This window comes from Malaclemys terrapin, chromosome 6 (genome assembly GCF_027887155.1).
Source record: "Malaclemys terrapin pileata isolate rMalTer1 chromosome 6, rMalTer1.hap1, whole genome shotgun sequence".
Classification (NCBI taxonomy): Eukaryota; Metazoa; Chordata; order Testudines; family Emydidae; genus Malaclemys; species Malaclemys terrapin.
Window position 1 is genome coordinate 46,638,886 of NC_071510.1, and position 144,179 is coordinate 46,783,064.

General features: G+C 39.2%; 2 protein-coding genes across 3 annotated transcripts; both read left to right on the top strand.

The window, feature by feature from the left end:
- Positions 1–13,306: 13,306 nt before the first annotated feature.
- On the top strand, positions 13,307–77,195 carry LOC128839594 (DNA excision repair protein ERCC-6-like 2). Of its 2 annotated transcripts, XM_054032700.1 has the most exons (16): positions 13,307–13,424; positions 13,797–13,875; positions 14,724–14,838; positions 18,207–18,631; positions 25,517–25,636; positions 28,964–29,157; positions 34,018–34,179; positions 35,660–35,867; positions 37,426–37,566; positions 40,754–40,867; positions 43,023–43,142; positions 62,258–62,329; positions 63,943–64,088; positions 71,481–71,576; positions 73,011–73,110; positions 76,756–77,195. In XM_054032700.1, exons 3-16 carry the CDS (start codon positions 14,820–14,822, stop codon positions 76,912–76,914), a joined length of 2,076 nt encoding a protein of 691 aa, XP_053888675.1. In that variant the 5' UTR covers positions 13,307–13,424; positions 13,797–13,875; positions 14,724–14,819; the 3' UTR covers positions 76,915–77,195. The 2 variants fall into 2 exon arrangements, with proteins under 2 accessions (XP_053888675.1, XP_053888676.1); XM_054032701.1 differs by lacking the exon at positions 73,011–73,110 and having other exon boundaries at positions 76,756–76,858.
- LOC128839593 (DNA excision repair protein ERCC-6-like 2) lies at positions 73,122–115,973 on the top strand. The gene is made up of 6 exons (XM_054032699.1): positions 73,122–76,908; positions 78,528–78,608; positions 81,078–82,305; positions 83,883–84,037; positions 104,402–104,586; positions 113,783–115,973. Exons 2-6 carry the CDS (start codon positions 78,555–78,557, stop codon positions 114,744–114,746), a joined length of 2,586 nt encoding a protein of 861 aa, XP_053888674.1. The 5' UTR covers positions 73,122–76,908; positions 78,528–78,554; the 3' UTR covers positions 114,747–115,973.
- The last annotated feature ends 28,206 nt before the right edge of the window (positions 115,974–144,179 follow it).

Consider the following 144,179-nt stretch of genomic DNA (forward strand, 5'->3'; position numbering starts at 1 on the left):
AAGTAATAAATAATAGTAATAGTTTACTATAAATAGCATTAGATTCTGCCCATCAGTGGAGTTTCATCAGTGTAAAAGAGGGCAGAACTAAGCCCATCAACTCTATTTCAAGAGTACAGCATCTTTTATAATGGCTATTACTGGAAACAGTCTGGCTACGCTGCATAATTTTGAACTAGTTGTAGCAGTGTCTGTTCCAGGATATTAGAAAGACAAGGTGGGTGAGGTGATATCTGTTATTGGACCTACTTCTGTTGGTGAGAGAGACAAGCTTTCAAGCCCCAGTGGTCTGGGAAAGAGTACTCCCAGAGTCACAGCAAAATGCAAGATGGAACAGATTGTTTAGCACAAGTAGTTAGCGCATATTGTGATGCTCTGAGTATCTTTCTCAGATCTGAAGAAGAGCTCTGTGTGGCTCAAAAGCTTGTCTTTCTCACCAACAGAAGTTGGTCCAATAAAAGTTATTACCTCACCCACCTTGTCTTTCTAGTTTAAAATCAGTCTTGCCTCCATTCATTTCCTTTTTAACACACTCTGCATATATTTTGGACTTTTCTCCTTTTGATACCAATTAACTATGGATGATTCTTGGAATTTTATAGGGCTTTACATTCTGTAAAATGATTGCAGTGACTTACGAGAGCTGCAGGCAGGAATACTGCAGCTGGAAACAATGTCATCTAACTTAAATCATTTTCTTTCCATTGATGACTTTTGTTTAGTTCCTTAAAATTAAAACCATCCCCTCGCAAGGTTAATGCTGCTCTTATTAGCACTGAAGTTCACGGATTGCATCCATCAGTAAAAAGACATTATCACAGCAAATATATTCAAGATCATAATCCTGGAATGCTTGGTGGGTTAACAGACTTGAGACATTGATTAAATTATTGTCTGAAGTGCAGTATTTTGTGAAATGACTGTGGTGGACTTGGATGAACTTTTAGAGGAATATAGATCACTTAGCAAACTCTACATGTGTTATTTCTACACAGAAATTCACAAAACTAGTTTATGACATAATGAAATGCTGTATGCAGTGTAATGGTATTCCCAGCGCAACAGCAAAATGCAAGGTGGAAGAGATTGTTTATTGTGAGTACTTAGCACATATTGTAATGGAGAAAAGTTGTAAGCTGTGATTTTTTGCTGGAAGCTCCAAAACTACTGCACTAGAGCACTGAAATTGAATTGCCAGTTTTGAGAGAATGGATATGGGAGAGATGGGATTATTGCTAGAAAATAAGTTATAGACCTCCACCAAAACTTATAAACATTGAGGATATATACAATATTCTACCATTCTTTATTATGTATCTTTGTTCTATCTGTGTAAATATATACAATGTATATTCATACATAATTACCTACATACACTGGAAATTACATATTTGGTAGTTCTTTTCATACATTTGAAAGAGGACTATAGCATTTAAATGAAATGAAATGTGTATACTTGATCATATTTTCTTGGTATATAATGTGCAGAAATAAATACAGTAAATTGCAATAATTTCAAATTGAAAAATATGCACTCATATTCAGATTTGAATTTTGGAATTATTAACTCTTGGTTTTGTTTTATGCTCATCTCTTTTATGCATGCCCCCTAACTACTTATAGACAAATTCAGACTAGAAATAAGGTGCACATTTTTTTACATTGAGGGCAATGAACCATTGGAATAAACTACCTATGGATGTAAGGAATTCTCTATCTCTGAAGTATTTAAATCAAGACTAGATATCTTCTAAATTTTATTCAATAGCTCAAGAAGAAGGTATGGATTGAATGCAGAGTAAATTCTCTGGCCTGTGTTATGCTGATCAGATTAGGTGATCATAATGGCCCTTCTGGTCTTAAAATCTATGAACCTATGTAATTGTAGAAAATATAATTAATAAATGTTTTAAATTGATATTTTACATGTGTGTACATGCACATCTGATTTAGAGTAAGTGGGTAGGGTGCATTGTGGTTGGTTATATGCTGGAAGTGCAAAGTAGTTTGTGGCCTTGAGGAATCTGAGAGTGTATTTGGCTTGGACAGTATACTTGGGAATTGAGGCATATGAATGAAAATGGTATTACCTGATGATTTCCTTAACTTTTAGTGATTGTGTGATGGTATTTGCATCTGAACAGCCTTAATGTCAACTAGCAAAGGGTGTTTGTTGTTTGAGTGACAGTATATAGATGACACCTTTTTTTGAATGAAAACTAAAATAGCTGTATTTCCCATAATCCTATTCTTTTTTCATGTATTGATGAAGAGAATGTGTATGGAATATCAACTTTAATCTAATAAAAGGAACCCACAACCTATTCTTTATTAAAACTAATAGAATGTCACTCTGATATGTTTTTGAACTAAATTTCCCTTTACTGTAATTGGTTTAATAATTCCTTTGATTATTTGGAAGATCAGCCTCTATCATGTCTTATTATATCTCTTATTTTCCTTTTTTTTTTCATTTTGATCCTATACTGAGGACTTTAAAAGCAAAGCAATTGGCAAGTTTAGTATTACATTGCACCTACCTGCATTTGGTGTCACATTTCATAAATTGGCATTAGGCTTAGAAGTTCAAGTTTTAATCAAAAGTTGTATTTTCAAATGCATTTTACGTTTTTCTGGAAAATATCCCTATGTGTAGTGTTTGTGTTACTGCTTTGTTATATTAATTACCCTGATTCATCAGAAATAATCTCTGACCTGGTCCCAGAAGTCTGTGGTTTCTGATTCCATGGAAGTCTTATCATTCTAGTAATAAAGGTCAGCCTGCTAAAAATAAAACAAAATAAACCCTACAAGAACAAAATTATCCCCTTTCCTCCATAAATACATAATCATCCAGGGTGTTTTGCAGGTCCCTGTTGATGAATTATTTGACTAGCCACTGTTTGACTAGTTCTAGTGTTTACACCCTTAATATATTTTAGACAGTCAGCATGTCTCTCCTGAGCAGACACTTAACCAAGCTACATGTATTTTGTTACATGCATTGTGTGCATAGTGGCTAAAAAGAAATACAGTGGAGATATAAGTCGTATAAAACATTTTTATTCGGAATGTTTGAGTCAGACTTTGCATTTAAACAATCAAGAAACTTTTAACTAAAATCAGAGGAGGCTATATATTAGTGTGTGTGTCTGGGAGAGGGAGAGAGAAAAGCATTCACATCCTGATTTATTTTAAAATGACACAAGCACATTATGGCTGGCACAGCCAACAAGGTAAACTTTCGAAAAGAAGTAAAAATGCAATGAAAAATATACATCTTGAGGTTGATGATTCTCTTTTTGGTGGCATATGTGTTCACTACAGCAAAAGCCAAATAGCAACAGACCTGCACAGAAACAATGCAGCCTTTGGTGGGGTTATCCAATTAGAGTGATGTCTCTCTGGCTGGAATTCTCGTTTACAATCTATTTGGATGGCTAGCCATAATAAATAAATAAATAAAATCTGGTACAACTACCAAATTAGTTGTCTGTTCACGACTGTGTGATTTTTGAGTGAGGAAGGTATGCAGGAGAATCAAAACATGTCTCCTCCTTCCATATCAGACCATGTTTGCATCTCATCTGATCTTGGGGTGGCTTTTGAACAGTGTTTTCTACCAGCTAATATAGGCAACTTGACATCAATTAAAAGGGAAGAATTAATATAAACCACAAATTCTTCAGATAGTACTTCTTTTTCTTCTTTTTGCATCAACTTTATTTTTTATTTCCTTTCATGTGTGTTAGTGTCAGTAAAATCCAAATAATTGGATAGCTGAGAATAGAGGGAGCAAAACCTTTTTGTCTTTGGTTGCCTGGAATCCTTTTTTGTCCTTATAAAAACAAACTCAGCTGTAATCTCCATAAACCATTTTTAAGACTACTATTCCTGATGGAAAGCTCTGTGCCATTTCTGCAGCATTTTGTTTTTGTAAGGTAAAGTGAGTAACACATAATAAAAGATTCTATGAAGAATAATTATGTTGATTCAGTTTAACGAGGCCCAGAGTATGACTGTGACTGGTCAACCAGTCTTCTGAGTATTCGTTTGCCTTTTTGAAACATATTGTATCATTCTACACAAGTATCTGTTACAAAATGTAATTGAAGCAACAAGCCTCATTACCCAGTCCCCACTCTGAGCAACCATGAAAGCAGAGTGTTGCTGACATGATCCATTTATGAACAATATTTATTTAAGGATGAAACTTCAGATTTTCCTCAAATCCTTTAACCAGACACATTGGGGAAATGAATCTACTTCATAACACTTGTGGAATCAGTCTCTCAAGATTAGTCAGGCTAGGCAACACATCATCTGGAAGACTAACTTTAAAGGACAGTTTAGCAACCGGTAATTATAATAACGCCATCCTGGCTTCTGAATGGTTAGGAATATTTGGACTCCAGGAGTGGATTAGTCCCTCATTGAGAGAGCATGATTTGACACAATATGATGGATAACTGTATCTGATTTATTAATATTAATTTAAACTTCTGAAATGTTATATTTTCTATATGGAAATCTTGTCCAAACAGCTCCCATGGGGTGCCTAGCTAGTGTGTCCAGACTTGTATTTTCAGGGCTGTGGACTGTGGAATTGTACAGAATAAAATTTTATAGGTGGATTGTTGGGGCTATTTACTATGCATGTGAGGTTGGAAGTGTATATTTGATAAAGATATTACTTATTGTGCATATCTTTTTTGTGCTGGGCCAAAGGGTGAATCAGACCCAATTTGGCTTTAGAAGATGATTTAACTGGTGTAGCCAGACCTCTGAATTTTTTAAGAATAGATAATATAGTAGTGTATTTATACCAGGACTGAGTTTCTACGACAGGCTTCCTGGGAGTTGAGACATACACTTTCATAAGTGGGGAATGTATGACAATATGCCCATGTGACAAACTATATACTTGAGTTACAAAAGGACTTTCTGATATATGAGGTGTTCATTTTGTTTAATTCAGATCCCACAACTAAATTCTGAGCCCAGGTTAGTGACACTTTTCATGGCGCCAACCCATGCCTAATTTTCACTGTAGTTCCGAGTGACTGGAGTGGGACTTCTGGATGGTCAGCACTTCTGAAAAAGAGTCATTTGCTTTTATTTCAAACTGAAATAGAGGTTGTCACAATCCTGGCTAGCTCCCCTTTGTAGATACTTACCAGTCAGCTGTATTTGGACCTACACACTGGATGTGTGTGATTTTTAAGCTCCTCTGGCTCTGGGCAGGCTCCAGTCACAGGCTCTGGCCTCTCAGGCTCTCTTCCCCTGGCAGACTCTGATTCCACTTTGAGGGAATGGGGCTTATAGTCTAGATGCCCTGGGCCCCCAGGACCAGTACTGACACTCCAACCACTCAAGCACAGCCTTCCCAGAACTCCACCCTCACTGATGATCCAGTTCATAGTGTAACCCTGCCAAGACACTTGACAGCTGAAGCAAGGAAGACACAGACTTTGCAGAGGAATTTATTTTATTTATAGACAAAGCACAGGAGATACTTAGATATAAGCAAAATAAGAACACTTGTACATAATTTCCTCACCACTGGAGAGTGTTCTTTGGTTTTGGTCTGTGCCTTCAGGGATCTGAGATCCCTTCTCCTGGACTTCTGGCTGAGGCCATGTCCACACTATGAGCACTACAGCAACACAGCTACAGCACCGCAGCTATCCTGCTGTAGTGTCATAGCAGAGATGCTTCCTACAGCAATGGAAGGGTTTTTTGTTTTTTTTTATCAATGTAGGTAATTCACCTCCTGAAGCAGTGGTAGCTAGGTCGATGGCTAGGTTGATGAAATAATTCTTTTGTTTCTAAATCAGGAGTTAGGTTGGTTTAATTACAACTATTGGGGGGCTGAGGGATATGTGAATTTTTTTTTGGTTCCCTGAATCTCCCAGAGTCCATTTTTTAAAAAGCCAATTCTAACACCTTGTTTCTTTGTTCCTTCTTTTCTGCTGGGCATTTTCAACTGCTTCAACCCCTGCTCCTACAGACACTCTGGGTAGAACTGGTTTTCCCCTATCCTGCAGCCATCCCATTGTTCCAAGGTGCCTCTAGACCCAGCCTTATGGCAATGATCTTCTCTCCTGTTGATCTCCTCTCTCTGACTCAGAAGAGTTAACATGAAGTGCCATCATGTTACACGTGAAATGATTTCTGTTGGTAGAATGCATCTGTAAAAGAGCACTTATCCTACCCTTCTCCTCCCTTTGGCTGTCACACTTGTACTGTTGTCTTAAGAAACCTAAACCAAAATAAAATTAAATATGAATAGAGTTCATATTTAGGTACAGAATTTGGATAAATATTTGAGTACTGAAGAACTATTAACTGAAAACTGGAAGTCCTTTTACAACATTTTCCACACAGCAAATATTGTATGAGATACGTTAGGCAGCATAGCAAATAATTTCTAGCTTGAGCTGGAAAGAGCAGAAACTTTTAAAGAGAGAAAACTTTTAAAGGTACAAACAAATGGAAATCCACCCATTGGATTTTCAGAAAATGTTCATTATGGGCCTGATCCTAAGAGAGGTTTGCACAGCAAATTCCTATTCTCAGTGGACCAGAGTCTCTATTGTGCTCCAGCCCTTTTGCATCATTCAGGTGGTACAGGGGGCAGGTCATGGTTGTAAATGGCCAACAGAGAATTTCTCTGGCAGAGAGGAACTCCTGCATGAAATAAATCTGGCAGAGCCAGTTCCTGTGCCATCCACCATAGTGCAAGGGGGTACTGGAAAAGAGAGGTGGCCTGGATGTAAAGGAGAATTGATCCCAATGAGAGTTCTGTATTTGGGCCCTAATTCTGCTCCTCTTTAAGACAATGACAGTTTTTTCATTGACTTAAATGGAAGCAGGCTCAGGCCTTTGGAGTACTTACAGGATTGGGTCCCCTATTCACTTATTAACAAAGTTAGTGTGTTTAAGCAATAGCTTTAGCATAGTGCCCTTTCTCTTATTTGATTCTATAGCGAAGTCACCATGCTGAATTTGTGACATCCCAGTAATATGGTGTGATCTATGCAGAAAATGAATTCACCACAGTGTCAAGTAGAAGAGCAGCTGTGTTGTGATAGAGAGAGTTCTTATTAAAACACAAATATCTCTATAAAAATCAAACATGGAAAAATCCTGGTTAAGTAAGCTTTTTGATATAAATGCATCTTGTCTTCAAGTATGATCCAATGTGAAAGCATTTTTGGAAGAAGTACTGCCTGTACTGTAGCTTATTTTCTAAGATACTATGTGGGTGACAAATATTAATTTAACCAAAGCTAGGTTTGAGACACTGCAGTGTTTTATTCTGTCAACTTTGTATCTGAAATGCTGTCTTGTTTTCAGCACAGGTTTTATAAGGATTTGGTTTTTGTCATGTTCCTTTTGAATGAACGTATTTAAGTGTATGATTGATTGTATATTTTAAAACAACATAAGTTATTTGTACCGTACTACATTTAATTTTTAAACTAACAATCTCCACCAACATTTTGACAAGTGTGATTTTAGTTATTATTTATATTACATTAACATACTACTAAAGTACTGTAATATATTTAGTCAAAGTAACAAAGTCCTAGGAACATGAGTCTTTGCTGAGAAATGAGGCAAGTGATTCAGGTGTCTGTTTGGATGTTTTCGTTTTGTTTTTTAAAGCAAGCAAGTGTTCCAGTTATTGAGTTGAGAATTAGTGATATGCTACTGTGTACACTGAAGCTTTCCTAATTAGGGATTAACATAAGCTTATTGGAAATATGGGGTGTATTACACTAGATTTGCTTCACAAAGCTGGATTTTTTTCCATGTAATATTGGATGAGACTTACAGTAATGCCACCTTTCCTCTTCATAATACTATAATGATTCTATGAGGCTGTGATAGGTTTGGTCACAGAGACCTCCTTGGGACTGTCATCTGATGTGCTGAGACTACCTTCCCTGCCAGCTTAGGACTTCAGAACCCTGCCTTGTTAAGCCAGATACGCTAATCTGCTGCAACACAGACCCAGGGTCTGACCCACCCCCACAAAGCTGCAGACTTAACTGAAAATGGTTTAGGAAGTACTCCTGTCTCTAGCACCCAGACACCCAGCTCCCAGTGGGATCCAAACCCCAAATAAATTTGTTTTACTCTGTATAAAGCTTATACAGGGTAAACTCATAAATTGTCTACCCTCTATAACACTGATAGAGAGATATGCCCATCTGTTCGCTCCCCCAGGCATTACTTACTCTGGGTTAATTAATAAGCAAAAGTGCTTTTATTAAATATAAAAAAGTAGGATTTAAGTGGTTCCAAGTAATAACAGACAGAACAAAGTAAGTTACCAAGCAAAATAAAACAAAACATGCAAGTCTAAGCCTAATACATTAAGAAACTGATTACAGATGAAATCTAACCCCCAGAGATGTTCCAAGAAGCTTCTTTCACAGACTGGACACCTTCCTAGTCTGGGTCCAGCAATCACTCACACCCCCATAGTTACAGACTTTTGTTCCAGTTTCTTTCAGGCATCTCTTTGGAGTGGAGAGGCCATCTCTTGAGCCAGCTGAAGACAAAATGGAGAGGCTTCCAGGGCCTTTTATATTCTCTCTGTTGTGGGCAGAAACCCCTTTGTTCTTCTGTGCAAAGTCACAGCAACAAGATGGAGTTTGTAGCCACATACAGATAGCAAATTACAACCTTTCTATAGACACCTTACTTGACCTCCTTTGTACAAGATTTGGTGCAACTATAGGACCTTGGTTGCAACAATGATCTACACGGTCACAGTTCATGTCAATAACGTCACAGAGGCCACTCTTGTTAGCACAGTACAGTAGACCTGCATTCCAAATTCCATGAAGTAATTATTTTAATTGCTTGTTTAGTTCCATAATGTTTTCTAAAAAATATGCTTTTAAATCCCCTTTTCACTATTGATTCTTCTACAAATGGCAGCTCCATTGGGAGGAAGTGCAATTACTATACATCCAGCTACCATACCAGCTATCTTTTGCTCCATTCCCAAACGACCTTCTGTATTTCAGGCTGGAGTACAGATTGGTGTAGAAGAAGAAAAAAAAAGAATAATTGGGTAAACTGGAAGCTTAACAAAGAATACGGGCCAAAAAAACTGGCAAGCAACACTGCCCAATAAATTAAAAAGGAAGACATGTTTTCTGAGTCAACTCTAATATTTAAGTGGATACTTATCACTAGGATCCTTAAAAAATATGCGGGGGAGAAGGGAGAAGTCTGGTCTTGTTGCCAAATACAGAACCAAGGTTAATTTATTTTGGGCACATAGACATTATTTCAAGGGAATAATATTGTATATACCAGTGGTTGGCAACCTTTCAGAAGTGGTGTGCCAAGTCTTCATTTATTCACTCTAATTTAAGATTTCGCGTGCCAGTAATACATTTCAACGTTTTTAGAAGGTCTCTTTCTATAAGTCTCTATAATATATAACTAAACTATTGTTGTATGTAAAGTAAATAAGGTTTTTAAAAAGCTTAAGAAGCTTCATTTAAAATTAAATTAAAATGCAGAGCCCCTGGACCGGTGGCCAGGACCCCGGTAGTGTGAGTGCCACTGAAAATCAGCTCGTGTGCTCCCTTTGGCACGTGTGCAATAGGTTGCCTACCCCTGGTATATACTTAGGCTAGGTCTACACTATGGGGGAGGGGGAGGTCGACCTAAGATACGCAACTTCAGCTACGTGAATAGTGTAGCTGAAGTTGCGTATTTTAGGTCGACTTACCCAGCTGTGAGGACGGCGGCGAGTCGACTGCTGCCGCGCCGCCGTCGATTCCGCTTCCGCCTCTTGCCGCGGTGGATTTCCGGAGTCGAAGGCAGAGCCATCGGGGATCGATTTTATCACGTCTTCACTAGACGCAATAAGTCGATCCCCAATAGATCGATTGCTACCCGCCGATGCGGTGGGTAGTGAAGATGTGCCCTTAGATTGTTTCAGTTATTCATGTGCAGGAGAAAAGAGACATCAAGTAGGTTGACAGTGTTATTTCTCAAACTGATTCGAAGTTACAGAAATGTATGACACATAGAGATGTCAATGAAAGAGTTGCAGTCCATAGAAAGCAGTGTATAACAACATTCTATATTTTTCAGAAACTGAAGCCAGCAGGATCGCATTAGTCAATAACCAGGTCAGGATATGGCAGGAGGAAATGTAAACGGTCTAATATATGTAGTTTAGTAATTTAAGCAGGTAAAGGACATTCTATCTATTGTATTATCTTGTAATTATAAAGTTTTCTTGAAAGAAACTACTGATTATTTTAGTTAATGAACTCAATGTTGTTTTGTGGATGGAACAAAGGTGGTATTTTGTTTAATTCTCTATTCCTTGGATATGGGTTTGAAATTTGTTTTTTGAGGGTTTGGAGATTTTTGGGTGGGGAGAACTCCACACTATGTCACTTTCATTTCTCACTGTAAAAATTGGAGGAAGAGGTATTGATTTTTTCCCCCAGAGTTATCTTTTAGGATTTTATTGAAGATTTTTAGGACCAAATTCAGAGGTATGTGTAAAATGGTATAAATCAGCCCTCATTAGACTCAGACTCTCTTACAGCCCAAGTCACGGATCAGGACCCCATTGTATCAAGTGCTGAATAAATGCAGAACAAAAGACTTTCCTTGCTCCCAAACACCTTACAGTCCATTACTAGGTGCTAACTGCTGGGAAAAGTAACAATCATTTGCTATATGTTTAAGATGATTCTGGAAGTCATGAGATGAGACATGATTGTTTATCTCTTGCTAATTTGGAATTTGCTGTATTAACAAACAGCTCTTCTAACCTCCAGTTCTAGAGAACAATACTCGTATACAGCGTTACACACCTTACATGTAACTTGTCATGGAATCTAATTCTGTGTTCATTCAAAGATGGCATCCTTCTTGACTGACGTTTTGCTTATTTGGTGGGTTTAGGAGGGCCACAATTCATAAAAGTGACCTCAAAGTGCTGGTGATTTAGGGCTAAATTTGGGTTTCATAGACAATGAAAATTTTGTCATTGACTTGACCAACTTGGCCCTGAGGAAACTATTGCACAACTTAATGTGTTTAAAATAGACCTGTCAAATGATTTAAAAAATCACAATTAATCACAAGATTTAAAACTTACTATTAATCACAATTTAAATTACACTAATAGAATACCAATTTAAATTTATTACAAATATTTTGGATGTTTTTCTGCATTTTCAAATATCTTGATTTCAATTATAACACAGAATACAAAGTGTACAGTGCTCACTTTATATTATTTTTATTACAAATATTTGCACTGTAAAGATAAACAGAAGAAAGAGTATTTTTCAATTCACCTCATACAAGTACTGTAGTGCACTCTCTTTATCGTGAAAGTACAATTTACAAATGTAGAATTTTGTTTTTTAATATAACTGCTCTCAAAACCAAAATAGTGTAAAACTGTAGTGCCTATAAGTCAAAGCATGAAGGAGCATACAAATGTTTAGCGTATCTGGCACATAAATACCTTACAATGTCAGCTACAAAAGTGCCATGGGAACTCTTGTTCTCACTTTCATGTGACATTGTAAATAGGAAGTGGGCATCATTATCTCCTGTAAATGTAAAACTTGTTTGTCTTAGAGATTGACTGAAGCAGAAGTAGACCTGAGTGACTTGTATGAGGTGAATTTAAAAATATTATTTTTTTGTTTATCTTTACAGTGCAAATATTTGCAATCAAAAATGAGTACTGTACACTTTGTATTCTGTGTTGTAACTGAAATCAAGATATTTGAAAATGCAGAAAAACATATTAACAGTGTGATTAAAACTGTGTTTTAATGGTGACTTTTAAAATGTAATTTGTTTTGCATTAATCGCATGCATTAAATGCGACTGACAGCCCTAGTTTAAAATAATTTGACGGGGCTTGATATCCTTGTAGCAATAGTTATATGAATGTTGTTAATGCTGGAGCCTAGCTAAATTCCAATTTGAGTAGTCCTACTCTGCTTGGGTACATTGCTCCTGTATTCCGGATTCTGTCTTCACTGCCTGTCTTAAATCGTGTAGTAGTACTATGTCACACGGGCAGTGCTACTATATTACACTACCAGTGTGGCAGTGACTCTCCAGCTAGCAATGTATTTTTATTCTGTACTTTCAGTGTTACTTTAACTGTGAGAGCTATGAGCAAAAGGGAATACCGGAGTTTATACATTCTTATAACACAGGGGTCGGCAACCTTTCAGAAGTGGTGTGCCGAGTCTTCATTTATTCACTCTGATTTAAGGTTTCACGTGCTAGTAATACATTTTAACGTTTTTAGAAGGTCTCTTTCTGTAAGTCTATAATATATAACTAAACTATTGTTGTATGTAAAGTAAATAAGGTTTTTAAAATGTTTAAGAAGCTTCATTTAAAATTAAAGTAAAATGCAGAACCCCCCGGACCAGTGGCCAGGACCCGGGCAGTGTGAATGCCACTGAAAATCAGCTCGCATGCTGCCTTCGGCACACGTGCCATAGGTTGCCTACCCGCTATAGCACTATCATTTTGGCCTCTACCCTCAAATTTACACAGGCCCCCTCCAGCAAAGTGGTGTCTGGGACAGTGCATGTGGCTACTCCCTGACAGAGTCCAGCTGGCTGCTCAGGGCAGGAACAATGTGCTTTAGGGTGAGGCCATGCAAGTTAGTAACGTGTCAGTAACAGTCCCTGGCTGGAGGGGGTTCACTGGGCCGGCTGCATCGCTGCAGCGGGAGAGGGACGGACTGGAGGGAGCCCAGCCCTACGTCAGAAGACCAACGCTCCACAGCCCTTCCAGAGAGAGCATAGTGCATAGCGCGAGAATTGAAAACATCACGTTATTTGCTCCTGAAGCCAATAGCCCTTCTACTGCCGTTGCGGTGCCTTTAAGAGAAAATCCCGTAGAGCCTCCTCTACATCTCGCGATATTTGGCTGTAGAGCCTGCCCCCGGAGGCGCAGGCTGGAGTGGAGCAGTCGCAGCGCCCGGTGCAGCTCAGGCAAGGAGCAGGGAGGCGGGTGTCTGCCCCCCCCGAGCTGGGAGAGGGGAGCTGACCGGGGTCCAGCCCCCCCGACTAGCGCAGCCTCCCTCCCCGTCCTGTTCTCATGCAGCCCCCGCCGGGGAGCCCCTGCCCTTCCGCCATCCTCGGGGATCTCGCTGCGGGGACAAGGGGTGCGGGGATTGCAACTGACCAGCGCCAGCCACACCCCCGCACGGCGTGGGGGTTGCAAACGCTGCCCCTTGAACTATTCCTTCCTTATCAACGCATTCCAACCAATCTCCAGTTCCAGGGGTGAAACACACTCATGGCAGGGAATATGTTATCTTCTCCGCCCCCTCTTTTGCAAGAAAGTGAGAGAGCTTTGGGGCTTAGGCAGAACGTCTACATTTAGCTGTAAATGAAATCATGATGTATTTTGGAGGATTGGGGAGAGGACTGAGGAGGTGTTATGCTGTCAATGAACATTTTGTTACTTCCTAAACATGTCTGTTTTCGTGATAAAGGGACATGGGGAGGAGTGGGAAGAAGCGTGGAACTGGGTTCTTAATTAGGGGAAATACTGACATAATTTAATAGAATACATTTATATATAATGTAATAAAAAATCCCAGTCCTGCATCGTTTGTGCACCTGGAGTGCACAAGGAGTGCAAGACTTGACCCCTAATGTGTGTATATGTTAAGGGAGATAGTCCCAGGTCTGTTATATTGATTTCCCTTCAAATTTTAAATACAATTTTGACACAGGCTGTTTTATTTTCACCAGATTTTAATACTATCAACATTTTTTATTTTGAAACTGATCACGCTACCTCAGTTCAATTTTAATGGAGGGCAAAGACAAGGTAAGTATTGGTTAATATGAAGAGATTACTTGTTCGGCTTTTTATTTATTTGGTTTTCTTCAATGTCTCTATTTGCCCTGTTTGTTCTCTGTAGTCTTTTTATTTTATCTTATGTTAAAATCTAGTTAAAACTTGGTATATGGTTTGTAAGAACAATTAGAGTTGAATTGGAAAGTTTTTATGTTTAATTCTCAGTTTGATTTGCCTATTTGTCTGATAGTCTATCCAGAAGAGGTGTGTGTACTCTGTCTGGTATTTATTAAAAAGTTGGAGCTCAAGTATATATTAAAAGATGATTGAAACGTTATATTGTGTAAGAAAAAAATCTGTGAAGTACAAGAGTAGAAGTTTTTAGTAAATGATGTGCCCTGGTATTTGGTATTATATAGGAAAAGGTGATAAGAGATGATTGTGTATGAACATTGTTGATCATTGGTAAGATGATTTAACTTATTGATAAAAAGAACAGGAGTACTTGTGAAGCTTATGCTCTAATAAATTTGTTAGTCTCTAAGGTGCCACAAGTACTCCTGTTCTTCTTTTTGCGAATACAGACTAACACGGCTGCTACTCTGAAACCTAACTTATTGATGTTAAACTCTCTAAAAATCTAGCCAGTTGCTCAGTATGTTCTAGCAGGGTAAGAATGCTTGCCTGGTCAGTGGATGTCATAAGTCCACTTCAGCCCATGCGTTTTGTTCACCAGGGGCAGCTTATTAGGATCCAAAGCATAGGCCATTGAACATGTAGGGAGTAAGAACATCACAACAGGCTCTCTGAGTCCCATCTTGATTGGTGTTAACCTTCAAAGTTGAGTGATTGGCTCCTTTTCCTTCTATCTCTGTTAGCATATGAAATGGGCTCACTGACTTCTCTTGTTATTGTGGATGTCTGGATGTTCTAATTCATGGATGTCGCAAGTACATATGTGGTTATAAATTGAAATGTGCGACGATATCAGAGGTAAGTTACTTATTGCCTTTCAAGGGTAGTTTGGATTAATAAATATCTGTACAATGCTTTGAAGATGTCTTGGCTGTCTATGAGCTAAGATCAAGTGTAATACTGTGTTAAGTAACAGGTACTGTAAGGGGCTGCATCAATGCTCTACTGGTATAGTAAAGTGGTACAACTCCCCAAGTATGGATGCAGCTAAATGGGTATAAAAGTGCTTATAATGGTATAGCTTATTCTCATACAGGAAAGGGATATAAGCACTTTGATATTGGTATAACTGTGCCCACTGGGGAAAGTACCAATATAACTTTTTTTTTGGTTTAAAAAAAATAATCATCACACTACTCCTGACAGAAATAGTTATACTGGTACATAAATTGTGTGTGGACCAGATTTGAGTGAATCTGCAATGATTGTTGCATTTTTTACAACACTGCCACCTTGGATTTTGTCAAGATGATGGCCTCATTGCCATTACTCTTGGCTTCCTATCCCCTTTCTTTATAATGTTTGTTTGCTTGTTTCATGTTAGATTTGAAGTTCTTTGTGGGAAGGACTGTATCTTCCAGAACATTGCTTTTCACAGCAAAGCGTTGATCCGGACTAGGAATTGGATTGCTACCACAATATATATAATTAATATTACTATTAATAAACAGTAATCCCTATTCTGTAGGCAGAATTTCTTCATTCACTCTAGACTACTGACAATCTTCTGGCTTTCCATTCTTTTCCTGTAACTGGAAAGAGTTGATTTGCTGGCTTAAAAGTAAGGGCTGTGTCATCTCAAATCACATTAACTGCAAATTTTTAGATTTATTTTTGTTACATGGTACACCTAAGATTACTGTAACTGAAAGATTACAGGATTTCACACACCCCTTTTTTAGTTTGTGGCTTTTTAACAGCATGTTGTATATAGTGAGTTTCACTTCTTTGTTGGTTAGATTCACTTCTAATTTTGCACACTAGCATGAAGATTCATACATTTTTTGTGGGGGAGTTTACCTGCGTGCTCTTCTTTAGGTACTCCAAGCACATGTATGCAACAGTAATGATGAGACAAAGATTCTAATCTTTCAGAAATTAGATATATTCTTCTGTGTTAACATTTTTCATGTAATTAAATAAACTTGTAATCTATTTCTAATTAATACATTTAAAAGAATTGTCCTGAAAATATATAGATCTCATAGGAGCCAGGGAGTGTGGCTAGGAGAGTATTACCTCTCCCATGGATTCTTGCGTTGAACCCTAAGAGGGGACCAGTGGACAGGTTTCTCCTCTCCCTCAGGACCCCTTCATGGAGCCATTTAAGAGAGCGCAGAAGCAAATGGATGGGTGTTTTCATTTCTCTGGAACCTTTGCATTGGAATCACGATGAGGACAGCTGCCTAGGAAGATGCCTTCCTACTCCTCATTGCTGTACCTCACTGCCAGTCTCTACTTTTTGGGTGTTCCTTCCCCACAAATAGTTCAGGTGCCTGTCTCTGCTGCTGCTCATAGCAGTAGTAGAGTGAAATTTAATATTGTTGTCTACATCTGCATAGTAGCAATGAAACTAATCAGTCTTAATTTCACTGCTACTGTTTTGGAGAACTGTGAGCACCAGAGGCACAATATTGTGCAGCAATATTAGCTAAGTTGTGCAAGACTCAGTAGTTTGCTTATGCTCTTGACCATGATAGTATTTCTCATGGCTTCTGCTGCAGTTTTGTAATACTGTGCAGATTTGTGCTTTAAAAAAGGTTATGTATGGCTGCTGGGCACTATTATGCCTAGGGACTTGTGACGTGTGGAATCCCATCACATTAGGCACATATAAGCTTACATGCATTTTGGATTCAGAGCAGCAGCAAGGAGGTGGAGATGGGAGAAGAGCCTTTTTGTTTGGAGGATGATCAAAATTTGTACCACGTTTCAACACATTTTGTACAAAATGGATTTCCTTTGGCATCACAGACATTTAGGAAAATCTTTTTTTACAACAAAACATGTTTTTGCTTTGAACCAAGAAATTCAGTGTTGATAAGTGCAAAGTAATGCGCATTGGAAAAAATAATCCCAGCTGTACATACAGAACGATGGGGTCTAAATTAGCTGTTACCACTCAAGAAAGAGATCTTGGAATCATAGAAATGTAGAACTGGAAGGGACCTCAAGAGGTCATCAAGTCCAGTCTCCTGAACTCAAGGCAGGACTACCTAATAGCCCATTCCTTACAAGTGTTTGTCTGACCTGTTCTTAATAACCTGCAATGACGGAGATTCCACACCCTCCCCAGGAAATTTGTTACAGGGCATACCCTGACAGGAAACTTTTCCTGATGTGTATATATAGGATATTACATGGGTGTGTGGGGGTCTCAACTGAATTTTGGCTTTTTTGGGACTTGGGAATTTTTCACAGGGCAAGTGGCCGAGGCTGCACTGAACAGCTGGTGGGGTCAGGAGGGTGCTTTCTTTGGCAAGGGTGTCAGTACTCATATGGTGCAGCCTTCTGCTCGACTGATCTGGTCCTTCAGCATGGCACCATTCTGCTTCCTCTGTGCTCTGGGGGAGTGAGACGGGCAGGGAGCTGGCTCCAAGCAACTGAGACTGCCTGACCACTGCAGTGACAGGCCCGCAGGGAGCGGAACGCCGCACCCTGGTGAGTACTGGCTCCTGCCAAACAGAGCCCTCTCCTTCAATGTGAGAGTGGATGGGGCCACATTGAAGGGCTTGGATCAGGAGGGGACAGTGTCCGCCATCAGTAGCAGGGGGGACTCTGTGCCAGAGGTCTTGGCTGTTGGGGGCAGGCTTCCTGCCCTCCTTGCTCCCCTGCCATGCAGCTGTAGCAGCTGGCCCCAGGGCACAGAGCTCCATCCACTTCCCCTGCCAAACAGAGTCTGCGCAAGGGAAGCAGAGGGGGCCATGCTGAAGGACCGGTGGGATCAGGAGGCCAGTATTCACGGATTGCAGCCTTTTGCTCCTTTGCTGATCACCTCTTCAGCACCCCCGTTGGCTGCCTCTGTGTCAGGGGCACAGAAAGAGAGGGTAGGGAGCAAGGTCCTGGCAGCCAAAACCTCCTGACCACTGTAGAGTGTGGAAGGTTTCCTCAAGTGCTACATGGTGAGTTCCATCCCCATGAGTACTGGCCATCCCTCCCCAGCACTCACTGCCCTTTGTTTTTGTTTTTTCCAGATTTTCTCGCATTTGTAAAATTTTAAGAGAAAACCAGATAAATTCCCAGGAAACATAAATAAGGCCCTTCATTTTTGGATTTTATTTATATATGTATTTTCTCAGAACAGTGTTAACAAAAGCATAACAAGCGTAGCACTTTTTTCACATAGTTTGCAACATCATCTTTTTTGTGTGTGTTTTTGTTTTTAGACAGGTGGCATGCTGGAGAGAAGTGTCTTGCCCCATCTCCTGAAAGTGGGAAACTGTGTGAAGCCACAATAAAGTCAGTTGAAACAGACAAGAATGGGAAATCATTTGCAATTGTATCATTTTTGGGGTCTGAAGAAAAGAACATCATAATAACAAAACTCTGTAAAGCCAGAGCTGGTAAAGATCCCCGGAATAGCTTAATATTTGATTATGAAGATTTGGAAAAGCCTTTTTTCCCTGACCAAAGGCTTCCGTCTCCTGCAGTTGCTTTTGAGTTATCTGTAGATGGGGACTGTATCCCTTATACAATTAATAGGTATCTGCGTGATTATCAAAGAGATGGGGTTCAGTTTCTCTATGGACACTATGCTCGTAAAAGAGGATGTATTCTTGGAGATGACATGGGACTTGGAAAAACAATACAGGTATTTTGTCACCTTAAACTATTGGTTCAGATATGACTATGCTTTATGAAATAGATTACATATAAGGGTTAATGATTTTTAAAAGGCACCTATTTAAGAAGTTATAATTGTATATCTAGCTAGAGTCCCAATGTTTGTCTTTATATTTTAGGTATTTTGAGAATTACTCTCTGTGCATCATAACAATGGTTATAAACGGGGCTTTACACTTTTAACATGCACAGAGTGGCTAAAGTTGTTTTTCATTCATTGTCTAGACAGTAACAGTTTTGTGCTGCTCTTGAAAAGTACTTCAAGTATACTCCAAACTTTGGAGACCCTAGCCAGATTAATTTTGTAAGATCCAAGATGTTTCATTCCATTGTTGTCTCCCAGTCAGAAATGTATGTGATTTAGGCTACTATTCTTATAAGTAAAGATGACCGCTAATGTTAATGCAAAAGATACACAGTATAGTAGCATTTTTTTTCTTATCTGTTTTGGATCGTCAGGGTTCAATGATTCAGTCGAAATTAGGACATTTTTAATCTGGAAGGAGGTTCTTACTCCTCCACTTCTTTTATTTATTTAGTTAGTGGGTTGAATCCTAAAGTATCTAATATATAATGCCCTCTTCTCTCCCCCTGCCGACTCCTCCATTGTCTAATTCCTGCCGGAGCCCCACTGATCCATCTACTCCAGTGTAAAATTCTCCCCATCCCCACTTCTGGGAATATTAACTGAGAATTTTCCTTAGTGTGAGACAATGCTAAAATGAGTAACATCATAAACCTTTTCTCTTTAAAAAGGGAGAATAAACTAAGTGTACATTTGGCAAAGTCTCTTTCTTGGGGGAGTATTTATAGGTGTACCACACAATGTGTGTCTTCCTCTTGGTGCTATAACATTCTCAGTTTGAATAAAACGGAACTGCTTCTGTTTGCATAATGCTGCACCTGATCATGCCTAGGTTTCTTGTTAACATGTGGTTGAGAGCAAAGGAAACTAATCAGATGCACTCAAATACAGTAGATGTAGAAGTATTTTTGTATTCTAAACTGCAAGTATCTCATACAATCTAATAAAAAACATGTATCCAAAGATATTTGGCGGTCAATTTCAATACCACTAATATTTAAATAACCATTTTGGGTTTCTGCAGTGTATCATATTTCAGTTGACTTGTGTCAACGTTATGTTGGTAACATTCTTTGACATTCTGCTCATTCTACAAATCCCTCTCAGAGGAGAAGGAATACAAGTAATAACACATGTTCAGTATATTTATTGTTTGCTTTTAAAATATAAACTAAAAAGTTCTTAAACTTTTTTCTTAATCTTGATCAACCTGTTTAGCTAATGCTCTATAATACCATCTAAACTATGAAAAACAAATTCTAAAAGTGCAATGTCATTGATAATTATAATGAAAAGTACTTTCATCAAGCTGAATTTAAAATTTTACCTCTGCATATAAATTGTGAGACTGTCCCTTCAGATATACAAGGCATAGACTATTTTAGAGAGCAGGATTCCTAGAAGTTTGAATATCAAGCAGTTTGCCCGCAAGAATGGTGCACATAGATGATGCTGGGTGATAGTGAGTGGCGTGCTTCCTCTGCCGTATAACTGTATGGAATAATTATTATGAAGGGATAGATGGGAGACAAGCAAGCTCAGCATGTTGCAACAACTGATTTTATGTAGTTGTTTGGAATTGCAGTGTGATAAACTTTCTAATTGCTACCCCAACTTTGAAGAAGAATGCATCATTAAAAGAGTATCTTGTATATTCTCTCCCTCCTCCCCCTGCCTCCGCCCCCCCCCCCCCCCAAAAGTCAGTCTTTATACTCTGCACTTCGAGCTGCAGGAAGGGGCAGTAAGGTGCATATGAAAGTACAAAAGAGGCAGGAGTCTCATTTATTTGTGTAGAAAACATTGCTGTGTTGAAACAAGTATTATGTATATTCAGTTACTTTAATTAACCACTTAACACATGTCAGAAAACCTAATTTACAGTGCTGTAAAAATCTCCTCCTCCTCCTCATGCTTGTTTACATGCTGAGCTTCCCATCCCTGGCTCAAATTACAGTATGATTCTGGAAGATGTCTGGGATGCCTTTAGGATATACTAATGCATACAGTGAGTGAGATTTCCCCTCCCCCCCCCCCTACTTCTGAAGACTTTTTTTTTTTTAATTATAATGAGGAAATGTTCAAAAACACTAGTGCAAATGTTATAACCAAGTCTGATTTCCCCTTGCCCCTTCACATTGGCCAGTGGGAAATGTTATTGCACTGTTTCCCAGACCCTGGTGTATAGTGTATATTGCTAACTGACAGTGTGTAAGGAAACAGCCTGTAAATGTTTCCTTGTCAGCATGGGGAAGATGCCTTTCCCAGAATGATAATTTGGTTTGTCATTTTGGGGATGAAATACCATTCTATCCTATGACCAATTCAGAGATTAGGTTGCAGATTTTATTCTTTTGGGATTTCTTTGAGGCTTCATTTAAAGTTTGTTCCATAATGAATAACTTGGTTTTTGTAAATGATTTGTTAAACTTCTATTCAATACAGTTTTTATTTTAGCAACCCCCCACCGTGCTGCTATAGCTTAGAAACTCCTGACATTTTTAAAACGTCCCTTTTCAAACAGTGTGTGTAATTCAGTTTAAAATCTCATTTTCAGTTGTAACATTGCATCTAAATTCTCAAGATGACAATTCATTTCTCAACTAAATTTCATTTAAATCAGTTGGGCTCAGGTTTATTTTCAAAGTCAGAGTTTGGATATGGAGTATTTTATTAACCCTAGGAAAATACTGTTGGTTTTTAATACCACAAGAACATGAAGGAGGCACTGTATGAGGTTAAATTAGTATATTAAAACTCCAGTCCTGCAAACTATTCTGAATAGGTGAACCTCTGCTCTTATGTGGATCTTCACAGAAATCAATGGGGCTCTGGGCAGACCCCTGTTGAAGTCAATGGGACACCATGGGTATAGAGGTCTGCCCATGTGCAGCAGTTTGCAGGATTTGGTTTTAGGAGTGTAATGTTTAAACCTGATGAAATCCTGAATTTCTGAACTACTGTTTAAACTCCTCCTTCCCCCTCCCCAAACATATTATCCTACATGGAGGCTGGTGTGTCTGATGTAAATTAAAGAAATTCATATTTCAGGCAGCCACTTCCTTAATCTATATGGCATGTAGAATTACCTTCTGTTACACCATAGTCACAATGGGGTGGACTATGGGCAAAGTGCAGCCTTAATTTTAAATTTCCTTACATTTGTCTATTTAATGTTAAAATAACATTGTTTTAACTAGGGCTGTCAAGGGATTAAAAAAATCAATCGTGATTAATCGTGCTGTTAAACAATAATAGAATATTATTTAAATATTTTTGAATGTTTTCAAATATATTGATTTCAGTTACAACACAGAATACAAGTGTACAGTGCTCATTTTTATATTTTTACTACAAATATTTGCACTGTAAAAACAAAAGAAATAGTATTTTTCAGTTCACCTCATACAAGTACTGTAGTGTAATCTCTTTATCATGAAAGTTGAACTTACAAATGTAGAATTATGTACCAAAAAAAAACTGCACTCAAAAATAAAACAATAAGTCTACAAGTCTGTCTACATTTGCAGGTGATAATGCTGCCTGCTTCTTGTTTACAGTGTCACCTGAAAGTGAGAACAGGCGTTCTCATGGCACTGTTGTAGCCATGAGAAAATGGACTTGTAGGCTCTAAAGTTACATTGTTTTTGTTTTTAAGTGCAGTTATGTAACAAAAAAAAAATCTACATTTGTAAATTGCACTTTCACGATAGAGATTGCACTATAGTACTTGTATGAGGTGAATTGAAAAATACTATTTCTCATCATTTTTACAGTGCAAATATTTGTAAACAAAATATAACGTGAGCACTGTACACTTTGTATTCTGTATTGTAATTGAAATCCATATATTTGTAAATGTAGAAAAACATTGAACATATTTAATAAATTTCAATTGGTATTCTATTTAGCAGTGTGATTAAAACTGCAATTAATAGCGATTAATTTTTTTTATTTAATCGCATGATTTAACTGTGATTAATCGACATCCCTAGTTTTAACTTATCTTAGTGGTGTCCCCAGATATGAAGAAATAATTTTATTTACCGATTTTCTTTATGGAAGCAGGGGTGGTGCTGATGGATCATGGTGAGTAGTAGCAAGATCTCTATTCCTTTTCCAACACACCTTGAAAAGAGGCTAAAAAGAAAGTTAAAGGCCTGAAGAGTGAATAAAGTTTTGAAGTCTTTTTATTTTTTCCTAATTATTTCCTTAAACTTGTGACCACCTAAGTAGTTGTGCTGTAAAATAGTTATTAGAGAACATTCTGAGAAATGGCTGTGTCTGTTGTAGCAGGATGGATTTACAAAATAATTTATGTATGTTTATTTTACAGAGTTCAAACTATATTGTTTCTGGAGGTTCTGTCTCCCCTATCTATCTGTTATGAGGTGTCTCAGAGAAAAGTGAAATGTTTTTGGCTTCAATTCCCCCTCCTTATGCTGCCTGTTCTCCAGTTTGCTTCCTGCTTCAGTTGAAGGAGCAACAGATTTCTCTGGCAGATTGTCCTTTTTCAGACCTTTGCCACAGTTACCAAAATGTGAAAGTTTGATGGGGATAATTCTTCAAATAAATGAAGAGTCTGGAAACCACTAGAAGTTATTTCTTTCTGCGGAATTTCAGTTTATGCTTGAAAGGGTTAAAAAAAAATTTGCCACGACCACCACCACCACCAAAAACCTATTATTAAAATTCACTGATATGCGTACAAACTTCCAGAACTACCTTGCCTCCTCAGTTTATATGAAGAATTGTGCCTAAAATTGTATTGCCTCCTCTGGCCCCTATGGTAGCTTTCCATTCTCCTGCCCCACATGGTGGCTTCTCCCTCTTATGCCCCACCCACCTCTATCCTTTGCATGTTTTTTTCCTGGCAGCTCAGCATTCCTTGCTGTCTCTCCCTCCACCATTCCCTGTTGGCTACCTCCTTCTCTGTGGTGCTGACAGCTTTAGCTCTGTCCTGCTATGAACAGCTGTGAGGCAGCTGCAGAGGAAAGGGACGGGAGCTGGCTGCTGCTGTGAGCAGTAGAGGAACTGCCGAACTTCTAAAAGATGAGCACTGCAGTGGCAGAACAGCTGCTTCTTGCTGCTGCACAGTTCCTGGGACATCATACCTGGGTGATTTTTAAAAATGTGACTTGGGGCCAAACTGTGTCTGCCAATAGCTGTGCTTTTTGCCTTCTGTTTCTTCTGGATGACAACTGAAGTGTAGCCCAAAATAGCTCAGCCTGTGGGCCTCTAACCTACTATAGAATGTTGCAGTGTATATACCCATATTACCCCAAGCCACGCACATTCCAAGCTGACAGATAAGCTGAAGTCAGCAGAGAGTGTGTTGCAATTGGGGCTTAACAAGGTGACCTTGCTGTAGTTCAGTCCCTGAATCCAATGGAGAAAGCTAATCCTGGTGCTAGCCACGGAGAATTGGAGGAGCAAGGACTGTATCCTGGGAAGCAGTGACTCTGAAAAAGACTTTGGGGCCATTTTGGATAATCAGTTGAATGTGAGCTGCCAGTGCAATGTTGGCCCAAAGGACTAATCTTGGATATATGAACAAGGAAATATCAAGTAGGAGTAGGGAGGTTATATTACCGCTGTATTTGGCACTAGTGCAACTGCTACTGGAATACTATGTCCAATTCAGATGTTCACAATTCAAGAAGGATGATGATGCTAAATTGGAGAGGGCTCAGAGAAGAGCCACAAGAATGATCAAAGTGGTTCTGAATATGTGGTCTGTGGACCTCTCGGGGTCAGTGGTCTATGTCTAAGAGGACCACGAAAGGTGGTTGTTAGCATAAACAGTGGTCCATGGCCCCCTGGGGGACCGCAGACTACCTCTAAGATTTCCAAAGAGGTCCACACTTCCATTCAAAAAATGTTCAGGATCTGCGAATGAAAAAAGGTTGAAAACTGCTAGATTAAAAGATTTGAAAACATGCCTTTATAGTGATTGAGCTCCTTGCGTCAGTCTATTCAGTTTAACAAAGAGAAGGTTAAGGGGTGACTTGATTGTAGTCTATAAGTACCTACATGGGGCCCCAAAATTTGATATTGGGCTCTTCAATCTAGCAGAGAAAGATATAACAAGATCCAGTGGCTGTAAGTTGAAACTAGATAAAGGTAGGCTGGAAATAAGGTGCACATTTTTAACATTGTTCCAATGGTTAATTACCCTCAATCTATCAAGTTGTGATGGATTCTTTGTCACTGGCAATTTTTAAATCAAGATTGAATGTTTTTCTAAAAGACATGCTCTAGTTTAATTCAGGAAAGTCCTATGGCCTGTGTATACAGGAGGTCAGACTAGCAGGTAATAGTGGTCTCTTCTGGCCTTATCTATGAAATATATAAGAAATACATATTAATAGGATTGGGCAACCATCACTTTAAAACCCTTCCCCAGAGGAAACTTTGGACTGAAGTTTCAGGTGGACTAACCACATCTGTGTTGCTTCTGTTTTCCCATTCAAGGACCCTATTTCCTCCCTTCTTTGGAAAGTTCCTAGGCATGCCCCTTCCATCATTTCTCCCTATCCTCCTGCACTACATCTTCTGTGTTTTTCAGGGCTCTGTTTTTTTTTCTTCACTCATTAGCAAACATTCTAGCCCTGTAGGAGAGTTGAGCTCATATCTCAAGGATGAAGTCAGCAAAAGCTGAGGATGCTTAGCACTTCCAGGATCGTGCCCTGAATGTCTGCTGTCTGAAGGACATATTCATGTTTTGTTGCATTTTCTGCATATTCACTGTAAATTGCATTCTTTCTCTAGGTCATTTCATTTCTGGCTGCAGTACTATGCAAAAAGGGAACACGTGAAGATATTGAAAACAATATGCCAGAGTTTTTATTGAGGACCATGAAAAAAGAACCAACATATATCCCCAAAAAGGTACAGATTTTAATTGATAGAGATTTTTTTTTTGATAACATAAAAGCTGATGCTGTGTGTGTGGTTTTTTTTTTTTTTTTTAATAAAAACTTACGTGCACTGCAAAAAATGTTTGCGTATACCAGGTTTTGGGGTGTTTGCATGTGTAAATACAAATGTTCATGGATTTTAGATAATGCAAGTCAACCTCCCAGTTTTTTAAAAACCGAGACAATGCAGTATGTAGGTCTAGCATTTATTTAACCAGGGCCGGCTTTAGGCCAATTCCCCCGAATCAAGCCCCGTGCCTAAGAGGGCCCCGCGCCCTAAAAAAGAGCACCTAATATAGTCATCTTTTTAATTTTTTTACTCACCTGGTGGCGGTCTGGGTCTTCGGTGGCACATTGGCGGTGGGTCCTTCACTCGCTCCGGGTCTTCAGCGGTATTTCGGCGGCAGGTCCTTCAGTGCCACGGAAGACCCGGATCGAATGAAGGACCCGCCCCCGAAGACCCGGACCGCCGCCCTGTATTTAACTATACCAAAATGTGAAAATTCAATAGGAAAATTCAGCAGGATGAAGCCAATGGTCTAAGTAGATAGTGAAGCCATTGTCCGTGAAAGGAAAATTAAATATTATTTGATTATGCTTTAATACATAGTATATCGCATATCGAAACTGTTAAAAAACATTTGCAAAGTCAAGCACTCGAAAGTTAGGAAATGCTAGTGTAACCTTAACTCTTCCATGTGTGTCCTTTCTGTGCACTGAATTAGGCAAGTGTCCTATGGAAAACTGCATGTGATCATGTAATTAAGACCTATGAGCAATGGAAGCAAAAAAAGGAAAATGGTTCATATCAGGAGAACCGAGTGTAATTTCACGAGACAAAGAAAAAGTATTTCTCCAGCCTAAGGGCTTTTCCTCTGATGAATTTCAAAATCCTGCTACAAACGATTGAGGTTTTAGTGTGTCTCAAAAAAGATGGGAAGGATCTTTTATAACAAAGTGCTAGGCAACCTAAACGTAGGGATAGCTATTGGCTCCCTTTATAATGACTGTTACAAGTTGATAGGTGTTTTGATGGCTCAAAATGACATTATTGTATCTGTGAAGTGTCCATAAGCTATAAAATGTTGAATGGTAGACAGATGATGATTTTAGAAGTGAGGCTATATGATTTCCTGTATAATCTGTTATAATGTTAGCAAATGGATAAATTATCTAAAAGTTTATTTTAAATGTAAGACACACCTTCGTATGCCTACGTTGAAAGACCCAGGTGATTTTCATTTGATTGAGGTGATTGAGTTGCAGGAACCATCTTAAATCTTTAAACCTTTTATTTAAATTCTTAACACTTACATATTTTTAATGGTTGGTTGGTGGATCCATCTTCTTTTCAGGATTAAATCAGCTGCAACTTAATATCGTTGATTTAATGGGCCCCATGTTTTAAGACTGCACCAGCAAGTTTGCCACTGTTTTAAAGTAATGGCGCTTATAATGGTAATTTATATATTATTCTGTAGCAGGTGTCTTTTGATATTTTATTTGTATCAATGTGTATGGAACCAACATAATGAGTAGAATTTGGATAATATTTTCAGTTTCACAGCTCATAAGTTGAGGGAGTAGAGAACTTCTAAGACACATAACTAACATTATAAGTTACACCTGTCCATGATTATAGCTGAAGAGATGTTCAGCTAAGTAAAATTACTTTTGAATTGCCTCTTTTAGTCTTACTTTAATTCTTATTTGATGATTGTTGCCACAATGAATTTGTATATTGCTTAAAAATCGGTGTTTTGGAAACCTATTGTATGCAGTAGTTTAGACAAGGTGGATTTCAAGAAACTTTACTTTGTGGTTCAATGCCCTGAAAAGAAAAAGAGAAAAAAAATGATGACAAAAGTGTCAATGGTATACAATACACAAGTAACCCTTATTTCTCTTTTGGGTGGTAAAAACAAGTAATAAGTATTGTTGCTTGAAATAGGATTCTGAGATAAATACTTTTATTCGTAAAGTTCTGATTAGTTCCTTTACCCAAAGTAATGTGCTAAATGGAAGCTTTTCAATATCTTGCCCATGAGTTGGTCCCACAATCCTTTGAATGAGCATTTGTAATGGGATTAGGATTATAAAAGATTATGGTTTTATTAATAATACTTAATATTTATATAGTGCTTTTTATCTGTGTATTTTAAACGAGTTCTCAAATGTGGTTAATTTAGTATTATTCCCATTGTACAGATGAGAGAAAACTGAGGCACAGAAGTTAAGTGACTTTCCAAGGTGTGTCAACCAGGAATAGAACCTAGTGTCCTGTTTCCCAGTCCTGTGTCCTATTCAAGGGCATGTACCAATTAGCAGTCATATGTTTCTTTTTATGAAAGCCATGTAAACATACTAACACAAACGCTTACTAAATACAAAACAGTAGAGGTAAATTTGAAATACTTTATTAAACAAAAATTCACAATTGAATCCAGAGAATATCTACTGTTTTGGAATATATGCATAGAACTAAAATACATGTTGTAAAAAGGTTGAAATCAGCTAACTGTATCTACCACGAACAATTTTAGTGTTTTGCATTTTTCTGGCAAGGGCTAATACCTAAAATACATTTTATAAAACAAATAAAATGTGAATCAATATTGGCCTTTTGAGGCTCGTTGTAGCAAATATGTTAATGGACTAATTATATAATTCAGTTGCCGGTGTCTTTTGGAAGACAAAAAATCTGTATTCTATTCTTTGCTCTGCCATTAACTAGCTTTCTGACATCGAACAAGTTACTGAATCACTCTGTGCCTCTGTTTTCCCATCTGTAAAATATTTTGTGATCCGTGGATACAAATTCTGTAGAAGTAGAAAGTGATTGTTTGTGTTTTCTCCATCAGTCTACAGTCATAATTTTTCTACATTTCTTGCATTTCATCAGTTTTACTCTCACTGTCCGTATGAAGTAGATTTTTTTTTTTTTTTTTTTAAGCTTTACAGTATAACTTGAGTAACTACCATTATTGCTTTGAAGGAGTACTCCTTCTGGACACCATTTTACTGAATGTTTCCTCTGATAACACACTGTAAATAAACTCAGATTGTTTTACTTTTATGAGTTTGTCCTCTAATCTTCTTTCCAGATTCTTCTCTTCTCTATTCAGTTCATATAACTCTAAGCAAATAATAGATATCATTCATGGAAAATTATTAAATAAAATTCAGACTTTTAAATACTAAAACAATGCTCATTATTTTGACTTTTGCATGACAACACTTGATACAATGTTTTTGACATGGGTTCTGCAGCAGTATAATGACAGCTGTTTGTTTTTAGACTTTCCTGATAGTGGCCCCTCTTTCTGTGCTTTATAACTGGAAGGATGAGTTGGACACTTGGGGCTATTTCAGGGTCGCTATTTTACATGGCAGTAGAAAGGACAATGAACTGAGTCGTATCAAGCAGGGAAAGTATGAGGTTGCTCTAACAACATATGAGACGCTTCGCCTATGTTTGGATGAACTTAACAGGTAATGTAACATTTTCTAACTTTCATTTGTGCAAACACTGTTTTAGTAACAGTCTATTGTGTTTTGGTTTTAATTTTTTTTGACAACTATTTAAATCCTGTGAATCTAACTCAGGGGTCGGCAACCTTTCAGAAGTGGTGTGCCGAGTCTTCATTTATTCACTCTTAATTTAAGGTTTCGCGTGCCAGTAATACATTTTAACGTTTTTAGAAGGTCTCTTTCTATAAGTCTATAATATATAACTAAACTGTTGTTGTATGTAAAGTAAATAAGGTTTTTAAAATGTTTAAGAAGCTTCATTTAAAATTAAATTAAAATGCAGAGCCCCCCAGACCGGTGGCCAGGACCCGGGTAGTGCGAGTGCCACTGAAAATCCGCTCGCGTGCCACTTTTGGCACACGTGCCATAGATTGCCTACGCCTGATCTAACTCCTTACTGGGAGGTGGAATGAAGAGATACAGTATATCTATATCCAGTGAACTTGCCAAACAGAATCTCTCCCTTTCTAAAGGGTAACCCCCAAGAAGGTAGTTATTGAAATGATAGCTGTATTAAAAGTTGAAATGTCAGGCAAACTAGTCTCTGTTTCTCCCATTCTACCCCCCACAACGACCACTAAAATATATGGGATGGCAGAGGCTTGATACCCTGAGAATCCCTGCCCTAGTCACATTTTTTCATGTATATAATAAGATTCCAGGATTGTCACTTTGAAGCATAAGATTTGTATAGAATCAATGTGAAGTGATGGAAACAGCTTCAGTCATGGTTGTGAACTCTTTTTGTTCAGAATATCACAAGGTTGAATCATCAGCATGATTTGCAGTCTGTTGCAGTCCAGTTTTTAAGTTTTCAGCCATTGAATTACACCCATGTGGTGTACAGCCAAAGTCAGGCAAAGAGTCTACACCATTGCCATATCAGAGTTAATATCTACACCTAATTAGCTTGCAACAATTTTATTGGTTGAATGAGGGAGACTAGCCAGATGGTTAATTACTGGGTCCAACTGCTGCAGTTCTTCAAAACCACCAACATAACCCTTCCCATAGAGTAACCCCAAACACACGCAGCCCCCACCGCAGCACATATCCCTCTCTTGCCACCTGCACAAAGCTCCCATCACCACACAACCCACATGCAAATCAACAAAAATCTCCCAGTACTACACACACATTTCCGCCAATCTCACTCATATTCCCTGTGAGAACCAGGTGGAATGTTGGGAGTCCAAAGGTTCTGTGGTGGTTGGAATGTGACAGTTGATCAGAGGAGGTGGGAGTGACAGCTGTGTGGGGTAACAAAAAGGTGGTGGTGCCTCCTGACAGGGAGCAGCTCTGGGCACAAACTTTGGGGAAAATGTATTTTTTTAAGTTCTCAGCCATTTTGACTTTACAAATTGCACAACGTAAAATATCCAAACATAATACCCTCACACAAATTAACTCAACTAGCCATCATTCACCACCCATACAGCTCAACACAGTCTCCCAGTGCATACCCCCTAGACACAACTCAGCATGAATCTCCCAGAACACACAATAACCCCAAACACAGATAGCTCCTCACCGCAGCATTTGCCATTTGCACAAATCAACACACGATTTCCCAGCACAGTGCACATACTTTCCCACCCTCATACTTGCCATAAACTTGAATGGCAAAGCTGTGGGTCATCGCTAATAGTACAATATGCATCTAGGTTACATATCCCTGTTGCATGACAGAGGTCAGTATCCACTGTTAGTGGACCATGCTTTAATTGTCCCATAGACAACCCACCCTCACATCTGTGATCCCACAGACAGCCTCACTGCCCATTCATGATCATATAATATTTTTGTGGCAACTACAGCAGTTGACTACGTGGAAAAGTAATGATAGAAAATTATTTAATATTTATTTATTTAGCTGTCTTTCAATGCAGTTTAGCATAGAACTCTCCATAGCACCCTCACCCTCCAACAAGTCCTCACAGTAGATGAACTTCTGGTGTACAGTGCAAATAGTTGACACAGTGCAGTGCTTTTTGCCAGGTTGTGTTGGTCCCTCAATTCAGGAAACTTTAAGTAAGAGATATATTGTAATATTTATGTTTCTTAATACCCCAAATGACTTTATAGAATTTGAGGTCTTCCTGCATTCCAATTTGTCTCTGCTGTAGTTCATGACCTTGAGTACAATCAATCGAGCAAGTCAGCATTGACTGTTTAAATACTAAAGAACTCACAGTACAAACTTGCTGACAGCTTGACATGGTCTTGTAGTTTAAACAGCTGGGTTCACCTTCAGGACTTGATAACAATTTAGATTGAATCATAGCTGAAGAGAACCCTTTAGCTATCTCTGTTAACCTAGTCTTGTTTAAAAATATTGTGGTTTGGAGTAGAGATGTGAGAATCTGTGTGAGAGAGAGAAGTAATCCTTATACTCAAATCTCTTCATGCATGAGCATAAGGAATAATTAGTTGAAATTACTTGGTTACTTTCAAATATGCTTATTCCTGTTCCTACTTTGCATCTAGCCATGGTTTTATCTCTTTTATGCTCTCTTGAGAGGATCTGACTTTTCTTACAGTAGATTTTTGAAATGTAGGAGGCTGACATGGGCTACTTGATTCAGAGTATTTCAATAGTACTGAATGAAGGTTCAGTCTTAAAAATAAGTTAATCTAAAATAGGGCTTTTTTAAAACGGGGGAAAAAAACGTGATACTTTAAAATATGCCTGCCCCTACTTGCAGCTGCTTGATTGTATTAAAGGAGCATCAAACTTGAAGTGAATGTATTTTGAAATTGCTCAAAATATCATTATTTCAGAACTAATCTTCTACCTGGATTATACATTTGAATTTAAATAAATCTCTCTGGGGGCTGGATGACTCAGGATTAGTAATGTGATATGAATCATTTCACCTTTAGATCATGGGGTTTTATTGTGGTCCAGACTGATAGTGACCAAAAGTTGTTACCAGGCAATGGCTGCTGATGTTCAAATTCCTTTTGGAAAAGTTGTCCATAATTCCCTTGCTGCTAGATATGCAGCTTTCCCTTCCACATCCCTCCAACCCCTTAACCAGTCCCCCCAATATCATTGGCAGTAGAGATACCAAAGAAAATGAACAATCATGTCATCCCTACAGTTGATCCCTTCAAGTCATATTTCAGACTCACTAATAAAGATGTTTTCCCTACTGCTGCTACCCATGCTGTACCTGTTATGTGGGGGAAATGGAAGATTTCAGTAAACAGGATTCTCAATCTGCTACCTTTTTATAATTATTAAATTCACTTTTTAAAAAATCTTTAAAAAGTGGAGTTAATGGTATTAAAAGCTGCTGGGTTAATAGCCCTGGAGACAGTCAGTCTTTCTCTTTCACAGAACTGGTATAGCGTGACTGGCAATAGTTCATATTTTTGGCCACAAAGTCTTGTCAATATGCTAAATTAATTTTTTAAAAGATAAGTCTAATCATAGGAACGGCAGTAGCCTATGAAAGCAATGCTATAGTTAGGGCCTTACCAAGTTCACGGTCCATTTTGGTCAATTTCATGGACATAGGATTTTAAAAATAATAAATTTCATGATTTCAGCTATTTAAATCTGAAACTTCATGGTGTTATAATTGTAGGGGTCCTGACCCAAAAAGGAATTTTGTGTGTGTGTGTGTGTGTGTGTGTGTGTGTGTGTGTAAAAGGGGGGGAGAGTTGCAAGGCTATTGTAGGGGGGATTGCGGTACTATTACCTTTACTTCTGCGCTACCGCTGGCAGCGCTGCTGCCTTCAGGGCTGGGCAGCTGGAAAGCAGCGGCTGCCGGCCGGGAGCCCAGCTCTGAAGGCAGAGCTGCCGCCAGCAGCAGCACAGAAGTAAGGGTTCAATCGTATGGTATTGCCACCCTTACTTCTGCACTGCTGCAGCTGGGCGCCTGGCCAACAGCTTACACTCTCTGATCGCTCAGCTCTGAAGACAGCACAGAAATAAGGGCGGCAATACCGCAACCCCCTCTAAAATAACCTTGACACCCCCCCACCCCCCCCGCAACACCCTTTTGGGTCAGGACTCCCGGTTTAAGAAACGCTGGCCTCCCCTGTGAAATCTGTATAGTATAGGGTAAAAACAAACAAAAGACCAGATTTCGCAGGGGGAGACCAGATTTCAGAGTCCAACACGTGATTTTTCATGGCCCTGAGTTTGGTTCAGCCCTAGCTATAGTGGGTGGCTCAGCTAGCTGTCGGGTTGGAACCAGCCTAATTTCTAGTTGTAGCAAAGTAAAAATAAACTACATGTGAATAACAGATGGATGAACGTAATCAAATTCTCCTCGTGCAAGCTTAAAAAACTTGATGAGTACAATTTTCTGATGCTTATTTTTCATTGCACAGTTGAGTTAATGCTCAAGAAAGGGAGCCAGATGCCTCTTAAACTACAGTTTAAGGGACACTGCCATCTTGAAAACTGAGGAATTTTTTTTTTTTTAAAGAGAATTTTAAAAATCTCTACACCTAAGTCCCATTGTATGTGATGGTAAAACCAAATGTTTCTGTCTCCTGAAACATTATTTCTCTTGCATTTATCTGTGTGAAGGATCTGAACAAATGGACTATAGTGAACTGAGTACACCCAACAGGATGTAAAATGCATAAAGTTAGCTGAAAAAATGGGTGATACTTTTTTCAGTTACAATAATATTAAGTGTTACTTGTTACATTTGGACTTGTCTTTGAATTTTTTTAAAGTTGATGGCATTTCTTTTAAGTCACTTGTTTTTAGTCAACAATTCTGAGGAAGCACAGCTAATTCTAAGTACATGTTTGTGAGGTAATGCAAGTGACCCGCTACATGAAACTGTTGATCCACAGCCTAGAATGGTCAGCTGTCATTGTAGATGAAGCACACAGAATCAAGAATCCAAAGGCTCAAATAACCCAGACTATGAAGGCTTTAAAATGCAATGTTCGTATAGGTCTTACTGGAACCATTCTTCAGAACAACATGAAAGAACTATGGTGCGTCGTGGACTGGTAAGTAAGAAGTTAATTTTTTAATTGAGACTTATCCAGAGAAGTGACAGGGTGGTGATGTATGAGGCTCAGCAATGTCCAGAAACAGGGCCATAGTGGGAATCCCATCACACTTCTGCCTTGTGTCTGCTGCCTTGTGTCACATGAAGTACATGTGGTTTCCCACCAGGGCACTGCCCCCAAACTGTTGGAATAACCCATCTTTTACATTAGTCTTGGATAGCTTGTATCTGGTTCTCCTTGTCCCCTCACTCTTTTGGGTACTGGTAAGCAGGGGAGGAGTTCTTTTCTCTTACTGTTACCCCTCCTAACTTCTTTCCAGTGGTCCTTTCTTTCTTTCCCTGGCCTGTGGTGCTCCCACTCCACCCCACACATAACAGGATAAGAATAATTATTTAGCTCCTAGTCTTGGGCACTCTGCTCCCTGCTTTGTCTAAAGTGCACAACTCACATTCATGTAGCTAGGAGTGTTGTGTGTCCTCATGATGATTAATTATACACCTCTACCCTGATATACCACAAATTTGGATATAACGCGGTAAAGCAGTGCTCCGGGGGGAGAGGGGGTGAGGGGCAGGGCTGCACACTCCGGCGGATCAAACAAATTCGATATAACACGGTTTCACCTATAACACGGTAAGATTTTTTGGCTCCTGAGGACAGCGTTCTATCGGGGTAGAGGTGTATATTCATATTTCAGTAGTGCCCACAATGTGCTAGGTGTTGTGCAATATATAGGAAGGGACAGTCCCTGCCCCAAAGAGGGGAAAAAAGAACCCAGCTGAGGGAATGGAAAGTGCAAAGTAATCTTTTATTAGTTACAATTTTAAAAATCTTAAATATGGAGCAATTGTGGGCTGAATTGAAATGTCAGGAAGGGGATGAGTTAGTAGCAAAGCTTAATGTAAAATCCAAGCAACTAAAACATTGAGATGGTGTTAGACTGGATTACCCAATAGGGAGTATTGCTCAGGAAAGGCCTAATGAGTTTAATAATTACTGTTGTTTTCTTTTAGATTCAGATTCATTAAACTATTTGATATCTGTATAACCGGATGGAATTAAAGCAGAAAGAATCAAAGTCAACGTTTTCAAACCTGGGTGCCTAAATTTCAGGCACCTAAATCCTTAAATAAGCTCCTAAATAATAGTGACCTGATTCGTAACACCTGTCAGCATCCATTGGACCTGCAGATACTGAGCTCCTTTGAAGATTGAGTCATTATTACTGAAAAGCCTGTATAGGGATTTAGGTGCCTAAATTTAGGCTGACAGTGAGTATATGGAAAGTCTGACTGTCTGGAAGTAGAATGATACGTTTCTATTATATACAGGAATCTTATTTATTCATTTCACTGTTGCTGATTGATTTAAGATCTGTCACTGTTAGTCAGGAATATTTCATATGCTTTTAGTCAATGGAAGAGGATATTCTGCATTGGTGTTCAGCAAATGACTGCTGCTATTGTATTTCTTTTAGGGCTATACCCGGACTTTTAGGTAGCAGAACACATTTCAAGAAGGAATTTTCTGATCCAGTGGAGCATGGCCAGAGGCACACCGCAACTAAAAGAGAGCTAGCAACAGGTCGAAAGGCCATGCAGAAGCTAGCAAGAAAAATGTCTGGCTGGTTCCTGAGACGTACTAAGGCTTTTATTAGTGATCAGTTGCCAAAGAAGGAAGACAGAGTAAGAGTGACTATTTTTACAAAATACTAATAAATATATCATATTTTGGTTGCTATCATATATATCAGTGTTGTTTTGTATAGTGTATCTAGTAGTTCATGGTTCTGTGGTCAGATTTTTCAAGAGTTCAGAGGTCCAGGGTGGTGAGGAAAAATGCACATGCAATAGCACACTTAATTTGTTCACACAATTACTGTGATTGCATGCTCAGATTGAGTTATCTGAGTATGGAAATGACCAGCAGGGCATTTGACTGACCATTAACACGTCCAGATGCTTAATTTATATGCACAGTTGTAATTATGTGTCTAATATCTGCTACACATTTCTGTGTGCAGCCTTGATCTCATGAAAGCCTATGCAGGATGTGAAGTCTGATAATATATAAATTAAGACTTGTTAAAAGACAATTACTCTCAATCCTCCCCTTTTTTGGTATTCATTTTAATAGAATACTTGAAAATGGTTTTTATTTTTTTTTTTTAAGTTAATTGTGTCTAATTGTGGCTGTTTCTTTAGTGCTGGCATAAACATAATTTAAGAATTCATACTTTTTTTTTTTAATCATCATGACTAGGATGTTTTGATGAATATGAGAATTTATCTAGCCGGCAAGCACAAATACATTTAATAAATTAAACACATTCGCTTGCAGCTGTTTTTCTAGATTTTGTTTTGTCCTTCATACAGAGCCTGTAATAATGTCATCCAAACTGTGTCTTCTAAAGGAAAGATTAACACAAATGTCAGTCAGATGCTTTTCTAAATCTAGCAGGTTTTATTTCTTTTCATTCTCTTGTTAATGTGAGTATATGTTCAAGTTACTGTTGTATTATTATAGCACAGCATGGTGCTGTTGCTATGTGGGTGGCCTAGGTTCAGAAGTGATCTTGGGATTTTGTGTCTCCTGCTGGTTAAGACCAAAGATGTCATGGAGATGCCACCCATGGTCTTTGGGAGGAGGGATAAGAGTTTTGGACACACCACTGTACAGATCCCCCCCCCCCCCTCTCTCTCTCATTCCTGTGACTCTCGGTATCAATGGCTTCCTTAGATTTGACTGTTTTATCTTCCCTGACTGTAGAAGTGTTCTACAATAGTTAGTGCCGAAGGGGAGCGAAAGGAAAAGGCAAATAAACCATTCTGACTAAGTGGGCAAGAACCTTTACGGCTAGGCCTTTTAAACCCTTCACTCATCTCCCCCCCCCCCCAAAAAAAAAAAAAAAAAGAAAAAAATCCTAAAGCAAATGTAGTGGAAGTAAAACTACAGAATGATTGATTTTAATACTGCTAATAGAATTGGTTTAAAAAAAAAAAGTCTTAAAATTACCACAGTTACCTGTTGACCATATTTTCACACATTTTTTCAGCACATCAGCCTCCAGTTCTTTATTGGGAGCAGAAAAATGCCCTGTTACTACCTATACATCTACCAGTTTATTTTCCATTTTCCGTAATTTTAGTATTTTAACATTTTTGTTTTATATTTTTATTCTCGTCTTTGTTGTTTTTTCCTGTATGCTGCATACAATTGTATTTTGGGGTTCTATCTTGGCAGATGGTATACTGTTCCCTAACAGAGTTCCAGAAACAAGTATATCAGGCTGTGTTGGCAACAGAAGATGTGAGCTTAGTACTGCGAGCATGGGAGCCCTGTAGTTGTAGCAGTGGCCGAAAAAGGAAGAATTGTTGTTACAAAGTAAGTATTTTCACAGTCTAGATTTCAGGAGGTGCAGTAACTTGCATCGCTCCACCTGCTGGTTTGGACAATGTGAAGGAGCATGCTTCAGAGAATGACTTTCCCTATCTATTTTGCAGGTCTTGTTCCTAATAGATCACCAAAAGAGGGGTTGCAGAGTGGAGCATCCCCCAAAACCACTATTCCCCTAGATGCACAGGCTCTCTCTCACCTTTGCTCACACAACTTTTGTAGCAGTTGAGGGCAGAATAGAAATTCTTTGATCCCTTTTTATATTTGTTTAATAATCCAAGGTGAGGGATGAAAGATAAGTACGTTACTTGGTCATTGCCATTAAATAGCCAATATTTGCTGATAGTTATGACACGTTGGTGGCTGAGATTCTCACATTCTCTGTCTCTAATTAGGATAAGAGATAGCGGTAGTCACTATTCACAAATGATTATTTCTGCAAAGAAGGGGCTGTCTTAATCTGTATGTAACAATTCACAAGGGAAAGTGGAACAAAAGATATATGTATATAAATACACTGGCAACAAAATCTATTAAACAATAAAAATTTGTTTTGAAAAATAGGGAAATCAATTTAAAGAACAAACCAAGGAAAATATACTGTACATACAGGAAAACTATTAAAATACTGAACTTCAGGAAAAAATGCCATTAAACTCCAGTTATAAATATAAATATAGTGTCAGTTAATTGGAGGTCATGGGGAAGAAACTTTTTAAAGTTAGTTATAGTTTAACTTAACTGCATAATTTCAAATTAACTCAGACTTAACTGTACCCACTGACCCCTTGTGATCTTCCACTCAGTACATCCATTGCACTTTGCATGCAAGGAGAAGATATTCAGAAGGAGGCTTTGATAAGAATTTGTTCTGTCAATTTAAACTCAAGAACTGCACCCTGGATGGTTACTTCAGCAAACCCATAACCTTGCCCCTTAAAATATCGTGGGAGTGCTGATGCTGCTTATTCTATGGTTACATCTGAAATAAAATCATATAACTTCAGGCAGCTTGTTAACTTAAAAATCTAGACAAAATAAACCAAACTGATTGAGACACAGGTCATCTGTAAACTATTGATGGAAGTGCTGTGATGGAAGTTGCCTCAAGCTCCACTGGTCTTGCTGTTCCCTGAAGTAGCAATTACTGAAGACTTCTTGTAGTCTCTTGTCTGCTTTGAATTTATTCTTTTTTATGATTCTCAAAATAATAAACTGCACTCTTTTTGGCTGATTGGTATTCTTCCCAGTCTTTACTTCTCCAATTTAAGCAATGCATTTTTTTCTAAATTCCCATGTATTCTATCTTTACATTAAATACTCTGTTGTTTTGTCAGCTTCCCTGTTACTTTTAACTTATTGAAGTCTCTCATGTTTTCTTCCATGTACCCCCTCACCCTTTATTGTCTAGGCATATCTATGTCTCCAGGTCACTCAGTTTGCTCTGCTCTTGACACCCATATTTTAAGAGCTATTACAGTCTGGGTTGAGAGCATTATGGACAGCTTCTCTCAACCAACTGGTTCAAATTTTAAGAATGGAAAAATTTAGGTTGGATATCAAGAATAACTTCCTTACTTGAGCTGTATTAGGTTGTGGAATAGCCTTCTTAGAGCTGTGGTAAAACATTAGAAAAGATACAGTAGGGAACAACCTGCATGGGACAGGGAGATGGACTGAATGACCTATAGTTCTCTTCCAGCTCTAATAGCAGGAGATTCAAATTATAAGCATACATTTGTAATTACTCTGCAGAAGTTGTCCTGTAATGGAAAATCATTATTCAAATACACACTTTACAATAATAGTAAAATGAGCATATAATACTGGCCAATGACACACTTTTATATAGTGTATTTATTCCTCATGTACATTATAAATGTTTTTCAGCTTTGCTTCAGTGTGATAACCCTATCTATTTTATCTCTTGTTGAAATGCTTTTTACAGTAAGGCAGCTTTTGGATTGTTTATTTTATTAATACATTTTACATTATGAGGGTATGCTGCTGGTTTTTCATCAATTTTAACATTAGCTCTTTCCATGCTTCTATGTCTCATGATGTTTTGTAGAGAAAAGTGACACTCCATTTCATTCAGTTCGCTAATGACACCTAAAATTACTGGAAGCCCTTGACCACATCCTGGATGCTTAAGTGTACAATAGATTGCTATAGAGTAACTTCCTGAAGTTACCCATGAAATCTAGCAATTTGAGAGGGAGAAGGGGGAAACATGATTGGGCACTAGTTAAAATGTTATGGTATGCATTTAAGAATAATATTGGAAATGGAGTGTAAGTGCTAAAGCTATCATTTTTATTATTTGTCGGCTAATAACTTCAATGATATGCACTGACTGTTATTTTTGGCATGTTTACATGTTTAAAGTCGGTCAGCCATAACCAGGAAAACACAATTATCTGATGTCATAGCTGATGCAGCAGAAAACCTTGCATAAATATTTCAAGTCATTTTAATTATATTATGTTTATTATTATGTTGGTAAAATATTGTTGAGTTTGTTTTCAGAAAGAAAACTATTAGCTGTTGTTGGGTAAGATGCCATTAAAACAGCTGTGGTTTAAATTTGAATTTAAATAGATTGTAACATTTCTATTTTTCTTATGATGTGTTACATGGCCTCTTGGTCACCCTAGCTTTCTATAAATTACATGTTCTGTAATATGTAAGAACAAATATAAACAACATTGTTGTCTTGAAGCAGAGGCGGTGCTAGCAGGAATATTTTTGGAACCCCACCACACAACACATACCAATAATTAATAGGGGGCCCCTTTGAGCTGCTCAGGGCCCTAAACAATTGCTTAGCTTGCCTATGCCTGGCGTCAGCTCTAAAGAAATCTTTTCCGTTAATACTTTTTGTTACAAAATGCAGGAAAATTGTAGGTATTTTCTGTCATGCTGCATTTTTAATAAAATCAGTAAGGTTTCCATATTAATCTGTGTAGAAGAGGTTTTAAAAAATACTTAGAAATCGCAAATACACTCTCTGCTGAAAATGGTAGTTCTCATCTTAGAGTTCTAGAACCCTGATTCTGCCAGCTGCCAATAAATATGGTTAGAATATCTATAACTTTTGGATATTTACATTTTTCTAGGTTGTTTGTACTTTTAGGAAGCATTCTTGCTTTTTTTGTTTTCTTTGTTTCTACAGACAAATGCCCATGGTGAAACAATTAGGGCACTGTATTTCAGTTACCTGACAATCCTTCGGAAGGTTGCTAATCATGCTGCTCTACTACAGACCGAGAACACCAGCAAACTTCAGGTTGGTTTGGATCTGCCTGAACAGCAAAGTCTTGAAACAAAGGGAGAAACCTTTTAGTGAAAAAGTCTTATTGTAGCAGCTAGCTATAATTGTGACTGGCCACTTCTTTTCAACTTTATTTACCCTCATCTCTTTGTCTAGCTAGCTGGAATTGAAGTATTTTGGTTAGTGGTTGGTGTCTGATCCTGTTCCCATAAAATTGAATGGCAAAACTCCCATTGACTTTTATAGTGCAGGATCAACCCTTATTCGATAGTTTTCAACAGTAGCAGTATTTTTTATTTAGTCATGAGTAATTTTTAAAAATTGAATTCTGGTGATGTTTTGGGAACAGTAATTATTGAGATAAGCCAGACATTTTAGTGTTCAAATAATGTCAGAGACAACTACTTGTAACTTTTTTGTTTATCAAAAGAATTTCTCCTGGGTGGGCTTCTTTGTAAAAAATAGAAAATATTTTAGGGCATTTGCTTTCCAAAAGAACTATGTTCTTTTGAGAGAGCTGAATTGCTTTGAACAGCACAAGAAGAAATACTCTTATCAAAGTAGGGGCAAGGAGAAGACCGTGTCAGCTTGAATTGTTAGAATGTTAAGGGGGAATTTGTGAATCTAAACTGATTTTGGCACACCAATATTTTCTTGGAATTCACTTCTTCCCTCAAGTGAAGACAGAGGCAGCATAGAAACTTTTTTTTTTTTTTAAGTGTTGCAATATACCTTTAAGATCACAAATGAGTAAAATAGAAAGGGGATGTCATCACCCTCATTTAGAGGCCTCATGGGGATAAAAGTGCAGAATTCCTGGCTTAATTTGGCAATTTGCTTCCTCAAAAAGGCGGTCCCTCTTTGAAAAGTGTTACACCTCGCAGTCCAGGACTTTATACTTATACTTATCACCATAGTAAGTGCCTAAATGTCATTTAAATATCGCTTCTGTTGGACGTGCTTTGGAAGAATAGTGGGTTTTTTTGTTACGACAAAAAATTAAAAGTTCAAATGGTTTATGGAAATTACAGTATGCTGCAGTGCTTGAAATAGTTACTGGTATGATATAGTAGGCTAGCATTGCAGTATTATTTAATGGTGAATTCATTCCCCATGATTATTTACTGTATGTGTGCCAGTTGATACCTGTCTGATTATATCTGTACACAAAAGACTGATTTAAAATATTGACAATTACAGCTAGTAAGCAAACTGGAAAATCTAAGATAGCAGGAAACTTGGGCTCTAGTTCCATCAGTCAGTATTTTTGAGCCTGGCCCTGCAAGGTACCTAGCACCCTCACTCCCATTGAACTCAGTATCTCAGGATCAGTCTTAATACTTTATTGTCATCTCCTCCCATTCTAGCCCATTGCTGCTTTTTTTTTTTTTTTTTTTTTTTTTTTTTTTCTTCTGACCTCCCAGTCTGTTTGCCCTCTCCTTTCTGATATTGTTCCTAAAGAATCACTCTTCTTTGGAGCCAGCAAGAAGTGAGGTTATAGTATAAATACTGATTTAAAAACCTTTCTTAATCTTCCCTCTGTATTTTCAGTGTCTTTTTGTGTGTCCTTTAGATTGTAAATTCTTTGGGACAGGATATTTGTGTTTTGACCAGCTCCAGCTTTGTTTGTACTAAACAAATAATAGTTTAAAAAAAAAAAAAAAAGGGTGGGGGGAGGGGAAAGGTTTGCGAGGCAGTCTGCTGCCATATCTTCCATTGTGGCACTTGAGATCAGAAAATTAATGATCCTCCTCATAATCTTGAGAGGTTGGGAACTTCTCCATTAGGGAATGAAAATTTTGCAATGCTCTCTTTAATGTATGCCAAAGTCCACCATTGGTATTTTTCCAAGTAAGGCAATGCACTTGTATTTTCTTTAATATAGGAGAGAGGACTATCTTGTGTTTTGGGCAGACTCTAGTTACTAGAATTCTCATATTTAACCATGTAGCCTCTTATCCTTTAAGCTAAAACCTCAATTTTTTTTATTCTTGTCAGATGCTTTTGTACTGAGCACTTTTATAAATTTACTACTAATTCCAGTGTCATCAAGAATGTGCTCTTTTAGCCTATTTCACTCTTTCACAGATTAATGCTGGACCAAACTATCTCTAATATTGAACTTCATTTTTCTTGTTTGTGATGATCACATTTTCTGCCTTTTTTATAGGAAGAACATATCAAAAGGGTATGCAGCCAGGTATTTTCCAAGTTTCCAGATTTTGTCCAGCTGAGCAAAGATGCAGCCTTTGAAACAATTTCTGATCCAAAGTACAGTGGGAAAATGAAGGTAAACACATTTGGAAAAAACAGTGTTACATAATTTTGGAGATTATAATATAGATGTGTTAGAAAATCTGCATCTACCGTTTATCTAACCACTTTGACTAATTCTTGTATCTTTTCTGGATCATGAAAGTTAGAGATATAAAAGACCTAGATCACCCATACCATTCCCTGGCAATGAAGGATTATTCCTGATTAAAACATTTTCTAGTGCTTTGTCCATTCTAGTTCTTTGCAATGGTGCATCCAATACTTCTCTTGGAAGACTCTGTAGTCAGGAAGCTTCCCTCCATCCCAATAGCAGTCTAAATTTTTACTTTTCATTCCATTACTCATAACTATAGTCGCTAGTTATATCTTCATAAATAATGTCACCACTTCCTAGTGTTCAGTCTTTAAATATAATGGATTTATATCCATTTATGTCTCCTGCCTATTGCCTTCTCTTACCCTAGCTATACATATTTAGCTCTTAAGACCCTTCCTCATCAGTCAATTTTTCTAGCCTCCTGATTGCCTGAGTTACTCTTTTGGAATCTTTCTGAAAATGTATTGCCCAGAACTGAACTGATGTCTTATCAAACTAGAGTCGCATAGAGAAGGACCACTACCACCCTCTCCTTGATGCACTTGCTTGTGCAATCCAGAAATGCATTGGCCTTTTTGCACTATATATACTGCAAAGTCATATTGAATTTGTTTTAACTATCATCCTTAATTCTCTTCAGCATTACTGCTTCCCAGGGTTCTTCTTTTGTTTGTGCATCATTGTTTTCAGATTTTTTTTTTCCAGATTGCTTACATTTTTCTAAGTTGAATTTCATTTTGTTTTCTATGTTTCTAATTTCTCTGGGCTTGTTGGGGTTCCCATCACCTTTCATTTTAATATCAACTCTGGAGTTCATTAGCATGCTAATTAATACCTCTTTCAGATGATTAAATCCATTCTAACACTGATCCTGAGGGTACCCCTCTAGGTATATCTTCCTGATCTGATAATTTTAATTTATTACCTTTTGTTTTTCTTCAGGTAGTGTCACTATGATTGCTCCATTTCATGTGTATGTGTGCGCCCTGTGCATTTGGAGATTTTAGGTAGCAGTGCCTGTTCGACCTGCGCATATGCTCTGCTCAGCCTTGTGCTCTTTACCATGGGTATATACAGCTGTGTGGGTGAACTGCCCTCAGTTCCTTCTCAATCATTTTGCTGGAGATGGAGCCTCAGCAGTGTCAGAGTTGAGCTTTCCTTCACTGTAGTTTCTCTCCACCCATAATTTCACTTAGCTTAGTTAGTTGTAGTAGTGGTAGTTAATAATAGCTAAAAGTAGTAAGGACCGTTGTCCTTTCAGGTTTTTTCTCATTAGATTTCTGGAAGGGTATGCCCATCTCTCATGGTTTTAAATGTTGCCTTTTGTGCCAGAAGTCTATCCTAGTGAGCTACGGGACCATTCCTAGTGCATCCATTTGCATGCTTTGGGGAGTCTCACTTTTGGGGAAAGTGAAATTTTTGTCTGGCATTAAAATCGAGAACCAGAAAGAACTGGGAGATTAAATTGCACCTCCTCATGATGAAGAGCTCCATCCATTTGGCTTCTCACCCAAGCCACGGAGACGTCCCCCGCCCTGCCTTATACCTGTCTCTGAGCAAATAGAGCTCCTAAACCATTACCACACAACTCTCCCATAGAGCTTCTAAGAGGAAAACTCAAATATTCTCAAAAAGTCATTAGGGAGCAGAGCTCTGGTTCCCCAGGTAGGGAATATACCTCAAAGAAACCCTGGTCGCAAATTGAGGCTGCTACTTCGGTATCTCCCCTCTACCCCCGCCTCCCCCCCTGTTCCTGACTTAGTACCCACAAAGCTGTAGGTCCTCAGGTACTGTAAGCAGCACTAACCCCAAAGAATGTAAGGGTTCCAGCTCCAGAAGTTCATTAACATTTTCAGGGGATCGAGGCAACAAGGAGAAGAAGACTACCTCTTCTAAGTCAGTACCAATAGAATCACCCAGGCTCTCAGTACCTACCATTGCAACACTGCCGAAGATCTGAGTGTCATCTAGTGGACACACCTTGGAGCACATAAAGCCTGCAGTACTGTCCACTTCCTCTGCCACAGTCACGGCTGCCACCTCGGTCAGTACCACTGGAGTTAAATTTTCATGAGACGTCACAGTGAGAGATGCCTGACACCTCTTTGATAGAGACCTCTACTTCTCCAGATATTCACCTAGTACTGATGGCATCACCATCTTTTTCTATTGATGCTCCACTTCTACAAAGTCATGTTGAAGATGATAGCGATGGGGATTTCTCATTGACTTCTCCAATGTTGCTTCAGGGCTCCACTCCTCACTATCAGACAAGTATTTTTCTGGAGAATTCTAGGAAGATGAAATCAATTTGAGAAAGACACCCTCAAGGTCCATCCTGATGATCTGAGCACTCATGGGTGCCCCCACCTATTCCATATGGACCCCCTCAATGGTTGTACTGGATCCATCAGCAGCATACCGCCAACAATTCTCTTGGACCCTAAGCATCACTCATTGCTCATAGAAGTAGAAAATTCCTCCCCACCCCTGCATTCCTCTCCCTCTAGAAGGCCTGAACCACAAGAAGGGACTTTCGAGGAGCAGGAGGTGAGAACAGACAGAGATCACCCTGCTAACCAATATCTCTTCTTCAACCACAGATGAAGCAGTCATGCCTCCTCCACCATCCCTGGCTGACGACTTCAGACGGTTCCAGGACCTCATTAAAAGCATAGCAGACCCATTACAAATACCACTTGAAGAGATTAAGGCGTCACAACAAAAACTGCTAGATATTCTGCGTACAACTTAATCTACCCAAATTATACTACCTATTAATGAGGCTCTGTTGGATCCTGCAAAAAGTAATCTGGTATAACCCAGCGACAATTCTACCCACAAAATTCTACCCATAAAAGGGCTGATAAGAAATTTTATGTCCAATCTAAAGATTCGGAATTTCTATTTCCTCATCTCTCTCCCAACTCCTCCCTGGTTGTTGAGCTATAAATGAACGTGGAAGACAGCACTGTGTTAAATCCAATGACATACGGCAAAGATCAGAAGTGTCTTGTTTTATTTTGTTGCAGATCTTATTCATCTGTGACTCTGCAGTTTAGGATCACCTATTGAATATATTATTGAAATATAATCACAGCTACTACTCAGTTCATTTGTTGAACATTTACCACCAGGGCAGAGGGACCAGTTTTAGGCAATCCGTTACAAAGGGTCAGCTTCTTGCCAGAATATCTCTGAGGGCCTCTCTGGATGCCTATGAAACAGCTGCTTACTCTGTTTCTACAGTGGTTGTCATGAGAAGGGCCTCCTGGCTTCAGCTCTCAAGTTTTCCAAGAGAGGCCCAAAATACAGTTGAGGACCTTCCCTTCAACAGCTTAAAATTGTTTGTGAAGAATACCGTCAAGTCTCTACATATTTTAAAAGATTCCAGGGCCACTCTGCTTTCTCTAGGAATTTACACAACTGCTCATAAAAGAATAGTTAGTAAGTCTCAGACAATACAGAAATCTTGTCCTGTCTCCAGCTTCTAGAGCCCTTATGAACTCCAATGAATGAGGCAGATGTTCCAGAAAAAGTCTGTCTGCTGTACAGGCATCGATCTCTCAACCTTCATCATCGAAACACTAATTTTGATGGAGTAGTCAATGTTTTGAGTTGTCTCCCGTACTCCTGACCAGATGCAATGGTTCATCTGCCTTCACTGCTTTGGGAACTGTCTTCCTCACTTCAGACAGGCTATGGACAAGTGTGTTTTGGAGATCATATCAGCAGGATACTCCATCCACTTTACTTCCCTCCCTCCCTCCCTTCAGTTCCCTCTGTCCCTCTTCAGGCATTTTCCCTCTCACAAGCATCTTCTAGAACAGAAAATAGACTCCTTCCTGAACGTAGGTACTATTGAACCAGTTCCTGTACAACACACAGGAAGGGGTTTTATTCCAGGTACTTACTGGTTTTAGAAAAGAACAGTGGGTAGAGACCCATTCTAGATCGAAGGCTCCTAAACAGGCTTATGAAGATACAGCAATTCAAAATGCTAACACTTGCAGCAATAATACCATCATTGGACCTAGTGGATTGGTTCTCAGTTCTTGACCTACAAGATGCATATTTCCATGTAGCAGTTCACCCTTCCCACAGAAATTTCCTATGTTTCACTCTGTGTCAAAACTACTTTCAATACGGACTGCTTCTGTTTGGTCTGTCTTCTGCTCACAGAGTGGTTTTGATGGTTCTGTCAGTGATAGCGGCTTACCTTCTCAGAAAAGATATCCTCATGTTCCCATATCTTGACAATTGGTAGTAAAAGGGATGCTCCTACAGTGAGACCTCGTTCTAACCTTCTGAGTGGCCATTGTTATTTCAAAGTCCCCCTTGACCCTGGTGCAAAGATTGGAGTTTATAGAAGCTTATCTTAATGCGGTAGTGGCCGAACCCTACCTTCCTACTCACAGGTTTACAACCCTATCGAATTTAGTCACTACAGTCCAAATCAATCCCCAGACATCAGTCAAAAACTGTCTCCAATTATTGAGACATATGGCAGGTATTACTTTTGTGATAAGCCACATGAGATTGCACATGCACTGCCTTTATGGGTGGCTTGGAACTGTTTGTTTATTCACCAAGCAAACACAGCTTGAACAAACTATTCTCAGTTCCTTCTGTCATGAAGAAGTCCATCAAGTGGTGAAAAGACCCTCACAATATTTGCACAGAAGTCCCCTTTACTCAACTGTCTCTAATGGTCATAATAACATATGCATCCCTATTGGGATGGGGAGCACGTCTCAACACTCACGCAACTTACGACAGGTGGTCATCTCGGAAGACTACTCTACACATCAAGTTCCTGGAACTCAGGGCAGTCAGGAATGCCTGTCTCCAATTTATGCCATTGATCGGGGCAAATATATGAAGATTGTGACTGACAATATATCATGCATGTTTTATATCAACAGTCAAAGGGGCGTGAGATCACCCTTCCTCTGCGCTGAAGCAGTGAGACTCTGGAATTGGTGCATACAAAATCTCAGCAGCTTACCTTCCAGGCATTTAGAACATCACCGCAGATGCCCTCCACAGACACCTCTCTCAAAATCACAAATGGGAGGTAGATCCCATTGTACGCCATTACATATTTAAATGTTGGGGCATCTCATGGATAGATCTGTTCATCATGGCCAGAAACAGGAAGTGTTTCCAGTTCTGCTCGGAGAGGGGGACTGGGTTACCATTTCTTGGGAAATGCCTTTTTCCTTCATTGGATGTTGGATTTGTATGTGTTTTTCCTCCAACTCCTCTAATATCCAAGGTGTTGATCAAGATAAGGAAGGACAAGGCCAGAGTTATTGTGGTGGTTCTGACCAAGGCAGATATGGTTTCCTTACCTCATCCAATGGCTGCTTGTCAACCAATCATCCTCCAGACCATCCCTCATCTTCTCTCTGAGGTTGCTGGTCAAGTTTTTCACCCCAAGCTCAAAGCATGGCTGATGGATGGTTAACAGGTTAGAAACAGCCTGTTCTGAGGACGTAAGAAGAGTATTTGTTATGTAGTAGAAAGCAGTGGACCCATAATGCTTACTGACAGAAGAGGATGAGATTCAGCCAGTGGTGTGACCTTTCACCTGTGTCATTTTCAGGCAGATAGACTAGTTTGCATCCTGGAACAAGAAGATAGGTTTGTCTTTGAGTTCCATTAGGATACATTTGGCAGCCATTATGGCCTTCCATTTCCCAGTGGAGGGCTTTTCGGTGTTTGCATATCTAATGATGATGTGTCTCAAGGGGTTGGGGAATCTCTTTATACAAGTCAAACATCCTGCTCTGTTTTAGGACCTCAGCTTGGTGCTTAGCTGCCTTATGAGACATCCCTTTGAGCCAACAGTGACCTCTTCTCTACTTGACATATCTATGAAAACGGTTTAAGTGGTAGCTATTACTTATGTTTGAAAACCTGTGGAGATAGGGACTCTGATGGCACACCCCCACTTCACAGGGACAAGGTCACATTGTGACCACATCCTAAATTCTTACTGAAGGTGTTGTCTGACTTCCACATTAACCAGTCTATTCTTCTTGTAGTTTTCCCCCCTAAACCACACCTGAATAATAAGGATATGGTAATACATACACTCAGGTGGGCATTAGCCGTTTACTTCGACAGGACTAAGCCATTTAGAAAATCTTCCCGGTTGTTTGTGTCTACTGTGGACAGATCTAAGGGATATCCAGTTTCCAAACAAAGGTTCTCTAGATGGATTTCAGGCTGCATTACTTTTTTGTTATCAGTCTAATGGTCTCAAACCTCCTTCTAGAGTACTAAACCATTCAATGAGATCTCTTTCTGCTTCAGTAGCCTTTCTTAAGAATGTTTCCATTGCTGAGATCTTTGAAGCTTCAACTTGGGTCCTCCATGCACACCTTTTCTGAATGTTATGCAGTAATTCATGACTCAGCTTCTGATGCTGTGTTTGGCTCTCCTGTACTGTCTTCAATCTTGTATCCAACTCAGAAGCCCCCCCACTCCTTAAAGTGTGCAGCTCAGTCCTAAGTGAAGTGGAGCACCCATAGGAATAGTACTCAAAGGAGAGGTTATTCTGCCTGTGCAGTAACTGTAGTTCTTCGAGATGTGTGTCCTTATGGATGCTCCAGTACCCAATCACCTTCCCCTTTGCTTCGTAGTTCTCTGCTATGGAGCTCTGTGATAGAGAAGAAACTGAGGATGGTTTGCCCGCGCAGTTCTGTATAGCCAGAGCAGAGCATGAGGTGGAGTAGAGTGCATGTGCAGCTGAATGGCCACTATTAACTAAAATCTCCGATCAAAGGCACATGGGGTGCATGTGTACCTCAAGTGGAGCATCCATAGCGACACACATCCCGAAAAACTAGTTACTTCACAGGATGAGTAATCTCTCCTTTTACAGTCTTTTAGCTAATTTTCAATTCACATTGGTTGTGCCTACAGATGTACTGTTCTACTATGCTACTGCATGTCCTGAACAACATTCATTCTAAAACTTCAGGTTTAAATGTTCCGATGAAATGGAAAGTAGCTTGAAAGAGATCATTACTATATTTTGAATACTGTACATAGGATTTATGTAGATTTGTTTGAGGTGCTGGGCAAAAACTAATTCACTCCTTGGCATAAATATTAAGGAGGTCTTGTCTTGTGGTGGTGTTAATGGAAGAATAGATCCTTGCGGATTCGGTAGCATTCAGAATCCTGGGAGTCATGAGCTGAGGTTCTAATAAATACTGGGCTTTTCTGTTATATGTGGAAGTTGATGTGTAGTGGGTGTAGCTGCTTTTCTCAAGTATGGCTGTGAACCAATGTGATCTACTATAAATGTTTGCTTTTTAGAGTGTCAAAATGAGACAAGGTAATTTTTGCTCTTGCTGAGCTGTCTAAATCTTTTTTGCTCTTTTTAAAGGAGGCTTTTCTCCTCCTGTAATTTTTCTAGAATGTTAGTTTGGCATGGCAAGAGAGAAGTGCCTAGTCTCAATGCTTTTAAGATAGGATAGTACTGTATATTAGAGGGAATGAGGGAAGTAGGTCACACTCTAGGGCTCCTGGAGGCTAGCCATATTAATGATAAAACAATGCAATGACAATAGTCTGGAATGCTAATTCTGGAAGATAACTAATAGGGAACTAAACATGCTGCAAGTAGATGCGTATAATGTTCCCCTCACAGTTCTGCACACCTGATTTGTAACATTTCTTAATCCTGAACCTCTTTTTAGCAGAGACTCCTAATTGTGCTGTTAGCTGGGGACGGGGGTGATGCCATGGAATTTATTTTCACTTATGAACAAATTCAGGATTTGAAGCTAGGTTTACAGAAGGAAGAGGCTAAAGCATAACCCCATTGTGTTTTCAAGCTCCCTAATTCCCGTTTTTAATATGATGGTCTGAGCATCTCAAATGATTGCTAACCTTTTCCCTGAAATAGCTTTATATTGTGGATTAATATTTTGTCACTATACATTTTGGGCAATACTTGAAAAGAAAGTAGTAATATAATAGCCAGTTTAATATCGGTGGTTAGATTATGCAGTGGATTTGTGTGTTAGCTTTCGAGTGTGGAATTTAATTCATACTCACTTAGGAGGCAAATAAAAAATTATTCTGTTCTCATTCTAATCTCTGATATTTCAATCTGACCACATTGCAACATTGTCAAATCTGCCATTTATCACACCAGGTGGAATTGAGTTGTGTTGTGATAAGTGTGTGTGAGTAAGCTTACGTAAGCTATCTTTCTAGGTGGTCCATTCCTGTAAATCCCTTACTTTCATGAGTAACAAATCCACTTGCACACGTAGTAGAAGGGAAAGATTATTTATTGAAAATACTGTTTTTTATGGAATGATCCTTAGTTTACTTGACTTTCTCATTCCAGTTTTCCTCCACTAATGCATCATAACAATAGAAAAACTATTTCAGTGAGACTCTTATTGCTTATTTGCCTGTGAATTATGTCTTGGTTGGACCATAAGGCATATTAATATTTAGAAACTGAGTTTAAAAAGTGAAGATCAAATAATGAACTTTTAGCGCATCCTATGTTAGTCTTCAGTTTGAAGTCCATACAGTATGAGAAATTTAAGTTTATATTAATGTAGCCTGCAATATTGTGTACACTTGATTTCATTAATGTGAGTAAAAATGTAAAGAAAGGAAAATTAATTTTTAAAAATATATTGGACTCGTGACATGCTCTGCCCCTTTTTCATTTCAGCAGGAAAACTACTTTGAAAAAAAAGTACCAAGAACACTGCATAACACAAAAGAATGAGATCAGGACAAGATGTCTAATTAAAGATTTATAGGTGGGAAAGAACTTGAAAGCCTTTTATTTTGGTTACTAAGAAACTTCAAGCCTTTGATGAAAATTAGATTTGCTTTCTAATCCCCTTCAAACTAAGGAGCAGGGCAGTGCCATTAAAACTATGATTCTTACGGATATTAAAAGTTCTCATATTATGCTTTTACATTAAAGATCTTAAATTACTAATATTGTAATGAATATGAAATAAAATACATTTGATAAAATGTATGTTGCATGAGAAACTTGTGAAAATGAGGACCACAACACTAATTTGAAAGAGAAGTAGCTAGTTTGAAAAGCCATTAAGTTTCTTTTTGAGTAAACAAAACTATTAATAGAGGATCTAATATTCATATAATTAGAATCTCAAAAAACAACACTGGTATACAGGAGTTTTGACCTTACCATTTATTGCAGAGATGAGATAGTGATGTTGGGTTTGAGTTGGTGATGGCCAGCCGGTGTTGCCAATATCATCAAAGGAAAACAAATAACCAGAATATTTATTGTGAAAATTTAAAAGAAATTTAAGATCAGAAATCTTTCTATTCAGAAAGTAGGTAACTACAGAAATCAGGCTTCCAAAACAAACAGATATTCTTGTAAACTCACTTTAATGTGAAGAACCTCATTAAAAGAGAAGAGTGGAATATATTAAAAAAAAAATAGGTATATCTCCATATATATTGAATTGGAAGGGACCCCAAAAGGTCATCGAGTCTAGCCCCTGCCTTCACTAGCAGGACCAAGTACTGATTTTGCCCCAGATCCCTAAGTGGCCCCCTCAAGGATTGAACTCTGGGTTTAGCAGGTCAATGCTCAAACCACTGAGCTATCCCTCCCCCCATTAGTTATTAGTTATGACTAATAACAAGAATGATACCACTTCTCTGTCTGGCACCTGGTGAAACTTCCATTTATGTTGAAAAAAATGACACTTCTCTGAGAGATGTGGTTCAAATATTCCTTCTTTAAAAGCTGACTGAAGAAATCCTAATTTTAAGATTACTTTCACAGATAGAAAGTCATGAATTCATTACTTTAAGATATAATCAGCTTGAAAAGCTCCTTTGGATCCTTACATTTAAAGATTTTTTTTTTTTTTTTTTTTTTTTTTTATGGTTACCCATGGAAAATAATTCCTGTGCAAAGTGGAAAATCTGCCCTTCACTTTGACTGGTTCTCTATGTCAGAAAGTTTGAGTGATTTTTTACTTTTTTAACTTACATTTTTGGCTTCAATTTTTCTTAGTAAAATAAAGCATAATTAATGTGCCCTTTTGTTAAAGTGTTTCATAAGGCAAGCTGGGGAGTTGGCTCTATAGGGTACAAGTACGTTTTGGCAGTAGTCTATTGAAACCTGGTAGTTTTCTTCCCCTCTGCCCATTAGAGGGAAAATATGAAAAACCGTGATCTTGTATTAGTTTTTGCGTTGCTTGACTGCTTCATAGAATTTTTCCTTTGTTTTGTTTTACTGCTACCGTATTAGGCAGATTTGCTAAAACATGCTTTGAAGAGATCCCAGTAGATTACTTTCAGAGTAGCAGCCGGTTAGTCTCTAAGGTGCCACAAGTACTCCTGTTCTTCTTTTTTCAGTAGATTACTGTTATGCAGTCCTCCATCATGCCTGGTTGTTTCTGATGCTAATGATCTGACATCACTGCAGAGACCTGCTTAATGACCGTTTTCATTTTAACCCACTTAAACGCATGGTTGCAATATCTAATCTCAAAAAAGTATATCTAAGTGCCAGTGGAATGAAACACCTGATTAAATGGAAAATAACTACTTCCTTTCTTAAAGAGACCTCTGGTTTTGTATCACTTCAGGAAATGCATCTCAGTGTACAACAACATTTCCAAAAGTGTGTAACGCCATCCCTATCCCCATGGAAGAGGGAGATGGGACTATATATAAAAGATTAAAAATGAAGATGAGTGGGCCTTTAACATCTGTTGGTTTATTTTGTTTTATTTACAAGAAGTGAGGGTTCAGCTTTCAAACTTGGAAATTCTGCTCTAGATGATGACAAAATTTAATTGACCTGGATTATAGAAATTCACTTTATTATCCTTGCAAGTTTAATATTTTAAATGTTGCTATTTCAGTTCTAAAAATCAAAATACTTTCAAATGCATCAATACTGTATCTGACTTCATTGCTATAGTGGGTCAAATTGACATAACTGAAAAATAATGAACTTAAGTTCATTAAGTTAAAAATGTTTGACAGTAATTTTTTAATGTCACTATGCCTTTTTTAATGTCTGGTGTACTACTGTATATACTCATTCATAAGCCGAATATTTTTGGTAAAAAAGTGATGCATCAAAGAGTGGGGGTCGGCTTATAAACGGGCCTACATCAAAATTTGATGATTTTAAACTCTCTAGAATCGTTGAATTGAATATCTAATACATTGTCCTTTTGTTCACCTGGAGCATCTGCAAGCATGGAGCCCCTCAGCTCCCTGTGGCCACGATTTGCCATTCCCAGCCAATGGGAGCTCTCACAGCTTCCATTGGCTGGGAACGGCGAACTGTGGCCACAGGGAGCTGAGGGGCGCCATGCCTGCAGACGCTCCAGGTGAACAAAGCGTCCTGACCCGCCAGTGGCTTACTTTGGCTCCCAGCCCACTAGGGTATGCCAACACCTGAAATAGGGGTCGGTTTATGAAAGAGTCATACAATTTTTGCGATTTTTACCTAATCATCTTGGGGGGTCGGCTTATAAAAGAACGGACTAATGAACGAGTATATGTTTAAAATAGTGGAGACTTCAATGGATGTTAATATTTTTGAGAACAGATTAGCTAACCTGTTTTCTATTCTGAATAGGTTCAAGAAATTTTCTGAATGTGTGATCTTGGGTGATAGCTTTTGTCTGTGAACTGAATAATCACAATAAATGAAACCTATACTTGCTGTTCTTCTAGATCTCAAATGTACAGTATTTTCAAATAAATTGTTTTGACAAGGCTGCTTCAAATAATATTGTGAACATTCTTCTTGATCAGATTATTCTCTCTGATTATGTCCCTGTATGTGTTGCATTCTCAAAAGAACTATAAATCTAGTATACTGATGGGCTTTTATTATGGTAGAAAAGTTATCCAGATGATCTCTGGTCTCGTGGGAAGCCTCAAAAATGCAGAGAGAGATGTCACCATAAATTAAGACTCGGAAGATATTTTATAAACACTTTTTGTTAAATCAATAATGAAACAAAAAATAACATAAGTGGGGAAATAAATATGACCAAATGTTATAAAACTTGCAGAAATGTAGCTATTAAAGATTTTCTTGTAGTAAATAACAAGCAGTGGAAGGTATTTGTTTGCATATGTGGTTTGTTTAATAGCTCCCCTCCCCCTTTTAATAGCATTCTGTTTTCAATTCAGACTGTTTTGTCAATAAATGTAATACAAAAGCATTTGTTTAGATGTGGTGTAGTTGAACATGCGAAAAATAATGCCTGACAATATGCATTGTTGTGAGAATCCAGTACACCTCGGTTGCAAAGTGAGAATTGTGTAATGAAAAGACAAATAACTCATCACTTTTGAAGTACAGTGCTTGTAGATTGCATGCTCTTGAGCATTATTTTACACAAAAATATCATTGACTTTTTGGAGGGGGAGCAGGAGTGGTGAAACAGAATGGTTACATAGTTCTCTGAGGGTATGTCTACACTACGGGATTAATCCGAATTTAGATAATTCGGATTTGAGAAACAGGTTGTATAAAGTCGAAATGAGTGCGGCCACACTAGCACAGTAATTCGGTGGTGTGCATCCAAGTACCGGGGCTAGCGTCGATTTCTGCACCGTTGCACTGTGGGTAGCAATTCCATAGCTATCCCATAGTTCCCGCAGTCTCCCGCGCCCATTGGGATTGTGGGTTAAGATCCCAGTGCCTGATGGGACAAAAAACATCGTCGCAGGTGGTTCTGGGTACAGCCTCACTTCCTCCCTCCCTCCCTCCCTCCCTGCATGAAAGCAACGGACGGCAGACAACCATTTTCGCGCCTTTTTTCCTGGGTGGGTGAACACTGCAGACTCCATACCACGGCAAGCATGGAGCCCGCTGAGGTCAAGACAGCACTCATGAATATTGCAAACACCTCGCGCGTTCTCGTGGAGTTTATGCTCAGCCAGGACCAGAAAAACGAGGAGAGGAGGCAGCGGCGGCGGCAGTGCAGCGACAAGCATGATGAGGACATGGACACGGACACAGAATTCAGTGAAACCACAGGCCCCGGTGCTTTGGAGATCATGTTGTTAATGGGGCAGATTCTATCCATGGAACGCCGATTCTGGGCAAGGGAAACAAGCACAGACTGGTGGGACCGCATAGTGTTACAGGTCTGGGACGATTCCCAGTGGCTGCGGAACTTTCGCATGCGTAAGGGCACTTTCATGGAACTTTGTGACTTGCTGTCCCCTGCCCTGAAACGCCAGAATACCAAGATGAGAGCAGCCCTCACAGTTGAGAAGCGCGTGGCGATAGCCCTGTGGAAGCTTGCAACGCCAGACAGCTACCGGTCAGTCGGGAATCAATTTGGAGTGGGCAAATCTACTGTGGGGGCTGCTGTGATGCAAGTAGCCAAAGCAATCACTCAGGTGCTGCTACGAAAGTTAGTGACTCTGGGAAATGTGCAGGCTATAGTGGATGGTTTTGCTGCAATGGGATTCCCTAACTGTGGTGGGGCACTAGACGGAACCCATATCCCTATCTTGGCACCGGAGCACCAAGCCACCGAGTACATAAACCGCAAGGGGTACTTTTCAATGGTGCTGCAAGCACTTGTGGATCACAAGGGACATTTCACCAACATCAACGCGGGCTTGGCGGGAAGGGTTCATGACGCTCGCGTCTTCAGGAACACTACTCTGTTTAAAGGGCTGCAGCAAGGGACTTACTTCCCGGACCAGAAAATAACCGTTGGGGATGTTGAAATGCCCATAGTTATTCTTGGGGACCCAGCCTACCCCTTAATGCCATGGCTTATGAAGCCATACACAGGCAGCCTGGACAGGAGTCAGGAGCTGTTTAACTACAGGCTAAGCAAGTGCAGAATGGTGGTAGAATGTGCATTTGGCCGTTTAAAAGGTCGCTGGCGTTCATTATTGACTCGCTCTGACCTCAGCCAAAGAAATCTCCCCATTGTTATTTCTGCTTGCTGTGTGCTCCACAATCTCTGTGTAAGTAAGGGGGAGACCTTTATGGCGGGGTGGGAGGCTGAGGCAAATCGCCTGGCTGCTGATTACGCGCAGCCAGACACCAGGGCGATTAGAAGATCACACCATGAAGCGCTGTGCATCAGAGAAGCTTTGAAAACCAGTTTCATGGCTGGCCAGGCTACCGTGTGAAATATCTGTTTGTTTCTCCTTCATGAAAACCCTCCCCCTTTACTGACTGATTTTCTGTAAGGAACCCACCCTGCCCCTTCCCCCAGCTTTCTTTCAAACCAAATAAAGTCACTATCATTTAAAAATCATTTATTCTTTATTAATAGATTAGAAAAAGAGGGAGGGAACCCGGGTGGTATTTGGGAGGAGGATTGCTGGGAAGGAAAAAGCCACAAAGAAAAGGTTAAAAAAATGACAGCCTTTTGCTTGGGCTGTCTACTGGGGTGGAATGGGAAGGTGTACGGAGCCTCCCCCCCCGCGTTCTTACACGTCTGGGTGAGGAGGATACGGAACATGGGGAGGGGGGAGGGTGGAACAGGGGCTGAAGCGGCAGTCTGTTTTCCAGCAGCCGTTCCTGAACCTCCACCAGACGCCGGAGCAGCCCCAGCGTTGCATCCTTCATCCTCTGGTCTTCCTGCCGCCATCTCTCATCTCGATCGTCCCTCCTCTCCTCACGTTGGTCCCTCCTCTCCTCACGTTCACTGACTTCTTTCCTATACTTTGAAACTGTTTCCTTCCACTTATTCAGATGAGCTCTGTCACTCCTGCTGGATTGCATAATTTCAGAAAACATGTCCTCCCGCGTCTTCTTCTTACGACGCCTTATCTGTGATAACCTTCGGGATGGAGGAGGGAGGCTTGAGGAATTTGCAGCTGCTGTAGGGAGGGGAAAAAAGAGAGGATTGTTTTAAAAGCTACATTTTGCAGAACAATGCTTATACTCTTTCACGGTGACCAACACTGTTCACATTACATAGCACATGTGATTTCTGTGCAAGGTCGCATTTTGCCTCTTAATGCTGAGTGCCTGTGGCTTTGCTGCTAGAGATCACAGGTCTGGGCAACAGAATTCGGCTTGCATGCGGCCATGGTAAGCTTCTGCGCCGTGCTTTCCCACATACCAAGCATAGCTTGTAGAGTGCTGCAGAAGCCTGGCCAATCTCAGCCAGTTGGGGGTGGGGGGCAGTGTGGTGGGGCTTGTCTGGGCCCCTTCAGGCAAGTAGAGTGCTGCGGTTTTTCTGTTAACATTCAGCAGCACCAGAAAACAAACTAACCCCCCCCCCCCCCCCCCTCGCCATGAATTCTCTGGGATGATCACGGTACCCCTCCCCCCACCGCGTGGCTGGTAACAGGGAAGATCCCTGCTAGCCAAACGCGAAAAACTCAGGGCCAATTTCCCATCTGCGCTTGGCTAACTGCAGGGAAGGATTTATTTTCCGCCACAGGCAAACAGCCCAGTAGGAACGGCCACCTCTGTCCCCTTAATTAAGTTCCCGTATTTCAACCAGGTTACCAGGAGTGATATCACTCTCCTGAGGATTACACAACAAGATAAAGAACGGATGTTGCTTGAATGCCAGCAAACACCGGGACCATACGCTGCCAGGCTTTGTCAGGCAATGATACCAGATTACTTGCTGCAAGCATGGCGTGGTCAAGTGTCCTACCATGGAGGAGGGAATAAGGATGCACTGCCCAGAAACCTTCTGGCAAGGCTTTCGGAGTACCTCCAGGAGAGCTTCATGGAGATGTCCCTGGAGGATTTCCGCTCCATCCCCATACACGTTAACAGACTTTTCCAGTAGCTACAGACTTTTCCAGTAGCTGAACTGACCGCGAATGCAAAGTCAGGCAAAGTAATCATTAAAAACCGTTTGCTTTTAAAACAAGTTTTATATTTTAAAAGGTAAACTCACCTGAGGTCCCTTCCATGGGGTCAGAGTCTTGGGTACTGGCTTGGGAGGCTTGGGAGGGTACTTCAGTCAGGGTGATAAAAAGATACTGGCTGTTGGGGAGAATGGAGTGCTGTGTGCTCTCTGCAAGCTCATCCTCCTCCTCCTCTACCCCATCGGCAGAATCCTCAGGCGTCGAGACTATCCCCGACCCAGAATCCACGAACAAAGGTGGGGTAGTGGTGGCAGCCCCCCCTAGAATTGCATGCAGCTCGGCGTAGTAGCGGCATGTCCGCGGCTCTGACCCGGAGCGACCGTTTGCCTCCTTTGTTTTTTGATAGGCTTGTCTGAGCTCCTTGACCTTCACGCGGCACTGCTCAGAGTCCCTATTGTGGCCTCTTTCCATCATGCCCTTGGAAATTTTTTCAAAAGTTTTTGCATTTCGTCTTTTAGAACGAAGTTCTGCAAGCACTGAATCCTCTCCCCATACAGCGATCAGATCCAGTACCTCCCTCACGGTCCATGCTGGTGCTCTTTTTCGATTATCAGCCTGCATGGTTACCTGTGCTGATGAGGTATCTGTGGTCACCTGTGCTCTCCACGCTGGGCAAACAGGAAATGAAGTTCAAATGTTCGCGGGGCTTTTCCTGTCTACCTGGCCAGTGCATCCGAGTTCGGATTGCTGTCCAGAGCGGTCACAATGATGCACTGTGGGATAGCTCCCGGAGGCCAATACCATCGAATTGCGGCCACACTAACCCTAATTCGAATTGCTAAAATCGATTTTGGCGCTACTCCGCTCGTTGGGGTGGAGTACAGAAATCGATTTAAAGGGCCCTTTACATCGAATTAAATGGCGTCGTTGTGTGGACGGTTACAGGGTTAATTCAAATTAAAGCTGATAAATCCGAATTAAAGTTGTAGTGTAGACCAGGCCTGAGTCATGCAGTAGTTGCCCCATAATCACATGGGCCAAAACCTTCACTTGTGTGATTACTTCTTCAGTTTTCCTCAAGTTTTGGGTAACAGTAGTCTACCAATATTCACTGTATATATGACTTTTAAATAAAAAATTATATTAAATACCTGGCTGTTAGAAATAAAATGTAGTTTTAGAACTTCTTTTATAATACTTGCATAAAAATCCATTGGTTGCACCTTTTTGAAAGCTTCTTTTTAGTAAGTATATATCTCCTGGGAATATACACGTCTGATTAAGACATTGATTTTACTGCCTTCATAAATAATGAAGAAAATAAGTAGGAAAATGCAAGTATCTCTGTGGGAGTACCATGTAAATATAAACAAAAAACCAGGCCTAGTTTAGGGTGAGGGATGAATTATAAAAGCCTTAGTCCTGCCATGAATGTGGGGGACTGGACTAAGACTTCTTGAGGTCCCTTCCAGTCGTATGATCTTGTGATTCTATCTTTAAAACATCAAAAGCAGGACTGATAGCTGTACACTATATAATTTGTAGTGGAAATCTAAGCGGTAAATATCAATATGGTGTAAAGTGATTTCACTGCAGGACTTCTGATAATCCTGATGGGAGTTAAATCCATGCACACCATTTAAAAAATCCATATTTTAATTGTAACATTACGTTTTTGCTTCAGTATGCTCACCCAGTTTGTGTTTTTCAAAATACCTACCTTTTAGAATAGCATTCCAGTGTGGGAACATATACTTTGTTTCTCTTCAGCACAAAACCATTTACTTCTATTGGTTTGTCAGAGGCACTGCTATTATATTCCAGAATACCTAAAATCTGAGCAGACATGACATTGATTCACTTTATTTAAACAAACTGAGTGTATTTGTTTGCACTATCTCCTATAGGGAATTAATTATATGACCATATTTATTACTCTAATCATAATATTACAGGAGACAAACTCCTTTTACAGCTTAAATGTGCTGCTAATTTTTCTGTCCTCTTTCTTAATTCAGTTACATGAAATGCAAACAGAGAACGTTTAACACTGTATATTTTACGTTTTTCCAGTAAAATAAAGCCCTTTTTATCCATTGTACAACTTACAAATTATAGTTACGCATGGAAAACATGCAACTTTATCTGATTTGTGCATCTTATTTACCCAGTAATTGAATGACACTACAATACAGAAAATGTTATGACTGTGATATTAGTATTTTGTGTTCAAGATTTTATCCAGAACTGTAAAATTAATACAGGCATTCCTCTATTATTTGAGTGGTTACACTTTTAGTGAAATTTGTGTAGATGTAACAGTTTAAGTAGTTATCACCGAATAAATACAATAATTTAAATATTTATTGCCCAGTGAGAGAAGGCTCCAGACATGGTGCAGAAAATTCCTTTTCCCCTTTGTGTATTGCTTCTGCGTGGTACTCTCGAACTGCCAATGCCAGATGTGGACATGCTTCTTTTGAAAATAACTGTATCACTATTATACGCAAGGCTCTGGATTATTTGCTTCCCTACCAGAAGAACATTGTGTGTGGGCGGATTATTGGCATTTCAAGGTCTGTGCAGAGTCTGGGAAGCTGAGGCCTACAGTAAACAAAGCAACAGAAAAGAGGGGGAGCAGGGAGGGGCATACATCTGACTGATTATTTTAAGAAGGCAAGTTCCAAGAAGTTTTGAACTCCGAGGTAGTGCGGCAAACTAAATAAGGTTAGCTCTGTTCAGAGTGGATGTGTGGATTCATTAATTAAAAACAAAAATCCCAAACCCAGGGCAGTACAGTAGATAGGTAGTATTTGTTACAGCTTTGTAGACTAACTTCCATTAAAGGACAACTTAAAAGATACAAATAGCTCATTTAGAACTTAACTTCTGTTAGTGTGATACTTTAAAACTGCCCTTTCAGAATGCATTTAGAGAAGGAGTTTAAGTGTGTGTGTTTATTTAGAATCTCCTTTATTATTATAGTGACATTTATGATACTAGGAAACTGTATTAGGCTTGCAAAGCCTCCCATTAGTGCCCGTTTTCCTTAGAAAATAATATGAAATACAGACCAAAAGTACTGCTTACTCTTTTTAAAGTTAGAAAATGTAAGTGTGTGTGTGTGTGTGTGTGTGTGTGTGTGTGTGTGTGTGTATAAAGGTGTACTTGGGATGAAGTCAGTTAATTGCTGCTCTGTGGTTCGTTTCCAGGTCCTTCAACAGCTTTTAAATCACTTCAGAAAAAACAAAGATAAAGTTCTTCTCTTCTCCTTTTCCACCAAGGTGAGCTCTATATCCCTTAGATCTGACTGACTTCAGCAATAAGTCCTGAGGCATTAAGCACAGGGGGCAGCAGCAGCTGTCAACCACATTTTCTTTCTCACATGCACTATGGAAAATAGTGTTGCTATGGACAATGTGCAGTACTAAAGAAAACATCTTGAAACCTTAAGTTCTCTCAAGGACAATGGCAAGGACAAATGTAGTAATTGCCTTTCTTCTTTGGACTTGTCTTCACTGGAGTGTTAGCTGGAGTTGTCTCCAGTCATTAATAGGGCCCTACCAAATTCACGGTCAGAGGATTTTTAAAATAGTAAATTTCATGATTTCAGCTATTTAAATCTGAAATTTCACACTGTTGTAATTGTAGGGGTCCTGACCCAAAAAGGTATGTGTGGCGGGGGGGCAGTTGCACAGTTATTATAGGGGGGGTTGCAGTACTGCTACCTTTACTTATGCGCTGCTGCTAGCGGCGGCACTGCCTTCAGAGCTAGGCAGCTGGAGAGTGGCAGCTGCTAGCCGGGAGCCCAACTCTGAAGGAAGAGCTGGGCCCAGAGTCAGCAGCTCCCACTCTCTGGCAGCCCAGCTCTGAAGGCAGCAGTGCAGAAGTAAAGGGTGACATGGTATGGTTTTGCCACCCTTACTTCTGCGCTGCAGCTGGAGGGGCGCTGCCTTCAGAGCTGGACACCCGGTCACCAGCTGCTGCTCTGCGGCCGCCCGCTGCTGTTCTCCGGCCACCCAGCTCTGAAGGCAGCGCAGAAGTAAGGGTGGCAATACCACGCCCCCTCCCCCCCGCAAAATAACCTTGTGATCCCCCTGTAACTCCCTTTTGGGTCAGGACCCCCAATTTGAGAAACGCTGGTCTCCCCCATGAAATCTATATAGCGTAGGGCAAAAGCACACAAAAGACCAGATTTCATGGTTCATGATGCATTTTTCATGGCTGTGAATTTGGTAGGGCCCTACTCATTAGCCTAGCTTGAGTGCAGAACAACATGTGAGCTACACAGAATATTTGTATTAGCAGCACAGAGTAGTGGAGTCCCCACTGCGTTGGCATCAAGCATCAGCACCACTGAAGCATCAACCCGCAGCCTCCAATGGGCCAGCTTGCTTGAAAGTAACACGCAACTTAATTTGAGCTAAACACTTTGTGTGGGAGTGGGAGATGTGTTAGCAGCAACACTCAAGTTATACATCAAGCTAACAATTCAGTGAAGCCAAAGCCCTAAATATGGTATTCTTGTTAGTGACGAATGTTCTTTCTGAAATGATGCAAACTCAGGATTATCTAACTAAATACTTGGCATGCCAGCATAGAAGATTACTGTCAATGACAGTTCAAGATCTCTGCTTTAATTTTATATCTTTTGTTGCTTTCAATAAAAAAAAAACCTGTAAAAGATTAAGGTTTTAAGTGCCACAGTAGAAAACCAATTGTGTCGTAGAGAATAAGCGGGTAAGAATGTTAAATATCAATAGAGAGAAACATTTATACTCTCAAATGGTCTGTGGGCTATTAGAAATGATATTCAGGATACCTAATCTTTGTGGTTGTTATGGTGCTTATTTTAAAAGATACTAATAATGCTTTATTTCCCCATCTTTTTTATCAGTTGCTAGATGTGCTGGAACAATACTGTATGGCATCTGGGCTAGATTACCGAAGACTTGATGGAAATACAAAGTCAGAGGACCGGGTCAGGATAGTGAGAGAGTTCAATAGCATGCAAGATGTTAATATTTGCCTTGTTTCTACAATGTAAGAGAGTTTAATTTGTACTGTGTGTCTGCCTTCAGCTACGTATTTAGAGGCTTGTAGTAAAGTTACTTGTGCATTCACTTGATTGATCTTGCAAGGTGTTACTTCCTTGAGGAGGAGCAATAGCATTACTGTCAGCTGTTACAAAACTGTGGTGTCAGCTACATCCATTATGGATTAAGATTACTACAGTAGAAATGGGTCATAACACTTAATTTTTGTTCTTCACATTCCTTCACTTCTGTTGTTTCTGGGATCGTTGAGATTTGAAACTGTTGAGTGATGGTTTTAAATCCCAGGCTAGCCAAAGACAGTGGGGAATCACAAATTGTTCCTAATAGTCTAGTGCACCGCTGCATTCTTTATTTCTGTTCTACTGTGCACATTAAGAGACAAACTTTCAAAAACTAGGTTCTTAAGTTGTGTGTGCAAAACCAGCAATAGCATGTGAATTATTTTGTGTGCATAGTGGACCCATATGGAAAGCCATATTTTTATCAGTTACATTTTACACCTATGAATGATTTTTATATCTGCAGTTTGAGCTCAGTTTCCTAACACTTGTCCCTTAAAGCACTTATTTCTAACAAGCTATAAAATCTTAACACATTCGATATGTCTGAAAGGGATCTTTTCATCAGTTTATGATGAATAGTGAATTCTACTGAAATAGGCTAATTAGATGTACATGTTCAGCCAAAAATTATGAAAATAGTATATCAATCCATTCATGGTTTTCTGATTAGTTACATAATCCTTCATCTTTTAGCTCATCTGATTACTAGTCCCAGGCAGTGGTGCAAAGGGAACAGATACTGCCTGTTTATCCCTGGCTGTGGGGAGACTCCAGTGGGTATAGAGCCAGTATAACTGTCTCCTTTGCTGTTCTTTCCACAGTCCCAGCACAGGGTGCATGTTGGGAGCAGAGAGGTGGAGAGGCCAGAGCACGATACATTCTGGCTGTGCTTGGCCATCATAGCTCCTTTAAGACCACTGTCAGCGGCACACGTTAGAACAGCCCTCAGGCTTCTCTAACATGCACAGGTCTGGCATATAAGCAGAGAATCAAGGCTCTAGAGATGCACTCTTGCTTTGCTGAGCATAACCTCAGCAATCAGAATATCTGGCCAGTGATTTCAGGGGACTTCTTGAATAAGAAACGATAAGCAGTTTTTGGCCCTTCTAGGTGAACAGAAAATTTAAATGAAAACAATCTATTACAGGAGCCACCCCTTCTGGGAGTTACTGTATCTGTACTGTTCTAAAAGGCTTTCTACTTATAGTGAATGTTCTGTCAACCTTATTTGTTTTAAACACTTTAGGATTAGTTTCATCCCCATAATCTCATACATTTGGCGTTATGAAATAGAGAATTCAATTAAACGGAAATGGAGTCTTGCTTCATTAGTGGTTTCTTCTCCCTTATCCTTTTGAGTAGTAAGGGTGGAAAGGGAGGCCACGCTCACCAGTGTTGCTTCATGACAGCCACCTTAATTTATGATGATTTTGTCTATACAGAATTGTATATAATGTTTCACATTTCACTGAGTAAATTAGTAAAAAATATGCCTAGGATAATATGCAGCATAGTGTACGTTCCAAGAGAAACAAAATGGTACTCTCTGTAATTCTTTAAAGTGTAGTTCAACACACACACATTATACAGCAAAAATGAATGTGTTTCTGCTTTCCTGAGATAAAGTAATGAAAGAGACTACAAGAGTCTTTTGTAACTCTCTGGAAATCTGAAGGTGCTATGTCCTAGTAGCACTCCACAGGGTTTTCTGGTCTCCTCTAAATCAGAGTTCAGGCACACCAAACCAAGATCTTTTGTGCAGTCATCTGGTTGATGGAACTTTTCAGTATCTTATTTATTTCTAAACACATAATAAGTTGACAGAATTGGGTCATACTTTTCTGTCCATAGTTTCTTGCAAAGTTTTTGGCTGACTGCTCTATTTGTATGTGTTCTGAAAGTCTCATCTTTCAAAGAGCCAAATGTTAATTTCTGACAAATCCACTTACGCTTTATTTTGGCTGCAAAAATGCATCTAAAAAAGAGTGACTTCTCAATACAGTGTATTTGTTTTTTGTCATTTTATTCCAGTGGCACAATCAATATACAACTTCAAAAAGAAGCACCAGCCTATACAATTACTGAATTATGAAGCAATAATAATGACTTCATTGTTAAAACAGTGACAGTTTCCAAATTTGTATTCTACCTTACATTCTGGGGAAATAAATCCATTCTGCCTGAAATTTCTCCTGCATAGCCTTTAGCCAAAAAATACCGGTGTCTTTAGAAACATAAACTCTAATGGAATAATATGGTTTTGAGAAAAGGGGCTTTCAAAAACAGCTTTTCAATAAATATAACTTTATTTGTAAAGGCATATCTCCAGAATACCTTGATCTTAAATCCTCAAATTTGTTTTAGACACTAGTATTGAACATAATCTTGTGGATAGTCTAACTTTCAAAAATGTACTGGACAAGTTCTAAGTAATATGGATGATTCCTACCAATCTTATAAATTTCTGGAGACCAGTAGCTATAGATTGTTAAAGATTACAAGGTCAGACACTTGTGTGTTCTATGGAAGAAATAGGTTTATGGCACATATGCCCATGTCCTATCTGTTGTCACTTTTAAAGCTCCGTGACAGAAATATCTCTTTCCTTAAGCCAGTGCTGGCAGAAGAATCTGTCTTGGGAGAAGAATAAATATGGTCCATAATGCTTAGAGTTATTGCTGGTTCTGGCAGCAAACAAGTTCAAGTTGTAAATCTCATGAGAAGTAGCGCTATGATTTGCAGGAGTTACAAACTCAACTGGTAGAGCTGTCAAAGCTTGTAATGTCTGTGACACAACTTAATTTAAGGCGAGGGAACTACAGCACTTGGACATTGGGCAACCTTGTTCCAACGTTCTAATATATCATGCTGGAAGAAATAAAAACTGCTAATATCCCCTCCTTCAGAGCCAAATATTAAATCCAATGCTCTACCCTGTCTTTCCCACGCTAATCTCCATATGCTCAGAAATCCATTCATTTAAAAAAAATATCCTGATTCTGCTTCTTACATACATGGCCCACTACTTTAAACTTCTGCAAGGCCTCGTGTAATTTAGAATCTTTGCAGCCAGGCTGGTTGAACTAAAACATCCCGAGTCATTCTTTTCAGAACTCTCAGATCTTATAACTTGAAGTAAAGCTGACATGATAATCTTTAGTCCTACATTTTAGAGCTCACATAGTTAGCAAGCATTTCTGTGAAATGGACAGAGCCTCATGTAATTCATACATGAGTGGCGAGTGGATCATATAACAGTCATGATCTTCAGGTTTTTTATCTGAGTCCTTCATATGTGAAGCTTACTCCATCAATTTTCTTGCAGAGCTTGAAAATTCCAAGGGGGTAGAAGTGAAGGATTTGTATATCAGTAGTCTTGGCGGTGCTGCTTGCAAGTGCCACGAGATCTGAACGGAATGTCTCAAGAAAGTTGTAACTTCTTTTTGCATCCTTACAAAGCCTAAAAGTTTCAATAGATCAACTGGAAACGCACAACATGCGTTCTAGTGCAGACTTTGGGCTTCTCTGTAGATTTTTGGTATTTCTAATATTTTTTTCAGAACAAGATTTCTTTTAAAATGCAATTTTCTTATCCTTTTGGTAATGAAAATAACCTTTTTCTAATGTGAACTAGTGCAATGATGTCTTCCTGAGCCTGCATACTGACCTGAAACAGTAGCTAGTAGAGCCATGAGCTACCCTTTATTGAAGTGGAGTTATTAATCCAGATATGAAGCCAGAAAATTAGGCAATGATGGGAGACGAGATAAATTGCAATGTAATATGCACTAGAAAGAATTTTAACTAATCTCCCCTATTAGTGGCTTCTAAATTAAGTGTATATAAAGTCAAGAAAATATTGTAACGTGTGCATCAGCAGTTCAAAAGCAAAAAAAATGTTAAGTTGTATAAAAGAAGGGACAGAGAAGAATAATGAAATTATAATAATGTTATAATATACATTGTTGGTTTGTCCTTACCTTCAGTAGTGTGTACAATTCTGGTCACTCATCTCAAAAAGGAAGTGGCAAGAGGGGAAGAAAAAAATCTAGAGAGAGGCAATGAGATGGCTAATCATGTAAAGATGTAAATAATTCTAATATTTAAATCTCTCCTATTAAACTTTTGATATTAGACAAATAAGTGCACAAGATAGAAGTGTGTAAAATTATTCGGTTAGTCAGGTGCTCTTACAGGATTTGCTCTTCTTTGTAATACAAGTAAAAAGGAGCATCCAATTAAAAGATGACAAATTTTAAAATTACAAAATAATTTTTTATGTACTATGTAATCTTGTTTGTGGAACTCTCAGCCACAAAGTGATTTTGAGACACAAAGGGTAGGATCAGACAGTTCTGTGAATAGAACTAATTACTAACTGCTTCCATAGAAACTTCCCTCTGGCATGTTGTTTTGTAACTTTTGAAGATTGTGGTACTGAGCACAGAGACAGGACACACAAGTAAATAGACCATTAGTCTGATCCAATATGTAGTCCTACAATACCATGAACTCTGGAAAAATAATGGTTTATTATAAGGCAATGTTGCAAGATCTGAATGTAGCAGGCTGAGCCATCTGAGCCATGAGATCTCTTATAATTCAGTGTGATTTAATCATTACTTGCTTAAATGACACTTAGAATATTACCCATTTTTAATAATTTATTTATAACGCACCAACTCATTTCTAGGTACATTCTGTTTATGAAGAAGTCATAGGGGCCTTGTCTTCTGAAACATTGTAGTATACCTAATAATTTTATAAAACTTTTGCCCCTTTAATTTTTTTTAAACACCTTGTTTGGTCTTGTCTCTCCTCATACTCAGTCTGTTATGTCCACTAATGAAATTTGAAGTATACTTCATATTTCAGGTTTCAAATATTTGGATTTTTTATTAGAAACCAATTGGAAAAACATGTTGACTTATATTTTGGTCTCACTACAGGTTTGGTAAGAGAAGCTGAATTCCATCCTCTCTAATAAGAAATATTCCAAAATACAGTGGAGGATTGTATAAAAAAAAAAAAGATTTTTATTCAGTATTTCAGACTGTGAGAATGCTGATCTTCTGGAAACCTCCATTAATGTTGGCAAGTTCCCACATCCTCTCCTTTTCTAAATTTAATTAACCCAGCACTACACCGCATTTGGAAGGAAAAGGCCACAACTTTATTTATATTAACAAGGATTCCACCAATTTCTTTCTTTTCTTTTTTTTTTAATAAGGAAATTAATTAATTAATTAACCCTTTCCGACCACCTTAACTAGCTTAATAGAATCCAAAATAAACTATTTTAAATATACACTTATGGAAAAAGTGTATCCAATATTTTATTTTATTTTGGGAGTGTCTCATTGAGAACGTAGTGGCTTGCCTCCACTTTCTTCTAAAATCTTTGGAGAAACCATCATTGACCATAAGATACCACTATAAACCTTATGGAGGGGATAGATCTCATCAAGAAAAAGACATTTGTCAATTAAGAATGGTATCCACTCAAATTGTGATGACTAGTCTGCCATACCTACATATATTACCTCACTCTTGCTTGTCACATCAGCCAAAGATGTATGCCTGATATTTAATTAACTGGTGCTGCTTCTAATTATTTAAACTCTACATCTACCTTCTACATCCCCAGCAAGGGATACTGTTAGAGAGATATTCTTTAAACCCCTTAGCATTTCTGCTGGATCCAGTCTTATTGACTATCAGCCGTCTGATCACATCATATACAGGATGTGCTGAAGTGCTTTCTGGATCTGGAAAAAACAAAAAACAAAAAAAAAACAAAAACAAATCAAACACATGGCATGTTTGAAATCAAAGTCCACCTAAAACAGTCTCTCAGATATTAGCACATTGAATATAAGCATTTTGCTTCCAGACGCTTTCCAGAAATTTTCATCTCTTTTTTGGGGAGATTAGAAGGAATGTGGCTAAGCTGATACTAAAGAGATTTCCAAGAGCCAGTCCTGCAACTTGACGACCACTGTCTTTGGCCCTACTCCAGTAAACCACTTAAGCATATGTCCAACTTTAAGCAAGTGAGTAATCCTTTTGCTTCAATAGGGGAATTGGTCAACTGCTTAAAATTAAGCACATGCTTAATGGGTTTGCTATATTGGGGCCTTTGTAGTCTGAACAACATTTTGAGTTGTTAAGATGTTCTTGGAAGATGCAGCCAACACATTGAGCCTAACTGTTCCCAAAAAGTCCAATATATACATGTTTAATAGGACTTTCTTATAATGACCCTCACAATATTGTCCCTATCCACTAAGTCTGGTCTACACTGGGGGGGTTAGGAGGGATTGATCTAAATTACACAATTTCAGCTACGTGAATAACTTACCGCAGTGTCTTCACTACAGTGAGTCGACTGCTGCTGCTCCCCCGTTGACTCTGCCTGCACCTCTCACCGAGCTGGAGTACAGGAGTCGACAGGAGAGTGCTCGGGGATCGATTTACCTAGATGCGATAAATCGATCCCCACTGGATCCATCGCTGCCCGCCAACAACATACCCTAAAAGGACTGCATCAGAAATGAATGATGTTTTCTTTTATCATTCACTTTTCTGTGCTTTTACTTAGCCCTCTCAATAGTTTGATTCAAAAACAGGCACCACTGCACTCTAGTACTTGTTTATCCTGCCAGGACTGCTGTACCAAGAATAGCTGGGAGCGGCATTACAAACTATACCATGTTTTGGTGTAAGTCATGTAGCAAGTATCCTGCCAAAATCCATCTCCCTGTGATTCAAGAAACAAAACTGATGCAAACTCTGTAATAAGTCTCTCTTTACATAAAGTCTCTTCTAGCTGTCTCAAATGGATAGAATCATAGCTGATATAAATTGGCATAGATCTGTTGAAGTCAATGGAGCTATGTAGATTTATACCAGCTGAGGATTTGGCTTATATTATTCACTTTGAGTGTTAAGGGGATGCAGCAGGTAGTTGGGCAGCACTTCTGTTATATCAAGGTGAAAGCAGCTGTTTGTAGTTGGGCAGGTTATATAGTCTGCCTGCAATTTGAGGTGGTATTGTGATTTGCTACAATAATCATGATTGTTAGGTTGTTATGCTATTGTTGTGTTTTGGAAATAAAGCGCCGGCCCATTGCTACCTATGTTGGTATAATGCTGTTTAATTATGTTTGGAATGGGGAAAAATGTGAGCCTACCACTAGTAAGCCTAATTTTGGTTAAATAGATCCAGAGCTAGAAATCATTTAATTTGAGTTTAAAAATGGTACTACCTAACTCCTTTTCTTGCAGTCTAAGAACTAACTCATTTTTTTTAAAAGGGCTGGTGGACTGGGTCTCAATTTTGTTGGAGCCAATGTCGTTATATTGTTTGATCCAACATGGAATCCAGCAAATGATCTTCAAGCCATTGACAGGTATAGTCTCAATATTAAAATTTAGATAGACATAGTGCTCTTTTTGTGTTCATTTTGGAAATTGATTTTCTCATGCAAATTTTCCTAGAGAAGTCTGATTTTGGCTGAATCAGACTAGATTTAGAAATGCCTGTTAATAATTTGTTTAGCATTAATGTACTCTGCATACTGTTTAAAAAGTGAGTGAGAATTTCCCAAGCTCCTTTACCTCTGAATTTTAACTTTTTTTTATTTCCTACTTTTCAAATTGTGACATTATTGGAAGAGAGAGGTATAGGACAAAGCTGTGATTATGATAGTGTTTCATTTTAAAAAATAATAAGTGGACATATAGCCTGATGGCATTTTTCCTGAGGTTGGAACCATCATTGCTAGCCTATTTAAAAGTAGAGACTATAAAAAAAAAATACACAGTTACTGATCCAGCTCAAGAGTGATGTTGAGAAACATAGAATCCCTGAAGAAAAATAGTTGTGTTCTTATTTTCAAGCCTCTGTAATGTAGAGATGTCCCTTTTCAGCATTCAGTTTGTCTGATAGTTTGCTGTGGTGACACATGCAGGATTCTTATTTTATAAGTGTTTTATCTGAGACATTCTAAACCATAGGTTAGCATTTCACATGCAGCTCATGAAAATACTTTTAGATAACTAAGGAAACACTCCAAGGAGCCTTTAAAGTGTATAAAGCAATTGAGCTACAGAGGGTTCTGTGGCACCTTTAAGACTAACAGCAGTATTGGGAGCATAAGCTTTTGTGGGTAAGAACCTCACTTCTTCAGATGCACTTCCTTGCATCTGAAGAAGTGAGGTTCTTACCCACGAAAGCTTATGCTCCCAATACTTCTGTTAGTCTTAAAGGTGCCACAGGACCCTCTGTTGTTTTTTTACTGATTCAGACTAACACGGCTACCCCTCTGATGAGTAAAAATACATTCTTTGTTCCATCCTATTTTATATTTTAGCTTTTAAGCTCCTCCATTATTTTATCATTTCTAACAATGTAGAGAGGATTTTTTCTATTTTCAGATACCTCCAGGAAGACTTCTTTCTCCCCTTTCCACTCCACAAGTGGAAAAATGTTATGATGTTGCAGAAATGTGTGTCCTTGCAAGACTAGGTCTAGTCTTCATGGTACCACTTCTGTGAAGTTCACATTTCTCTGATGTCTTGACATTCAGTAAATCTCTTCGGTGGTTTCTGAAAATAATCTGTTGGTAGTTTGAGTTATGGAGATTTATGGAGAAGAGAAGTGAGGGCCCTAAAGAGAGAAAATGTGAGCTTTTTAAAAACATTTAATTTCTAAACTTGTCTTTTAGGAAAGTTCTATTTAAGTTTATAGTATTTCCTTTTATTGGAATTAGGATTTTACTCATCTCCAAAGGAACTCATGTTAGCTAATAACCTAGTATTCTTCAAAATCACTCTCTTTGCAGAGCCTATAGGATTGGCCAGTACAGAGATGTGAAAGTGTTTAGATTGATATCCTTGGGGACCGTGGAGGAGATGATGTACTTACGGCAGGTTTACAAACAGGTGAAGTTCACAGTGTCATGGTACACGTAAAACAATAACTATTTTCAGCCAGCTGTCTGAATGAGTGAAAGCTGACCTATAGCGAAGTTGATTCTATGTTGGATTTATGACTTGCAATGTTAATTTATGCACTTGGCAAGGAAGAACTACCCAATTTTTTTCAGTGGGTGCTAACTCAGGCCAGTGATGGTATTTTAAATGCCGATATCGTTACTTATTTCAGCACTCAAAGCATGTGAGAAAGGAGATTAAGTACCTCTTATGAAGATCTGAGACAGCCAATATTGAATGTCATTCCTTAAAATAAAAATGTAAGAGCAAGTTTTAAATTTCAGTTAAATATTGGTGGGCCTGAACGAGAAATTAACCTGAAATTTAAATACATGATGGGATTGGAGGTGGGCACAATTCATTTTCATTTTCCGGAAGGGTGGGGCTTACTTTTCAAAAGTTTGGGAAATGCTGGGCTAAATGGATTTAAGAAGTGTCCATTACTCTGAACACTACCTTATTTGCAAGAGCCAGTCTCTCCTGTTAACTCCATGATCCTCCAGTGCCTCATTTTGAGGGAGGGAGGAGGAGGAGAGATGAAGTGGGGCAATCCCCATTGGTAGTATAGTAACTTGGACAGTAATGGCTGCTTGATGACATCCTACTTCTGAGGAAGCCCACTGACTTCCTCTTCCCTCCTATGGATAGTGATGATTGGCCAGGGTCATGAGAATTCGTAAGAAAGGCTTTCCCTTCTCCTAGTTCAACTTGTCCTAGTTTTGTTTCAGGACAGTTTATTGAGATCATCTGGGCAAGAGTAAAGGTTGTGCCTATCATGTGACGCTTTCTGAATAGAAAATCTGAGGAATGAAATCACATGTGTGGATTGTGTCCATCCCTAGAACAGCAGCAGATAGTCACTAGTTCCTCACTTCATTTTTTCCCCTGTGTTTACTTTTACTTAATTGAAAATGATCCGGTAAATGTACTGTGAATGAACTAGCAGAGTTCTGCTATATACCGGTAATCTAATTTTAAAAAAGGAAATCACTGTATTTTTTAAGTGTCCATAATTAATTAGCATTTATTTAAGGACTAACATCTGCTGCTTTTTGTACTCTATTCTGGAAAGTCTTACCATGTTTTTTTCTCAAACATACACAACTTTCTGAAAAACTTTTATATTCTTGGTTAATATCGGTATGTGTGTATTCTATTTTCTTGACTGTTACTTTCACAATGTCACGTTGTTTTATTTTGTATAGGGGTTTTCTTCTTACTGGCAACGGTGATCAATCTGAAAAATAAACAGATGGAAAGATCTGGAAGCTAAGACCTTTCAGTGGAGAACACTGTCAAAATAGGTCAATTTTTAGACCTACTAACTTTGACAACCTTCTAAACATCAGTAAACATGTTTTTAAACTTCATGTATTCCTTTCTCCATTTCAATAATTATCTGATTCCCTAATTAAATGCATGTTTGGGAAACCTTAATTGAAAGCACCATGAAGAAAATTATGTGCTGTTTATGTACAAAATTTTCAGATGACTTTACAAAGACATTAGTACAGTATAAGGCATTCTTTCTACCAGCTCTGTAAAAGTTCTCACAAAGCACTACATTTTAATTTTAGCAGGAATGTTTAGGGCCAGACTTGCACAGATCTGTGCATGAAATTGTGTACGTACATATGCATGTTACTACTGAATGCAAAACTGATGTATTTGGAAGAGACAGGCTATTTACACAACTCTGACCAATCAGGTACCTATTCACGTAGCTGAGCTTATATGTATGCATACAGCTATATGCATATAACTTTGAACATCTGTCTCTTAACTATAAGAATGGTCAGTTAAGATGCGCAAATCTAAGGCTCAGATTTTCATTAGATCTCCACTAACTAGGGTGATCAGATGTCCCATTTTTAAAGGGACAGTGTTGTTTTTGGGGACTTTTTCTTATATAGGCGCCTATTACCCCCCACCCCCTGTCCCGTTTTTTCACAGTTGCTATCTGGTAACCCTACCACTAATGCACCCTTAAAATCAACAGCCAGATTGGTCTGCAAACACCTGTATATCTGTACGAACGGGTAAACTGGTAGCTAACTGCGAATTGCATGTGCAGTTACCTGATTTGTCTGCCCATATGTAGGCTTTTGCATGTGGAAGTGAGGAACCTACAAATCTTATGTCTGCATTGACAGAAACCTGCTCAAAATTTTGACCTAATTATCCAGAACTTGCTGAAATTTTTTGGCCAAGTATGTTTTGCACAGAATTAGTCTACAGACAAAATCATTGGAAATCCAAGGCTGGTTTTTACATCTAGATTTGAATTACATTGACAGTTGAGCACCTACTTAGGCCCACGATTTCCCAGAGATTTTCAACAAGTGTTGATAAAGAGTATAAAAACCTATTGTGACCATTAAAGAGAACACACAAACATGACAGCACTTGGACATGTGGCTTTCTCTATACGTGCAAGTGCATCCTCAAATAGACCTATAGGTTGTCTACTCTGTATTTAGTCAATGTTTTAATATGTGTAAGTACGGTAATTGATTTTTTGAAAAGCAGTCTATTTGTAATGCTTTGTGTTGTATTGTCTAAAGATGAAATTATTGAAGGGTGCATTTGATTTTGAAATTACTTTGGCATTTTTTTATTAGTGGAACAGTTGAGGGGAAAAATCCATGTACAACCAATAGTAATTCAGAATATAAAACAAGTAGAACAAAAATATAAAATTAAGTAAACAATATGAATTAGTTAATCTGAAATCTGTGGTACAACCTTAACTATGATCATGATTGCTACTATGTTCTTAGAGAAAAATGTACATTGCACCTAGCAAAGTTAGGGGTCAATCCAGCTATAGTTTGCCTTTGTGACTGATGACTATTTCAGAGGGGTACTTCTCCCTTGAAAGCAGCTGCATAGTCCTAGATGACCATTAAGTAGCCCTCAAAGGCTACCAACTTCCTAGGGACAGAGCTATAGAAAAATTGTATAGGTCTAGTAAAAGCCATCATTTCTTCCTGCTGTTCGTGCAAAGGATGTCAGTTACATTTGTACTGAACACTTGACGTCACTTGAAGTATAGCTCAACCTGCCTGATTTCAAGAATGTTTAAATTTTATCTGATGCACTATTTACTTAACTGTTTCCAACACAGTGGTGGCTCTTATTAGTCATTTGTACATTCCATTTAATCAGAGTGGATCAGAATTTAGATTTTTCCAGATCATTCGTGATTCAGTGACCATATTCTTTTTCACTCTGGGTGTACTTTAAATTATTGTTATTCAGTCTTTAAATATTTTTTATAAATTATTTGTGAACAGGCACGATGCAGTGAAGTACTGATACTCAAGAATAAGTTAACAAGTTTCCAGTGTTAGGCATAGAACAATGAAGTAGGAGGCTTAGAAATTTTTGTTTTGCTTTCCTATTCAGTAAAACTAGTCAGATTAATATTATACCACAATGGCAACATCTGCCAGGTAAATAAAAACAAAATATCCTTCCTTAGGTATTTCTGCCTCCTTTAACTAAAGCTGCATATATACTGTGAATGCCAGGAAATTCTGGCATATGATTGGAGCAAACATTTCTGAAATCTCGTGCGTTATTCTGTTTTAGCAACTTCACTGTGCGGTAGTTGGAAGTGAAAATGCCAAGCGATATTTTGAGGCAGTGCAAGGATCAAAGGAACATCAAGGCGAGCTTTTTGGGATCCATAACCTCTTCAAGCTTCGAACCCAGGGGTCCTGCCTTACAAAAGACATCCTGGAGGTGTGAAGCTTTCCTTCTGACTTTTGGACATTAGCTTTACATATTTTTTCCTCTTGAAGCATTTTACCATAGATGTGAATGTAGTGCCATGCAAAGCAGTATGGTGAAACTTGAAACAACAAATGCCTACATTGTGCTTTAATCTAGGGCTGTGAGTTTCTCACTTTTAGGCACATCAAAATAATTCCTCTAAAATAAACAAAAATATGGAAAATGTGGTCTTATTAAAACTTGCCAAGCACTCAAAGAAATTCATTTCTGTTCCTAATAAAAATACCAAAACTGATTTTGTGATACTTCTGCATTTATTCATCTGTGTACACAGATGTATTTTATTTATCAGATACAGTATTTGTCCTTTAAATCAAATTTAAAATACTTTTTTACTATGAAAAAAGTGTTCTGATCTTGCTAACCTTCTGTTTAATGGCTATTAGTTGGGGTGGATAGACATGTTTCGTATCATAGAATTATTGCATTTATGTGTCATATGCATACATTATTTCAAAATACCGTCTTAAAAAGGTTGAGTGGGGCATTCCATTCTTAAATCCCTATGTTTTGGTTGTTCTTAAACACTGTATTGAGCCAGATTCAGAGGGTGGTGTTGAATGAGGTAAAGTATGCATAATATGCACCTCTTTATGTCTACAGTATGTATGTTTTACCAAATAAGATTCCCTGAAACTATTTTTCTTTCTCATATCCGACACCTCCACCCCTTATGTATCACTCCTCAATCTAGTTTGTGGCGTATGAGGAGGAGTTTAGGAGCTAAGCTGGTATAAGTCACATGCTATGGACTAAAAGGTTAGTGTAGCTAATGAACAAAATCTTTAATACAAAGATGCAAGAAGACTCTGTAAGATAATGTAAGCCACTGTGCACTTTCACACAACTTGTTTATACCTGCTTCGGCTTCTTGATGAGTAAGATACCCCGATTTAAAATTCTTTACCCTTGTGTGTGGATAAAGGAGTCTAATTTTATAATATGGGATACATTGCCTCTGAAGTTGGCCCATTGTGTTAAGAACTCTTTTAAACTGCGGAAGCCAGGACCCCATCACAAGCATTCTTAGTAATTTAACTTTAACGAGAGAGCTTCTTAGGCACAGTCTCAGCCAAAAGTGAATGTTTCTAGAAAGTTTATAAACAAAATCTGCCTAGCCATATTTTGGGAAAGATACCTGTTTTGCACTTTGGGATACTCCAACTCAAATCTGTTTTGCTAGGAGGAAAACAATTCTGTCTTGGTATGTGCTTTAAATAGTCTTTAGTGATGAAAATACTGTGTGTCCGAAAAAAATGTTTTAAAAATAGTAAAATTTTGGATGTGTGTAGGATCTGCTCAATATGTATAATATGTCAGTTTTCTTACTCATTAGAGGCCTGATCTAACTGCCATTGAGTCTTTCCATCAACTAAAGTGTGGCAATTTGTTTGGGCCTTAAGTGTGAGTGGCCATTTTACTCTTGAACATGTGCACTTCCAGATAAAGACAGAAAAATTAAGCTTTGCCCTGTCTACCCATCTTACCTTGAAGACCACACATGCTGCCTTATTGTGTTGGTAATTTTTATTATAAAGCTTGCCTTGCTTGCATCTTTTCTTTTTTAGAGGGAGGGTCAAGTGGAAGCAGGAGTCATGACAGCCACTACGTGGCTAAAGGAGGAGCCACCATCATGCAGGTTAGAAATGGTGAGTTGTCTTTGTGCATGTCATACAACATGGAATGTGGGTGCTATTTTCTCCTCTCGTTCCAGCTAGTATGTTGAGCAAACATCTTTGACAATAACTAGACACGACATTTTTAAAAGATACAGTATGTAAGGGATATTATCAGAAAGAGAACATTGCTGCAACATGATGGTCTTTTGCTGCCTTTGGTTAGAATCTGCAAGAAGATAATGAATATTAGGCAAACTTCTGTTAATATGTTTAGTCTGTGGTAATATCCCATCATAATGCCTCTACAGTATTTCTTAAATACCATCAGACTGTCATGTGTGAATATATTTTGTTAATGGATACTGTTGATGTAGAGGGACAGTTGCTCACTGAGCTATAGTTGAATTGCTGTATTCTGAATGGCTTATTTGACAAATGATTTGTTGGACCAGAACCTCAATTGATGTAAGTCGGCCTAGCCCCAGTGTCTTTAGTGTCTGTTCACACCAACTGAGGAGCTGCCTCCTACTCTTCGACAGAGAATTTGAAGTAAAATTCACTCTTTTGCACAAAGCCCAAATAATTGGTCCTTGGATGGGGGGGGGAGGGGTATGTCAGAGACTCGGTTGTGCTCTGTGGTTAGACTGGGTGTCAGGCCTCGTAATTAGAACTGAAGTCAGGACAGGGTTACCTGGAAAGAGGCATGGCTGGGGCCAAGGCAGGAACAGGACTGGAACAAGCTGGCACAGAAGCTATCACAGCTGTGAGCAAATGCTTTGAGCAGCCCCTGAATGCTGCTGTTGGGCTTAGGAGCCAGTCTGCTGACTTTTGCAACCACTTGGGTGGTTTGGCCAATCAGAGGCATAACTATTAACGATAGTCAGTATGCTATAGCCTAGTAACTGATATAGTGGTCAGATCCCCTGTGCAAGTGGTTTGGGCTGCTTGATCCATATAATTGCAGATCCAGTAACCCCTCCAACAGGCCATCTTAATAACCTGTTCCTTACTGGCTTTTGGAGAAATGGTTTGGAGCCCCCATTTTGCAACATGCAGGGGTGCATTAGTTCAGCTGCATTGTCTTTTGGCCAGCACCGCTTCCTGTGAAGAGTTTACAGGCCTTCTGCACTTGGGTGAATTTTGTTCTTTATAAATAAGATAATTTCCTTTTAACTGAATAGTTTTTTCAACTTTGCCAGTAAATATGCACATACATATTACTGTGTTGTTAGTTATAATGTAGTCCATTTTGGAGTTATACTGGATTTTAAATTGCAATAAACTAAACTGTGTCTGTATCATAATTTTAATCTTTGAATCCATGAACTTTGTATCTATTCGGCTATGAAGGATTATTTTTGTTTTATATTTGTGGTGAGCAGTTAGGGAGTGGGGTAGAGGGATTAAATATAGCTATAAACTAGGCAAAAAATACATATAACCTTTATTGTGTGTTTGTGCCCCCACTGAGTTGACTTGTACTGTAAATTGGCCACAATCTCTTAAGCCGGATCTTCATAGGAAAATGATGTTTTGTTGGTTGGGGTTTTTTGTGTAACCAGAGATATGAATTTACAGTGATATTGTGTATACCAGTGTAACCTCCATGCGGATTCTCTTATTCTGATGGTAGAGTGGCCTTTTGCAGTTTAATTTCTCATTTGGGAAGGAGGTTTAAGCTAAATAAATAAAGCTACTTTTATACCAGAATAAGCATGTCAAGACAATGAGTTATGCCAGGATAACTATATTGGTATATAGCTTTCCTATGCAGATAAGACCGTAATAATTTACCCTTCTGTAGTTACCTTCCACATATATTTTGAAATATTTATGTACTTAGTGTACATAGTTCTGTTCCTGTTTTCTGAACTTCTTCAGTTTTGTACTTGGCTAGATGATGTGTGCTTGGCGACAATAGTCCTTAAGTGATTCTAGAGTAGAAGGTTATGTGTGCACAGCTCTTTAAAGCATTATAAATGGGAGCATTGGCCCCCAAATCCTAAAAGGTTGACCACCCTATTATGTGTTTTCCTTATAAATGATTTGATTATGTAGTGTTTTGGTTTGGACTGTTGAGTTGCTTTTCAACTTAAACAACTTGAAAGTTGCACCAAAATGAGTTCAAACTGTAAATGTAACAGTATGTTTACTGGACAAATGCAGGTTGTTCCCAAACAAGCAAACAATAGGTAGTATGTGTTATTGTCCCAAATATTTAACACAGTTTACTAATATTGGTGGGGGTTTTTTTGGTCATAATACACATGCTATTATTTGGTTAAATATTGTATTGCATACCAAAGCTTCCTATCTGTGTATTGAATATATACTTATTTTTGTATAGATTGGGTTTTATAATTTAGTGAAAATCCATTTTCTGTATTAGCGAGTCAAAGTTAGACATTGTTGTTCTACATATATTTTAAATAGCTTTTTTGTTTCGTTGTAATGTTAACTTCTGTGACAGTGATTTTCAGTATTTTTTTTTTTTTTTAGCATGCAGAGCCAGGTTGTGAAGAAGATAAAGCTCCTCTCAAATCTAGAGAACAACTGGAGAAAGAGGAATTTGATTTTTATAGTGACTTTAGTGATGATGAACTTGTGGGAAGCTCAAAAACAAAAAAAAGCAGATTTTGCAATGCAAATGACATGCTAATTTCACAGAAACAGCTTACCTTAATGCAGTGTGGTTTTCCTAAACTGTTAGAGAGAGGAACTAAAGCTACTGAGGTCATTGATAGTAATGGTGCATCTGATCAAGAAAGCACAGATGCCTTGTCTGTGGGCCAAAGATCAAATGTAGATGTCAAGTGCATTGGTCTTCAGAAAAGTAGAAGCCATAATAGTATTTTGAGACATCGGAGAACCACTGAGTCACCAAATAAAACTGAAAAACAAGATATGCGTTGTATGATTGTAGCCCCAGATTGGCCTGTTTCATCTGACTCTGAGGGAAAAAAGGACATTGAAAATAAAAATGAAGATCAGTGCATTTCAAAGGAAATTGGTGTAGTCATGGAGACTGAAGGCAGCTCAGAAGAGAGTGATGATATCATCTTTCCTTCCCAAGTTCCAGCTCACCAAGAAACTGCTCCTGCTAAAAATGTTAAAAGATGCGAGGCTGTATCAGAAAAATTGGAAGGGTCAGATACAGAAAAGACCACTAAACATACACCTAAGGGAGACGCTTTGTCCTGTAAACAATCTCTGTTCCGTAATACTGGGTCAGTCTTCACCAAAACAAAGTCTTGGAAAAATGCCCAAAAAATCACAACATATGTGAAAGGCACTAGTGACATAAGTGATGAGTCTGATGATCTTGAAATACCCATATGGTCCAAATCAAGAAACCAGAAAGCCTTCACTGCTCTTAGGTTGAGACAAAAATGTGACCGAAATAAGGAGTTCTGTAACTCTTACAAAACTGTGCTGCAGGCGAACAAGCCAAACAATGGAGAAAAGGAAACGGATTCACAGAATATAGGTGAATTTTCATCCTCTGAAGATGATTCACCAGTCAAGAAAATTCACTTAAGTAAGCAAAGCCATAAGCACAAAAAACAGAGACGCAGAATTCAGTTTGACCCCAAATCAGCCTGCCGTGTTAGAGGTGCCTCGGTTACAGTGTCGACACCTAGTCACTCTCGTGTGCATAAGACCTCTAGAAGTAAGAGAGCATGTGTCAATCAAGAAGAAAATGTGGGATCACTGGACAATTTTTTAGGTGATTGTAAAATTAATTAAGAGTTTTTGTTCAGTAATTTAGTGGTACAATTTAATATGGAGAAGTTTTTTGCAGGTATATTAAAGGTGTCACTCTGTCCTTGTTTATATCTGATTTATTAAGAATTCTTTAATATTGTCCTTCCCTTTTTATAGGCCTTGTTGATTTCACTGATTATTTTTATCCTTGTCTCTTCTGATTTGGTGGGCCACTCTGCAATACAGTGGATGCTGCATAATAGCAACATTTTGCTGGGAATCAGTCCCGTGCTATTAACATTAATGGGATTCAGATTGTTAATGGGATTGGCAACGGCATGATGCTTTATTGAGTTTTTTTGGAATAAAGACCCCAGCTGGTTTGTACGGCTGCAGCCTAGGAAGAAAATGCAGGGAAATGCCTTCCCTTGCTGCAGCCTTGCAGACCTGCTTGCACCTGCAGCCCCGCCCACTGGGGGACCTCTACCGGAGTCCTGGCACTGCAAGCTGGGAGGGGAGGCTGTGGGTGGGGCAGCACTGTGGAGTTGGGGGCTGCAGCCTCAATGCCAAGGCTTTCCACTGGGAGTTGGGGGGTGCTGAGGTCACAAAGAGCAGCAAGGTACTTCTCACCACTGCTCTCCTCCTCCCCGCAGTCTCCCATACCAGCCCACAAGGAGAGGTACTATGCAGCTCTACAAGTTCCCAGCACCCCAGTTCTCCTGATACTGTCCTACCCGCAGCTTCTCCTCCCCTCAGAAAGCCCCAGCATCCAAGCTGCAGCCACCCTCTCCGTTGCTGCCTACCCCAGTGCAGATTTGGGGGGTACAGCCAGAGAAAACTCATCCCAGCACTTCCTTCTCTGGCTGCAGTCCCACAAACTTGTCCTTCTGCTTATTGGCAACTGCCAGATAATGGCAACTTTGTTGGCAATCCAGGGGTGGCTACTAAGCAGAATCTGCTGTATGCATATATTTCTATTTTGCTAAACATTTGCAATCATTACAAAAATGTGCATTAATGTATGATACAATTACATTTTCTAATTTGGGAATGAATAAATCAGTTCTCACCATAATGTTAACTTTTTCCTGTTATCAGTAACTGGTAATATTATCACTGAATATTATTTGAAATATGTTCTGTGGTATTGGTAGTATGTATAATATGGAGGAGTTGGGGCAATTAGTCCTTAACTTTGAGCATTCATCTTTTAAAAACTTTGGGTGCCTTGGAACAAAGTTTGTCATTTCTCGGTATGTAAAAGGAAATTTACTAAAATGGTTGCAGCATTTAAATGGATATTAGCACAACTGAAGGATTTAAGGACAAAGCCCTAGATTTTTTGAAGGTTTTTAGGCTCCTAAATGAGACTTAAGCTCCTAAATCAGTTAGCCATTGCAACGCTGAGTGCAGCAATGCCTAAATACCTTTAAAAATCTGGGCCTAAGTTACAGCCTAACAAAATTTAGGATTTCCACATTAACTTTATTAGCTTTTCTTTTAAAATTGCAGTACATATCTATAATAGAGCTGATCTACCCATGCAGTATTTTGGAATGGCCAAAAGCATTTGATTATACCTTTCTTCTCATGTATTAGATGGTGTTCAAGAAGTGGCTTATATTCATTCAAACCAGAATGTGGTTGGATCAAGCAAGGCTGAGAATCAGATGAGTAACTGGGCAGTGCGAGATGTGTTTGAGTTGAAGCAGTTTTCCCAGCTCCCTGCTAATATAGCAGTCTACTGTGCCAAGGTAAAGAGGAGGATTTGGGAAATGTTGTTTTGTTCTATTTTTATCCTCCTTATTCTTTCTTCAGACTTGGTTTTCTGTTAATGGCCACCATGAATGATCAAAGCCACTGATGGTGGGAGGAGGAGGAGTTTCAAGTGGAGGCCTAATAAAATAACATACTGCGGCTATTTCTGTATTGGTCAGCCTTGAAAGTGTTGGGAACTGAGTTGAACAGCACCCTCTGCTGGATTCTGTAAGACTGTCTCAGAAGTAATATGCTTATCTGTTTTAGAACAGAGATTGGGTACCTGAAATCTAATCCGGTGCCACATTTTCTCTGGTAATAGGACTTGGTTTGAGACCTGGAATCTTCAGTTTGCCTTTGGTCTAATTAATAAAGTAGCAAGTTACCAGAAGAGAAGGTTAACCTTCATGATATCCTTCACTAGGGCTGAAAATTGTTTTAGTTAGAATCACTTACAAAGTCAAATACAAGTTTGCAGAAAGAGCTTTTTATGTCAAAATGTCTATTGTGATTAATTCAACTTTATGGGTTAGTGTAGTCTTCGTTAATTTAAGTCTGAAGTTGAAAATTGAATGCAAGCTTATTGAGAGCATTTCTAACATCTGCTTAATTTGTAGCGATGACTGTTTTTATGCTTTACAGCCATTACGTTTCATGTTAAATTACATTTGGAATAGAGATAAGCCTGAGTCTAAACTCTGATAAAGCTTCAAGTTTATATTTCAAACCTATTCTTTATTGGTTTTAATCTGCATTCCTGAATGCTGGGGCATTCTGATTTGGATCCAGATTTCAGACACTTAAGTGGGAATGTTCACATCCAGGTTTTTGGTTGGGGGGTTCATGTTTAATTTGGATTTAGATGGACACCATCAATTTATCTATTTGTAAAGATTAATCTGACCATTCCCCAGTCATTTTATTGCATACTACAAATATCTGTAGTTCCCCTAGACTGATCTCCAGGAACCACAAATGTTAGTAGCCTAGAGCAAATGCTTGGGGGTACATTCAGTTTAGTCTTCACAGATGTGTTTAACTACCATGAATAAACTAACAATCATTTAACTCAAGGCAAAAACTCTAGTCTGGATCTACATATATTAGGTCATTTCCATGCATTTCCTCATTAAGAGGTGTGCTTCCAGTACTATTGATGTACAGTAATTAATTGTTCTATTAACAAGGGGTGTTGCAGCAATATTATGCTGGGAAGATCAAACTAAGCCAATCAGCAATAAGTGAGATCTTTTCTGTAGTAAAAGTATTTGCATTTGAATCTCTCCCCTAAATAGACCATCAGATAAAAATATTCAAGAATACCACAGAAAGACCCCAGCCCCTAATAGCCAGGATTGACAACATCACTAGAATGCAAATGAAAGAAAAAATTGAGGAGAGTAGTGGGGCTTAATGACTCTAACGACAGCTGTATCTCAGATATTAGGCTACAGGAGTTTAGAGGCTTTTCTGTTGTTCATATAATTTGTTTCTCATTACATCCAAGTTCAGAATTGTCATGCCCACAGGTGTTACAAATTAATTTATCTCTGGTTAGTTTGTCAATTGATACGTTTCAAGGGTATCTGGTTTCTTAAACCAGAAGCAACAGTAACATCAATTAACTTGGAGATCTAAGTAGGAAGGAAAACATCAATAATGGTGGGGAAAACTGCCAGTTGACTTCATTTCCTGTTTTTACTCTGACGTAAAGGCATTAATTTAGCAGTAATTGCTAGATGTGTCTCTTCTAAAATGTAGAGCTCTCAGTTTCACATGCTCTTCTTAAAGAGCTGCTAATGCCTCGTAGAAAACTTTGAAAAATTATCCACTTTTAGAAACAACTCTGCTGCTACTTTTTCTGTTTTCTCCTTTCCTTGTTTCTTTATTTTTATTACCAGGACTTTGTATGAAAAACAAATTATGTTTGCTCTGGTATTCATTTCTTTTTGCTATTTATTTTTCACTTATTCAGTCAGTTTAGGATATTGTAATATTACAGTTAGGTGCCGTGACAAATACTGCAAAGAAAATTGTGAGGAATCAAATGAGGAATAGTCAAGAAAAGAAACATGCAAATTACTCTAGTGTTCTTAAAAACAGGTTGAAGTACTATCAACCAAACAAAATTCTTAATGAAAAAATCTTGTGGAGTCATGGGGAGTTTCAAGTTTAATCCTGGTAGAATTTTTTGGTATGTTCATTTTATTCTCATAGTTCTCAAAACAAGGTTAGAAGATTTTGACAGAACAACTGAATGTCCTCGTGAAAGATTTGACTCTGCTCTTCAGAAGCACTGCCTTGCCATCTGTTTACCAGAAGTTTCCATATGAGTTAATGTTCTCTTCGATTTCTATGTTCACACTCCTTAATCTGATTTTTTTTAATATAGGGATTTTTTTGTGAATTTCTCTTTTGGTATCTCCTGTAGAGCTTAGTCCTCTCAGCTGATTCCTCAACTCATGTACAACATAGCATGAAAAAATCTGTAGTGTGTTACATTTTACCTCTGGCCTCTTAAATATCTGTTCTGGGTTTGTTTTTTGGCGGGGTAGGGTTTTTTTGTTTTGTTTTTACACTTTCAGCTTTTTTTTTTTTTTTTTTTTTTCCCCTAAGCATCTTTGGAGAAGGATTGACCATCATAATAATCTGATTTTCTTTCCTGTAGCAGATCAGTCTCTTCTCCGGGCATTAACAAAATATCCCTTCCTATTCCCTTTTCCATGCCAACTTCTTTATGTTAAATTAATGTTTTTTATAATGCGTGTGTAATGTTACACTTTCAGCTTTATAAAGCTGAAATTTATAAACACATTTCTGATAGAAAATAGAGTTATATCTCTAAAAGAAAAGGATACAAAAATATTAAAAGATGTCTAAGACACCTCAAGGAAATAGTCAACTGCAGTAGCTGAATTTTAGAGCAAGAAATAAAATGCTTCGGGAAAATTAGGCTTGATTGGAGATATTTCTTTATTTCTGTCACCCTTGAGAAAATTAGATTGAAGGTGGAGAAACAGTATATATTATGAGTAGGGCTGTCAAGCGATTAAAAAAATTAATTGCAGTTAATTGCGTGATTATTCGCACTGTTAAACAATAATAGAATGCCATTTATTTAAATATTTTCTACATTTTCAAATATATTGATTTCAGTTATAACACAGAATACAAAGTGTACAGTGCTCACTTTATGTTGATTTTTATTACAAATATTTGCACTGTAAAAACAAAAGAAATAGTATTTTTCAGTTCACCCAATACAAGTACTGTGGTGCAATCTCTTTATCATGAAAGTTGAACTTACAAATGTAGAATTGTGTACAAAAAAATCTGCATTCAAAAATAAAACAGTGTAAAACTTTAGAGCCTACAAGTTCGATCAGTCCTACTTCTTGTTCAGCCAATCCCTCAGACAAACAAGTTTGTTTACATTTGCAGGAGATAATGCTGCCCACTTCTTGTTCACAATGTCACCTGAAAGTGAGAACAGATGTTCTCGTTGCACCTTTGTAGCCGGCATCGCAAGATATTTACATGCCAGATGCACTAAAGATTCATGCTTCAACCACCATTCCAGGGGACAGGCGTCCATGCTGATAACGGGTTCTGCTCGATAGCAATCCAAAGCAGTGCAGACCAAAGCATGTTCGTTTTCACCATCTTGAGTCAGATGCCACAAGCAGAAGGTTGATTTTCTTTTTTGGTAGTTCGGGTTCTGTAGTTTCCGCATCGGAGTGTTGCTCTTTTAAGACTCCTGAAAGCATGCTCCACACCTCATTCCTCTCAGATTTTGGAAGGCATTTCAGATTCTTAAACCTTGGGTCGAGTACTGTAGCTATCTTTAGAAATCTCACATTGGTACCTTCTTTGTGTTTTGTCAGATCTGCAGTGAAAGTGTTCTTAAAATGAATAACGCGCTGAGTCATTTTCTGAGACTACTATAACATGAAATATATGGCAGAATGCGGGCGAAACAAAGCAGGGGACATACAATTCTCCCCCAAGGAGTTCAGTGACAAATTTAATTAACAGATTATTTTTCTGATGAGCGTCATCAGCATGGAAGCATGTCCTCTGGAGTGGTGGCCGAAGCATGAAGGGCATACGAATGTTTAGCATACCTGGCACATAAATACCTTGCAATGCTGTCCACGAAAGTGCCATGCGAACACCTGTTCTCACTTTCAGGTGACATTGTAAATAAGAAGCTGGAAGCATTAACTCCTGTAAATGTAAACAAACTTGTTTGTCTTAGCAATTGGCTGAACGAGAAGTAGGACGGAGTGGACTTGTAGGCGCTAAAGTTTTGCATTGTTTTGTTTTTGAGTGCAGTTATGTAACAAAAAAAATTAACATTTGTAAGTTATACTTTCACGATAAAGAGATTGCATTACAGTACTTGTATGAGGTGAATTGAAAAATACTGTTTCTTTTGTTGATCATTTTTGCAGGGCAAATATTTGTAATCAAAATAATAATATAAAGTTAGCACTCTATACTTTGTATTCTGTGTTGTAACTGAAATCAATATATTTGAAAATGTAGAAAAAATCCAAAAATATTTAATAAATTTCAATTGGTATTCTGTTTAACAATGCGATTAAAACTGCAATTAATTGCGATTAATTTTTTTGAGTTAATTGTTTAACTGCAATTAATCGACAGCCCTAATTATGAGTCAAGACAACATGCTGTGAGAATATTTACAGTCTGAGTTTTCTTCAGATTATATTATATCGTTCTTTGATTAAACCAATACATGAATTATTATATGAATGCTCTGTAGCAAGAATTCAGCCAAATGCAAACTGAAAAAACAATAGCTAATATGGTAGCTGGATGAACACGACTGCAGCAAAAGATCAATCAACAGAGGAAATAAGAAAAGCTGAGTATACACAGACACTTTTCATTCATGTACTGAGTGTGAATGGGTTTATCAATCCTGTGTACCTGAGAAATAAAGAAGGGATTAATGCATGCACTAAAAAGCAGAAAGTGTCTCAGCTGGAGTGGATTACAGCAACCACGAAGGCTGTTCCCTTAGTGGAGAGATGGGTAGCTTGGGAGAAGGAGCTGCGCTGTGAGCAGCTGGATGGGCTTATGGGCTACCTCACCTGCTCAGGAAGATGAGTTCCTGAATAGTAAATAGACTTGAAAGGGCTTGGTGGTAGCAAGCTTGAGTCTTATTATTTGTTTGCGATACACCAAGCTGTTCTTTGTTTTGTCTTGTTTTTTTAACCTACATTTAATCTGCAAGGGCTTGATTTAGCCTTTTAAAGCGAGCAACTGTACTCAGCATTTACAATAATGAATGGCAAACACATATCAAACTATTGAAATTTAGAATCTGTCATAACATTCTTAATATAAAGACTAAAATCTGAAATTAAAAGAAACAGCTTGAAGCTTTGAGTCCTCTATCCCAATTTTAAAAGTAATAGTGTATATTTAATTGTATTCGTTCTAACTGTCCTAAACAAGAAATAGAGATTAAACTCTATCCAGATTTGCAATGAATATACTTTATCCAATGTTTCTTTGTATAAATATAAATCTTTAAAGCCAAACTAAATCCTTTTGGAAACTAAGGTCAAAGAAGGCAAACTATTTTGAAGGTCTTTTGGACAGAGTAATAGTAGAGTCCAACAAAATTCTAGTAATCAGATACAGGTAGGAAGGACTTTGGACTTTATAACACACAGTAGATCTCTTATTGACCATTCCAAAATTGAAAGCCTAGAAGAGAGCAGGTACTCCAGAGTCTGAGCATGAGCCAAAATAGGTAGAAGAAGACGGAGGCAAGATGGTAATAATCAGTCCTCCAACCCTTGGAAATGAACTAGATGCCCTCAGTGCTCCTTGATGTGGTAGAAAATTATGTTAATTTCTGGATTACTGCAAGAAAACAACAGTAAGTGTTTCTTTGATCATAGGTGGATTACACCCTAGTCATTACTAAAGATTCTGTTAGCCAGCTTTTACCATCCCTCACACTCTGATGCAAGTCTGAGAAGATTGGGAGAAGTACACATCATCTCTCAGTAGTTATGGGGACCTGTCAAGGTAGGAAAAGGAACTTAGTATAAACAGACATTGAAGCCCAGAGTGATGAGGTTCTATACTAGCACATGATATCATCTGAAAATGTCTTCCAGTAATCTCAGTTGAAGTAACAGTAGCCTATAGAAACAAACAAGATTGGACCAGAAATCTACAGCTATACAGGGAGGTTGTGTGGTGTTTCCAATAGAGACTGTTGGTTTTTTGTTTTTTTTTTGTTACTTATGACTTTTGTACACCAAGGGAACCATCATAAATAAACTACCTAAGCATACAGCAGCTCACCCTTGAAACGTAATCAAGGAGGTACAGTGGTCTCCCTTAAAAACTGCAGTTTTGCTTTTAAATAATGTGGTTACATCAATATTTATAGTTTTGCTTAAACTGCTTTATATCTGCTACAAGTAGTACCTTGCATAAGACACATGGAAATAAAAGTATTTATTTAAGAATTGTTGGCAATTAAAATGTGTCCCTCTGTATAACAGAGGAAACTCGGCAGCCTGAGATAATCTACAATGTATCTATCAATAGCAAACCAGAACGTCAGAGAGAAAAGACTTAAGGACAGCAGAGGTGCCTTCTCATAAACTGGGCAAAACAGATGTTAACTGTTCCTATGGATACAGCTCATCTGGATGACCTTGATCAAGGGGAAATTTAGGCATTAATAACTCCAAATTAGCAAAGGAGGGTATGATTCTCCTAAGTGGAGATGGTAGTAGTGCAGCGGATCATGCTGGAGATCAAAAGATACTGTTGATGGTATAATATGGACTAGTGATGCATGTCAAGGCCAGCCTGTTAAACTTAAAAGCATAAGTATTTGAAGGATGAAGTTGAAGGAAAAGCTATTACTCCGACAGTCACCTTAACAATCCTTTCCTTTAGACACTTTCCACCACACTAGCTTACTTGAAGAGATGAATCTAGCTTCCCCTTATTACAGGCAAGCCTGGGTGTCCTGGAGGTTAAGGTGTGATGTGGTTGGGATGTGCTATAAATTGCTGTTCAGGGGCCCTGATTAAATATCCTGAAATCTCATTGTTTGTAGCCAGCATATTGGACTCACTGGACAAACAACTAATTTTCTGTCACACACATACTGATAAAAACACCTTATATCTGAAGTTGTCCATATGGAAACTCAACTTAGTAGGTTCTTTTTCATGTCCAACAAAGGTTGTCTTTTGATTGGCCATATTAACAAGCAGTAGAATCTGATGATCTGTCAATAGAAAACTTTACCCCTTACATCTTTCAAAAAAGATAACTTTATGTTAAAAACCACTTCCACCGATGTCAACAGCTTGTTCTGCTGTGTACTTCCCAAAACTTCAGTGTTCCATACCCCTGAGCAAAGCACTTTAAAAATAAAGAGATCACTAAGGTTTATGGAAAGGCTTTGGCTTTGCTCCCTTCCTCCCTCCCCAGTAGTGGAGACAAAAATGTGCCCAGCTCTCTGATAGCACAGTGATGCAAGGCATAGATGGGAAGATCTCACCAGGCTTCAGGATTCTAACCACTTAATCCACAGTCTCCTGGGTTCAAAGATCATCTAGCAAAAGAAAAATCCACAGCTGCCCCTTGCTCCAATGTTCACATCTTCACAAAATAAACTGTCATAGATGCAATTTAAGGTAGGATGGTTTCCCTGTCCATAGAACAAGTCTGAGTGAAGAAGGTTCCTCTTGAAGTAAATAGTTTCCCTGCTAATTTTTCCACACCTTACAGTGCTTTGCCCATCCTCAACTAATTTAATGGGATCCAGAGGCCCCATCGTCTTCAGCATTTGTTTACATAAAAATGATTCATACTTCTGTTGTCAGTGCACAAACAACCACAAACTTGCTTAAAATACTGACATTATTACAAGGGGAATTTACCGCCATTAACAATGTGTCGCCATACATTACAAAGAAAACCTGCGTTTGTATTCTCTGCCGGGGGTGAAATCAGATGGAAAGGAAGTATATTCAAATGGAAAAAGTTTCTGAAGGGGGAAAAATATTCAGTGCAAATGAAGCAGTAGATTGAATGGTGTGGTCTTCTGTAGCCATCATTTTAGTAAAGATGAAGAGCCCATGTCAGACCATCATTAACCCTCACTGATTTCAACCTTACTGAAGACAAGGACCAAAAGTCATGACAGCTATGCAAATAACAAAACCAAGCTTTTACACATTCCTCCTGGAGTGAGGTGAATAGTAGGGAGAAAATATAGGTGTTCACATATTTCTTCAGAGCTGACATGCCCACTAAATATTTGCACAGTTTGCATTTCCATTCCTCTTATGCGCAGGGTGACTAAAGACTGTCGGAACCTGGCTGATTTTCAGTGGTGGGTGTTCATGATTTATTTCCCTTAATATTCTTTTGCTTTTTTGGATAACTTGCACCCTTATTAGTGAACTTTTTTTTTTAGTTAAACATAAAAGAAATAAAAGCCTCCCAGAGCCAAGATGAAATATCCTCTTCTACTGTTTCCAGTCTATTCTGAAATGAATATCTGGATTCCATAATTAATTCCCTAATTAATTTCTGTGTTAATTGGCAAAAACAGTCTACATGAAAATTCAAAAGTACAGGGGTCTGAGATGGCCTTTCTTTAGCTCTTTTAAAGCTGATTTTTTTTAAAAAAAAAAAGCAGTGGGGGGGGGAAAGAATTTGAAGAAGGGGAAATTTACTTCACAGAACAATTATAAAAACAGGGACAGGGTATATTTAAGTATTTTGAAAAACTGATAATATCCTACATTAGAGCTAATTTGCTCTCAATAAATGGAAATGCTTTAGTCACAAAACTTGTACTGTACCTGTGGGTTATATGGAGCCTTCGAGTTGTGTGTATTTTTTTTTGTTTTTTTTTTTTTCCAGTCAACTGCATGTTTTCAACTTAAGTTTACTTAAAGTTTTACTGAAAAGAAATGTACAAAGACAGCCATTCAATTGAGGATTAATTACTATGGCAACTGAAATGTGGTGACTGAAAAGGGGGAGGATGTATTCTCCCCTCAGCTTCCTGCCAGCTGTCATATTCAACCTCTGCGGCATGAATCCTGGCCAAAATATAGAGTGTGACCAGCTCTAAGAAACTATATCTGTATTTTTATAAATTGGTACAAGTATCACACTATAAAAGAAGACTTAATCCTCTGAATTGGATGACAGACACTTGGCACTCTTGCCAGTGTTTGACAGAGAAATAACTGGATGCTTTGTAGTAAAACCTGGATTAATGGTAAACCCCTCTTTATGTTATTGCAGTGTGGTGTAAATGAGAGAACTAAGCATGCTGTCAGTCTAGAAAAAAATTTGCCCTTTATATACCCAATGCAGGTTTACGTGCTGCTCAGAATACTGTAAATACAAAAGTTGTGTTATTAAGAACTCCTCTTTATCGTATTTGTATTATATTGGCATTTTTTAGATTGCTTAAACAAAGGATTTCCATCAGCTATAGTAGATTTGATTGCAGTGTGTTTATACAGCTTTTTCATTCAGCCAGGAAAGATAGGTTGTTTACAGTGAGTAGACTTTGGGGAGATAACATTCCATTATCCTGCTCTTTCAGGGTAGAGAAGGGTATTGTGCTTTAAAATAATTGTTCCCAAATGATTGGCCTGTAATGTTGTTTCATTAAGGTTACTATTTCAGCATATTATGGAATTAACCCTTTCAATGTAATTTTTAATGTACTATACACAAAATTTTATAAAGCTTATAGCTGTTGGTCAGATGTTGTTCTGGGCTATCTGCAATAATCGGGAGATGGAGTTGTTTTGAGGTCTTCTGGCTTCTAATAGAATAAGCAATTACCAACTGGTCTTGATTTGTGAGAGAAGCTAGTGGTTCTTTCCCCTTTTGAGCAACAATGATGATGATGATTGATTTGTGGTTAGGTTTTCTGATGCACTAAGGAGATATGAAACTTGAATGAATTAATCCTGTTAACCAGCTAAAAACTAAAATGAATAGCTGCTGCCCCTGGAAATATCTTCTCTCCATCTGACTGGAGAAGAGGCAGTGAGAAGTAGAAGATTGTGCAGAGCAGAGAGACATCTGTCCTTGGTTGACCTGGTAGCCTATTATCAGCACTTTCCAGTTCCAAGCTTGAGATCACAATTTCAGGAATGATGTCTCAGTCTGTGGCGGATCTGAAGTTGAACATGTCAGAAAGGCAGAGTGTTGAGTGTTGCATGGAAGGGGAGGAAATAGAAAAGCTATGTATTGCTCTGAGGACTTCTGCCTCATCTGGACTAGTTTGGGCTGTTTCCTGTCCTGACTAAAGGATGTTTCATCTCTGTAGTTGATGGGAGCATTCTTGTTGGACAGTTACAGGTAAGTCTAACTGAGGAGTAGTGATTTTTTTTTTTAAACAGATGAAAATACAAAGTAGTTGAATGCTGGCCCCTGTATAAACTGGTCTTGTGAAAATGGAGCGTATGGCTGAATACAGACTGATATCATGATGTCTGCCTTGGATGTTGGCAGAATCTGTTGATATCTTGACTGTAGCCATATAAAAAGGAACTGGGGCTAATATTGTGGTAAATGGAATCAAACCCAGTCCCTTCACAAAGAGCCACTTGCTTTCATTGGTTTTTACCAGAGGTGTTCCCAAACAAAGAGTTAAATATGAATATTTCAGAGGACTTCAGTTAACAACCAAAATTTCTTCATCACTCACGATCTTCCCACTCAGTTAGAAGGCGGCCACTCACCTTTGTGCCCCACTGGTCCCTGCAGCAACCAGAGGCTGGCTCAAGTTCCAGCACAAGTTAGAGTAGTCTCAGCGATGCTGCAATATGTGCCATTTGATAATTGCTCCCAAGAGGCTGTTACACTAGCTGGGGGATCACTTGAGCAACAAAGCATTCCAGCCCCATCCACACCCTCAACCGTTTTCCTGAAATGTCTTCTACAGTGTGGGGCAAGTGGTGGTGACATAAAGCTGGCTATACTAGCTCTTTGACATCTAAGGAATCCTTATCGGCTCAGTAAGGGCAGTTTTCTGAGTGCTTTGCACCACAGAAGGGCTGAAATAATGCCGGGCTCTGGTCCTTACTGTTGTTGTTTTTTGATTATTATTTTTTTATCATTAAATCTTTAAGGAAGTCAAGGAAGTAATTTAGTCCCCCAGTACATTGCAATTTAGAGTTCTGTTGGTTGCTTTGTTGTGTGCAGAATATACTTCTATTAAAAGAATTCCAATGATTGAACTGTGTAGTGTTATGAAATATTAATTGTATAGGGACAGTCTCAGACCCCTTGCTCACACTATTGAGCAAGTGTTCTAATTGACTTTAAAAAGTCTACCACAGAATTAGGTCTGATAACGGATGTGAAATTGCAGAGAGTTGATTTCCTTTTGGAAGAAGTTAAGTTGAGGAATTGAATATTGGGGTTTGTAATTACATTAAGAACCTTCCTAATATTCTGTATTACAAGATCAAAACAATTTTAGCAGCTTTATTTTTACATGTAATTTTAGTCCTCTTTACTTAAAGGCAATGTTAACTTCAGGAGCCATTTTAAAACATAATCCTTACAGTTTGTATCTTAAATATTGTGGTGACAGATACCTAAGATTAGATAGACACTAACACTTGTAATTACAATATTATCTTCATTAGTTGATGAGCTATAGATAAAAGAACAATTCTGCTTTCAGACTACCAGATCTGAGGCAAGTGTATCATGGTATAACACTAGCTATCCCATCGTTATTGATGAAACTAGCTATTTTGTGATCTTGGCTGTATGGGTATCATGTTGAAGAGGGACTAGATAATGTATATGATCCTTAAGGAAGAGAGATGCTGACTACATTATTATTTGAGCAGCTTCTTGCTTGCAGAGTAGTAGGGTTTCTTAAAGAGAAAGCCTTGCTTCGTGCTTATCTGTCTGGAAGTGGATGGTAGAAGAAACCAAAAATGAAGTGAACAAGAGTAATCTCAAGTTGCAGATTTTATATGCTCTAGCAAATACAGAAAACATACCCAAATACAATGAAAACTGGATAAGAAAGTTTCTAAAAAAGTATAATGAAAGATGGCAACAACTCATATGTGATGTGAGAAAAGCCATTGGAAAGAAAAGCAAAGGAAATTTTTAAGGAGAGGAAAAAAAAAAAGTAAGTAAACAGACTATTTGGGACTGTGAATGAGCCCCAATGGGAAATTCAGTCGTCCAAAGTCTGTGGACTTTCAGGACATGGTGCAGGCTCCATCTGTTCTCTCAGCTTTTGAAGGGATTGGGGTTAGGCATGAGGCAGCATAGGTATTTGCTTGTTGTTTTGTTGTGAGTAGATGTTAAGGAGACAGTCCGGCTGGATTTCTCTATTATATTTCATAATTTGTATGACTGATGGCAGGGCATCTAGAAGTTTGAATAGTTAAAGTTTTGTTTGTTTTTAGAAATGAAAATAATTAGATAATGAAACTGTACAAGGGAAGACATCCTGAATATCTGGCGGTAGTGATTTCATGTATCCTTGAAGGGAGAAGCTAGTTAACACTGCTCTGGCTATGAGGGGGGGAAAGATGCACAGGGGAAATGATGGCTGGAAGCCTGTATGTTGCAAGAAAACTGCTGCAGGGTAATAGGTTCGGTGGGTGAACAGGCAATAAGTTAGAGAGAGGAAGAGTCCCAGAGAGTATATTTATGCTGAAGTACTTTAACATGTGAAGTCCCACAGTTTTTGAAGGAAATTCATTGTCACTGAAGCAGCCTGGATAAATTAGGAATTACCACAGGGTTCAGAACTATCTAGAAAAAATTCCCATTGCAAAATCACCCATGTAGCTGAATGCGGCCCCACAGCACATGCTCATGTAGAGTACCATCCCTGATGCCCCCACTTGTAGTCTGTTCTGATTCCAGCACTAGCAAAAATCTGTAGCAGCAATTCATTTTGCAGCCAGATTGACTCAGTCATAGGTGAGGAAGGAGCTGAATGGGCCCCCACACTTATTTGCCTGGGGGGGAGGGATAGCTCAGTGGTTTGAGCATTGGCCTGCTGAACTCAGGGTTGTGAGTTCAATCCTTGAGGGGGCCACTTGGGGATCTGGGGAAAAATCAGAACTTGGTCCTGCTAGTGAAGGCAGGGGGCTGGACTCAATGACCTTTCAAGGTCCCTTCCAGTTCTAGGAGATAGGATATCTCCATTAATAAAATAAATAAAATAAAATAAAAAAATAAATAAAGTTCCATAACATGTAGGGCCAGCCCTGCTTGGTGTACAGTAGCGTGCTCCTTGCAGGAAGCAAGTATATGAATGTTGTATGCCTTCAAAAGTGGACATGGATATGATCACAGAAAATAATTGTGTTTACTATAGGCCTGTTAAACATTTTAAAAGATCCCTCTCACTTTGGAGTCAGAGGGTATTTAGATTATCACACATTGCTAAAAGATGTCCGAGTTTCGTTGAGGATTGAAGATAGAATGTCAATCTGGAAGCAATGACTGTCAAGTCACGCCCTTTGTATCTTGTACATGCCCCAGTTTCACTCATTCTTACATTCACGTCTGAAAGTACATGTGAACGTAAGGATTGAGTAAGGGCTGTGGGACTTGAAATATGCAGATGCTGCCATTTTTGCTGGACCTTTGAGAGTTTTCAAAACACACACACACATCCACTTCTAGCTTCCTATCACAAAAGACAGTTTTCTCTATTCATTCTTCATTTTCTATGTATGGCTCTTCTTCTCAAACTTATAAGCAAGGGTTTGGTCTTTGGAAAACTGATGTATATTTTGAATACTCTGTGCAGAAGAAGTGGAATATGAAGAGGTCAAAATAACTGCTTTCTCAGGAAGTATTTTTAATCAATGACGTAGTCTAAAGGTTGTAGAGCACTTAAAATAATTCTCCCTGATCTTCCCCAGTCTTTCTTTGCTGGTGCAGCGCAGGGAAGTGTCTTTACAGCAGGTACTGTTGCACAGTCATGGAAGAGATAGTGAAACAAGAGGAAGGTGAGGAGGGAGGAATGACTGAGTTGCCACATGCACCTTTCCCCACATTTAACTGGGGCCTCACAATCCCATTTAATTGGGCATATAGCAGCTCTCAGTTTGAGATGTCTGTCTAAACTCAGTTTCTTATCCTTAACCCTCACATTTTTCCAGCACATGGCTGATATTGTCCAGTTCCTTAAGGTTTATTTTGTTAAGTTAACTTTATAGGATGCAAAAATATTGACTGATACTTGAATTGGTAGATGAAGGGCTTTCATCTCTGACACTGGACTTTACCCTGTAGGGTTTTGTTTGAAAATATATTCTCAATCTTTAGTGATTTAATTTAGACTACATTTGGCAGATTTTCTTCTGACAGAGTGTGGACAACTGTGATGGACTAGATTGAATGTAGTCAATTGCATGTAAATAATTTCTTGCTTTCAGTGCTACACAGGCAACATTACTTTGCTATGGCACTGGACCTTTCCCCTAATATATTGGTTTGAGAGGAAGGAAAATGTGAGAAATGTAATTTTAAAAAAAGAGATGGTTTCAAATCATTTAGCATGGGTGCAATGAATTTGTTGGAGCACAAATAAGCCTGTGATCAGTTATATAAGGGAGGCTTTAACCTCTTGGATGGTAGTGTAGTTACATGCCCTGCAAATACATGTTGCAGCAACACCAAACTTATTGACCTCCTCAGAATAGTGTCAATTTGCCACTCTGCTGGTTGCTTTCTTTTTCAAAAATATGTATTGGATTGAGAGCCAAAGGTAAAGTAAATACATTTAAGCAGGCTAATTAGAAAATGTGGTAAACTACATAGGGAAACTTTTTTACCGTGGAAGTATCATATCTCTGAATGATAGTGTATTGATTGACCAGAATCCTCATGGGTTTCCTCATTCTGTCTTCAGATGTTTCAAAATATTTTGCACATCATCATGTATTTGGAATTTTTAAGCATATGCATTTTCTTTCAAATAAATTGGGAAAAAATGGTTGAAAATATTACTTCATATCCAGGTGTTGTCTGGAATTCTAATCCTGGGGAAAAGAACCCAGGCTGTGTTTGGCAAAACATTTGAAAATTTGTAGATATATATTAACTCTTGCGTCTGGTTCTCTGGTTTAATGCAATAGTATGCCACTTCACATTTCATTACACCACACTACCCAAAATTCACATGCACAAGTCAGCAGTACTCATCCCACTTTTCAGCAAACAGCTCTAAAAGATTGGGAAGTGAGGATTTATCACTAAAGGTTTGTTACTCTTTCAAAATATCCAGCAGCATATTTACTAGTTTTATTATACAGTAGAATTAAAAAAATCAGAACTAAACTACATGCACAAAATATGACTTGTAATACGGATTCTAGCTTTTTTATTGTTTTGTTCATTTCTTCACTTGGTCACAGAATTCAGTGATGCATTATGGGTCACCCATTCACTAATGTGAATTGGTACAGTTCGACTGGTTTTTATAAGGTTTTAATATAGTGTTATAAAATATGCTTGCCTGTATAAGAATCTGCTAGCCGATTTAAAAGATTTTTCTCCTGTGAGCTTACATAAGAATGGCCGTACTGGAACAAACCAGTGGTCCATCTAGCCCAGTATCCTGTCTTCTGACAGTGGCCGGTGCCATATGCTTCAGAGGGAGTCAACAGAACAAGGCAATTTATCAAGTGATCCATCCCCTGTCATCCATTCCTAACTTCTAGCAGTCAGAGGTTTTAGGGACACCCAGAATATGGAATTGCATCCCTGACTATCTTAGCAAATAGGAACGTATGTAATTCTTTTTTGAACCCAGTTATACTTTTGGCCTTCACAATATCCCCTGGCAATAAGTTTCACCGGTTGACTGTGCATTGTGTGAAGAAGTACTTCCTCATGTTCGTTTTAAACCTGCTGCCTATTACTGGGTGACCCATGCTTCTTGTGTTATGTGAAATAAATAGCACTTCCCTGTTCACTTTCTCCACACCATTCATGATTTTATAGACCTTTATTTTATCCCTCCTTTTTTGTCTCTTTTGCAAGCTGAACAGTCTATCTTTTTAATCTCTCCTCATATGGAAACTTCCATACCCCAGTCATTTTTGTTGCCTTTCTCTGTACTTTTTCAATTCTAATCTCTCTGCTTTTGAGATGAGGTGACCAGAATTGCATGCAATATTCAAGATGTGGGCATACCACGGACTTGTATGTGGCATTATGATATTTTCTGTCTTAGCATCTGTCACTTTCCTAATGGTTACTAACACTGTTAGCTTTTTTTTTACTTCTGCTGCACATTGAGCAGATATCTTCAGAGAACTGTCCACGATGATTCCAAGAGCTCATTCTTGAGTGGCGACAGCTAATTTAGACCCCGTCATTTTGTATGTATGGTTGGGATGATGTTTTCCATTGTGCGTTATTTTTCATTTATCATATCATTGAATTTCATCTGCCATTTTGTGGCCCATTTTTTGTGAGATCCCTTTGTAATTCTTCTCAGTCAGCTTTGGGCTTAACTGTCTTGAATAATTTTGTATCATCTGCAAACTTTGCCACCCCCTTTTCCAAATCATTTATAACTATGTTGAACAGCACTAGTTCCAGTACAGATCCTTGGGGGATGACACTATTTATCTCAGTTCTCTCCAATGTGAAAACTGACCCTTTATTTCTACCTTTTGTTTCCTATCTTTTAACCAGTTACTGACCCATGAGAGGACCTTCCCTCTAATTATATAACCTCTTTATCCCATGACTACTTACTTTGCTTATAAGAGCCTTTGGTGAGGGATTGTGTCAAAGGTTTTCTGAAAGTCCAAGTACTCCATATCACCTTGGTCCACATGCTTGTTGACCCTCTCAAAGAATTCTAATAGATTTGGTGAGGTATGATTTCCCTTTACAAACGCCATGTTGACTCTTCCCCAACATCTTGTATTCATGTAGGTATCTGATAATTCTGTTCGTTATTATAGTTTCAACCAATTTCCCTGATACTGAAGTTAGACTTATCAGCCTGTAATTGACAGGCTCACCTCTGGAGCCTTTTTTTAAAATGATCATCGCATTAGCTATCCTCCAGTCAGCTGGTACAGAGGCTGATTTAAGTGATAGATTACATGGCAAAGTTAGTAGGTCTGTAATTTCATATTTGAGTTCCTTCAGAACATCTGGGCTTGGTGACTTATTACTGTTTAATTTATAAATTTGTTCCAAAACCTCTTCTATTGACACCTCAATCTGAGACAGTTCCTCAGATGTGTCTCCTAAAAAGAATGGCTTAGGTGTGGGAATCTCCTTCTCATCCCCTGCAGTGAAGACAGATGCAACAAATTCATTTACCTTCTCGCAACAGCCTTGTCTTCCTTGAGTGCTCCTTTAGCACCTCGATCATCCAGTGGCTCCACGGACCATTTGTCAGGCTTCCTGCTTTGATGTATTTTTTAAAAAAATTACTTAGTTTTTTATTTTGCTACTTGCTCTTCAGATGTTTTGGCCTGCCTAATTATACGTTGACATCTGACTTGCCAGAGTTTATGCTCCTTTCTATTTTCCTCACTATGATTTGACTTCCAATTTTTAAAGCATGTCTTTTTATTTCTAACTGCTTCTTTTACACTGTTTAGCCATGGCAGCATTTTTTGGTCCTCGTACTGATTTTTTTTAACGTTTTTTTTAAAGACATAAATCTTATTCCAAAGTCAGAATATTCCGTGGAGTACTTGTAAGTGAGCATGGCATTTTACAAACATGATGGTCTCTGTACCAAGGAGTTTGCAATCTTAAGGTCCAATCCTATAAAAGGATATGATTGTATCCAGTCCCATGCAGTTCAATCAGTCTTTGCAGGAATGGTGCCAAATTCAGATGTATATAAATGAAATGAGGTAATACAAATGAAATAGGCCAATGGTGTAATGTCAGCATGGAATTTGGTGCTAGAGGGCTTATAACAAATGATGTGGGTTTGAAGGTGGAGCGGAAAGGCCCTTGAGGAACAAGAAAATGGCAGCTGTTGAAAGGAAGTTGCTGGCATGAAATAGGCTTGAAGCAGAGGGTAAGAGAAGAAGCCAAGCAGCCATGAAGAGTGAGGACTGGAAAGAACATCAGCAACGTGAGAGTGAAAAGGAGGAAATGAGAGTAGGCTTGATGAGAGTAATACATAGAAATCCAATTCAAAGCACAAACAAAACAAGAAAGAAGCAGCCAAAATATTCCTGTGACGTTTTTGGTTATTTTAACAGTAATTATAATATGAAAAATTGATATTTGAAAGTAAACAGACAACAAAAGAATTTTTCAAATTGTGTCAAATGATTCACTTACCTACATGCAAAATATACTGCTGCATTTAGGCCTTATCCCAGCTATAATTGAAGTCAATTGTCTTTGGATAAGGCCCAGAGAGAGTTTGAAGGTTTCTTAACCAAAGCTACACTATAACCCTCTATTCTTGCCTAAAAGTTCATGTTTGTCATTTTTGAAAAGTGTTATTTGGGTTTAGACTTGGATTTGAATTTGATAAAATTATGAACATTTTCACAAATTCAAATAATGCCAGTCGTTCTACATCATAAGTTGTTGGTGGGTCCATTTTACCAGTTGGCTTTTGTCCAGAAGACTAAATTAAGACATTCAAAGGTAATTCATAGTTGCTTTAGGCTTCCACTAGCATTAGCTCTTGGGAAACGGTGTTTACAGTAACTTTTTCTACCTCCATGCAGAAACCATGACCAGTTAATTTGGGCAGGATAAGAGTTTCACATACTTTTATAAACACATTTAAAAATTTTTGTCCTTTTAGAATTACAAATGCCATTTGTGAGAGTTTATTTACAGTAAGCAGTATGTTTTTACAGTAATTCTGGTTCTTTGCAAAGACTAGCAAGTTTATGACTTTTAGTGTGTTTACAAGATTTGGCTTTTTCCCAAAGAGACAGATTTTTAATCTTTTGTGTTTGAACAGATGTGTAGACCAAACCATTGCTGCCTCATCTATTCCATGTTCTCTCATGAAAGGAAATAAATGGATGAAAAATTAGGGAGTTATAAAATACTTTTAAGGAAGACATTGACATGACTAGACTAGTACTGTACACCAGCTATGTTTGTTTGCATTAATTAAATTATATAATTTTAATATAACTCCTGATTCCCTGAGGAAGAAAGATGAATTCTAGACATTTTCTGAGAGCATTCTTTCTACTGTAAATATTTTGCATTTAAATATCTGACACATCAAAATAAATTATTTTGAAGCCAACCTTTAGGCTTTTTATTAAAATGTATTACACATTTTAAATTAAAATTCTATATCAATTTGTATTCAAACAAGAATTATACAATATGTAAATAGTTAAAAATATACGCACAGTAAGATTTTTAAAATATTTAGAATATATTAGGTGTTATTTATAACTCATCTGTTTGCTGAGTAATATTATAAAATTCCTTTTGAGAACTGAAGACCTTGTTTTTTTTAACTTCAGTTTTGGTAGTCTGTGTAAGAGTTCACTGCAGCATTGAGGATGATTGGAGTTGTGCACTTACCTTGCCAAAGTAAAAGTTTAAATCTTTGGTCTCTTAATTTGTTTATTTTCATTGTCCGAGCCTCCCCATCCATGCAAGTTGGGTCTGTATTTTGCCAAAGTAATATAATGAGAACAGATGTGAGATCCTAGGGACTAAGAACATTGCAAACAGTCCCATGGAAATTAGGAAATGGACATGCCTCAAATAAAAATTGATTGAGGAAAATATCGTTGATTAAAAATCAAACTTGGGTATTAAGTAACTGAAAATTCTGCACAGGGCAAGTATACATGTAACAAAACCATTAATAAATAGAAACTAAATGGAAATTTAGATGGCCCATGTAATCTTGCTAAATGAAGCAAGGAAGAAATGAGGATGTATTTGAGTCAATACAATAATTTTAATGTGTGAATAGGTTCTTTGTATTATGTTGCAGGTTCCAACTGAGATTGGGGCCCCATTGTGCCAGGCATTGTACTAGCATTTAGTGAAAGATTCAATGTATTTATCCTCACTATACCCTTGTGAGGTAGGGAAGGGCTATTATCCCAGTTTTACAGGTGGGGAACTGAGACACAGTGACTTGCTCAAAGTCACACAGGAAGTTTGTGACACATCAGGGAATTGATGTTGGGTCTCCTGAGTCCTAGGCTAGCATACTAACTGCTAGACCATGGCTAATTGTGAAATTAGAGTGATCAGAACAGAATTACTACATATTGGAAAAAAAGCCCTATGAAATATGGACAAATAATGTTTTCTATTTCTCTTTTTGTTAGAGAGAGAAGGAAACCCAAGAAGCCATATCAGCAAAAAAGAACATTAAGAGAGAACAGCAAATAAGTGACAACAGTAAGCAGTCTCACCTTTGTATTGAACATCCTGCAATTCAGAAGAAAAAAAAGGTACACAGAGTAGGTGCAACCACCTTCTTGATTGGAGAGACCCCCAAAAGCATTCGCAGGTGAGACTCGTAAAATGGGAGGATGAGGAAGAAGTAGAGATTACAGAGAACTTTACTTTAGGAAGTTGTGTAATGTTTTCATTTTGTCAAGTAAACTTAAGTCAGACACAGGTGAGCAAAAGGCAGGGCTGGGTTATTGATGACTTTCTGTGACGAGCAGAAGTAATTGGAAACTTTGCCTTTATACTGTAGCTTATACAGCACAACACTTTTGCCATGCTTGCTGAATTAAAATATAGACGTGAATTACTTAAAACGGCACGCATGTTATTTTTGTGTTTTCAGTTAATATTGTGGAAGTTGACAATTTTGATAAATTTGAAATTGAGGTAGTTTGAGGACCTCCAACTGGATTTATAGGGCCAAAATAATTCCAGTGTAACTTGTGTAAAGTCAATAGATTTATATCAGGAAAGGATTTTGGTCCATTTTGTTTTGGTTTAGAGCAGTGGTTCTCAATCTGCAGCCAGCAGGCCACTTGCGGCCCAGTCAGCACACAGTTGCAGCCTCAGGGCCGTACAGGTATTATATATATTGTATGGATGTGGCCCACATAACATATAGTGAGTGGCATATGTGGCCTACTGTGGTAAATAGGTTGAGAACCACGGTTTAGAGACTGTACAGTATGTGCAATTAGAATCTTGTTTTTTATGGGTCCAGTTTGCAGTTGTTAATCAGGCAAAACTCCCATTTAAATTGCTGAGAGTTCTGACTAAGGACTGCAGATGTGGCCCCTCAAGTCATTTGGCCATACACAACTGTGTTATTTTCCTTAATCTGAAAAAAGCAGATCAATACCCTCCTAACTTCCTCACAAGGGTGTTGAGATTCAGTGAATATTCTCAGATAAAAACTATTAATGTGGAGTTGAGGATGAAAGTGCTTATCAGTAAATTTAAAATTTTAAAAATTCCTGGATTTAATTAATCTCAAAACAAACATAAACCCATGAAATTAGAAGTTAAGGTTAGATTTAAAAGAAATTCAAACATTGTTAAAGAATGGGAAAACAATATCTATGCAATTATGATTGATACATATTTTGTGCCTGGTGCCTCAGATTAGAAGAAACTGGCTTTTAAAATGTATTTGATTTTTTTCATATTTTAATGCTGTCACTACTAGGTAGAGTTAAGATTGTTTGGGTACTTCTACGCATTTAGATTCTCAGAAGTTTTTAACTCAGACTAAGTGCTTCTGAAGGATGCTATATATTCTTCATACATTACAAAAAAGTTGACTCTCTGCTTTAAGTGCAAAGTTCACCTCTTCCTTAACTATGGAAACACTCCTAGTGCATCTAGAATTTGTGAAGTAGTTTGAAATCTTAGATAGTAGATTTTATACAAGTTGTTTACTTAAAGAACACACAGTTTTGTCTCTGCTTTTAAATCGACAGAAAGAGGGTAGTAACTTGCTGATATATGAAAAGATGGTCTTTACTAGCAAAAATTGTATTGAAATGATTGTTTTACCAGTCCTTTAACTCTGAAAAGACTGAATTTCACTTATTCCAAAATAGAGATGAAATGTTTAAAGATTTTACTTATTACAGTGCCCTAGCTAGGACTATAACTCTTTAAATAAGTAAACACTTATTTTTAAAAAAATCACTATGGAACAAACAGCTGTGTTGACAAGAGATTGAAGTTCTAATTTTTGGAAAATGCGGTGTTACCTGTTAGCTATTTTAGGGAAGTGAATATTTAAAACCATTCAAAAATGTGCAAGGTGTTGTGATTTGCTGTCTGTCAGATGTAGTTTATAACTTGGCTATGAAAATGTACTTAGGGGAAAATTCATTCAGGTTTTTTTTTTTTTATCAGATACAGGAAGTTCTTTTTTTAATTTTTTATTTAAATCTGAACAGTGTTTATTTTACAAATGGAATTTTGGCAAGTGATGAATCTATAATGTATTTAACAGCAAGTGCCAGTGTGTGGGAGGGAAGGAAGGTGTAGTCTTCTCCTTGAGGGGGTTAGGCTTTGAAAGATTTCTCTTTTCCTGCTAATTTGAGAATGTACCCAGACAGTAGTCTGATATTTCACTGCCAATCAGGATGTATAAAATAAATGACTTGTTGAAAATCATAATTTTGGACTCTTAAACAAATCTGATATTCCAATTCTTGTTGAAACTTAAATGGGAATTTACAGCCATCAGTCTTGAGGCTGAGCTCAATTGGAACCACCCGCAAACCATTTCAACATGTTGAATCAACATGTCATGCATTACATATCTCTGCAGATGTCATCCTAGCAGGTTTCATGGTATGTGCACTGTACAATACTGCAGCTTATTTTATTAAATTGTATAAAATGAGATTTTATAGCGTGGATTGGAGACTGGCTACTGGTATTATCCAGATCTAGTCTCTTTCACCTGAAGGACTGTACAGGGACTAAAAAGTTGGGGTTTTTTTAAACACAGATTCAAGTTTTCCAAAACAGGGTATTTTTCTTTGCTGCTTCTTCCCCACCCTCCCACATCTCGCTCCCCCTGAAAACCCCCAGTTTGGAAAAAGACTCGTTCATTCTCTCTCTCCCCCCCTCCCCACTCCATCCCCCACTCCACTCCACCCTGTCCCTCCTCACTATTTAATACTAATTAGCAACATTTAAATTATAATAGTGCAGAGAAAGAGGAACATTGTAGCAGATGGCAAGAACTGCAGAGGAGAAAGTTCTCATAGTAACAATGGTCGAAGAGCTTGCAGGAATCGAAAGGAATAGGCCACTGCTAACTAAGCAAGGAACTGAGAGAGAATTTATGAAATCAGCTGAAGCAAGTGCATTTTAGAAACGAGGAGGTCAATGTCCGATTGGATCCTGAAATAAGTGGGGAGCCAGTAAATTTTTTGAGGATGTACTTGTAATCAAGCTGCTTTCTCACGGAAGAAGGGATGCAGAATCTTTCTGTAAATGTTGGAGTCTGGATAGCTGCTACTGGGAGAGGCCCACGGCATATACCTAATGATATTAAAACAGAGATGCTGTTGTAGATGTTCAAAATACGTTAACTTCTGAATTCTTTTTTTAACAGAAACAGACTGGTTCACTGTCCACACTAAATAGTAGATTATCTACATAGTGGTTAAATCAAAACAAACATACCGTGCTGACTTGAAATTGGAAGCTTGGTCTGAATTATTTAAAGGTCTTTCCCAATAATTTGAAAATGAGCCTACATGGATTTACATTTTTAAAATATATTTGCTAAGTTTATAGTGAATTTTTAAATACACCCTATCCATGGGATTCTTTGCAGTTATATGCAAAATGTGCGGTGTATGTAACTCTTAAGAATATTTTTAATACAGATTTTTTTCACTAAATCTCTTCATATTAGTTTTGTACTTCTAAAAATTAATTGTTTTTTTATGGGTGTGAGAGGGGAGAGGAAAAAGTGGAGCAGCTGAATATTTGGATAAACTATTTAGATTGGGAAAGCTCTATCTTTTTTTAGAGAGTTAAAGTGAAGTGTCAGAGAGTATCACTCATATAGTCTAGCTTGATAGTGATACTAAATCTTCAGATTTTTAAAAGCCTTGAAAATGGATTTAGAAATTATTAATAAGCAAAACAGCCTTATTTCATGTAAAATTAGAGCCAGGGCCTCTTAGAGCTTGTTAGTTCCTGTGTTTTAACCTTCCATTTAGAATGGTGCCAATATCTTTGGTCAGAAATCTGAAAATATGAAATTTTGCAGCCAAATATTCAACCGAAGCTGTGAATGGCTGGAAATAATCTTGGGGGAAACAGTAGCTGGTTGCAAACAATCTTGTGTGAGATGCTGCAGCTAAATGCTGGAAACTCTCAAGCTTTTATTGAAAAGAGGCCCAACTGTGGGGATGGGGAAGGGAAAACAGGTGTGTTGGCTGCATTTAGTACTCAACTAGAAGAAAAGATGACCTCTTTACAAACCTGCTGCATTTTATAGAAAGTGTCTAGTTTAAAAGAACCAACAGCAATATGTTTGAGACTCAAGGTCTAGTCTGGTACCATCATATTCTTGAAGATTGTTTTCAGTTTTAAATGGCTGTGGATTTCAACTTTCTAAAGGTATACACCAAAGTGACTGACTTACCAATGAGTTAGACATAGATAATGCAGTGGACATATGCTCATTTATGACTCCCTCACAATTGAGGACATTAGAACGTATTCTGTGTGATGTTTTTGTTGTTGAGATCAGTTTGGCTGAGAAGCCAGTGTTAAGTGCTATCTTTCTTTTAAAATTGCCCACAGGACCCCTGACTTCAACATGAATAGCCATCAAAGACTGGGCAAAGGGAGCTTAGTTTTAGTATGTATTTTGAAGGATGGCGCTCTTTGATATTTCTGCACTTTGCTAGAAGCACACTCTGGCCAGCCGACGGGGGGTGGGGCGTGGGAAGGGCAAAGGGGGCAATTGCCCAGGGGCCCGGGTGGTTTAAAAGGCCCGGGGGGGGGAGGACGCCACTGGCAGCACAGCAAAGCTAAAGCAGGCTTCCTGCCCGCCCTTGTTCTGCACTGCTCCCGGAAGTGGCCAGCGGCACGTCCTTGCAGCACCTTGGGAGGAAGGTCTCCGCACACTGTCCCTGGCCTGAGTGTCGACTCCACCGCTCCCATTGGCCAGGAACTGCAGCCAATGGGAGCTGTGGGGGCGGTGCCTGCAGGCAGTGGCACGCAGAGACCCCCTGGGCTCCCCGCCTAGGAGCCACTGCCAGAGAGGTGTGCCGGCCACTTTCGGGAGCCACCCAAGGTAAGCACTGACCCCTTGGCCCCCTCCTGCACCCCAAACCCCTGCCCCAGCCTAGAGCCTGCACCCCGCACCCACTCCCTCACCCAAACTCCCTCCCAGAGCCCGCACCCACACTCCCTCCCAGAGCCCAACCCCTAACCCCCCAACACCACCACCACACCCAAACTCACCCAATCCTACTGGGTGGGCATGTGGATGCCCTGGCCGTGCCAGAAGAGTGCACCAGCAGCGCAGCCTGCAGCTCGCAGGGCACCAGCCAGCACAGGCGCAGCACCGCCCAAATGTCAGGTGGACCATATCCACACAGGTGCGGCTTGTGCGTGCGTGGGGGCCCATTGACTGTTCTGCCCTGCAACCTGGAATTGCCGTCAGCAGGCCTGACCACACTGCAGCTGCGGTATTAAGTATGCTAGTTTAAGATTTAACCCTCCCATTTTCTGAGCCTCATTTTAGAAAATTAAGATGAGGCAGGTTTAAAGGCATGGAAAATCTTAGGGAATCCCTAAGGCAAAGTAGTTTATGTGGGGGTAGGGGGGAAGAAGGAATGTTTCAGGAGAAAAAAGTGGTTGGGTCCCACGGGCTTTAAAGTACATTGGAAGAGTGGATATCAGAATTTAAAGCTGAAATGACTAAAATATAGCTATATTAGTGAATAAAAATATTCAAGGTGTCTGATGCTTTGGATTTCTAAACAATACTTAGGAGACTGAATGGATAGGGGATTGGAAGTAGAATATTGGAGTTTTTCACCCCATCCTTTTGCTTCAAGTTCAATGCAGAGTGGTACTGACAGAAAGTTACTTTCTATTATACTATCTACATGACATGAACTAATGATCTCCTTGCAATGCCAAAAATACATCCCAAAAATACTCTGATTGGCACCCTTGTGGGCAGTCTGAGTGGACAGGCCAAAGATTGAATGGTGGGTATGGGCACTGTACTATTTGTCATTCGTAAAGATGGTCCCTCCAGTTTAGGGTTGATGCACATTGTTTGAGCAGCCTATGGAAAGCATGCAATGTTGCTGTCTGTGGAAAATATTACGTGTTCAACCAGGCTAAGTATAAACCTTAGAAAGTACATGTAAACTCTCTCTACTTTGTGTGTATGCTACCACTCAAACCATTTTCACTATTCCCACCACTCAAGCCTGAGCTGTCTATTGTCTAGAGGGATGGAAGGAAGAAAACGAGTGTGACATCAATTATGCCTGTGAATCTTTCATAGGTATCAGCAAGCTAGATTACTAGATAAGCCTAGAAAAATCCTTGCTACTTTGCACTATAGTACATCGGGAGAACTATTTTATAAGTAAGTGTTTCTTACTTCAGAATCCCTACTGTAGTTTTAGAAATAAAAAAAAGCATGTAAGAACAATAAGTCATGGCAGATATAACTTCCCAGATAGAATGCACCCAGCTTTTTGTTTGTGCCTCACAAATTATGTAAGGCATGTCAATACCTGCTCGCCTAAGTTTTCTGTTGAATTCATAACATGTTTTAACTTTACTGCAGGATATTTTAGCTTAAAATATTTTATATGTAGCTTTCCTTCCAAAATAGCTTGTTGTCTTGAAAAGTTTTATATATATAATTTTTTTTTTTTTTTTTTTTAAATCAATGGTCCTGTTGCACACAACTTGGTCATCAGCAGCCACTTAGATTGCAGAGGAGATTGAATCCATGGCTTTTCATTATGATTTCTGTAAAGACAAGATTTTAAAGTTCCTGTATTCCTCCACTGTCTAAGGTGGTAAAACTGTGTGAGTGAAAGTATAGGCAAGTGTTGGTGAGAATAGGAAGTTCCTTACCAAAAAAAAATTACTTCTTGTTTACAAGACATTAATAGCCAAGTTGTTACTGTAGCCAGGTAAGCTCAGAGTTCAGCAGTCCATAAATATGAGATTAATTCTTTGCAATGTGTCCATTATTACCATGATTTAGGTTTTCCATAGCCTTTGGTAGTTATGGGTTCATTTAAGTCAAATTGTTTAAAGTATTCTATCCAAAACAAACATAGGCTGGCCTTAAAGGTTCACAATGTTCTAAGATAACTTAATTTTGAAAAAAGATTTTGTTTATAACATCAATTTTTATGTCTTAAAATTCAGTATAAAGATTTTGTCTTATATTCTCAATACATACTTTTAATAGCATAGATGTTTTTTGTTCTAATTTGGTAAGATCATTCACCCAAGCTCCCCTCCATCAGACCAGATAGAATTTCAGTATGAATTACTGAGTGCACAAATGGGTTTAACTCTTTCTGTTGTTCTTAAAATGAGTAAAAATAAATATCCAATTTAGGATACTTTTCACTTTTAGAGCTCTCTTAATGAATTGCCCAAACATTGGACTTAGTGTTTTGTTTTTAGAACTATATGTAGGGCTCCTGCCTTATCACCATACAGTATATTTTATCAAATTATAATCTAGTTTTAGTTCTCTCTCCTTCCCTTTCATGAGAGGAGGAATTTAAGTAAGGTAGATATCAAATCATAAACTATTTATACCCTTACCAGTATCCAGCAAAATTTTATCCCACTTCCTCTCCCAAATTAACTGTGAATGTTAAAATCCAAAACACTTGCATTGAAAGGACCTCATTGCTAAAGGAACATTTCAGTAATTTCTGGGTAGCCCAATGGTTCTCCATGAGCTGCAGCCCATCATTTTAAGAGTTGAGAAGTTCCTAATGGGCCTTGTCACAGGGTGCTGGCCTAAGAGGCACATAACCAGCCCCTGTTAGCTCAGAACCTGCTAGTGTAGCACCCATAAAGAGAAACTGATTGGAGCTGGCAGGGTGTGGCTCATTAAAGGAGCCTAAGAGCAATCACCTGTGAGCCTGCTGAGAGGAAGGCCTATAAAGCTGACAGGAAGGAAGTGGAAGCGGGGAGAGAGACACAGGAGGAGTAAGGAACTGCTGCTCCTAGCTAGCAACAGGCACTAGCTGTCACCTGGCTGGCTACCTAACTGCAATTGACTTGTACATAGAGTTGTATATAGATGGTGGTGGGAATGAACACCGGGAAATAAACGGACACTGGGTTGCAAACTAAGAGGTCTCCGGCTAATTTGTACAGTGAGCAAGGAAGCGCTTGTCTACAGGCCTCTATATCTGAGCTTGCTTTCTGTTCTCAGAGCTGAACTCTCTCGGAAGCCTGCAAAAATGGCTGCTGACCATCTGCACCCAAAGGAATTGAGCTAATTTCAAGCTTTAGTTCCAAGGATCAGATCAATAGAAAATGTATTGCATGTGTCCAGTTTAGTCAGAGACCTTTTTAGTATTTGAGATTTTAAATTACTCTATGTTCTGGAATTGGGCGGAACACCATAGCAGTGTGTTATTGTAGCACTTGATATCTGAGCCAGTGGCTGTGTAGTATTAGAACGAGTCTCATCTGTACATGTGAAGAGCCTGCCAGGAACATTTTACTACCAAGTTTAATGTGACACATGGTGATATGCTATAAATTATGCCTTCAACTTTTCAAGTGAGATTATTTTTTTTAAATGATTTTGGTTCAGTGGGTGTTCGGCATTTTTGAAAATCCCACTAGGTGCATTTATGAATCTTCAATGTCTAAATACCCTTAGGTGCCTAAAAGTAAGTCTATGCTACAAGCACTACAGTGACGTAGCTGCAGCAGTGTGGTGTGGAACTTGCTACAGTGGCAGAAAGAGTTTTTCCAGCACTGTAATAAATCCACCTCCTTGAGAGGCAATAGCTTGGTTGACAGAAGAATTCTTCTGGCGACCTCGTGATGTGTACACTGGGTCTTAGGCTGGCTTAACAACATCTCTCAAGGCATTTTTCATACCCCTGAATGATTTAGTTAGGTCGACCTACGTTTTTGATGTAGGACCGGGCTGCCGTCCCATTGCCTTTCAATAAAGTTTAGGCTCCTGAGTGCCTAAGTCACTTTTGAAAATTGGAACACTAAGGACTTTGTCTGCACGTGGGGGAAATGTTCTCTCCAGCATTGTGATTTCTAAAATGCACTAATGTGTTGTGCATTAATTGGTCCCTGTAGACCCTGCAGCATGCTGGTGCATGCTAAAGTTTCCATAGTGCAGTTTCACCTAGAGCTGTTTCAAACAGTGCTATGTTAAGGCACACCAGCAGGGTCTACAGGGACCTATTAATCAGCAACATGTTAGTGCACTTTGGAAAGCACGCCCATGTAGAGCTCATTACCCCACCATGATGTAGACAAGACCAGTGTCACTTTGGCAACTTTGAATATTTTGCTCTTGGTCTTTTCCTGGCAATTGAAATGAGAACTAGTACTGTTACCAATAAGGGTATGCCTTTCAGTTCTCTTCTAGGTTTGTGTTATATAAGTTAATTAAACTCAATTAATTGATTGTATCTTTATTTTATACTCTGTGCCTTTTTAAAAAAATTTAAGACAAGGTAATTGTTTTTCTTTATTGTTGGCTCTAGGAAACAGTTTGAAGAAATGGTATCCCACTTCAACATGGCTTCAGTTGAAGAACTTGCAGAATATATTGCAAAAGCCACATCAGAAGCACGACAGAAAATGTTGAGAGATTTTTATGCTGGAAAGTATCCAGAATTAGAGGACCTATTTCCAGTCAAAGTTCCAGTACATGTTTCAGATGGGTATGAGGAAGAAGAGGTGTTTACAAGTCGTAGAAAGAGAAGGGCCATGGTAAAATGTCGACAATCAAGGTCTGGTCCTTCAGCTAAAGATTCTCCCTTCATGACTGCAGAAATATGTAGCCAAAAAAGACACAAAGGAGAAGCAAAACAGTTTCACAATGATATCTGCATACAAGATGCTGTGTGTCTTAGTTCAAAAGATAAACAATTGTCCACTGTCAATACCCAAAATAGCATCAGTGGGAGAAACAGTCAACCATTCAAAGATTTTATGGCAACTGACTCAGTAAGCAGTAAATCAGAAATAATTGAAGTGTGCTCTGTAAATATCACTAAAGGACAGCAGGACTCAAAGGGGACGGAATCTCCAAGAAAAAGATCCCTGTCTCAGTCAGAAAACAGAGAGAGAGAAACTCAGACTTACAAGAAAAACTCTTTTGTAGACTTACTAGGAGACACCTCTGTTCTCAATGACCTCTTCAAAAGTAATGGAAACAGGCCTACAGAGCTGCCAAGAAGATCTCTTTCAGGGCCTGCCGAAAAAGCAAAAGAACGACCAAAAGACTTCTGGGATGTGCTGAATGAGCAGAATGATGAGAGTCTCAGAAAGCTCACAGACATGGCAGTCATAGAGGAGTTGTGTGAAAGAGCACCTCCTGTTGCTTTGACAAAAAAGAAAGAAGTTCATGAAAGTTCTCTTTGGAAACAAAATGATAATTTTTTATGGAAAAAATATAATCTAAGTGATTCAGATGAGTCTACATCTGGTGCACACACCTTTTGATGTCTAGATATGAAAGACTGATCTTAACGCTCAGGCAATAAATTCATCAGTCACACAAATACAGCTTAGGAAAATTTACTGGTGTTAGTAGTATACATTATGGGACAGCATTCCATTATATCTTATTGTGACCATTGGCCTTGGGGCATACTGTAAGATATTCTAACCTATGTTTCTCTGCAATAAGCAAGGCGGAAATAGTGATGATGTAAATGTAGGATCTTAGTGTAATTTAAACCTGGCCTTGTTTGTAATCATAAGGGGGCCCATATTTGTTGTGATCATAGAGGCATAAAACCAAACAAGATATGTTACTTCAGTAGTTCAACACTGCAGGGCATGACTTGTGGTTTACTAATCCATGTCTTTAAGTCAAATGCTGTCTTCACAGCTACTGCAATCCATGAGTGTAGGTACACATTAGCTCTGTCACATCCTACTGTGATTTAACTCATGCTAATTTTAAATTACACTTTTTTTAGTCACTTGAGTTGTTCTCTTTCGGATTCTGATGTGCCTAAAGTTAAATGTAGCTCTGGGTATCTTTCCCTCTTGTTGAAATATGGGAGGCTCAGGCTGTCACTCCACTCAACCGCTGCATGGGTGGATCCCAGCAATCTCAAATAAGACTGCTATTAAAAAAGGTCGTTTTTTAATCAGATAATATGTATCTTTCTAATCAGAGCGTCGCATATAGATTTTAAATTATAATTAGAGAATTTTTGAGGACTGAATAACTCAGATAATGGAATTTGGAGCCTTTCACTCCTGCATGTCATTTATTGAAACTAGTCACTCACCTGTGCAAAATAAGTTGGAGGCCTCGCTTATGATTCCTTGTATTTTTCTGGTGGGCAAGTACCCATATCACAAAAACCTTCTTCATCGCCACAGTTTCCAAGTAGTTAAGATATTCAGCTAATACTACAGGCAGGGATGCGCTTTTTTTTTTTTTTTTTTTCCACTCAGGTTTTTTTCAGCCAATTTCATAATGAAGTTCAAGACAAATCCAGTTATTTTCAATATCCCAGGTTTAGTGTTGTCTCTTAGTTTATTCTAACATTTGAGTGTCTAATATGAAAATAAATTGATGGGAAAATAACTTAGATCAAATATTGGTATTTTATAATGCGGGGGGGAGATAGTTCTTTCCATCCAAAAAATAATTTGGTTTACATTTTTGTAAGAATTGTGCTCTGAAAAGAATAAAATGTTTTATATACAATACTAAGTTGTACACATTTATGTGTAACATGAACAAGATATTTAGAAAAGGGGGCATGCAATTATATGTGCAGCTGGATTGTTAGAGGTGTACTTTGTTGCATGTGCAGTTACTGTGATTGCACTCATAATGACTGTATTTGTGTGTGCATATTGCAGCATGTGCAATTGCCTGTACCTATTTATAAAAACGTGGCCCTAAAAACTGATATCAATATTCACGCTTAAAACACAGTTGTGGTTACTTTTACTGTAGAACTTACATTTCTGTTGAAGTAGTTCGGCTATTGAAATGAAGTCACTGCCTATAGTACAGTAGCTTGATCCAAAATGGCTGTTGTTAAAGCAGTTTAATTGCACTCAAGCCTAAATAGGTGAGCTTAAGAATTACATAGTCTAGAGGCTCCTGGAAAGAATTATGGTATTGTTGTAGCGACACAGGAGTGGGATTCAGATGTGATTTCTGTTTCCATTTCTGCTACACATTCTGTGACAACTTGGGCAAGTCACTGAATCTCTGCACTTCAGTTTTCACATCTCTAAAACAGAGATCTACCTGTGTAATAAATTGTGTTAGATGGGCATGCAGATCTTTGTTTCACTCAACCACCTCACGCGGATAAGAATTACAAAAGCTTACTATCTTTGTCACATGGGTCAGTAGTATGGATTGGAGTAGCTGTTATACCTTATTTTGAAAATCAAATGCTAATAAAACATGATTCCAATTAGAAAAAAACTATCAACTAATACAACCAATTATAAGAAAAGCAAAACAATGTCTTGTATGGAGATCAAGGTAGATGACAAAAGTTGGAATTATTTTGCCTTTTAGTGGTATCTATTGGGGCTGTCAAGTGATTAAATAAATGGTATTCTATTATTGTTTAACAGTGCGATCAAGCACGGTTCATTTTTTAAATTGTGCGATTCATTTTTTTAAATATTTTGGATGTTTTCTACGTTTTCAAATTATTGATTTCAATTACAACACAGAATACAAAATGTACAGTGCTCACTTTTTTACAATGCAAATATTTGTAATAAAAAATGATAAACAAAAGAAATATTTTTCAATTCACCTCATACAAGTACTGTAGTGTGATCTTTTTATCATGAAAGTTGAACTTACAAATGTAGAAAAAACCTGCATTCAAAAATAAAACAGTGTAAAACTTTAAAGCCTACAAGTCCAATCAGTCCTACTTCTTGTTCAGCCAGTTGCTCAGACAAACAAGTTTGTTTACATTTGCAGAAGATAATGCTGTTTGCTTCTTGTTTACGTCACCTGAAAGTGAGAACAAGCATTTGCATGGAACTGTTGTACCTGGGGTTGCAAGATATTTACATGCCAGATGCACTAAAGATTCATATGTCCCTTCATGCTTCAACCACCATTCCAGGGGACGTGTCCATGCTGATGACAGATTCTGCTTGATAACCCATCCAAAGCAGTGTAGACCGTCGCATGTTCGTTTTCATCATTGTGAGTCAGACACCACCAGCAAAAGGTTGATTTACTTTTTGGTGGTTTGGGTTCTGTAGTTTCTGCATCAGAGTGTTGCTCTTTTAAGACTTCTGAAAGCATGCTTCACACCTCATTCCCCTCAGATTTTGCAAGGCACTTCAGATTCTTAAATCTTGAGTTGAATGCTGTAGCTATCTTTAGAAGTTTCACATTATCTTCTTTGTATTTTGTCAAATTTGCAGTGAAAGTGTTCTTAAAATAAACATGTGCTGGGTCATCATCTGAGACTGCTATAACATGAAATATATGGCCAGAATGCAGGTAAAACAGAGCAGGAGACTCTCCCAAGGAGTTCAGTCACAAATTTAGTTAACTCATTATTTTTTTAACAAGTGTCATCAGCATAGAAGCATGTCCTCTGGAACGATGGCTAAAGCATGAAGAGCCGTATGAATCTTTAGCACATCTGGCACATAAATATCTTGCAACGCCAACTACAACAGTGTCATGTGAATGCCTGTTCTCACTTTCAGGTGACATTGTAATGAAGAAGTGGGCAGCATTATCTCCAGTAAATGTAAACAAACTTATTTTTCTTAGCGATTGGCTGGACAAGAAATAGATTGAGTGGACTTGTAGGCTCTAAAGTTTTACATTGTTTTGTTTGGATTGCAGTTACATAACAAAAAGCCTACATTTGTAAGTTGCGCTTTCATGATAGAGATTGCACTACCAGTACTTGTATGAGGTGAATTGAAAAATACTATTTCTTTTGTTTATCAATTTTACAGTGCAAGTATTTATTTGTAATCAAAAATATAAAGTGAGCACTGTACACTTTGTATTCTGTATTGTAATTGAAATAGATACTGTATTACTGAAATAGATATTGATACTGAAATAGATATTGTAATTGAAAATGTAGAAAACATCCAAAATATTTAATAAATTTCAGTTGGTATTCTATTGTTTAACAGTGCGATTAATCTAATCGCGATTAATTTTTTTTAGTTAATCGCGTGAGTTAACTGCAATTAATCGACAGCCCTAGTATCTATTGATAGCCGTTATTTCTGAATGACTGTGGCTTTCTGATTGTACAGCTGCTACTTCTTCTGAAAACAGCTACTTTATACGGTGGCGTGTTTGCTGCTCCTTCTAGTTGTCATTATTGCTCACAAAGCAGACTTGTGTTTCTTCTGTGCACAAACACTGTCAACAGTATTTTGGATGTTATCAAGAAACTGAGCCAGTGTTCTCTTTTGTGATCTACTTATGAAAAGTGCTATGTAAGAGCTAGATGGTATTATTTTGTTTGGCTGTCTGTTTCTTGTGTTGGACTGACCCCCAGATATGGATAGATATAGCAATTTCCTGCAATATCTTCCTATATTAAGTGTATGTATCATTGTGGGCCAGGGATGATAAGTAATTCCATGGGGGAGGGTGACGACAGCTCCTCCAGGAACTAAGAACAGTGTGGGGTGATTGGGAAAATTCACTCAGGTTGTAATGCATCCAAAGAAGGGCTGCCACCTGGAGAGGCTCACATGTGCTGGTTCAAACTGGATTCTCCAGAGACCAACAGATGAAGGACTTTTGGATGATCACCTCTGTTTAAGGACTCAGGGCCTTCTATCTGATCCAGTAAGTGGACAGGACCCTCTGTCCAAGGGAGTCCACAATCCTTCCTGGGAAGGGTTGGAAGGACTTTGGCCCACTGAATCTCCATAAGACTGATGAGTGACCTCTGGTAATCTTTTAGCATGTGTATAGGAAACTTTAGTTTCATATGTTTTCTCTGTAATGCTTTCATCGTCAGAATAAATATTCTTGCTTATAAAAAGCTGTGAGGTAGTTCATAACTGCTGGCAATTATGTTGTTCATAGCCTTTACAGAGAAAGCAAAGCACACACACTGGCTTGTTTAGGCAGCCTGTCTTGAGGGAGATAATAGTGTAGGCAGGGAACTGTACAATGTGGAAAATCCCCAGAGGGGAGGGGGAGAGACAGCTCTCCACCCAAAAGAGGTGGTGGCTTAGGAGCCAGGAACCAAGAGTGTCTGTCCTTGAGGGACCACAGAGGGGGAATACAAGTGCAATTGCCCTGAACTGAGACAGTTATGACACGTGACCTTGGTGAGAATGGTATAGCTGTTGCTGTGGCATATTGCCAGCCCTTTTCTGTTTGGAATTTAATGTTCTCTTCCCCTTGCAATGGGGATAACTGTTTTGTACTGTCAGAGGGTTTTGGATATTGCTGTTCTAGTTTCCTGACACTTAGCTGTGTCGTAACTACTTCAGGGTTCTGTTTTACTTCAGAAGCTTGTTAAATGTTAGCAGTAAGCGTTTTTGTCCTTCACCTCGGGAACTTCTCAACTGGTGAGTCCCATAACACATTGTGTGTTATAATATGCTACGAATGCTACGTATGGCATAAACTATCAAGATCAAGCTGTGGCAGTGGAAAATCTGTTTGGTGGGAAAGTAGCGTGCACAAGCCACCTACAACTTCAGCTCAGCTAGCTGAGCTGTAGCCAGCTGGCACTGCCCAGCAAGTGGGTTGGGTCAAGACAGTGGTGAAACAAACGTATTCAGTACATACCACATTCAGTCTCCATCAGCGGGGTTTCTGTGGAGCTCTGGATAAAGTGCAATAGTTGGGGGGGAGAGTAATGTGGTACTGCCACCTGCTGCCTAAGAATAAATCCTCTCTATCTGGGGCAGGTGCCTGCATTGGAGTAGGATATGCAGTTTGCCTCTTGCAACCTGAGCCTGTCCAGATTCTTGTTTATGGCAGTATTCACCCATATGCCTTTCTGACATGCCACAGGACAAATATTATGCACAGTTCCGATCCATCTTAGAGGGCTGTGTATTTAAATAGATCTAGTCAGAACAAAGCCCTATAAATTTCCTGATGACTTTTTATAAAATCATTACATCCAGTTTCTGTGACTTCAGTGACTACCACTTTACATGCAAAATAGCTTCAAATCCCTAACACCCAAATTACCTTCTTATTAATCTGTGCTTAAATGATTCAGAGCAGATGACTGCAGGGAATTATGATTAAATGTCAGAATGTGATGCTTCACAATCTAAAGACAAATTTATATGGCCATCTTTCATATGTATATTTTACTGCACTAGGGACATAGTGGTACCCCAAATTTTGTTTTCATTTAAAGTAAATGAATATTAAATATCTTCTGAATGCTAGTAACAGTTCTTGAAATAAACAAATCAGAGCTAAAGTATTGACATGATTGTAGATGAACTTTTTGATCGGCCAGTAGTGCTAATGTAAGAACATTTAGAGATGTTACTAATATATTCCAGCTGTACACTTAAAATCATGAGAAACAGAAAATGAAAAATTATTCTTTCATTTATATTCCTGTTATTTCCCAAAGAAGATATGTGAATCTTTGCACTAATGGCTCCATTACCTAGGAGGCACATTCATTAGATTCTAGGTAAAACATAAAGGTATCGATGATGCTTATTGTACACTGGCCTGCATTGAGGGGGGCAGTGTACAGCAGGACCAGCCCTGGAGGAACTCTGGCAAGCATTTTGCCTTAATGATGATGAATAGCTACTAATATATGGATGTAGAATGCCTTCTGGAGCTCTCTAATGCACATGAGGACATCATAATCCTAGTACAGTGTAAGCCCTATTGTGTGTTTGTCCCACTATGTGAGCCAGTGAGAAGGGAGTTTGGGGCCATGTGAACTGTCTGGAGTGCATTGAGACAAGTCCCTGCAGTCCCCAACCTGCATTCTGACAGGTCCCTGTGCTGGGGCAGAGAGTCCTTGTGTGCTCCCCCGCACCTTTATGCTAGTAAGGATGGCTGTATGCTCGTGAGAATCTGCCCCACTAGTGTTTCAGCCAAAAGAAGCAGCAAATACAGAATCTGAATATAAATATCCCACAACAGGTAGCTATGGCCTTCTACATTAATGCCATACTAAGGCTGCAAAATCAAGCTGTCAAAATCAAGGAATGTATAATTAAGATACTGTTTAACCATAACTCTGCACCTTTGTGCATGTATCACACACATAGACTATGTTTTAGATCAATTATATTGTTAAATACCATGAGAGGTCATATAAACTGTAATTTCTTATTTAGTCATATCTGAAATACATATTGTAAGTACCCTGCCTTACTATTCTGTAGTAGAGCCTCTGCAACTAAGCTAATATAACCTAATAGGACCAAATAAATTGGAGATTGAAAACATGATATAAGATTTCATGCTGGGTTTTTTGCATGTAAAACAAATATGCACGTATACCTATGTCTGTATGCAATACGTGTCTTTGTGTGTAATAAATGTAAATAAATAAATACTGGATCTGACTATTGGTTCATGCGTAGTCCCCTGCCTGTGTTGCAGAAAAGATTTCAATACACTATATATGGGGTGGGGGGATTCTTTCTTGCCCACAAGTAATCATCTTACACTCGGAAACACATTGACTGAAATTAAATCTAGTGAAAAATTATTTCTCCGGGAGCAGAAAAATTGCTGTATGATAAGCATGTGTCTCAGAGCCCAGTACTATGGGGTCATGTAATGGAAGACTTTATCATAACGTGTAGCTACAGGAGGCCAGGGTATAAGGCTGCCAAGGGAACCTTAACCCTGAATTTTCTGATGCTTGTAGGCTTTGAAATCTCAAAATTAACACTGTTTTAATAATACCAGGACTTTGCTTTGAATATAGTGTATAAATTGTTTTATGTGAAGAGTAAATGTTATGAAATTTTAAAACCTTGGACACTGAAGCTACACAGCAGCAGTCTGTGAACTGTGGTGGTTTTTGTGGTCTGGATGAGTGCCCACTGGAAAATAAGCTTAAATTTGATCTGGAGCAGATTCCACTTTAGGTCATGGGAAGCTGTTATAGGCTTCACTTTGTCTCTGTGTTAGCCATTATGCACTTATTGTAACTGGATGCCATCTGAAAACTAAAATGGGAAATCTGACTTAAGTACCTGGAGCAAGGAAGCTGCTGTACTTAACAAATATAATGAAATAGTAACACGTGTAGGCTTTACAAGAAATAAGCATAAGTGTCTGATGTAGTTCCATCATCTTTCTGAAACTGCATGCTGTTACCATTTTTATTATAACCCCTGGTGTGTTAGATGCAATCTTGAAGGCTTTGAGTTGCTTAGAATTATGATAGCCAATTGGGACACTTGAAGAAGGTTTCCCTTGCACAGGAAAACAAAAGTAGCCTCAACAGAGGAATAGAAGAAAACTTCAATATTCTGTGATTTTGACTTATGCAGGCTTTATGGGAAGCAATATCCATCTGTGAGATGGATCCAAGCCCCCCATCTCTCCTCTCATAGTCATAAATTCCAAGCCCAGAAGGGATAATTGTGATCATCTAGTCTGACATCCTGTATAACACAGGCCATAGAACTTTCCCAAAATAATTCCTAGAGTAGATCTTTTAGGAAAATATCCAATATTGATTTAAAAATTGTCAGTAATAGAAAATCCTCTACGACCCTTAATAAATTGCTCCAAAGGTTAATTATTGTCAGCATTAAAAAATTATACCTTATTTCCAGTCTGAATATGCCTAGATTCACCTGCCAGCCATTGGATCGTGTTAACCATTCTCTACTTAAATTGAAGAGCCTGTTGTTAAATATTTGTTCCCCATGTAGATATTTATACACTGCAATCAAGTCATCCTTTATCTTTCTCTTTGTTAGATTAGGAGCTCACTCTATTTAGCTTATCACTGTGAGGCAGGTTTTCTAATCCTTTAATCATTCTCGTGGCTCTTCTCTGAACCCTCTCCAATTTATCAACATCCATCTTGAATTGTGGGCACCAGAACCAGGCACAGCAGGCCAACAGCGTTGACAGCCGTGTCAAATACAGAGGTAAAATAACCTCTCTCTTGGATAAGAATAGAGTCGCCTATTTATGTATCCTAGGATCACATGGGCTCTTTTGGCTACAACAGGGGTCGGCAACCTTTGAGAAGTGGCATGCCAAGTCTTCAGTAATTTAAGGTTTCGCATGCCAGTAATAAATTTTACATTTACAGGGGTCCTCTGACAGAACCCCAGACTGGCAGCGGGCTGAGCAGGGCCGGTGGCAGGGACCCCGGCTGGCAGGGGCTGGCAGACGGAACCCCAGACCCGCAGCGGCCTGAGCAGCTCAGCACGCTGCCGGTCTGGGGTTCCGTCTGCCACCCGTGCTGCCAGTCTGGGGTTCTGTCCGCCGGCCCTTGCCAGCTGGGGTCCCAGCCACCGTCCGCGCTCAGCCCGCTGCCAGCCTGGAGTTCCGACCGCCGGCCCCTGCCAGCCGAGGTCCCGGCTGCTGGCCGCACTCAGCCCGCTGATGGCTGGGGGTTCCATCCATTCAGGCCGGCAGTGGGCTGAGCGGGACCAGGACCCCGGTTGGCAAGGGGCCGGCGGACGGAACCCCAGACCGGCGGCGGGCTGAGCGGCTCAGCCAGCTGACGGTCTGGAGTTCTGGCTGTCGGCTCCTGCCACCCGGGGTCCTGGCCGTCGGCCCTGCTCAACCCGCTGCTGGCCTAGGATTCCATTTACCCAGGCAGGCAGCGGGCTGAGTGGGGCCGGCGGCCGGGACCCCGGCTGACAGCAGCGTGCCAATAAAAATCGGTTCACGTGCCGCAGGTTGCCAACCCCTAGCCTACAGCATCACACTGGGAGTTTGTGTTCAGCTGATTATCCGCTATGATCCCTGAATCTTTTTCAGTCACTGCTCCCTTGGGTAGAGTCTGCATCCTGTAAGTGTGGTCTGCATTCTTTGCTTCTAGATTAATACATTTACTTTTAGACCTATTAAAACACATATTGTTCGCTTGCACCTAGCTTACCAGACGATCCAGATCACTCTGAATCAGTGACCTGTCATAGAATCAGAGAAAATTAGGGTTGGAAGAGACCTCAGGTCATAATCTAGTCCAACCCCCTGCTCTAAGCAGGACCAGCCCCAACTAAATCATCCCAGCCAGGGCTTTATCAAGCTGGGCCTTAAAAACCTCTAAGGATGGAGATTTCACTACCTCCCTAGGTAACCCATTCCAGTGCTTCACCACCTTCCTAGCGAAATAGTGTTTCCTAATATCCAATCTAGACCTCCCCCATTGCAACTTGAGACCATTGCTCCTTGTTTTGTCATCTGCCACCACTGAGAACAGCCTAGCTCCATCTTTTTTGGAACTCCCCTTCAGGTAGTTGAAGGCTGCTATCAAATCTCCCCTCACTCTTCTCTTCTCCAGGCTAAATAAGCCCAGTTCCCTCAGCCTCTCCTCATAAATCATATGCCCCAATCCCCTAAACATTTTTGTTGCCCTCAGCTGGACTCTCTCCAGTTTGTCCACATCCTTTCTGTAGTGGGGGGGAGGGCCAAAACTGGACACAATACTCCAATACTATCCTCTTCATTATTTACCACTCCCCCAGTTTGTCTCTCATCTGTGATGATTTTTTTCTTCCACCTCCCCATTCATAGTGCCTGGGTCCTTTATTGATAGGATTTGTCATAGTTTCCCTAATGGCAAGCAAGCTGCTGGCAAATCTTAAAAATGATGTGGTCCTTACTCAAAAAAATGTTTGACTTTAACAACCTTGTTACTTACAGCCCTTTCTGGAGGTAGGGAGTTTTTTGATCAAATGATAGCAAGCCAACTCAAGTAGCATTTGACATTCTTCATTGCTCAGATATAAATCAGTTGGATATTAGACCAGGATGTGGTGTGGAGATGGTGTTGGTCTCATTGGTTTCTGATACCATCAGGGCAATTGAGATTGACGTCCACATGAACACCATTAGATTTAACAGAGACTGATACCATTAAACATAAGGTACTTGCTGGATGGACTTGGTACATGATAGCTCACCTTATTCCTTTTAGATTATTCTTATCACTCCATGTGGGTGCAAGGGTGTATCTGCATGCAGTCAATTACACAATCAGGGCCCAAATAGGGAGACTTCGTTGGCACAAACCAGCTCTTGTTTTAATGAGCAGAGCTATCTGAAGCAATCGGAATGAGGGTGCAGACCCATTTGTTTCTATAGGTGGACATATGCATAAATAAATCCAAACTTCCATAGATGTATAAAAATAATTTATTCACTGATACACCAACTCTCATTTATTTGTAGAAGAGCATTAGTTCTCTGTCAACCTACACCACAAGAAAATGCCTTAAAGTAGGATTATTCCTGTATGTATTTTCCTGTTAGAGTATGACATATTATACCGAGGGGTATTCCATAAAGCTGTAAATAATATTAGTTCCAGTGCACTGAGAATATGTATATACATTTTTGTCATGAATAAGATTTGTATATATAACAGCTGGAATGTAAACTGGCTGAAAAGGAAGAGCTTGATCTTCACAGAAACTACTACTTTTTATAACCTTCAAATATTACAAATAGGTACCCTTTGTCGTCTTGGAAATCTGTGATTACCATCTGGGTAGGTTTGGAAGTAAAGAGCAATTTGGGGATTTAGTGTTTGCAGGATTATGGCAGAGTGGAATGTGGGCAGCTTCCACTGGTAGGTTCCTGCATGATTGCAATTGAGGTATTGGTTACATGGAATCTGTAATAGCCTCACCGTAAAAGGAAATGGTTTCATGGTGGTTATCACCTCATCTCCTTAATACAGATCAACTGTGAGGAGGAGGATGGCTCTTTTCATCATTGCTTTCAGGTGAAAAGTTTTCAGTTACTTATTTCTCAACTAATTCTCTTTGGTCACCAGGGGTGTACAGGTTCTCTCCCCTTCCCCCTTCAAAAGATACCAATAATCCCCATTGATTTATGGTTACTTGTATCCTGATTGGGAAGAATAGGACTCTAGTGAACTAATAAGAAATCTGACCCTGCCTACACTACAGATACAGCTGTGCAGGGAACCTGTTTACAACCATGTTGTCACTGACCCCTGTTAGGAATATAATGTGTGTAAATCTGATGATGTTCTAAGCTTGATTTGTAGTGTAGACTGGATCTTAACCATGTTTTGCAAACTGAACCTGTTCTTGTAAACAGATTTGGGAGCAACCAAGTTGTAAGCAGATTCTTTGAGTATTCTTATATGTGCTTAAAAGAAAGGGAAAGGGGGAAAACAGTAGGGAAGCATTACTGCAGAGAGGACTTGTTCTTTCTGTTACTCCTGATGGTTGGAAATGATAGAATTGTCAGTAGTAATGCAGAAAGGGCAGAAGTGTTCAAGAAATACTTTTGTTCTGTATTTAGGTAAAAGCCAAGTGATGATGAAATATTTTCCATTCCAACAGTCACTCAGGAGGATGTTGAACAAGAGCTACAGACATTTTTAAACCAGCAGATCTGGATAACTTGGAGCCCAGAGTTTTAAAAGAACAGGCTGAGGAGCTCTTTGTACTATTAGTGTTGATAAATCTTGGACTGCTGGGCAAGTTCCCGATGACTGCAGGAAAGTGAATGTTGTGTTAATATTTTAAAAGGGTAAGTGAGATGACTTGGGTAGTTATAGGCTTGACCTGATACTGATCCCATGTCCTAGAAGAGCTGATGTAGGACTCAAAGAATTAAAGGAGGATAATCTGATGCCAACCAGCATGAGTTAATGAAAAATAGGTCCTGTAAAACTAACTTAATGTGTTTTTGATAAGATTACAAATTTGATTGATAAAGGTATTAGTGTTTATGTAATAAACTTCTGTAAGGCATTTGACTTGGTGCCACATGATATCCTGATGAAAAACTACAATGATACAAATCTATGCAGCATACATTAAATAGATTAAAAACTTTCTAATGATAAGTTTCAAAGTGTAATTATAAACAGAGAATCCTCAAGAGAGGTGTATTTCTAGTGGGGGGGGAACCACAGGAATCAGTTCTTGGTCCTACACCATTTAACATTTTTATCAATGACTTTGAAGGGAAAACAAGATCATTATTGACAGTTTGCAAATATCTAGGAGACTGGGGAATGGTGAATAATGAAGAGGACAGATCACTGAGTAGATTACTTGCTAAGCTGTATGTATGCAAACAACATGTGTTTCAATAAGGCAAAAGGTAGAATCATTAATCTAGGAACCAAGAATGTGGTCCATACTTACACAATGGTGGACTGTACCCTGGGAAACAGACTTTAAAAAGGACCTGAGGGTCATGGTGGATAATCAGTTGAACATGAGTTTCCAGTGCAACACTGTGGTCAAAGGGGCTAAATGCAATTCTTGGATTTATGGAATATCAAGTACAAGTAGAGGCTATATTTCCTCTATATTGGCACTGGTGCGACTGCTACTGTAGAAAACTGTAACCAGTTGTGGTGTACTGATGTACACAATTCAAGAAGGATGTTCAGAAATTTGAGAGGTTTCAGAGAAGGGCCATGAAAATGATTGAAGGATTGGAAAACATGCTGTATGGTTAAAGATTCAAGGAGCTCTATTTAGCTTATCAAAGAGAAGGCTAATGGATGACTTATGTTTATAATACATACTGAATCCCTAGAGAAAACTGATAATAGCGGGTTTGTCAGTCTGGCAGAAAGTGGTATAACCAGATCCAATTGTTGGAAGCAGAAGTCAGGCTAGAAATAAGCAAATTTTTTACTGTAAGGATAATTACCCATTGGACCAATTTACCCATGGACTGTTGTGGATTCTCCATCACTGGATATTTTTAAATCACAGTTGGATGAAGACCTGGGATCCTGAGATTTGAGATGCAGGAATCCTGAGTTCTAGTCCAAGTTCTAGAAGCGTGTGCTCTAGTGGCTACAGACCATTGTGCCTTGTTTCTGCCAGCCTGTGTTTGTCCCCCTCTGCTCTTACCCCCCAGCCTGTCCCATTCTTCCTTTGCTCCTCTTGGCCTCAAACTGTACCCTCTATCCTGCCTCTGTCACACCCTTTTGTATTCAAGCTAGTCAAGTGGCTTTCTCCATTTCTTCTGCCTTCTTTCTGTGTTGCCCAAAGATCTCTGGGCACTGGGGATGTAGAACAGAGTGTTTCCCTGCTTTCAAGTCTGGTGTCACAGCAACTCTTGACTGCCAAGAGGAAAAGTTTCTGGAAAAGTCCTCCACAGCCCCTGGATTGGAGGAGCATGCTCATTTGCTCTGTGGGAATGGTTTATGTGCAGTCTGGTCGGCATGGCAGAGTTGTGTGAGGATAGAGCACAATCAGTGCAGATGGAATTTTCAGAGAATTTAGCTGCCAGCCTCTAACAACCCTCTATTGACCATGTGCAGTCTGAAATTATTAGAGGCTTATAACTTGGCCAAATTTGGGCAACTTTTCACAAGGATAGCAAAAGGCACATTCCTTGAGAGGAGGGTAACCTCTTGCCAATTTTCAAATCCTGCTCTGAAGCATAGAGGCACTATCGGTCCTCAGTGAAATGGTTGAATGAAATTTTATCAAGGCAAGAACAAGATAGCTCTATTTTAACTTCATATTTGGCAACAGCTGACCTGTTTTCACTGAAATTTCCCAGAAAAATTCAATCAAGCATGGAAAATTTCAGTGTTAACGATTGGAATTTGTCAAAGTTATAAGCAACAGAAGAAAGGGTCTTATAATGGAAAGTGTTAAGCAACCTTAACTATGGCTGGAGGTCCTGGCACTCATTATCTGGGTTTCTGTTTGAATATTTTTATATACACTTCTATATGTATGCATAATTATAAATGGTGCCATGTGGTAGCGTACATATCATTTGCTGAGTTTGGGATGGTCTTATTACTGATCCGGGACAAACAATTCTGATGCATGAGACTTCCTCCCCTGCTGAACACTATGAAGCTAGCACTTGCATAGGCCAGCACAAAGAATATGTTGTGAGTGAGCTAAGACAGGAGCAAGGACTTGACCTGCTCAACAAATAAGTGGCATACATTGGCCGCAAACCCCTAAGTAGGGAATCACAGGTGTTAAATCCTGGAGCTGGAATTATAGATGTGGAGTAGCAGCTATGGAAAAGGTTGTCGTGTGCAGGCCGGCTCCAGGGTTTTGGCCACCCCAAGCAGCCAAAAAAAAAAAAAAAGTCGCGATCTGTGGCGGCAATTCGGCGGGAGGTCCTTCGCTCTGAGCGGGAGTGAGGGACCATCCGCCGAATTGCCGCCAAATAGCTGGACGTGCCACTCCCCTCCGGAGTGGCCGCCCCAAGCACCTGCTTGCCAGGCTGGTGCCTGGAGCCGGCCCTGGTCGTGTGTGAGAGAGAGAGAGAGAGTGTGTGTGTGTGTGTGATCTATCTTCACCAATCACACCATATGCTTCGGAGAGAAAGGGATGTGAGTTTTGTGTGTAATATACTTATGATCATTCTGTTTTATTTCACTGTATTACTCTGGGAAATAATTTTTGAAGTATTCATTGATTTTATTTTAACTAAACAAGTTGGAACAGAACCAGCATTATTGTCAGAGGGGGAAAAAATTGTCTCCCCTCATCGCCCCCTACACTAAAGGTAGCTTTAACAATTACATTTGGACTAGCAGTTTCTCCTCTTAAAAGCTGTGTTTAGATGGTGAAGGCCTTTTGTGATTTCTCTTCAGCATGGTATGTACATACTGTAGTAATCCATTTTTTCATCGGCTTGTTGCTAACAATGAGCCACCTAAGCTCTGAAAACCTCCCTCTGCTGTTAGTTATAGAAGAATGCTTAAAGGATTTAGAGATGTCAGTCTTCATCTTGTTTTTTAGGAGGAGGGTGTGTGTGTGTGTGTGTGTGTGTGTGTGTGTGTGTGTGTGTCTCAGAGAGAGAGAGAGAGAGAGCTGGAGTTCAGCTATTACACTGTGTGTGGTCTGAGGTTATTTCTCATTTCATGAAATGCACGCTTCATTCCTGGCTCAAGCAAAACTTGTGCGTCACTGAATAAGTCCCTTATCCACTTTCCAAAACACTGAAGAGATTTGAAAGGGCTCTGTGGGTGGACTGCTACTATCAGCAAAAGCAAATAAGCCAACTTATTTAGCTAGGCATTTTTTAATACTTAAACATAATAACCTTCACTGACACTAGAACAGTTGTGGCTGGCTGGGAAAGAAGAGGGGGAAAAACCCTAATGTTAATTAAGGTATGACTGCTTAAACTTTAAAGGCCACATTATAGTTCTTGCTATATAAAGGTGCTGTCTGATCATAGCTCAGGGGGAAAAAGCAGGGGGAATGATTAAATGAACTGACTGTACTATTAGGAGTCCCCTGTGGTGCTCTAGCTGTAGTTTATTCAGGAATTCACCTTCCTTTAATCAGATGTGGTGGAAAGCAATTACAGTCCAAAAAAAGATATATCCAAGCACTCCTTGTATCAAAAATGTTTTGATGTTCAATATAATTAAATGGTGCTGTCCTGAAAAACTGTGGGTGTCCAATGGCAAAGAGCAGGTATAGTAAATACTGGCTGTGTGCTAAATCCCAGCACTGAAAATAAATCATGGCATACTTAATGGAAGCAAAAACCAGAATTCAGTCAAGATGCTAATAGACCAAACCAGCTGCTGTGTGGGGGTAGAAACCTCAATGGACAGGATGGCACAAGAAAACTTTGAACAAGGTTTGCATGAAAACAGCTGGAAATGGGTTTAGGCCAGAATAAAGTCATGTAGACGAAATTCTGCTTTCAATAGCATGGGTGTAAATCCAGCATAATGTCACTGAACTCAATAGAGTAGAGTTTGAGGTGGTTTAACTGAACAGAATTTGGTCCATATGGTATGAGCTGAAAATACACATAAGTCAATCTTGGAGAATGTACAGTTCTGATGGACTTGACCAGAAGGAAGACTCCATTTAGACCTGATGGCTCTAGACCACAAAAGCTTTTGTTTGAGTCTTGGATGTGGTCCTATAGAGGTACATAGGACAAAAAAATTGTGTTTCATGGAAGGGGTAAGTTCAACCTCCACCCCAACACTTTACAATGAACTTGGACCCTGTCCCGCTCCCACAGTGCTATATTCTTACCTTTATTATTTGTACTACAGTAGCTCCTAAGGGACACCTCCAAAATCTGAGCTCTATTGTTCTGGATGCTGAGCCAACATATACAAGGAAATAATTCCTCCCCCAAAGATCTTACCGTCTAAATAGAACAGTCAGACAAACGGTGAGAGAAAGGAGATATTATTTCCCTCAGTTAATGACTTGGACTGAGATTCAGAGAGATTAAATGGTGTGTTCCAGATCACACAGGAAGTCCTTGGCACAGCCTCAACTTGAATTCAGCTCTCCTGAGTCCTAGTCTTTTACTTTAACCGCAAGACCAGCCTTCCTTTCTGGGGAGCCTCTGGAATTCTGGTATGGATCCTAGCAACTCTCCTCCTCTCTATTGGGCCTGGTTGATGGAGTTGTTCAAATGGTGAGCACTTGTGGGCCTCTGTAATCAGGAATGTCTTGCACTTTGGCTGTAGTGGGGAAGCACAGAAAGTGGAGCTTGGACAGATCAGTCAGCTCAGGCTCAGAAAAGATAAGTCATAGTGGGTTGTGCAATTCAGTTATTTTAAGTGTAAAGGAAATGGGAAGCGAGTTGGGGGACTAATAGGGACATGTAGGGTTTACGGGGTAGGCAAAATAATCAGAACCCAAATGTATCTGACATTGATGTTCTAGAACAGAATTCCAATTAGCACAATATCCATGCTATGCATTCCTCATTATGTGTTTCCCCATCCCATGGACCATTGGAGTTGATTGCCAAGTGGTCCACACTCTCATTAGGTGTGAGGTTGAAGGGTTTTTTGTCCCTGTCACGGGCTCCGGATGAGGTGTGTTTTTTCTCCAGGTTCAATTGTGCACATACTCAACACACGGCAAGTCCAGAGGCCGAATATGGAACTTCACTCGTGGCTGTCTGCTTTAATGTCTGGCTACTAGGAGCCAGACTCAACTGCCAGACCACCGTGACTCTGTCCAGACAAGGCTTTTCCAGAGTTGGATGGCCCCAAATAAAGTCTCTTAATAAAATCAAAGCCAGTTACAATATAAAATGGTTCACCTTCTGAAACCAGCAATTATAAAACCTTTCCCAGGAAGCAATTCCTATTATAATAGCTGCAGCTGAGCTAAGGGTGGTAAATGACCACAGTATTCCTTGGAGGCTCTGGGTGTCAGAGGAAAGATGCATGTGAGAAAAATGCATTGGCTGAAGGTAGAGCATGTTTTTGAACATTAGTGGTAGTTTAGTAACCCAAGCATGTTTCTGATTAACATCAGAGTCCTTCAGATGAATGGAATGTAAACCACATACCAATTATTGGAATCCCATGAAGTAAACTCCCTTTTCCGTCTGTCTGTCTATCCATCTATCTGCCCACCCACACGACCACAGTGTCTCAGAAATATTCCTCCTTAGAAACTGTGGAAAATTCTACTTCTGTTTGTTCGTTCACTTTATCCTTGATTCTGGTGGTACTGTACTAAAATTGAATAAATGAAACAATGGAGGCACTTGGACACTACCAAAGAAATAACCTGCTAATTAAAAGGATAATATTTTCTGGTACCAAACCAAAACACACAGGGGCAAGTCCTGAGATCTTTATTCAGGCAAACTTCTGAGGATATGCTCCATAGAGTAAAACCTATTAAAAACTTAAGTCCAGTGCATTACAAGATAGAAAGGAATAGAAAATGTATCTTCCTAAAAATTAATTGATCAGTTAAATAAATATAAATATATATATACTGTGTGCCAAATCATAATTACTTTGTACTTTTATAACATCCTTTATTTAAGGTTCTCAACTTATTAATTCCATTAGCTAAGCTTCCCATCCCTTTTGTGAGGCAAGTATGTCTATTTTGCAAATGGGGAAATTGAGGCACAGAGAAGTTTAGTGACAACTTATTAATGCCACAGGAATACAACCCAGAAATTTAGTCTCCTGCTGTAACCACTAGACAACACTGTCCCTCTTAAATATATACTAATCTTAACCATAAACCAGCAGATCCCTCCTACAGGAAAGAAGTAATATATCTGATTTAATTAGTACACCTCTACTCCGATATAACACGACTAGATAACACGAATTCGGATATAACGCGGTAAAGCAGTGCTCCGGGGGGGGGGGGGGGGCTGTGCATTCCAGTAATTCAAAGCAAGTTCGATATAACGCGGTTTCATCTATAATGCAGTAAGATTTTTTGGCTCCTGAGAACAGCATTATATCGAGGTAGAGGTGTACTGTCTACTTCTAACATCTGATCCTACCTGCTCAAGGTATGATAAAGGTAACGTGGCATGGGGTGTTTGTTTGTTTGTTTCCACTCTAATTGCAATACAAGTCAGCCTGAATATAATAGTATGGCAGCCGTTGGAAAGCTGGAAGAAAACTTTAATCATAATAGTACTGTAAGAGTTGGTCCTATGGCAGCATCATGTCCTATTTCACTGTAGCTGTTTTCTGATGCTTTGCTGGCCTCTAGAGGGACAAGCTGTAAATACTCTGGAGTGCAAACTGGAAATACACTTTAAGTACCACATTCTGTTCTTCTATCCCTCTCCCCAGGCATCTCTTTTCTACCTATAATGCTAGTGAATTCTGTGAAAGAGGGATGCTTTGTAGATCCTTGAGAATAATTTTCTTTATTTGTATATCTCTTTCTTTATTGGCCTTATGTTGAGGACACCATCCTTCTGGTTGAGGAGGACTGGATAGGAGTTCCTTGGGATCCCATCAGTGCCACCCCTTAGTCAGAAAAGGGAAGAAGTTCTGTTGACAGAGCAGTGGCAAGGAAGGGTGTGTGAGACAGAGAGATTCTCTAGGCTCCTACAGGGAGACAGGAGAACCCCTATGAATAGAAGTGCAGAAAAGAGAACAATGTATTTTATGTATGATGTTTATTCAGATCATTTTAACCTTTAAAGGTTAGAACACCACTATTGAATAGTCTCATTCACAGTAAAAAGCATTACTACATTGTGAAAAGGAGCAGTGGTTTTAAATCTCTCAGCAAGCAGTATGCCTCCCTTTTCTCTTCCTACTCTCTGCCTCACTGCTTGCTGAACTAGTTTGCTACGTTCTCTCACCCCACTCCTTGGCTTCCACTATCTGCTTTTCTCCAGAAAAACCTTAACTACATGTTTTAAATTTGCTGCACGTAGCAGAGAATAATGCCCTGAGTAGTGGGGCCCTGGGAACTTCATGGGTTTGTTTAATATTAAATGTACATACTCCTAAAATGTCAATGTACCTTTCTGAAATTTCATGACATAGCCATGTGTCTTGGCACATTTTTTAAGGCCCTAGTTATTCTTCTTCCAAAACCAACAGCACACATCCTCCAGTTCCCCAGCTCCTTTCCTTCCCCCTTGTCTCCACTCCTGCCTGCCAATTCCCTCCCAAATGAAATGTTCATATCTCCTGATGATATCTCCATTCCCACTCTGTTCCTACTGCCAGTTCCCTTCCACTTCAAGCGAGGTCCCCTGTTCCCATTTGTTTGGCCCCAAACCAAACTAATTAGTAATTCCTCTGCCTACTGATATGATAAACACAGGGTATGCTTGTATTGGCCTCTCTTTTTTCCTTTGAAGTGAAGCGCTTTCATTATGTTAGAGAGAATCCCTACTAATACCTCTCCAATCTCATAGGGCAATAGTCACTAGTGTGCAAAAGACTCACACAAGGCCCTATGCACTACTTAAGCTCTTATGGCAAGAATTACATGGTGCAAGAAAGTTTAGGGTAGGCCTCTGAACCCAATCCTGCAATCCTTCCTCAAGCAGAACTCCAATTTAAGCCAATCACTATAATAATCTAAGGTTCTATTTGAAGTTAATGTCAAAACTCACATTGACTTCAACAGGATCGGGATTAAGATCCCAATCTTGCATGGAAAACCAGACAATCCAGCACCGTTCCCTTGCCCTGTCTCTTAGGGAAGGATTTTCCTCTCATTACACTTTTGTACCATTATTCTGCCATTCCTCCCAACAGTCCCAGGTTTCATGGAACTGTCCTGCTTTGACCCCAATAATCCCTTACTCTGGAGGAAGAGCAGTTTGCTCTAGACCCCCAATTTGAGAAGGCTTCCAATCTAAATTGTGTTTTAACCTGGCACACGGGGTCATAGCATCACTCAAGTTTGACCCATCTGCTCCTCAATCTCTGTCTACAGGCCCATCCAACCATCCATCTCCATCAATAGGGGGTGGACAGGCCAAACCTGAGAGACGCTGCATCCTGCTTTAGCCAACTGAAATGTTGGGAGGTATCATCTGCAAATATTTTATCAAAATATTAAAAACGAATACTGAATCTTAATGTAATGATATACTTTGTTAGTGTGAGAACTTACTGGTACTCCACAGTACATAGAAGAAATTCCAGGGGGTGGGACGGGGACGCGGAGGGAGAGATGCAACATAAACTGCAGTATAAAGGAATTGGGTAGTATCCCTTTAAATAGTTTGTGAGTTGTGCTCAGTGTGTTTTCTGTTTTAGAAACCGCTCAGAGCAGCATATATAGAGGTAGCTAGGCTTTGTATGTTTGTGTATATTTAGTAAACACATTATTTTGTTGTGTTGAGAGGAAAAGACAACAGTTGGTGACAAGGATGAGCTGGAGAATGACTCGAGGTCTAGCTGGGACTGTGACTAAACTACTCATTTAAGGGGAAAGGGGTTAAAAATGTCTGGGGAAAAGGATAGCTCAGTAGAGCTAGCTAGTTGATAGCTCAGTGAGGACTGGCCTGCCTATATCGATAGACTGGAATGGTATATAACTGCTCCTAGTATAACTGATGAGAAAAGGGTTTTACTATGTGTAGTGGGAGCTAAAATTTATAACCTTCTGCCTAGTCTAACAGCTCCTATTAAACCAGTGGACAAAACATTGTGCAGATTGTGGAAATCCTACAAAATTGCCTATCCTCAAAGTCACCAGTGATTGCAGAGTATTTCTGCTTTTATAAACCGAATTTAAAAGAAAATAGAGGAATTTCTGAATTATGTGGCTGAAATAAAAAAAATTTACAGAGCATTGCCATTTTGGGGAGTTTAAATTGTACGTTAAGGGACTGGTTCTGTGTGGTATGCAAAATGAAGCAATTCAAAATAATCTATTGACTGAGGCTGATTTGGTCCTAAAATGTGCCTTAGAAATTGCTCTGTTAATGGAAACAACCGCAAAAGATGCCAGGGAGCTGCAACTGCATCATGTAATCTGTGCAACAAGTAAACTGGGGTCAAACAGAAAGTACAGCGAGAGCAATGCTCAAAGGCTGTGTGCTTTCGTTGTGGGAAACAATCTCACAATGCAAATGATTATTGGTTCAAGGACAAACCCTGTAGAAACAGCAAGAAACTGGGGCACACAAAAAATATCTAGGTCAGTAGAACTACTTATTGAGGGCAAAACCAGAGAATTTCCGATTCATCAGCGTGCAGGTGACAACATGGAATCCACTGAGAATGTTATAGCATCTCTACAACTGTTTAATTTAGAAAACAATGACTGCAGTGTTTAGATTTCTTTAGAAGTGGAAGATGTAGAACTTAAATGAAGCTTGCTATAGGTGCTGCTGTTTCTGCACTTTCACAGCAGGATTATCAAAGACCACTTAAAGAAGTGAAGTTGCGGAAAACCTCAGTGCTACTAAAAATATATATAGAGAGAGGGGAAATCCTCGTTCCCCTGGGTGTTGTTATAATGGAGGTAACATATATAACTAGGAACTGCATCTGTTAAATCTCTATGTTGTGAAGTAAGAGGGTCCTGCATTATTTGATAGAAAGTGGCTAAGAGAGATTCAGTGGGATTGGAAAAGTATGAAGTGTCTGCAGATTTTAAAAAATTATAAACTCTGACCTAAATTAAAAAATTTGCTGCACTTTTGCTCATGACAGTGTAACATCATCTAAACAAAGTGATACATAATGGACAGATAGGGTATTGGTCCCCACATGGGATCAAGACATTTGGTGAGCCCAAGAAGCTTCTAGCATCTGAACAGGTTCTTACACACTACAGTGCATTTCTGCCTGAAAAGTTAGCTTGTGACATTTCCCCATATAGAATAGGAGCAATAATTTCACATGTGATGGAAGATCATTTTGAAAGGCCTATTACCTTTGCTTCTAGATCTCTAAGACCCTGTGTTTTCAGTTTTTACCAATTTTTTTTTAAACAGAAAAGTTCCAGGGTTTTACAAAAGCCATTATTTGTTTTTTTTAACAAATTTACACCCACATTTTGGAAGTGCTGGAACTCCCTGGACCTGGCTCCCCACTCCAGAAGGGATAGAATCCAGTTCTTACAGGCAGCATCCAGTTGCTCTAACCATGAGACCATTCTTTTCTTACCTGCATTCCCCGGCCTCAGGCTACATCCTCACTACAGGGAGGATAGGGAGGGATAGCTCAGTGGTTTGAGCATTGGCCTGCTAAACCCAGGGATGTGAGTTCAATCCTTGAGGGGGCCACTTAGGGATCTGGGGCAAAATCAGTACTTGGTCCTGCTAGTGAAGGCAGGGGGCTGGACTCGATGACCTTTCAAGGTCCCTTCCAGTTCTAGGAGATAGGATATCTCCATTAATTTAATTTATTTAATTTACGGGGGGGAGGGTCGATTTAAGATACGCAAATTCAGCTACGCGAATAGCGTAGCTGAATTCGACGTATCTGAGCTGACTTACCCCGCCGTGAGGACGGCGGCAAATCGACCTCCGCGGCTCCCCAGTTGAGAGCGCTTACTCCTACCTGTGCTGGTGGAGTACAAGCATAGATTCGGGGATCGATTGTTGCGTCCCAACGAGACGCGAGAATTCGATCCCCAAGAGATCGATTTCTACCCACCGATTCAGGCAGGTAGTGAAGACCTATCCTCATTCATTACACACCTTCCAACTATTGCAACAACTGAGGCAGGGGTCCTTGTGGATCTTGTAAGAGGTGAGGATGACCACAGACCTCATCACCTTCAGAACAAAGTGCAAAAGTTCTTTAGCCTTGCTACAGCAACTGAAATTTTAAGTAAGGAAAAGAAGATAAATGGAGGAAGAGAAGCTCTCACACACACATTCCAGTAATTTTCTTGGTACAAGGGAAAAATTTAGCAAGGTTCTTGGTTTATTTAGTTTTGGTAGGTGGCTGGATACTATGGTGATAAGCTGGAGAAAGGAACCCAGACATATCGATATTAACAGAAACATTTACTATACAATCAAAACTGAATAGAAGTTTGAAGAGATATTGGCAAATCTTCATCAATTCCAGAGTCAGTCACAGGCCCATATTTGATATGCTCCCTACAGTCCTCCCAGTAGGACTGGTGGAAAGGTTTCTACTGAAATGTTTTTCAACAAAAAAATGGATTTTCAATTAAATTACATTTTTGTGAAGTCATACACTAAGGGTGACCCATTTACTCTAGGGCATGAGGACAGAATTCCTGTGTCTTTTCATGAGTACAAGTATAATAATAATTAAGGCTACATTTTAGTCACAGGTATTTTTAGTAAAAGTCATGGACAGGTCATGGGCAGTAAACAAAAATTCATGGCCCATGACCTGTCCATGACTTTTACTATATACCCCTGACTAAAACTTGTGGGGGCATCTCAGGGGGCAGTCCTTTGGGCACTGCGGGTGCTCTGGGGGGGATTGCGGCCCAGGGGGCGCCGCAGGTGCTGGGCAGGGAGGGTTGGCGGGACTGGGGCAGGTTCCCTATCCCTCTCCAGCTCCTGGGAAGCAGCCACTTCCAGCTCCTAGCTCCATGTGCTGCCTCCACTCCACCCCAAGCCCCAGTTCTGCAGCTCCCATTGGCTGGGAACTACAGGCAATGGGAGCTGTGAGGCGGTTCCTATGGGCGGAGGCAGCACGTGGAGCTAGGAACTGAGGGAGGGGAGTTCCTGTTGCCCTTTCAGGGAGCCCCCCCAGGTAAGCACCGCCCCGCATCCCAATCCCCAGACCTGAGCCCCTCTCACACCCAAACTCCTGCTGCTGCAGGGCAGGGGAGCCCGAGACTGCTCCAGCAGCAGCCCGTGTGACTGGCCCAGGAGCTGCCCAAGCTGCTCAGGTGGCTCCCGGGCCAGCCACATGGGTTGCTGCAGAAGTCACAGAGGTCATGGAAAGTCATGGAATATGTGACTTCTGTGACTTCCATGACAAACACGGAGCCTTAATTATAGTCTATTAACAATCAAAACATCAATAAGTTCCAGCAAAAGCAACAACGCTCAGTAGGGGGAATTATGGATAAGCAACAACATAATTCATGTAAATGAAGCTGGCCAAAGCTGGATTTTCCCCGGTTTGAGCAAAGAATTCCAGCTCTAAGTCTCCTGGCCTTGGGGCTTATATTTGCAATGATCTCCCTGTCTTCACCTACACTTATATTCTCCTTAAAATCCATCACTTCAAGCAATGCCCACTCCCTTCTTATCATTAATAATCATTCCTCTTAACACCATTTCTCTCCTGAACTGTGGTCCTGCATCACATCTTCTGTTTAGTACATCTTATTTAGACTTCAAGACAGGGAAAATATCTTTGTTTATAAATGCCATGTCAATGTGTAGTGCTGTATGATTTATTAATGTAAGTGCAGGACTGTGAGGCGGCATCTGCCCCACACTGGCCTGTAAGGGGTTAATGGAGCCCTAGGGAGGATGTGTGAATAGGTTGGGGGCTGTGAGGAGCAGCCAGTCAAGGCCTGGCAGGCCCATATAAGAAGAGCTGTAGGGCCGAGCAGGGTCAGTTGCTCCCTGCAGTTCAAGGAGGGAGGATTGGCTGCCTTGCAGGTGGTAGAAAGCTAGCACCCTGGACAGAGCAGCGCTGGGCAGGAACAGGGGAGTGAGAGAGCTCCTGGCTGGCTGCCAAAACTGGCTTGCTGAGGCCCTGAGGTAAGGATGAAGAAGGTGCTGGGGCTGCGGGGAAGTAGCCCAGGAAAATGTACTGAGAAGTTGGAGGGGACACAGCATGTGGGTGCCATCTACAGGGTCCCTGGGTCAGGACTCAAAATAGGCCGGGCCCAGGTTCACTCCCGCCACTCGCCACTGAGGAAGTAGCTGGACAGTTGAATTGCAGTACTGGTCCCCGAAAGGAGGGAGCACAGAGTGTGGCACGGATGGAGGGCTGTGTCACAAAGAGGATGCTGTAGTCCTTGGAGTAACGTGGGTCTGGGAGAAGAAGTGACAGCAGGCAAGACACCACCTGGAGATGGTCTACCGACCTGCAGAGTTGATCCCCAGGATGAGCAGCAGGAGGTGCTAGCATGGTAAGTGGAGCCCTGTCACAAGGACATATTTCAAATTCTTTCCAAGTCATAAATACAGTACTTATGACCATGTGCTTGAACATTTCATTTTAACATGTTTTTTCTCAAATGTTTCTTATTCCAAGATGTTGAAATATTGGAACAATTTTGGGAAACCCCAGATCCTCTCTTTTTGCTTCTTTAGGCAGTATTGAGGGACCAATGTCCTCTCTACTGGCAGAAAAGGTATATTTTGCCATACTCAATGGGGTTTACTGTATTCTGTGCCACTATGGAAGAGCAAACAATGACAATTGCAACTAACAATGGCTTCAGAAAGGGCTAACAATGACCCTTTAAAAGCAGTTGTGAACTAAACTGATATACGTAGGTATTATTTTGATACAGCAATGAATGAGTATGAATGTTCATCTCAAGAAAATATTTGAGCACAGCTGTTGCTCTCTTGTCCCATATGGTTGTTTTTAAGCATGGCTTAAACTTGAAGCAGTTTCCATTTATAAAAATTCTTTAGCAAAATCCTCTTTTCAATAATTATATTCATGTGTGTGTCTTTGCTTCTGATATTTTTCTAATTAATTAATATCTTGAAACATAGTTCCCTGGTCTCCTTGCTCCGTTGTATGCACATTTTATACTCCACAGCTCTGAAATCCTCTTAACTGGTGCAAGAGTGTGGAAAGGTTAGGTTACCTTGTTTTATTCCAGAGAATCTTAACTTACATTATTATGACAGTGTGTAACATGTCACATGCCAGATGTGCTGTCTCTTCATTACATACTCAGACATAGCCCCATATTTTTAATGTACTCACTGAAAGAGCTTCCTGCTATGTTTGTCCCTGCGAGGCTGTTCTAAACTCATAGATCAAAATGGCCAGATGATTAGTTAATGTATCACTTACGCAACAAAAAAAAGAAAATATCCCATTAAACATGAGAATGTGTTCAGGTGGTAACATTCTCATTTCTGGGACACCTGGTTATTGGGTTCAAATTCCACATTAGGACTTAGGATCTACCTATACTGACATTGAAGCGCAGTTGCATATAGAAGTGGGCTGTAGTCCACGAAAGCTTATGCTCTAATAAATTTGTTAGTCTCTAAGGTGCCATAAGTACTCCTGTTCTTTTTGCGAATACAGACTAACACGGCTGCTACTCTGAAAGTTGCATACAGTATTTTTCCTTTTAAGGTGACATCCTAGGGTGGAACATGAAACAGATGTCCTTTCCAACAACTGTTCAGGTAGAAGTGAAAATTGCATTATGCCTTCTTAAGAAGACTAGTGTACCCCAACAATGCACCAAAATCAAATGTCATTTATTAAAATGACTCACAGAGCAATCCTACATATTTTGATGATGTTTCTATGAATAAATATAAGCTTGTTTTTCCACGTTGGCCCTATTATTGTCTGAGAGAGGGCCTAATTTTGATTTGATTTACACTAGGGGACTTTAAGAGGAGCTACTCTTACTTTATATCAGTGTAACTAAGATCAGAACTGGGCCCATTATGTTACTGGGGAATAAGGAACTCTGAACATACACTGACACACAATTGTGAAATAGGCACAAGACCTGAATTCTTTATCCCCCTTGAAAATGTGATCTACCCACTTAACTAGAGAATAGACTTTGCTTTTTCCTGTGTACCTTTTATAGATCTTCTGTGACAATATAATACACCCAAGTAACAACAGTAACACTCCCCTATCAGTTCCTCCTAATCTTTAGATACCCCATACTGCACTGAGATTCTGACAACACACAAAGACACTTAAAATAACTTTTGTCTTTAACAAATCTAAAGTATATAAAAAAATCTACAGCTGCAAGGCAGCTATTGGAGTTTATTACATTTCCAAACAGTTTTCTTTTCTTTTTGCACTATATCAATTTGAAATCCGTTACTGAAACAGATGCACTTTGAGATACCATTTTTCACAACTTTTTGATTCCTATACTTTGTGTCATCTATACAGCAAATACAGGTCACAGTAATGGGCCATAGAGTAACAAATGCTTCCTGAGAGACAGGGGCGGCTCTATATCTTTTGCCGCCCCAAGCACGGCAGACAGGCGGCTTTCGGCAGTGCACCTGCAGGCGGTTTGCTGGTCACGCCAATTTGGCAGCATGCCTGCGGGAGGTCCGCCGGTGCCGCGCCTTCGGCTGCGCTGGTGCCTGGAACCGCCGCTGCTGAGAGATACTGAGCAGATTTAACCCTGAGAAGACATCAACAAGAGTTGAGGGTGCACACTACATCACAGAAGGCAATAAGTGTCATCCAAGTTTAGGCCCAATACCCTCACTATTTAATGAAAAACTGCAGTAATTATTACTATTACTATAGGTGGTACAAAGAACGTAAATTAAAAGAGGAAATTATAGTACTACCAACCATAGGCATTAAGAAATCATGGGTCAAGCTTCAAAAAAGGATGGGACTGGCTTAAAAGCAGAGTTTTTTAAACACATCATAAATGTTGGGTTCTTTCTATTTGACTTCTGGTGTCACTGTGTGAGCCTTTCAGGTCACATTTTTAAACTTTTCTCCACAATCCTGTGGAGCTTTGTAATGAATATTGAGATTCTCATGAAATGTCATGATTCCAGAAACTGCGGCCTCAAGAAAGACACCAAATATCATAAAACTCCCAATAAAATCATGAGAATGGCAACACTGAAATTACAAAGCAGCCTCTTAAAATACCTGAAAAGCTTCAAAATCTCCATTGATATGAACTGGCCAGTTTTGTGGCCTCTGATCCTGCCACTTTATGCATGTTCCAAAGCCTGTGGAAAAACAATGGAATGACTGCAATGGCTTCAGATCAGGCCTTGAATGAGGATTTACAGAGAGAACTCAGTAATATATATACTGGACTATTTAATAAAAAAAAAAAAAAAAAGTAGGGTGAAGGCACATGAGGTCTTCCAATTGTGGATTCCTGAGTTCAAGTAAAAAGAGGTTGATGTTACACCATACCCTAATATTTTGGTGTACATCACAAATTACTAAAACACAGTTAGGCACACTAGCAGTTTCTAGCCCGGAGAAACCAGATGCCTACAACCCCGCTTGATTGTGCTCTTTTCTTTCGCCACATGGCCTTGGGGAAGCCAAACTAATGGGCAGCTCTGGGCAGCTCCTCTCTAGCTGGCTGGGTTTGCAAAGCAGTCTGTCTTTATTGTGAGTGCATTCTGAATTCCACTAACCCAGATCTCAGTAAACCACTGAGGATATAATCAACCTTTGAATTACAGAGGTTCAGTTAACCATGGTTTTAGTGTCTATAACCAGTTCTGTCAACTTTCTAGATATACTAGTTGTGCTGAACAGATCTCAAAGAGAATTTATTTTTCAGCATGTCCTGTGAACTCTGCCTTGTGATCTAACTTGCAGCTATTGATCACACTTTCCTCACACCTGTCCTAGCTGATTTCAACATTCAGTATTAGTGAATATTAATAAAATCTTATATTCT

Coding starts and splice junctions, on each gene's coding strand:
- LOC128839594 (XM_054032700.1), top strand. Junction 34,180..35,659: donor CTATGGTGCGTCGTGGACTG/GTAAGTAAGAAG, acceptor TATTTCTTTTAG/GGCTATACCCGGACTTTTAG. Junction 43,143..62,257: donor AGTACAGTGGGAAAATGAAG/GTAAACACATTT, acceptor GTTCGTTTCCAG/GTCCTTCAACAGCTTTTAAA.
- LOC128839593 (XM_054032699.1), top strand. CDS start 78,555: ATGACAGCCACTACGTGGCTAAAGGAGGAGCCACCATCATGCAGGTTA. Junction 82,306..83,882: donor ATCACTGGACAATTTTTTAG/GTGATTGTAAAA, acceptor CTCATGTATTAG/ATGGTGTTCAAGAAGTGGCT. Junction 84,038..104,401: donor TAGCAGTCTACTGTGCCAAG/GTAAAGAGGAGG, acceptor TCTTTTTGTTAG/AGAGAGAAGGAAACCCAAGA.